Below are 106,688 nucleotides of genomic sequence, written 5' to 3' on the forward strand. Positions count from 1 at the left end.
CAAACACAAAAGCCTTCATAGCCAGGTGCAGTGGCTCACGCCTGTAATCCCAGCACTTTGGGAGACCGAGGTGGGCAGATCACCTGAGGTCAGGAGTTCGAGACCAGCCTAGCCAACGTGATGAAACACCATGTCTAAATTTTGTAAAAATACAAAAATTAGCCAGGCTTGGTGGCAGTCATCTGTAATCTCAGCTACTTGGGAGGCTGAGGCAGGAGAATTGCTTGAACCGGGAAGTAGAGGTTGCAGTGAGCTGAGATTACGCCACTGCACTCCAGCCTGGGCAACAGAGCGAGACTCCATCTCAAAAAAAAAGAAAAAAAAATTAGCTAGGTTTGGTGGCGGGTGCCCGTAGTCCCAGCTACTCAGGAGGCTGGGGCAGGAGAATCACTTAAACTCAGGAAGCAGAGGTTACAGTGAGCCAAGATTGCACCACTGCCCTCCAGCCTGGGCAACAGAGTAAGACTCCGTCTAAAAACAAAACAAAACAAAACAACAAAAACAACAACAACAGAAACCTTCACAGCTTTTTATGAGACATTCTCCCACACCAAGTCTTTTCCAGGACTAATGTTCCGTTGCATGGCCTGGAGCAGTTTTGAGCAGGGGAGGGATGGAGTCAGATCTGGGTTAAGGAAGATTCCTCACGACCCCTGTGGAAGGCAGACCACACGGAGGAGGCCTGGACTGGGAGAGTGAGAAACTGAAGCCATCATGTTTCCGGAGACGGAGACAATGCCTGAGTGAGGGCGGGTGGTGGGTGCATCCTGGGAGTGAGGGGATGGCAGTGATCATTAGAGGGGAGGAGAAAGGTGTGGCTTACCTGAATTCCCTACAGATCTGATCTGAGCTTCCTCAAGTGGCTCCCGACCCAGGCTCCTTCCACGCCACTGCTGCAGGGGGTGGAAAAACTAATTTCTAGGAATTCGGAAGCGAGGGTTGGGAGAAGCTGAATTCACATCTGTCTACTTCATGCTTCCACTTTCAAGACAGTCCTTTCTCATGGGGAAAGAGGAGAATTGGCAACTTCTATAGCTGCTTCTGGGCTCAGTGCCATTTCTGGAAACACAAGAATGAATCTAAAGACAAGGAATGCAATTTTCCTTTTTTTTTTTTTTTAGTAGATGGGATTTCACCATGTCGCCCAGCATGGCCGTGAACTCCTGAGCTCGAGCAATCCTCCTGCCTTGGCCTCCCAAAGCGCTGGGATTACAGGCATGAGACACCACACCCAGCCCAATTTTCCTTTTTTTTTTTAAATTTTTTGCTAGGCGCAGTGGCTCATGCCTGAAATCCCAGCACTTTGGGAGGCTGAGGCGGGTGGATCATTTGAGGTCAGGAGTTCCAGACCAGCCTGGAGAACATGATGAGACCTCCCCGCCCTGTCTCTACTAAAAGTACAAAAATAACCTGGGCGTGGTGGCGGGCGCCTGTAATCCCAGCTACTCGGGAGGCTGAGGCAGAAGAATCGCTTGAACCCGGGAGGTGGAGGTTGCAGTGAGCTGAGATCGCACCACTGAATTCCAGCCTGGGTGACAGAGAGAGACGCCATCTTAAATAAATAAATACATAAATAAATAAGTAAATCAATAGAAGTTGTCACCACCACCTGCTTGCCACTCCCTTGAATTCTTTCCTGGGTGAAGCCAAGAACTGTCCTGGGCTAAGGCCTGCTTTGGGGCCTCACCTGCCTAGCATCACAAGGATAAACCCATTGAAAGCAAGTGCTGAGTCACCCGGTGCTGAGTCACCTTGTTGGTTTTCAACTAGAAGGGAGATTGTTATCATCAGGGACATTTATAAAAGTTATATATAGGAGGCTGGGCGCGGTGGCTCATGCCTGTAGTCCCAGCACTTTGGGAGGCTGAGGCGGGCAGATCACTTGAGGTCAGGAGTTTGAGACCAGCCCGGCCAACATGGCGAAACCCCGTCTCTACTAAAAACACAAAAATTAGCCGGGTGTCGCGCACCTGTAATTCCAGCTACTCAGGAGGCCGAGGCGTGAGAATCGCTTGAACCTGGGAGGTGGAGGTTGCAGTGAGCCAAGATCATGCCACTGCACTCCAGCCTGGGTGACTGAGTGAGACTCTGTCTCAACAACAACAAAAACTTAAAAATAAAATAAATAAAAATACAAAAGTCAGCCAGGCATGGTGGCGAGTGCCTGTAATCCCAGCTACTCAGGAGGCTGTGGCAGGAGAATCTCCTGAACCTGGGAGGCGGAGCTTGCAGTGAGCCGAGATCGCACCACTGCACTCCAGCCTGGGCCACAGAGTGAGACTCCGTCTCAAAAAAAAAAGAATTACATATAGATGAAATATTTGATATAAGTTATAATAAGATGTATAAATATATAAATATAATATGTATATGAGATTGGCCCTCCCTAGACTTCCTGAATCAGAATCTTGGTAGGGCAGGGGCCATCAAACATATGTTTCTTTTTTCTTTTTTTCTTTTATTAGTGTTTTGAATAGAGATGACATCTCCTTATGTTGCCCAAGCTGCTCTGAAACACCTGAGCTCAAGCGATCCTCCCACCTCAGCCTCCCAAAGTGCTGGGATTACAAGTGTGAACCACCGCGCCTGGCTAAATGCATGTTTTTATAATATAAAGCTCCCCAAGCGATTCTGCTGAGAAGCATTTCTCTGTGTCAGTACTATAAAGGCACAGAGAAATGCTTGTTTTTCTGTCAGCAGAATTTCCCTTTTGCCGTTTGGGAAGAGACCCGTTTCCTTTGAGGGAATACTTTGAAAAGTCACTTGAGTATGAAACCTGTTAACTGGAGAAATTTTGCAGTATGGTGTTTGCTTGTTTGCAGGTATAACTAAATCATTCAGGATAAAAAGGCATTTTAGAAGCCACGTGGGGAAAGGCAGAAGGAAAGGAAATAGGAGGTGTCAGGTGCCTGGGAAGAACATTTGGTGGGTTTATGGAGATGACTAATAGAAATTTAAATTGCTTTACTAGATGGTGTATGATGAAAACTGTCTTCTACGCCAACCAAACCCATTATCAGTAAAATCTATGCTACTCGCTAACGTGTTGCAAACATGGATTTGCTGGTTTTTTGTTTTTGTTTTTGTTTTGAGACGGAGTTTCACTCTTGTTGCCCAGGCTGGAGTGCAAGGGTGCCATCTTGGCTCACTGCAACCTCCGCCTCTCGGGTTCAAGCAATTCTCGTGCCTCAGCCTCCGAGTAGCTGGGATTACAGGCGCCTGCCACCACGCCCAGCTGATTTTTATATTTTTAGTAGAGATGGGGTTTCACCATGTTGGTCAGGCTGGTCTCAAACTCCCGACCTCAGGTGATCCACCCACCTCAGCCTCCCAAAGTGCTGGGATTACAGGCATGAGCTACCGCACCTGGCTTGGATTTGCTTTTACAGGCAATGTGACAAAATGCTGTCTCTAAAACTGGCATTGACTGTTCCGTGGGAGGCTACATCTGAAGTTTCCGTTCCTCTTTGTTGTCACGTAGAGGGGACACCAAGTGCTACCCACCGTTCCCATCACCACCACCGGCATCACTAGCTCACCGCCAACCAGCTAGAAAATGGAAACCATCATGCTCCACGTACGAATGGGGAAACTGAGACTGAGAGGGAAGTACTGACTGTGTGGCTTACATAGCAGGGCTGGAAAATGATGGAGATGACTCTGAAATCCAGGTCTGGCTCCAAACTTCAAGCAGCCAAAACCCTCATCAGCTTGTACGATGAGGCCAACCCTCCAATTTGAAAGAGGGATAGATTGAGGTCCAAAGTAGCAAAGTCACCTGCAGACTGTCACGTAGCACTCAAAAGCTGCCCGGGGGCTACTCGGATGCAGTCTTTCTATTTTTTATTTTATTTTATTATTTTTTTTTTAATGAGACGGAGTCTCACTCTGTTGCCAGGCTGGAGTACAGTGATGTGATCTCAGCTCACTGCAACCTCCACCTCCCAGGTTCAAGCGATTCTCCTGCCTCAGCTTCCCAAGTAGCTGGGATTACAGGCACCCGCCACCCACACCCAGCTAATTTTTGTATTTTTAGTGGAGACGGGGTTTCACCGTGTTAGCCAGGATGGTCTCCATCTCCTGGCCTCGTGATCTGCCCGCCTCAGCCTCCCAAAGTGCTGGGATTACAGGCGTGAGGCACTGCGCCTGGCCACAGTCACTTTCATCAACGCCTGAGTGTAGGGGTTGTGAAACTTCCTGTGAGCCACGTCCTCACTTTTACCACAGACCTTGGCAGGAAATTCATCCTGGCTGTGACCTTCCCTATGGGTTTTAGGAACAGTTGCACAGGTTCCAGCCCCACCGCAGGCTCCACTATCCTTGTCCGGATCTATTCGAAAGATTCAGCCATGGCTGATGATACTAAAACCTATTTTTTTTTTTTTTTGAGACGGAGTCTGCTGTGCCCCCAGGCTGGCGCGGCGTGATTCACTCACTGCAAGCTCCGCCTCCCGGGTTCACGCCATTCTCCCCGCCTCAGCCTCCCAAGTAGCTGGGACTACAGGCCACCATGCCCGGGCTAGTTTTTTGTATTTTAGTAGAGACGGGTTTCACCATGTTAGCCAGGATAGTCTCGACCTCCGACCTCTGATCACCCCGCTTCGGCCTCCCAAAGTGCTGGGATACAGGCTTGAGCCACCACCGCCTTTTTTTTTTTTTTTTTTTTTGAGGTAGAATCCCACTCTGTTGCCCAGGCTGGAGTGCAGTGGTGCCATCTTGGCTCACTGCAACCTCCACCCTCCCAGGTCCAAGTGATTCTCATGTCTCAGCCTCCTGGTAGCTGGGATTGCAGGCACCTACCACCACGCCTATTACTTTTTTGTGTTTCTTTAGTAGAGATGAGGTGCTCACCATGTTGGCCAGGCTGGTCTCCGAATCTCCTGACCTCAAGTGATCCACACTCCCTTGGCCTCCCAAACTGCTGGAATTACAGTTATGAGCCATCTCGGGTCAGTCAATGATACTAAAACTTAGCATCAGGAGAAGTAGGTGGCACTTAAAGAAAATGGCTGTGTTCTCCAGGACCAATAATCTCCCTCTGTATTTGCTAAGCTTCAGAGAAACAGAATCAATGGAAGGGAGACAATACACACACAGCTGCTAGGAGAAAGTGGATTTATTTATTTATTTTTTTTTTGAGACGAGGCCCCGCCTCTGTTCCCAGGCTGAGTGCAGTGGCCGGATCTCAGCTCACTGCAAGCCCGCCTCCCCGGGTTCCCCGCCATTCTCCGCCTCAGCCTCCCTAGAAGCTGGGACTACAGGCACCCGCTTTCACTCACCGCTAACTTTTTTGTATTTTTTTTTTTTTTTTTGAGACGGAGTCTCGCCTGCCCAGGTTGGAGGTAACGGCCGACCTCGTGTCACCGCAAGCTCCACCTCCGGCTTACAAATATTCTCCCTGCCTCTGCTCTCCCGGGAAGGGACTGCTGAAGTGCCCACCGCTGGCCTAGTTTATTTTAGAGACTACCAACGTTAGCCAGGATGGTCTCACTCCCATCTCGTGGATCCTACTCCGCCTCTGCCTCCCAAAGTGCTGCTGGGATTACAGGCTTGAGCCATCACTACCGCCACTTTTTTGTATTTTTAGTAGAGACGTGGGTTTCACTGTGTTAGCCAGATGCTCTTTTGACGGACTCGGATCCACCTACCGGGCTCCTCCCAAGTAAGCGGGATTACAGGCTTGAGCCACCGCTACCTGCTGAGAAAGGGATTATTAGTGGACCTGCCCACAGGCCACAGCCCTAGGAGGCTGCACCACCGCACGGGCTAGCTGTCCTGTGAAAGCTGTGGAATTCACCTGAGACCGGGCGGCATGGAACCAGGGCGCCCAATGTCCTAGGACAAGAGAGATGGGATCGCTCAGTTCAAAAAAGAGAGGGCAGGCTGGGACGCTGCAAACACGCCTGTAATCCCAGCACTTTGGGAGGCCTGAGGGCCATCAGCCCCAGGTCGCGGCTCAGCTCACCCCACCAACACATGAGGAACCTCACCTCTGCCTAAAACACAAAAATAGCTGGGTGTGGCCCATGCCTGTAATCCCAGCTACTCGGGAGGCTGAGGCAGGAAAATCGCTTGAACTCAGGAAGCGGAGGTTGCAGTGAGCCGAGATCGCACCATTGTACTCCAGCCTGGGCAATAAAAGGGCGGGCCAGGCACAGTGTCTCAAACCTGTAATCCATTTTGGGAGGATGAGCTGAGAGGATAGCTTGAGCCCAGGAGTTTGAGACTAGCCTGGACCACATGGCAAAACCCCGTCTCTACAAAAAATACAAAATTAGTTGAGCGTGGCGGCGCCTGCCTGTAGTCCCAGCTACTTGTGAGGCTGAGGTGGGAGGATCACCTGAGCCCAGTAAGTCAAGGATGCAGTGAGCTGTGATTGCACCACTGCACTTCAGCCTTGGCAAGAGAGTGAGACCGTGTCTAAACAAAACAAAAAAAAACCACCCCAAAACAAAAAAGGCAAATTTGCCCTTGTTCACTTGGCCAAGGTCACTCAGCCACAAGGTACAGGGGCAGACACTGGACTTGGGTCACACTGTAATCACAGCCGTCACCCCATTCTGTTACATACAGGCGTCTGTCTAAAAATAAAATAAAATTACAATTACAATTACAAAAATAAAATAGGGCTGGGTGCAGTGGCTCACGCCTGTAACCGTGAGGTTACTTTGGGAGGCCAAGGCAGATGGATCACAAGGTCAGGAGTTCAAGACCACCCTGGCCAATATGGTAAAGCCTCATCTCTACTAAAAATACAAAAAAATTAGCTGGGCGTGGTGGCGCATGCCTGTAGTCCCAGCTACTCAGGAGACTGAGGCAGGAGAATCACTTGAACCTGGGAGGCGGAGGTTGCAGTGAGCCGAGATCGTACCATTGCACTCCAGCCTGGGCAACAAGAGCAAAACTCTGTCTCAAAAAAAAAAAAAAAAAAAAAAAATTAATTAAGACTGGGCACAGTGGCTCACGCCTGTAATCCCAGCACTTTGAGAGGCCAAAGTGGGCCAATCACCTGAGGTCAGGAGTTCGAGACCAGCCTGGCCAACATGGTGAAACCCCGTCCCTACTAAAAATACAAAAATTAGCTGGGCTTGGTGTTGCATGCCTGTAATCCCAGCTACTCGGAGGGCTGAGGCAGGAGAATCCCTTTAACCCGGGAGGCAGAGGTTGTAGTGAGCCGAGATTGCGCCACTGCACTCCAGCCTGGACGACAGAGCGACACTCCATCTCAAAAAAAAAAAAAAAAAAAACAAGAAAGAAAAACCAAAATAGTACTATGTTTTTGGTTTTTTTTATTCTTTTTTTTTTTTTTTTGAGACATGATTTCACTCTGTCACCCAGGCTGGAGTACAGTGGTGCAATCATGAGTCACTGAAACCTCAGAACACCTGGGCTCAAGCCATCTTCCTGCCTCGGTCTCCTGAGTAGTTGGGGTTTCAGGCGTGTACCACCATATCTGGCTAATTTCTTTTTTTAATTTTTAGTAGAGATGAGATCTCACTATGTTGCCCAGGCTGGTCTCAAACTTCTGGGCTCAAGCGATCCTCCCTCCTCGGCCTCCCAAAGTGCTGGGATTACAGGTGTGAGCCACTGTGCCTGGTCCAAGACAGTATTACATTTTTGATCCAGGCTTCCTATAGTTTTATTGCCAAGAAGAGATATAATTTCTATAAAACAACTCTCCTATCTAGCTAGTTTTAGGAACACTCCTGCTGGTCAAAGTTAGTCTATAAAACTACGGGGACCAGAGTTAGCTGTAACTACCTTAGGCTCCACACATGCAGGTACTTAAGAAAATTAACGAACACTTCTTGGAAGGCAGAATGCATCTTTTACACCTGAGCAAATTGAGGCTTGGGTTACACAGCTCTGCCTGGGGCACGTGATTTATTTTCTCTCCCTTTTTGTTTTTAAGACCTAGTCTTGCTCTGTTGCCCAGGCTGGAATGCAGTGGCACGATCTCGGCTCACTGCAACCTCTGCCTCCCGGTTTCAAGCGATTCTTCTGCCTCAGCCTCCCGAGTAGCTGGGACTACAGGCGCCCACCACCACGCCTGGCTAATTTTTTTGTATTTTTAGTAGAGACAGGTTTCCGCCGTGTTGGCCAGGCTGATCTTGAACTACTGACCTCAGTTGATTCCCCACCCTCCACGACCCTTGGCCTCCCAAAGTGCTGGGGTTACAGGCATGAGCCACCGCACCAGACCTGGGTAAGTGATTTCTTTCTGGGTAAGTGATTTCTTTCTGCCTAATTGTCTAATCATTAACCGGTAACTGAAACTCAGAAACAATTTTAATCTGATGACCAATTACCCAGCAGTCAATTCATGCAAGATACATTTTTTTTTTAAATTGAGGCTTCCGTGGATGGTGATAATCAAAATTGGAATGATTTTCATATGGAACAATGAAGAGCGCCCCTTTTTGAGTTTTCTAGACTGACCTCTGACCTCTGTTTCGGAGGGCCTAGCAAGGCCTAGCCTGGGACTGCAGAGGATTTTGTTTTATTTCCTGCGGACTAAATTATGATAGGATTTTAGGCACCAGTAGAGGGCGCTGAGACACAGGTGGGCGAGCAGAAGGCAGGCTGTTCAAGGGGAAGTAAAGCTAATCGCGTTCCCTTTAAACTTTGAAATGACTCACCACTGAGTAAACTTGAGGAAGTGAAAGTTGATAGGAATAGTCTCAGTGAACAATGCCATAAATTGCCATGCAGCCAAGTGCCAAGCTCTGATAACAAATCAGTAAAAAATGCAAGTTAATGGATGCCATTGTTCCCTTAGCGGGGAATAAAAATAACTTCTTTGTTAAAGCCATTGATTACCAGCAGAGGGTAAGGCCTGTTCAGAAGGTCAACTGGCAGTTTTGGAAATTAATACGGTCTCACGCATGAAAATTCTTACGGTGATTCAACTCTGACAAAAGTAGCAGAGATGTTTTCTATTATTTATTTATTTTTATTTATTTACCTTTTTGAGACGAAGTCTCGCTCCGTCGCCCAGGCTGGAGTGCAGTGGCAAACTCTGGGCTCACTGCAACATCTGCCTCCCGGGTTCCAGCGATTCTCCTGCCTCAGCCTCCCTAGTAGCTGGGATTACAGGCGCCTGCCACAGCGCCCAGCTAATTTTTGTATTTTTAGTAGAGACACGGTTTCACCATGTTGGCCAGGTTGGTCTCGAACCGCTGACCTCAGGTGATCTGCCTGCTTCGGCCTCCTAAAGTGCTGGGATTACAGGCAATAGCCACTGTGTCCAGTCACAAACTGTCTTATCAATGGCAACTGTCTCCTGATCTGTTGGCCTCACAATAACTGAATAATAAAACCTGTATCTTGCCAGGCGCAGTGGCTCATGCTTGTAATCCCAGCACTCTGGGAGGCCGAGGCAGGAGTATCACCTGAAGTCAGGAGTTTGAGATCAGCCTGACCAACGTGATGAAACCCTGACTCTGCTAAAAATATAAAAATTAGCCGGGGTGTGGTGGCAGGTGCCTGTAATCCCAGCTATACGGGAGGCCAAGGCAGGAGAACTGCTTGAACCCGGGAGGTAGAGGTTGCAGTGAGCTGAGATCCCGCCACTGTACTCCAGCCTGGGCGACAGAGCTAGACCCTGTCTCAAAAAAAACAAAACAAAACAAAACATAAAACCCCACCCCCCAAAAAACCCTACATCTTAAAACAAGACGCAAAATTGCCCTCCCTTGAGAACCACCTTTCTAGACTTAATCTGTTAGAGTAATTTATTTATTTTATGCAAAGAATAACTTTGCAAAGAGGAATGACTTTATATTTGTTCCAGATTATAAAATAATCTATGCAGTCTTCTGTGTAGGTTGAGATACTTAAAACTCTATCGGCAAAGGCCAGGTGCGGTGGCTCACACCTGTAATCCCATCACTTTGGGAGGCAGAGGCAGGCAGATCACGAGGTCAGGAGATCGAGACCATCCTGACTAACATGGTGAAACCCTGTCTTCACTAAAAATACAAAAATTAGCCGGGCGTGGTGGTGGGTGCCTGTAGTCCCAGCTACTCGGGAGGCTGAGGCAGGAGAATGGCGTGAACTTGGGAGGCAGAGCTTGCAGTGAGCCGAGGTCGTGCCACTACACTCCAGCCTGGGGGACAGACTGAGACTCTGTCTCAAAAAACAAAACAAAACAAAACAAAAAAACGGCAAAGTTACAGCCATGGCTGATTATCATAAGTTTGTTCGGCAAACTCACCTTCTTTTTGCAAACATAATTTACACTGTTTAATCAGAATTTTTCACAAAAAAGATTCTAGCAAACATAGCTGTCCATAACCGTCATGGTTTCCAGGTTGCAAGTTCATAATCATTTGAATTATTCAAATGAATCTCTAAATGCTACAAAAATATTGTGTTCTACAGTGGGAAGTTATGGTATAAATATATAGTTGATCCTAATTTCAGGACACTTGGTATGTAAATATTTGCTAACGTTTTTCTTTGTTACCTGCACAAAGACGAATGAGTAACCCAGTGCTCACTTATATCATAGCTGCTTTTTTTTTTTTTTCTTTGAGACGGAATCTTGCTCTTGTTGCCCAGGCTGGAGTGCAGTGGCGTGATCTCGGCTCACTGCAAGCTCTGACTTCCAGGTTCAAGCAATTCTCCTGCCTCAGCCTCCTGAGTAGCTGGGATTACAGATGCCCACCACCACACCCGGCTAATTTTTTGTGTTTTTAGTAGTGACACTGAGTGACAGCTGTCAACTCATGTGCCCCATGTCTCGGGTATTCATGGAGAGCCCAGCTGGGCTACATAACCCAGTCCTTGGGGATCTGTTTCCCAAATGTCTCTCTGCAAACGCTGCCGGCTGCCAGAGCTCATGTTTTACTCCTCTTCCCCTCGTTCACTCTCCTCCAGCACAGCGTTCATTTTACTCTTTTTAGAACAGGCAAAACACACTCCCACCTCCAGGCATCCGGATCTGCTCTTCCCTCCACCAGAGACGCTCTCCTTGGAGGCATTCGGGCCCCAGATCAAGCACCGTCTCTGGAGAGGCTTTCTGTCGTCGCCTCTCCTAGAATTGCGTTGATTACTCCTGCTCTCATGCCCAGCTTTTTTTCTTTATCAAGCACGTCACTGTCTGACATAGTGTGACATGTCTGTGTATTCCTGTGGGTAATTACCGGTCTTCCCTTATAGTGCAGGAACGCTATGAGGACAGGTACTTTTTTGTTTTTAAGACAGGGGCTGGCTCTGTCACCCAGGCTGGAGGGCAGTGATGTGATCATGGCTCACTGCGGCTTCAACTTCCCTGGGTTCAAGCAATCCTTTTGCCTCAACTTCCCGAGTAGCTGGGACCACAGGCACATGCCACCATGCCCAGCTAATGTTTGTAATTTTTTTGTAGAGACAGGGTCTTGTCACGTTGCCCAGCTAATGTTTGCAATTTTTTTGTAGAGACAGGGTCTTGTTACGTTGCCCAGCTAATGTTTGTAATTTTTTTGTAGAGACAGGGTCTTGTCACGTTGGCCAGGCTGGTTTCGAACTCCTGGCTTCAGGTGAACTGCCACCTCAACCTCCCAAAGTGCTGGGATTACAGGCATGAGCCACTGTGCCTGACTAAGGGGACTTTCTTCTTCTTCTTCCTTCTTCTTCTTCCTTTGTTCTTCTTCTTCTTCTTCTTCTTTTTTTTTTTTGGAGACAGTCTCGCTCTGTCACCCAGGTTGGAGTGTGCAGTGGTGTGATCTCGGCTCACTGCAACCCTCTGCCTCCTGGGTTCAAGCAATTCTCCTGCTTCAGCCTCCCGAGTAGCTGGGACTACAGGCGCGTGCCACCATGCTCAGCTAATTTTTTGTATTTTTAGTAGAGACGGGGGTTTTGCCATGTTGCCCAGGCTGGTCTTGAACACCTGGGCTCAAGTGATCCTCCCACCTCAGCTTCCGAAAATGCTGGGATTACAGGCATGAGCCACCACGCCCGGCCAAGAGGACTTTATTTTCTTCATGGCCCTATCTGCAGTGCTCGTCTGTACCAGGGCACAATACACTCTAGGATACTTGCCGAGTGAGGGAATTTCCCAAGTTAGCTAGTGTAGTTTCATCTCTCCTGCTACCACCCAGGCAAGACCACCAGCGTCTTTCCCAAGGATCCCTGTCTTCTGTCCCCTTTTCACTTGACATCCTCACCAAGTTGGTATCTTTCCTCCACCCAGCAAGATTCTTTTAAAAACGGAAACCGGATTGTGTCATTTCCAATCCTAACAACCCCTAATTGCTTCCTTTTCCACTTTGAACAAAAGCCAGATTCTTTACGTTTAACAGGAGCCATGATGTGGCTCCTGTTAGCCTTGGCTGCTTTCCTTCCTACCTCCAGGTTCCTCAGCCCTCCCTCTCTGATCCACCCCATTAGCCGCTGCGCTGGTTTTCATACGCCGGAAAGGATGCCTTTACGCGGGGCTCTTAGGCTAACCCTTCCCTGTGTTGTAACATCCAGGCTTCCTTAGGATCTTCAGGTCGCCCCTCCTCCTCATTCTGCAGTTCTCAGCTTAGAGGTTACCACCGCAGCTTCCTCAAAAAATTAAAAATAGAAACACCGTACGATCCAGCGATCCCACTGCTGGGTAGTTTCCAGAGGAAATGAAATCAGTATGTGGAAGAGACATGTGGAATCCACCTAGGCGTCCACCAATGGATGAACTCGCCAAGAAAACAGGGGTGTGTACGCACAATGGAATACTAGCAGCCTTAAAAAAGAAGGAAATCCTGGCTGGGCTCGCTGGCTCACGCTTGTAATCCCAGCACTTTGGGGAGCCGAGGCGGGCGGGTCATGAAGTCAAGAGTTCGAGACCAGCCTGGTCAACATAGTGAAACCCCGTCTCTACTAAAAATACAAAAATTAGCCTGGCGTGGTGGCGCACGCCTGTAGTCCCAGCTACTTAGGAGGCTGAGGCAGGAGAATCGCTTGAACCCAGGAGGCAGAGGTTGTGGTGAGCTGAGATGATGCCACTACCCCCTGGCCTGGGTGACAGAGCTAGGCTCCGTCTACAAAAAAAAAAAAAAAAGAAAATCTTGTCATTTGGAACAGCATGAATGAACCTGGAGGACACATGGTAAGTAAAGTCAGTCAAACACAGAAAGACAAATACTGCAGGATGGCACTCATATGTGGCATCTGAAAACGTGGCACTCATAGAAGTAGAGTAGACTGGGGGTTCCCAGGGGCTGGAGGGAGTCTGGGGGTGGAGGGGAAGAGAGAAAATGGGAAGTTCTTTTTTGAGACGGAGTTGGCCATGCTGGTCTCGAACTCTTGACTTCATGACCCGCCCGCCTCAGCCTCCCAAAGTGCTGAGATTACAAGCGTGAGCCACCGAGCCCAGCCAGGATTTCCTTCTTGTTGCCCAGGCTGGAGTGCAATGGCACGATCTCGGCTCACTGCAACCTCGGTCTCCCGGGTTCAAGCAATTCTCCTGCCTCAGTCTCCCGAGTAGCTGGGATTACAGGCATGCACCACCATGCCCAGCTAATTTTTGTATTTTTAGTCGAGTTTCACCATGTTGGCCGGGCTGGTTTCGAACTCCCAACCTCAGGAGATCCGCTTACCTCAGCCTCCCAAAGTGCTGGGATTACAGGTGTTAGCCACTGCGCCAGGCCAGGGAATACGAAGTTCTTAGAGAATACAATGTTTCAGGTGAGGCACAGTGGCTCACACCTGTAATCCCAGCACTTTGGGAGGTCAAGGTGGGAGGATTGCTTGAGCTCAGGAGTTTGAGATCGGCCTGGGCAACATGGCAAAACCCCATCTCTACAAAAAATACAAAATTAGCTGGGCGTAGTGGTGTGCACCTGCAATCCCAGGTACTCGGGAGGCTGAGGTGGGAGGATCCCTTAAACGCAGGGAGTTCAAGGCTGTAGTGAGCCATGATCACACCACTGCCCTCCAGCCTGGGTGACAAAGTGAGACTGTGTCTCAAAAAACAAAACAATACAAAAAGATACAAAGCTTCGGATACACAGGAGGCATAAGTTTTGAGATCCATGGAACAAGAAGGCGACTAGAGTTAATAATAATGAACCATATTCGGCCGGGCATGGTGGCCCACGCCTGTAATCTCAGCACTTTGGGAGGCCGAGGCAGACGGATCATGAGGTCAGGAGTTCGAGACTAGCCTGACCAACATGGTGAAACCCCATTTCTACCAAAAAAAAAAAAAAAAAAAAAATTGGCTTGGTGGTGCATGCCTGTAATCCCAGCTACTCAGGAGGCTGAGGCAGGAGAATCACTTGAACCTTTGAGGCAGAGGTTGCAGTGAGCCGAGGTCGTGCCATTGCACTCCAGCCTGGGCAATAGAGAGACTCCATCTCAAAAAAAAAAAAAAGAAAAAAGAAAAATAATGAACCATATCTTGAAAACCACTGACAGTAGATTGTAAGTGCTCAAACCACAAAAAAATAAGTATATGAGGTAATGCATGTGTTAAACAGTTTGATTTAGCCACCCCACAATGTATACATATAGCAATACATTATGTTGTACACCATAAATACATACACTTTTCTTTTTTCTTTTTCTTCTTCTTTTTTTTTTGAGACAGAGTCTTGCTCTGTGGAGAGGCTGGAGTACAGTGGCATGATCTCGGCTCACTGCAACCTCCACCTCCTGGGTTCAAGCGATTCTCCTGCCTCAGCCTGCCAAGTAGCTGGGATTATAGGCGCCCACCACCATGCCTGGCTAATCTTTCGTATTTTAGTAGAGAAGGGGTTTTACCGTGTTGGCAGGATGGTTTTGATCTCCTGACCTTGTGATCCACCTGCCTCGGCCTCCCAAAGTGCAGGGATTACAGGCATGAGCCACTGAGCCTGGCCAACACATACACTTTTCATTTGTCTATTTAAAAAAAATCACTACTGGCCAGGCGCAGTGGCTCTCGCCTGTAATCCCAGGACGTTGGGAGGCCAAGGCGGGTGGATCACTTGATGTCAGGAGTTTGAGATCTGCCTGGCCAACATGGTGAAACCCCGTCTCTACTAAAAATATAAAAATTAGCCGGGTGTGATGGCCGGCGCCTGTAGTCCCAGCTACTTGGGAGGCTGAGGCAGGAGAATCGCTTGCACCCAGGAAGCAGAGGCTGGCAGTGAGCTGAGATCATGCCACTGCACTCCAGCCTGGGCAACAGAGTGAGACTCTGTCTCAAAAAAAAAAAAAAGAAAAAAGAAAAAAGAAAAAAAAAGAAAAGAAAAAAAGAAATCCTTGCTAATCCTGATATCCCAGAGATGTTTCCCAATGCCTTGCTCTTGAATATTTATAGTTTTATCTTTCACAGTTAGACACGTGAACCATCTAGAAATGTATTTGGGGTATGGCATAAGGTCGGGGTCATGGACCGAACACAGCTCCACAAAAATGTCTGTTCTCGACTGCAAAAAAGCAATGTGACTTTGTGCACAGATCGAGCGCATCTGTTTCTGAAATCTGTAGTATTCTGTGTCATCAGCCTGCATTTCCATGGTTGTGACAATACCACATTATCTGCCTCATTTCCTACCGCAGTTTCTCAATCACTCTGAATTCAGCGGCACTAGCTCATTGCTCTCGGATGAGCACACGTATTGTGTACCACTCAGGGCGCCTGTGTCTGGACTGGCAGCCTTTCTTAGATGCTTTGGGTGGTGGTTCTGTCTTATCCTTCAGCCGGCAGCTCAGAGTCCTCCCCTCAAAAGGCCTTTCCCTGACCGCTCCATCTAAAGTAGCTCACCCCAGTCCCCTATATCTTTTTTTTTTTAATAATGCACCAGAGAAGGTGATACAGGTACATTGACAGGCCTTTTATTAGCTCGAGCCATTATTGTTATTATTATTTGAGATTATTATAATAATAATTATAATTATAACTTAATTAAATTATAATTATTATTATTGTACGCCCAGTCTGGAGTGCAGTGGCACGATCTCAGCTCACTGCAACCTCCGCCTCCCAGGTTCATGCCATTCTCCTGCCTCAGCCTCCTGAGTAGCTGGGATTACAGGCCCGACTAATTTTTGTAGTTTTAGTAGAGATGGGGCTTCACCATGTTGGTCAGACTGGTCTCTAACTCCTGACCTCGTTATCTGCCCGCCTTGGCCTCCCTAAGTGCTAGGATTACAGGCATGAGCCACTGTGCCCAGCCTTATTATTATTATTATTATTATTAATTTGAAATGAAGTTTCTACCTGTCGCCCAGGCTGTATTACAGTGGGGCGATCTTGGCTCACTGCAACCTCCACCTCCCAGGTTCAAGCAATTCCCCTGCCTTAGCCTCCTGAGTAGCTGGGACTTTTGTATTTTTTAGTAGAGACGGGGTTTCGCCATGTCGCCCAGGCTGGTCTCAACTCCTGACCTCAGGTGATCCACCTGCCTCAGCCTCCCACAGTGCTGGGATGACAGGCATTAGCCACCACGCCTGGCCACCAGTCCCCTATATCTTTTTATGTTCTGGTACATTTTGCTATACAAAAACAACTTATGTGCGTGTTTGCTGACTCACTGTCTCTCTTGCATGTGTGAACAGAGCAGCAGCAATAATGTTTCCATGTTGTGTTCACTGGCCATGTCCCCTGGGCATAACCTATAGTAGGGAATTTGCTTTGGATGAAGAAAAATGACCCTCTTACACCCATTTAGGATGAATGCATTCTACCCTCAGAGTCCTCTAGGGGGCACCCTCACACGAATGCGCCCCTGCAGGGCACAGCTCTTGAGTTGCTTTTGTTTAACTGGCCTGCACCTGTTATTTTGTTTGTGTGTGTGTTTTGGTTTCTTCTTCTTCTTTTTCTTCTTCTTCTTCTTCTTCTTCTTCTTTTTTTTTTTTTTTTGTGATGGAGTTTCGCTCTTGTTGCCGAGGCTGGGGTGCAATGGCGTGATCTCAGCTCACTGCAACCTCTGCCTCCCGGGTTCAAGCGATTCTCCTGCCTCAGCCTCCTGAGTAGCTGGGATTACAGGCGTCCGCCACCATGCCCAGCTAATTCTGTATTTTTAGTAGAGATGAGGTTTCTCCATGTTGGTCAGGCTGGTCTCGAACTCCCGACCTCAGGTGATCCACCCACCTTGGCATCCCAAAGTAATGGGATTACAGGCGTCAGCCACTGCGCCCAGTCTTTTTTTTTTTTTTTTTTTTAAAGATGGGGATCTTGCTCAATTTGCCCAGGCTGGAGTGCAGTGGTGCAGTCACAGCTCACTGCAGCCTCGCACTCCTGGGCTCAAGTGATCCTCCTGCCTCAGCCTCCTGAGTAGCTGGGACTATAGGCACAACCACCTTGCCTGGCTAATTGAAAAAAAATTTTTTTTTTTTTAGAGGCAGGGTCTTGCTATATTGGCAAAGCTGGTCTCAAACTCCTGACCTCAAGTGATTCGCCCACCTCAGCCTCCCAAAGTGTTGGGATTCCAGGCATGAGCCACCATGCACAAGATCTGGCCTGCAGCTTTTAACTACACATTTAGAAAGAGAAACCACAAGTGGTAAAAGCCTGGGTTCTGCCCTAGATTACCTGAAATGAGCTATTTTTATAGAAGCCTCCTGTGTGTAGGGGCCCATGCTAGGCCCCAAGGGCAGGCAGAGGTTGTTTTTTGGTTTTTTGTTTGTTTGTTTGTTTTCTTTTTGAGACAGGGTCTCACTCTGTCACCCAGGCTGGATACAGTGGTGCAATATCAGAGCTGCAACCTCTGTCTCCCAGGTTCAAGGGATTCTCCTGCCTTGGCCTCCGGAGTAGCTGGGACTACAGGCATGCACCACCACGCCCAGCTAATTTTTGTATTTTTAGTAGAGACAGGGTTTCACCATGTTGGCCAGGATGGTTTTGAACTCCTGACCTCAGATGATCTGCCCGCCATAACCTCCCAAAGCCTTGGGATTACAGGCGTGAGCTACCACGCCTGGCCTAAGGCAGACGTTGTTGACTGGTCTAAGTTGCTGCCTGGAAGGGCCCCAGTCTCCTGCAGGGAGGGAGGGAGGATCCCACCGTGGCTCCCAGAATTTTGCTTCCCAGCAAGAGGCACTAAATCAATCCCATGCTTTAGGATGGTGGGCCCTGGGAGAAATCAATCTTGGCCTCCAAGTGTTCAGACTGTGTGGGGGACGCCTGCTATTTACATCTGTGAAATGGGGCTGGAGACCTTGGCCCAGGGATGGGCTCCATCTCATCTCCTCCTCGAAGCTTGACGGAGAAAAGCATCTACAGCCATTTGTTATCACTGGGCTCCTTGCCCGAAAGAGTATAAATACCTCATTTAAATACATACATACATAGTGATGTGTTTTGACTTGGTAATATATTTCAGGGTAGACGCAAGCCTCCTCAGCCACCCCTGTTTTCCAGTTGCCCAGTGTTCCTCCCTTTCTGTTTTTACTGATTTCTTCTGTATCTTTCTGGAAATATCCATTGCATATATACACACACACAGATATATATATATATGCACATATAAATGTGTGTGTGTATACATATATATGTGTGTGTGTGCTGATATAAGACATTGTTTTAAGTATTTCACGTGCATTGAGTCATGTAATATAAATATAATTTTATATTGCTAATATATTAATATGTCTAAAATGAGAAAATTACACAGGCCAGGTACAGTAGCTCACACCTATAATACCAGAGCTTTGAGAGGTCGAGGCAGGAGGATCACTTGAGGCCAGGAGTTCGAGACCAGCTTGAACAACATAGGGAGACCCCTGTCTCTACAATGTATAAAATAAAATATAAAAAAATAAAACCCGGCTAGGCGCGGTGGCTTGCGCCTGTAATTCCAGCACTTTGGGAGGCCGAGGTGGGCGGATCACAAGGTCAGTAGTCCAAGACCAGCCTGGCCAACATAGTGAAACCCTGTCTCTACTAAAAATACAAAAAAAAAAAAAAAAAAAATTTGCTGAGCGTGGTGGCAGGCATCTGTAATCCCGGCTACTTGGGAGGCTGAGGCAAAGAGAATGGCCTGAACCTGGGAGGCGGAGGTTGCAGTGAGCCGAGATCACGCCACTGCACTCCAGCCTGGGCGACAGTGCGAGACTCTGTCTCAAAAAAATAAAAATAAAATAAATAAATAAAGCCCGCCAGGCATGGTGGCTCATGCCTGTAATCCCAGCACTTTAGGAGGCCAAGGCGGGCAGATCACAAGGTCAGGAGTTCGAGACCAGCCTGGCCAACATAGTGAAACCCCGCTTCTGCTAAAAATACAAAAAAATTAGCTGGGCGTGGCGGCATGCACCTGTAGTCCCAGCTTCTCAGGAGGCTGAGGCAGGAGAATTGCTTGAACCTGGGAGGCGGAGGTTGCAGTGAGCCAAGATTGTGCCACTGCACTCCAGTCTGGGTGACAGAGCGAGACTCTGTCTCTAAAAAATAAGTAAGTAAGTAAGTAAATAAATAAATAAAACCCTAGCCAGGGGAGACAGCTGTGGTCCCAGCTACTCAGGAGGCTAAGGTAGGAGGATCTCTCAGACTTAGGAGGTCAAGGCTGCAGTGAGCTGTGATCATACCATTGCACTCTAGCCTGGCAACAGGGTGAGACCCTGTAATAAAATACATCAACAGTGATGTGTTTTGACTTGGTAATATATTTCTGGGCAGACTGTAAGCTTCTCATCCATCCCAGTTTTCCCATTTCCCAGCGTTCCTCCCCTTCTGTTCTTATTGATGTCTTCTGTATCTTTTTGGAAATATCCATGGCATATATATATATACGCACACATATAAATGTGTGAATATATACGTACTGATATAAGGCATTATTCTAAGAATTTTACTTTTACTTTTATTTTTTTGAGACAGAGTCTCACCGTGTTGCCCAGGCTGGACTGCAGCAGCTGAGGCTCACTGCAACCTCCGTCTCCCAGGTTCAAGAAATTCTTGTGCCTCAGACTCCCAAGTAGCTGGGATTACAGGTGCCCACCACCACGCCTGGCTAAATTTTGTATTTTTAGTAGAGAAGGGATTTCACTATGTTGGCCAGGCTGGTCTTGAACTCCTGACCTCAGGTGGTCCACCTGCCTCAGCCTCCCAAAGTGCTGGGATTACAGGCGTGAGCCACCACGCCCGGCCTATTCTAAGAATTTTACATGCATTGAATCATGTAATATAGATATTATTATTATTATTATTTTGAGATTGAGTTTCGTTTTTTGTCCAGGCTGCAATGCAATGGCATGATCTCAGCTCACTGCAACCTCTGCCTCCCCAGTTCAAGCAATTCTCCTGCCTCAGCCTCCCAAGTAGCTGGGATTACAGGCGCCTCCACCGTGCCCAGCTAATTTATTGTATTTTCAGTAGAGATGGGGTTTCACCATGTTGGCCAGGCTGGTCTCAAACTGCTGACCTCAGATGATCCCCTGCCTTGGCCTCCCAAAGTGCTGAGATTACAGGTGTGAGCCACCACGCCCAGCCTGATATAATTTTATACAGCTAATACATTAATATGTTTATTTTTTATTTTTTATTTTTTTGAGATGGAGTTTTGCTCTTGTTGCCCAGGCTGGAGTGCAATGGCACAATCTCAGCTCACCACAACCTCCGCCTCCCGGGTTCAAGAGATTCTCCTGCCTCAGCCTCCTGAGTAGCTGGAATTACAGGCATGCGCCACCATGCCCTGCTAATTTTGTATTTTTAGCAGAGATAGGGTTTCTCTATGTTGGTCAGACTGGTCTCGAACTCCCGACCTCAGGTGATCCGCCCACCTCGGCCTCCCAAAGTGCTGGGATTACAGGCGTGAGCCACTGCACCCAACCAATATGTCTAAAATAGAAAAATTGTACAGGTCAGGTGCCAATTTTTTTTGTAGCGACAGGGTCTTGCTATGTTGCCCAGGCTGGTCTTGAACTATTGGCTTCAAGCAATCCTCCTGCTTTGGCTTCCCAAAGTGCTGGGATTACAGGCATGAGCTGTCCTGTCCGGCAGGCTCATTTTAACAATCAGCTCTCATGGGAACGAATAGAGCAAGAATTCACTCATTACCCTGAGAAAAGCGCCAAGCTCTTCATGCAGGATGGGCCCCCATGATACAAACACCTCCCACAAGGCCACAGGCCTCCAACATTCTGAATAAATTTTCTTTTTTCTTGAGACAGATTCTCACTCTGTTGCCCAGGCTGCAGTGCAGTGGCGCAATCTCGGCTCACTGCAACCTCCGCCTCCCAAGCTCAAGCGATTCTCTTGCCTCAGCCTCCTGAGTACCTGGGATTACAGGTGCTTGCCACCATACCTGGCTAATTTTTGTATTTTTGGTAGAAAGGGGATTTCGCCATGTTGGCCAGGCTGGTCTCGAACTCCTGACCACAGGTGATCCACCCACCTTGGCCTCCCAAAGTGCTGAGATTACAGGTGTGAGCCACCGTGCCCAGCCCAGGATCAATTTTCTACATGAGATTGGGAGGGGACAAATAGGTAAACCATATATATATCCTTATGTTTGTGTTTTCTCACCTGTAAGATTGCATCCCCATGCATCATTTTGCATCTTGCCTTTTTCACTTAGGACTCCCTCCTAGAAAGCTTTTCATTTAGGTAAACAGATCTTCCTCATCCTTTTAAAAAGATACAGACACGGTTGCATTATTGAATCTGCCATCGTTCATCTCACCAGTCCCCTATAAGATGGAGTCTTGATCTATTTCCAGTCTGAGAAGTACATTCAGCAGGGGAGTTTTACAAATCAAATAGATTTCCTTCCTCGTTCCCCCCAAAAATGCAGCCTACGTCTTCAAAACAGAAGACTCCAGTCTATTTTGCTTAAGGATGACAAAAGTCACCATCTGTTAATCCAATCTGCATCACGAGGAAAATGCAAATCATTTCATGAGCATGAAACCTCCTCTTGGGCTACATGAAGGGGAATTCCTGAGGGTCTCTTGCCATGCAGCAGGGAGAGCCTCTGGCTGTGGTGGCTCTTGTTTGCAGACCACAGATGTCACCTCTGGGTCCAAGAAGCAGAGGAGGAATGTGTTGAAGGACTTTGAGTAAAAGCAAAAGAACCGAGTGCGGTGGTTCACGCCTATAATCCCAGCACTCTTGGGAGGCTGGGGAGGGTGGATCATCCGAGGTCAGGAGTTTGAGACCAGCCTGGCCAACATGGTAAAACTCCATCTCTACTAAAAATACAAAAAAAATTTAGCCGGGCATGGTGGTGCATGCCTGTAATCCCAGCTACTCGGGAGGCTGAGGCAGGAGAATTGCTTGAACCCAGGAGGTAGAGGTTGCAGTGAGCTGAGATCGTGCCATTGCACTCCAGCCTGGGTGACAGAGCGAGACTCTGTCTAAAAAAAAAAAAAAAAAAAAACCCGCAAAGGATGCATGGAAAGGCTACAGAATCAGGCTCAGGAATGTGGCAGGAAGCCAAGAATAGACAGCAGCAAGAATGTTCCTAACGTCAGATGCGGCCACACCCCAGTGGAGAAGCCACCATTGCCACCGCCACCACTGGGCACTGCCCTCCTGACATTGACCAGTGACACCTTTGCCCTTGCCACTGTACTTTAATTTTTCTTTCTTTTTTTAAGACAGAGTCTCACCCCGTTGCCCAGGCTTGAGTGCAGTGGTGCAATCATAGCTCACGGCAGAATCGAACCTATGGGCTAAAGAGATCCTCCTACCTCAGCCTCCCAAGTAGCTGGGACCACAGGTGTACATGACCATGTCCAACTATTCAGTGTTTTTCTAAAAAAAAATTCACAGGGCCAGCTGAGGTGGCTCATGCCTGTAATCCCAGCCCTTTGGGAGGCCGAGACAGGCGGATCACAAGGTCAGGAGTTTGAGACCAGCCTGGCCAATATGGTGAAACCCTGTCTCTACTAAAAATACAAAAAATTTAGCTAGGGCCGGGCACGGTGGCTCATGCCTGTAATCCCAGCACTTTGGGAGGCCGAGGCAGGCGGATCATGAGGTCAGGAGATCGAGACCATCCTGACTAACACAGAGAAACCCCGTCTCTACTAAAAATACAAAAAATTAGCCGGGCGTGGTGGCGGGCGCCTGTAGTCCCAGTTGCTCAGGAGGCTGAGGCAGGAGAATGGCTTTAACCTGGGAGGCAGAGCTTGCAGTGAGCCGAGATCACACCACTGCACTCCAGCCTGGGCGACACAGCGAGACTCCGTCTCAAAAAAAAAAAAAAGAAAAAAAATTTAGCTGGGCATGGTGGCCAGTGCCTGTAATCCCAGCTACTCAGGAGGCTGAGACAGGAGAATCGCTTGAATTTGGGAGGCGTAGGATGCAGTGAACCAAGATCACGCCATTGCACTCCAGCCTGGGTGACAGAGCAAGACTCTGTCTCAAAAAGAAAAACCAAAAACCAAAAAACATTAATACTAAATTTTGTCAAACACTCTTTTAGCACGTATAAGATGATCGTGCTGATTTTTTTTTTTTTACTTTGCTAATATGATAAAGGTGCATTAATTTTTTTAAATATTAACCATTCTGGGCTGGGTGCACTGGCTTATGCCGTTATCCCAGCATTTTGGGAAACTGAGGCAGGAAAATTGCTTGAGCCCGGGAGTTCAAGACCAGCCTGGGTAACATGGCAAAACCTTGTCTCTACAAAAAAACACCATGCTGGGCATGGTGGTACACACTTGTAGTCCCCACTACTCAGGAGGCTATGGAGGGAGGATCGCTTGAGGCTGGGAGGTTGAAGCTGTAGTGAGCTGTGATCACACCACTGCACTCCAGCCTAGGAGACCCAGAGAGACTCTGTCTCAAAAAAACAAAAACACAAAAAACCCATTTTTGCATTTCTAGAATAAACCCCAGCTGTTCACGTTGTATTATTTTTTACTCTACTGCTGGAGTCTGAATGCTAATACAGGCTGACACACTCCAAAACACAGAGCTCTATTCTGAGCCTAAGGAGGCCACACAAAATGAAGGCTGTGCTACCCGCGCCATAGCCACAAAGAACACTTGAAACCTGGCTAGTGAGACTGAGAAACCGAATTTTAAATTTTATTATTATTATTATTATTATCTTGAGACAGAGTTTCTCTCTTGTTGCCCAGACTGGAGTGCAATGGCGTGATCTCGGCTCACTGACACCTCTGCCTCCTGGGTTCAAGCGATTCTCCCGCCTCAGCCTCCTGAGTAGCTGGGATTACAGGCAGGCGCCACCACGCTCAGCTAATTTTGTATTTTTGGTAGAGACGCGGTTTCTCCATGTTGGTCAGGCTGGCCTCAAACTCCCGACCTCAGGTGATCTGCCCTGCACTATTCCAGCCTGGGCGACAGAGTGAGACCCTGTTGAAAAAAGAAAAAGAAAAAGGAAGCAGAAATGCATTCACAGGCTTTGCTGCTAGGTGGTTATTATTTTTTGTTTGTTTGTTTTTTTGTTTTTTGAGACAGAGTCTCAGGCACTCTTTCGCCCAGGCTGGAATGCAGTGGCGTGATCTCAGGTCACTGGAAACTCTGCCTCCCAGGTTCCAGTAATTCTTCTGCCTCAGCCTCCTGAGTAGCTGGGATTACAGGCGCGCACCACCATGCCTGGCTAATTTTTGTATTTTTAGTAGAGACAGGGTTTCACCATGTTGGCCAGGCTGGTCTTGAACTCCTGGCCTCAAGTGATCCGCCTGCCTCAACCTCACAAAGTGCTGGGATAACAGGCCTGAATCACTGCGCCTGGCCAATCACTACTTTATGTCTCCAGAAAATTTTCTTCCTCCTAAAAAGAAACGTTCTACACTTGTATCAACCCCATCCCTTGAGTGTGGGAGGAATGTGTTACTTTCTTCTAACCAATACCGCATGGCAAAGGTGGTGCTTATATGTTGTAGAAGATTTCTTGCTAGCTGACACACCCTAGAGTCTCTCATCGCTGACTTTGAAGGAGCACGCACTGATGAGTTGATGAGTGTTTTAATTTTAATTTTTATTTTTTTGAGACGGAGTCTCGCTCTGTCGCCCAGCCTGGAGTGCAGTGGCACAATCTTGGCTCACTGCAAGCTCCGCCTCGCGGGTTCACGCCATTCTCCTGCAGCCTCCCGAGTAGCTACGACTACAGGTGCCGGCCACCACGCCCGGCTAATTTTTTGTATTTTTAATAGAGATGGGGTTTCACCGTGTTAGCCAGGATGGTCTCGATCTCCTGACCTCGTGATCCGCCCATCTCGGCCTCCCAAAGTGCTGGGATTACAGGCTTGAGCCACCGCGCCCGGCCAATTTTTTGTATTTTTAATAGAGATGGGGTTTCACCGTGTTAGCCAGGATGGTCTTGATCTCCTGATCTCGTGATCCGCCCGTCTGGGCCTCCAAAAGTGCTGGGATTACAGGCGTGAGCCACCGCGCCCGGCTGAATTCCTTTTTTTTTTTTTTTTTTTTTTTTTTGAGACAGGGTTTTACTCTGTCATCCAGGGGCTGGAGTGCAGTGGCGCGATCTCGGCTCACTCCAACCTCTGCTTCCCAGGCTCAAGCAATTCTCCAGTCTCAGTCTCCCCAGTAGCTGGGACTGCAGGTATGTACCACTAACACCTGGCTAATTTTTGTATTTTTATAGAGACGTGGTTTTGCCATGTTGCCAAGGCTGGTCTCCTGAGCTCAAAACGATCTGCCCGCTTTGGCCTTCCAAACTGCTGGGGTTACGGGTATGAGCCACTCTGCCCAGCCCCTGATGAGTTCTAAAGTCACAAGGAAATAAATTCTGCAGCAAGCTGAGTCAGTTTGGAAGCAGATCCTTTCCCAGTTGAGCCTCCAGATCAAAACTCAGTGCTGGGTCAGGCGTGGTGGCTCACGCCTATAATTCCAGCACTTTGGGAAGCCAAGATGTGCAGATCACTTGAGGTCAGGAGTTCAAGACCAGCCTGACCAATGTGGTGAAACCCTGTCTCTACTAAAAATATAAAAATTAGCCGGGTGTGGTGGCATGCACCTGTGATCCCAGCTACTCAAGAGGATGAGGCAGGACAATCGCTTGAACCTGTCAGGCAGAGGTTGCAGTGAGCTGAGATCGGGCTACCGCACTCCAACCTGGGCGACAAGGTGAGACTCCATCTTAAAAAAAAAAAAAAAAAACCCCAAAACTCAGTCCTGGCCAATACCTTGATTACAGCCTCACAGAGAACCCAGCTAAACTGCCTAGTTCCACAGAAACAGTGAGATAATAAATGCACACACATATAGATATGCATATATATGATATGTGTGTGTGTGTATTTTAAATCCAATGAAATATTCTTTGAGTGGGAACACTGACTATCAAAAAGAGAAGAATTGTAATAGCAACAGTAAGGTTATGAGAAGAACGTCTTTAGAGATGAAAAAGAGGAAAAGAAGAATTGACAGCCGGGCACGGTGGCTTACTCTTGTAATCCCAGCACTTTGGGAGGCTGAGGCAGGCGGATCACCTGAGGTCAGGAGTTCGAGACCAGCCTGGCTAACATGGTGAAACCCCATCTGTACCAAAAATATGAAATTAGCCGGGCGTGGTGGCCCATGACTGTAATCCCAGCTACTCGGGAGGCTGAGGCAGGAGAATCACTTGAACCCAGGAGGCAGAGGTTGCAGTGAACAGAGATCGCACCACTGCACTCCAGCCTGGGTGACAGAGTGAGACTCCATCTAAAAAAAAAAAAAAAAAGAATTGACATGAGATTAAAAACAAAACAAAACAAAACAAAACCAACCTCTCTGTTAGAGGACAGTCCTAGAAATGTAGCCAGGTGGCCGGGCGCAGTGGCTCATGCCTGTAATCCCAGCACTTTGGGAGGCTGAGGTGGGTGCATCACCTGAGGTCAGGAGTTCAAGACCAGCCTGACCAACATGGTGAAAACCCCACCTCTACTAAAAATACAAAAAAAAAAAAAAAAATTAACCAGGCGTGGTGGCGGGCACCTATAATCCCAGCTACTCCGGAGGCTGAGGCAGGAGAATCGCTTCAACCTGGGAGGCAGAAGTTGCAATGAGCCAAGATCACATCATTGCACTCCAGCCTAGATGACAAAAGCGAGACTCCGTCTCAAAAAAAAGAAAAGAAAAAACGCACACATTGGTGGTGTCAGACGTGTTGGGAGTGGAAACCAGTTCGTAATCTTTATCCCAAGGGAACTCTCCCCCTAAAACCTCTATTACAGAGAATGCTATGATGCCATGTGGTAGATCGGATGGCCACTCTGTGGCTCTGGATCAGCCTCTTTCCCTGGCGTCCTCAGGGCTTGCTCCATGAGCTCAGGAACAAAGTGGCCGAGGTGGACGACAACAGCTACGTCACCGATGAATGCCTACCTAGCTGGCAGTAGCAAGTGCTGAGCCCCCAGAGTGGCAGTTTCCAAGGAAGACCAAAGAGCCAAATACCTGGGCGCGTGAGGATTACACTGGGGCCCTTTCATCCTGGACTGGGCAGTGAGCTTCCTCCCTCAAATAAACAACTCTGGGCTTGTTATTTGCTTTTCTTGCCCTTTGCACTTCTGCCAACAGCAGCATCTGTGTCTGCACTGAATGGCCCTATTCACCCTCCTGTTAACCCCGCACAGTATTGCTTCTGATCAAGGAGCTCCACATATTAGGAAGTCAGTGGGGGGGCAGTGTATGTAGCCTGTTACCCCAAAGCAGCCAGCCTCATGGAACAGAGGCACAGCCTGTTTGAGACTGGGTTACAGGGCCAGTTTGGAGTCATCATCTTTGGGGTCAGGGGTGCTGCTTACGGCACGGGTAACCACTCTGAACCAGGGGCACATCCCAGATGATCCCAGATTACAGAGACCTGGGAACTCAAGAGTGCCATTTCTTTCTTTTATTTTTCTTTCTTTCTTTCTTTTTCTTTTCTTTTTTCTTTTTCTTTTTTTTTTTTTTGAGACGGAGTTTCACTCTTGTTGCCCAGGCTGAAGGGCAATGGTGTGATCTCTGCTCACCACAACCTCTGCCTCCTGGGTTCAAGCGATTCTCCTGCCTCAGCCTCCCAAGTAGCTGGGATTACAGGCGCCTGCCACCACGTCCGGCTAATTTTTTGTATTTTTAGTAGAGACAGGATTTCACCATGTTGGAGAGGCTGGTCTTGAACTCCTGACTTCAGGTGATCCACCCACCTGGGCCTCCCAATGTGCTGGAATCAGAGACATGAGCTGCTGCATCAGCCAAGAGTGCCATTTCTTAGGACCACACCCGATGACTCACTCTTCAAATTTTTGTTTTGTTGTTATTTTTTGCTTTGAGACAGTTTCACTCAGTCACCCATGGTGGAGTGCAGTGGCACAATCTTGGTTCACTGCAACCTCCACCTCCCGGGTTCAAGCCACTCTCCTGCCTCAGCCTCCTGAGTAGCTGGGACTATAGGAGGTGCCATCAGGCTTCATTTTTTTGTATTTGTAATGGAGATGGGGTTTCATCATGTTGGCCACGCTGGTCTCAAACTCCCCACCTCAGGGGTGATCTGCCAGCCTTGGCCTCCCAAAGTGCTTAGGATGACAGAGGTGAGCCACTGCGACCGACCTTCACTCTTCAAATGTTTGCTTCCTGTTCCTGCTACCCTGAACCCCGACGTTGAGGGGCCCTAGTGTCTACAGGGGAACCGCTGCCACCACAAGGAATAATACAGTAAGTTGTGTAAGTGGAGACCACCGCTGGGCCGTTTGGGGTACCTCGAGTGTGTCACTATGGGGTCAGGCAGTGACTGATTTAGGCAGGAAGGGAGAAAGATTTACTGCTATACTTGGGGCCAAGGAGGCCTGTGAGTGGAATCTAGAGGCGTCCCGGGGGAGTCTCCAGCTAACACCATGTCCCGACTCCCTATCCGTCCATAGCCCTCCCCCCTGGGACAAGGCCTGATTTGGACGCATTGAGACCTCCCTCCCCTGTGCAGGGCCCAGAATGACAGAGAGGGTCTGTGGACCCTTCCCCTTGCAGAGGCACAAAGAGTGCGCACACAGGCTCTACCTTCCTCTGCCCAACCCCCTCTCCACTCCTGCAGACCCCCCCCTTCCTGCAGTTCCCCCTCCGGCCCCTCCCCGCTCCGTAGGACACGTAGACCCGGATCCTCAGCTCCCGGACCCCTTCCTACTGCTCCCTTCGCCACTCGCGCGGCTTCCACTCCTGGTCTCGGCCTCAAAGCCTCTTCAGCTGTCGGCTCTGGAAGGTGCCCAGCGGCGGCAGCGCCAGACGCGCCCCGTTAGCTCAGCGTCGCTGAGCAGCCGCAGCCGCCACCAGGCCCCGCCCAGCGGCCGCCGCCAGCCAGGCCGCGCCCGGGACAACTGCAGAGCGCGGTGAGTGAGCGCGGCCAGAGGGAGGGACTCAGGCGTCCCGGGTCCCCGCCCTGCCCCTCCCCGGGGGCCCGACATCCCGACTCTCAGCTCCCTCTTTTTCTTTTGGCTCCGGCAGTGCGTTTTAGGGCCGCAGAGTCGCCTTTTAAAAACGCACCCGGCAGCCATTCCCTGCCCTGGGGCTTCGGGCCCACCAGCCCCTTGGATCCCTTCCCCTCTTGCAGGATCCAGGAATCCAGAGCCCCCAGCCCCAGCTCCAGCCCCATCCTCATTAAAATTCTGAGTCCCTCCCTCCATCCAGGAGTCAGGAACGTAGGCCAAAAATATCTCTGCCTTCCAGACCCAGGCGTCTAGGCTTGCAACACCTGCTCTGAAAATCCAAGAGTCTGAGCTTTAATGGTTCTATTATTATTATTATTTACTTATTTTTAATAGAGCAGGGTCTCCCCCATGTTGCCCAGGCTGGTCTTGAACTCCTGGGCTCAAGGGATCCTCCCTCCTCAGCCTCCCGAAGTGCTGGGATTACAGGCGTGACCCACCGCGCCGGGGCCTGATTGTTCTTTTGAGTCAAGAATCTCGGCCTCAACCTAGGCATCCTGTGGAGCCCAGGAATCCGGGCCCCCAACTCCTACCGCGCTAGCTCCGGGGAATTTTGCCCCCAACACACCCCACCCCTATCCACTGTGATATCTGAGACCCGCGTCCAGCCGAGTCCCTTACCCTGCGGCGCCCGGTGCCAATGGGTACTAGGGGAGCATTTTGCGACCCCTTCAAGATCCCTAAATACAGGAATCTAGCCTCTGTTTCTTGGGGAGACCCAGCAGTCAGGGATCGTAGCCCAGAACCACCTAAGGCCCAGGAATACTGCTCTCAATTCTGCTGTCCCTCAGGGCTCCAAGAGACAGAGATCCTAGCCCACAAACCCCATTAAACTGAGGGGCCTGGTCCCCCAATCCGCTGCGACCCAGGTGTTTAAGCTTTCATCCAGCAAGGCAGGGGTGGGGGCGGAACAGACCAGGAAGGAGGGGGGCAGGAAGGGAGCGGGAGAAAGGAGTGGGGTGAGACGGGGGTGGGGACCTGAGCTGGGGGGCTCTGTACTAAACAAACCCTAAACATGCGGGTTTCTATGGTAACGGTGTTCCCTGGCCTACCCTGGAGACTCCTCTAGGGCTGTGCCGAGGAGGGCAGCCCCCAGGAGTCTCCACGCGGCCAGCTGTTGTGTCTTCCTGTTTTGTCACCACGGCAACGGTGACCTCAGCTCTCCACCCTGCTCACTGGGGTGGAGCCGGAGCGCCGCGTTACTTTTTACCCGGGGGGGGCGTGGTCCGCTCTTGGCCCCGCCTCAGGGCGGAGCTGGGATAGCCCAGGCTCGGGGAAGTCCCCGTCCACCGCCCTAGCCGGAGCTGCGCCCCGCCCCGGCCCCGCCCCCGTCCCGCCCGCCCTGGCTCCCCAGCCCGCCAACCCCACCCAGCCCTCAGACCCTTCCGGCTGCAGCTGTCGTCTTTGCTTCAGCCTCAGCCGCCACTGGTTGCCTGAGGTGAGGTTGTGGGGACCCCAGAGAGCGTGAGCAACAGTCTAGGGTCCTTATGGCCAGAGGGAGGAATGGACTGTCTCAGAATATCTGGGTCCCTAGAAAGACTAGGGCTGGGCCAGGATTTTGGGGGTTCTGCAGAGGAGAGGGCTGAGGACCCGGACTGTGGAGGTCATACGTCTGGAAGAGTGGGGAAGGGGACCTGGACTCCTGGGTCTGAGGGAGGAAGGGCTGGGGGCCTGGACTCCTGGGATGAGGGAGGAGGGGCTGGGGTCTGGACTCCTGGGATGAGGGAGGAGGGGCTGGGGTCGACTCCTGGGATGTGAGGGGAGGAGGGCTGGGGGCTCTGACCAGCCTGAGTGGAGGGGCGAAATGGAATGGGTCTGAGGGAGGGGCTGGGGGATCTGGACCTGGGATGAGGAGGGCAACTGGTGGAGAGGAATGAAGGAGGAATGGAGGAAGGGAACAGTGAAGGAAACCCTGGATGGAATGAGAATGGAAGGAATGGACATGGACCATCCAGGGATGGACAGAATGGAACTTGGGGTTCTTGAAGGAGGGAAGATTCAGCCCCAGCCTGGAAGGAGCTGGGAAAGGAGGAGCTGGGTGCCGAGAGCCGAGGCTGGGGTTCCGGGGCCCGATTCTGAGCGTGAGCGATGGGTGTGGCGTCTGGAGTGGACGAGGGAGGACACTGAGGGGCTGGGTGTGGCCCGGGGAGTCCGGTGCTCTGCAAGGAATCCCGGAGGCCTGTTTCCACACCCTCCAGGCTCTGGCTGCGCATTCCTGAGCTCGCATCTCGGGCGACGGCTGGAGGCCCTAAGGGCGGGGTGGACCCCTCCCTTCCCCTCGGCGCGCCCCCTCCGCGGCTAGCCCACCTTCCGCGGGAGACTGAATGAGTGACGCCCTCGCTCGTCCTCCTCTCCTGCTTGGGACGGGGCAGTAGCCCGCCTTCTAGAGCACGGGACGCTGGGCCAGTCCCGATTTCCTTCTCCTTCCCGGGTCCTGGGGGGTCGTGAGGGCGAGGAGGTGCTCCCGCAAGCCCCGAAGCTCCCGCAAGCCCCGAATGCTCCCAGGTGCTCCCGCAAGCCCCGAATGGCGATCAGGGAGACCGTGGGAGGCGTGTCTGGGCCTCGGGCCTGACTCCAGCACCGCGTGCAGTTTCCGGCCCGGAGCCTGAGTCCCGGGTCCCTGCCCACTCCGGTCTTAGAGATGGTCTCGGAGGGCTCTCAGCCCATGTTTATAGGGATCCAGAAATACGGGCCTCCACTCCTCTCCTACTAGGGCCTGGGAGTCGGGGTCCCCACCCCCCGGAAATCCGGGAGAGGGCGGGCAGCCCCGGAGGCGGGCGGGGGTCTGGGCACCGCCTCCTGGTCCCTGACACATTCCAGATGCCTGGGCCGACTCGAAGCCCTTATAAGGCGCGGAGACTCCGGCTCTGGCTGGGCCTTCCGCCCCCGCAGCCGCCGCCCAGGGTTCTCTAACCACCGCCGCCTGCACCCCAGTCCCCCCGCCCCCGCGGGGTTAAGATCACACGCGCGCCCACGCCGGCCCGCGGGGCGTGCACTTTCGCTGGCTTCCATCGGCCGCAGCCCAGTTTACTGAACGGGAGGGGAAGGGGGCGGGGCTCGCCCGGGGTCACAGCCAGGCCCCTGCTGGGCTCCATGCCACGTTCCTGTCCCCGCGGGGCAGCGGATCTCGGGAGGGAGGAGCCTGTCCAAACGGACGCTAACGGCCTCCCTCCTCCTCAGGTGCTCTTACAGCCTGTTCCAGGTGTGGCTTAATCCGTCTCCACCACCAGATCTTTCTCCGTGGGTTCCTCTGCTAAGACCGCTGGTGAGTGGGCAGTGGGCTTGGACTCCTGGGTCTGAGGGAGGAAGGATTGGGTTCTGGACTCCTAGATCCTGGGAGAAAGACCAGACGCTGCGATATTTGAGGAAGAAGCATGGCCAGGCCCTGGCTCCCTTGTCTCGGGGAGCTGCTGTGCTGGGACTGCCGGGAAGAAGTTAAGACCTGTGCTACTGCCCTGCAATGGGCCTGAATCTGAAAGAAGGAGGTTACTTTCCTGTGGGCTAGGAGAGGCCAGCTTGGGTTTAGTGGTGTGGCTGCAATGAGACAGTTTACACCCTGAGGAAAGAACTGGGCACCTGGTTTCTAAGAGGACTGGCACTTGATTCCTGGGGGCCGTTAGGACAAGGAGGTGAAAGCTGTAGATTTTGCAAGGACAAAAGAAGCAAGTTGGTTTTCTGGAGTCTGGGGCATCTGGGATCCTTCAGGCTGAGGGCCCAGGGCCAGAGGTCTGACCCCTTATGACAGGACTGTGATGGCCAGGCGCGGTGGCTAACGCCTGTAATCCCATCACTTTGGGAGGCCAAGGCGGGCGGATCACTTGAGGTCAGGAGTTTGAGACCAGCTTGGCCAACATGGCGAAACCCCTTCTCTACTAAAAATACAAAAATTAGTTGGGCTTGGTGGCGGAAGCCTGTAATCTCAGCTACTCAGGAGGCTGAGGCAGGAGAATCGCTTGAATCAGGAGGCGGAGGTTGCAGTGAGTCAAGATTGCACCATTGCATTACATCCTGGGTGACAGAGCGACTCCGTTTAAAAAAAAAAAAGGTAAAACAAACAAACAGGATTGTGAGGCCTAGAGAGTTCAGTGGAAGGGCCTGGGGTTCCTACTGGACAGTTGGAAATCTGGGGAGCTGAATTTCCCAGAAGCTGGGGGACCAGCTGGCTGGGTTTTGGGGAGAGAAGGTGGAGGCGGATGGACTCAGTGTGCGGGAGTGGGGAGGGGGAGGCTGAAACCAAACTTTTTTGGGTTGCAGTACTCCAGTCCTAAATCCCGGGTGGGAGTTAGACTGAGAGTGAAGGTCCTAATCTCCAAGGTTGGGGGTGGGGAGAGGAGGGGGCCACTGAGAGTTTAGGCTCCTTGCCAGAAGGGAGGGGAGATCTCTTGGTTTTCCACGGCTGGGATCTCTATGAGAAGATATCCTTTATTGGGAGGTCGGAGCTCTTATTAGATGTGGATCCCTGAGAATGGAAGCCTGGGGAGGTTGGGCTGTTTAGAGGCTGGAAATGTCTAGGTCACTGTTCGATAGAAGAAGGAAGTCTGCTCACAGGGTCTGGGGTGCAGAGCTCTGAATACTGAAAGAAAAGGAAGTTGAGAGATGGGGTTTTCAGAGTTCGTGGAAGACAAGCGTTTTGTCCTGACTCTTGGGTTGTGGCAGGAGGCAGAAGGAGGACGCATTATTATTATTATTATTTTAATTTATTTTTATTATTTTATTTTATGTTTTTGAGATGGAGTTTCACTCATGTCGCCTGGGCTGGAGTGCAGTGGTGCGATATCGGCTCACTGCAACCTCCGCCTCCCGGGTTCAAGTGATTCTCCTGCCTCAGTCTCCCGAGTAACTGGGATTGCAGGTGCATGCCACCATGCCCAGATAATTTTTGCATTTTTGGTAGAGACTGAGTGTCACTATGTTGTCCAGGCTGGTCTCCAACTCCTGACCTCAAGTAATCCACCTCCCTTGGCCTCCCAAAGTGCTGGGATTACAGGCATGAGCAACCACACCCAGCCTATTTGTAATTTTAATTTTAATTTTTTTTTTTTTTTTTTTTGGGCGGCGGTTCGTTGTGTCACCCAGGCTGGAGTGCAGTGGCGCGATCTCAGCTCACTGCAAGCTCCGCCTCCCGGGTTTACGCCATTCTCCCACCTCAGCCTCCGAGTAGCGGGGACTACAGGTGCCCGCCACCTCGCCCGGCTAGTTTTTTGTATTTTTAGTAGAGACGGGGTTTCACCATGTTAGCCAGGATAGTCTCGATCTCCTGACCTCGTGATCCGCCTGCCTCGGCCTCCCAAAGTGCTGGGATTACAGGCTTGAGCCACCGCGCCCGGCAATTTTTTTTTTTTTTGAGTCGGGGTCTCACTGTTCCCGGCTGCACTGCCCAGGCTGGAGTGCAGTGGTGCATTACAGCTCACTGCAGCCTCGACCTCCCAGGCTCAAGCACTCCTCCCACCTCAGCATCCAGAGTAGCTGGGACCACATGTACACACCACCACACCCAGCTAATTTTTATTTATTTATTTATTTTTTTGGTAAATGAGGTCTCCTTAGGTTGCCCAGGCTGGTCTCCAACACCTGGGCTCAAGCAGTCCTCCTGCCTCAGCCTCCTGGAGTGCTGGGATTACAGGCATGAGCCACTCCCACGCCTGGCCAGAGGGATGGTGCTGTAGAGTACAGAGTGCTAAATGGCTGAGTTACTGAGTCCCTGGGGGAAGAAGGGAAAGAGGGAAGCCTGGTATCTGGAGTGGGAAGCAAACAGTGTAGTTGTACAGTAGTTAGGTCTCGAAAGAGAGAAGAATCTCTTGGGAAGGAGGAAAACAGGTGCCTGGACTCCTGCGTTCTGATACGGGTAGGGGAGGAGTGAGTCTAGAGCTGGAGGGGACAGGCTCATCCCTGTATGACGAGGACAATCCCCATTTGAAAACCCAAGGCTGGGTGCAGTGGCTCATGCCTGTAATCCCAGCACTTTGGGAGGCCAAGGCCAACGGATCACCTGTGGTCAGGAGTTCGAGACCAGCCTGGCCAACAGGGCAAAACCCTGTCTCTACTAAAAATAAAAATTAGCCGGGCGTGGTGGCACGCATCTGTAATCTCAGCTACTCGGGAGGCTGAGTCAGGAGAATCACTTGAACCTGAGTAGTGGAGGTTGTAGTGAGCCGAGATTGTGCCACTGCACTCCAGCCTGGGCCACAGAGCAAGACTCTGTCTGAAAAGAAAAAAGAAAAGAAAGGGAAACAAGAAAGAAAACCCGAAGCCCCACATCTTGGGAACTCCCTAACTAGAGCTCATATTCATTTGTCCCTGCGGTAGGCAATGGCTAAGGGACCTGGATTCCTATGTTTGTGACCTTGTAAGGACACTGTTTTTCCCCTTTTTGCAGCCATGCCAGTGACGGTAACCCGCACCACCATCACGACCACCACGACGTCGTCCTCGGGCCTGGGGTCCCCCACGATCGTGGGGTCCCCTCGGGCCCTGACACAGCCCCTGGGTCTCCTTCGCCTGCTGCAGCTGGTGTCTACCTGCGTGGCCTTCTCACTGGTGGCTAGCGTTAGCGCCTGGACGGGGTCCATGGGCAACTGGTCTATGTTCACCTGGTGCTTCTGCTTCTCCGTGACCCTGATCATCCTCATCGTGGAGCTATGCGGGCTCCAGGCCCGCTTCCCCCTGTCTTGGCGCAACTTCCCCATCACCTTCGCCTGCTACGCAGCCCTCTTCTGCCTCTCTGCCTCCATCATCTACCCCACCACCTACGTCCAGTTCCTGTCCCACGGCCGTACCCGGGACCACGCCATCGCCGCCACCTTCTTCTCCTGCATCGCTTGTGTGGCTTATGCCACCGAAGTGGCCTGGACCCGGGCCCGGCCCGGCGAGATCACTGGCTACATGGCCACCGTGCCCGGGCTGCTGAAGGTGCTGGAGACCTTCGTGGCCTGCATCATCTTCGCGTTCATCAGTGACACCAACCTGTACCAGCACCAGCCGGCCCTGGAGTGGTGCGTGGCGGTGTACGCCATCTGCTTCATCCTAGCGGCCATCGCCATCCTGCTGAACCTGGGGGAGTGCACCAATGTACTGCCCATCCCCTTCCCCAGCTTCCTGTCGGGGCTGGCCTTGCTATCTGTCCTCCTCTATGCCACTGCCCTTGTTCTCTGGCCCCTCTACCAGTTCGATGAGAAGTATGGCGGCCAGCCTCGGCGCTCAAGAGATGTAAGCTGCAGCCACAGCCATGCCTACTATGTGTGTGCCTGGGACCGCCGACTGGCTGTGGCCATCTTGACAGCCATCAACCTACTGGCGTATGTGGCTGACCTGGTGCACTCTGCCCGCCTGGTTTTTGTTAAGGTCTAAGACTCTCCCAAGAGGCTCCCATTCCCTCTCCAACCTCTTCGTTCTTCTTGCCCGAGTTTTCTTTATGGAGTACTTCTTGCCTCTGCCTTTCCTATGTTTTCCTCTTCCTGTCTCCCCTCCCACCTTTTTCTTTCCTTCCCAGTTCCTTGCACTCTAGTTCTTGGGTGCATCTTCTTCCTTCCCTTTCCTCTTGCTGTTTCCTTCCTGTGTTGTTCTGTTGCCCACATCCTGTTTTCACCCCTGAGCTGTTTCTCTTTTTCTTTTCTTTTTTTTAAGACGGAGTCTCACTCTGTGGCCCAGGCTGGAGTGCAGTGGTTGAATCTTGGCTCACTGCAACCCCCGCCTCCCGGGTTCAAGCAATTCTCCTGCCTCAGCCTACCAAGTAGCTGGGAGGACAGGTGTGAGCTGCCACACCCAGCCTGTTTCTCTTTTTCCACTCTGTTTTTTTTTTAATCTCTTTTCTGGGTTTCCTGTTGGCTTTCTTAACTGCCTGTTTCCCAACCACCTTCTCCTACGTCCTTGGGAGCCCTGAGACTTCTTTCTCTTCCTGCCTCCACCCACCTCCAAAGGTGCTGAGCTCACACATCCACACCCCTTGCAGCCGTCCATGCCACAGCTCCCCAAGGGGCCCCATTGCCAAAGCATGCCTGCCCGCCCTCGCTGTGCCTTAGTCAGTGTGTACGTGTGTGTGTGTGTGTGTGTGTTTGGGGGGTGAGGGGTGGGTAGCTGGTGATTGGGTCCCCTTTCTCCCAGTGGAGGAAGATGTGCAGTGGACTTCCCCTTTAAGTTAAAAAAATATATATATACATATATATGTGTGTATATATATTTTATATATATATATATTTGGAGGTCAGTAATTTCCAATGGGCAAGAGGCTTTAAGCACAGACCCTGGGTCCCTAGGCCCTGCCTGGCACTCAGTCTTGCCAGAGATCGGCTCCAGAATTTTTGCCAGGCTTACAGAACACCCACTGCCTAGAGGCCGCCTTAAAGGAAGCAGGGGCTGGATGCCTTTCATCCCAACTATTCTCTGTGGTATCAAAAAATTCAGGGCCGGGCGTGGTAGCTCACGCCTGTAATCCCAGCACTTTGGGAGGCCAAGGCAGGCAATCACCTGAGGTCAGGAGTTCAAGACCAGCCTGGCCAATATGGTGAAACCACGTCTCTGCTAAAAATACAAAAATTAGCCAGGCGTGGTGGCACGCGCCTGTAATCCCAGCTACTTGGGGGACCGAGACAGGAGAATCCCTTCAATCCGGGAGGTGGAGGTTGCCGTAAGTCTAAGATGGCGCCACTGCACTCCAGCCTGGGCGACAGAGTGAGACTCCATCTCAAAAAAAAAATTTAAAAAAAGGAGTCAGACAAAGAACCACAGGATGTTGAAGACAACTGTCTGAAGTATTTGTGAGGGACAGGGATGTGGCCCTCTGTGTTAAAAATAACGTGTCCTGCTTTGGCAAAGAGAAGAACATGGCCACTGCCCGCTTTCAAGGCAAGATCAGCCTTTTTTGTTTTGTTTTGTTTTTCTTTCTTTTTCCTGGTCATGAGGACGAAAATTACTGAGTGGCCCTTAAAGAGGGAAGTTTCTTTTCAGCTGTTCTCTTTTGCCTGTAGGTGGGAGGGTGTGGATTGCTGCCGTCCTAGCTAGAGGAATGGCTTTGCTTGAATGTGTAGCGCACACGCACGAGTGTTTCTGTGTGCTAGTTGCTTCTTGCTGCTGCTTCCTGCTTGTCTGGGACTCACATGCATAACGTGAGATATATATATATAAATGTATAAATATATATTTTATTTTTTTTAATTCCCTGGAGCTTTTGGTTCCTATCAGTTCCTGTTGTAAGTCATAGAAGCCTTGTCCCTTCCCCCATTCCCGTATCCATCATGTTCTTTTTCCTTTAACTATCAATATAAAGATAAAAGAAGGACTTGTACTTTATTAATGGGGAGGGTGGCCAAGCACGGTGGCTCATGCCTGTAATCCCAGCACTTTGGGAGCCCAAGGCGGGCGGATTACTTGAGGTCAGGAGTTTGAGACCAGCCTGGCCAACATGGTGAAATCCCGTCTCTACAAAAAAAAAAAAAAAAAAATGGGGAGGGCTCTCGGAGAAGGGCAAGGGTCAGATTCTTGGGCCTAGTGGGAGAATGGGGTTGGGGGCCAAGATACTAGCTGAAGATACTAGCTGAGTCAGGGTCTTCTAAATGACTTCCTCAAACCAGGAGGGCTGGGTGGGATAGAAATGAACTAGACTTCCCCCTCCTCAGAGTCCGTCCCCTGAGCACCTCACAAATACAATGTCCCAATTTGAGTGAAGGAGCTTTCCTCCCAAATCACCTCTTCCTCCCAGGCTCCCCATTTCAGTAATAGCCTCTCAGAGCTGAGAACCCAAGCATATGGTAGTACCTTCCCGCCTCTCCTCAGTCAGTCCCTCATCAAACACTGTCTGTTTCTTCCACCTAAATACCATTTCCACCGCCCTCTTCTCCAGGTTCCTGGCCCAGCTCAAGTTCCACTTCGTTCCACCTGAGCTACTGCCCCAGCCTCGTCCTCCACCATCCCACCCTGGATCCAGAGGGATTCCTCCCTCATGCAGATCTGATCCTGCCCTTCCCTGCTGAAGTCGTTCCGTAGCCCATGCCCTATTGCCTATAGGCACTATCAAAGCCCCTGGGTCTGGCCTTCATGATCTGATCCCACCTACATTCCCACTATCAGCTCCCTTCTTACCCTCCAGTCTAAGCCTCTGAATATACCTGGTCAACAGAAGACCTTCATAAAGATCAAATGAACTACTGCAACCAATCTCTGCCCCACAGAAGGCCATCTTGTCCATTTCTGTAGGGGCCAGCCCTACGGGGCTTAGCGGGTGTTCTCCCCGTGTGCGGAGATGAGAGATTGTCATAAATGAAGGCACTAGACAAAGAGATAAAGAGGAAGCAGCTGGGCGCAGGGGACCACTACCATCAAGACGCGGAGACCGGGAGTGGCCCCGAACGGCTGGGCGCGCTGATACTTATTGCATACAAGACAAGGGGGCGGGGTAAGGAGGGTGACCCTTCTAAGTGGTTCACAAGGTGAAGCAAGTCATGTGATTACAGGATAGGGGGCCCTCCCCTTTTAGGTAGCCGAAGCAGAGAGAGAAGGCAGCATACGTCAATGTTTTCTTCTATGCACTTACAAGAAAGAGCAAAGACTTTAAGACTTTCACTATTTCTTCTACCGCTATCTGCTACGAACTTCAAAGAGGAACCAGGAGTATGGGAGGAACATGAAAGTGGACAAGGAACGTGACCATTGAAGCACAGCACCACATAGAGGGGTTTAGGCCTCCGGATGACTGTGGGCAGGCCTGGATAATATCCAGCCTTCCACAAGAAGCTGGTGGAGCAGAGCGTTCCCTGACTCCTCCAAGGAAAGGAGACTGCCTTTTGTGGTCTGCTAAGTAACAGGTGCCTTCCCAGACACTAGCGGTATCGCTTGACCAAGCAGCCCTCAAGCGGCCCTTATGTGGGCGTGACAGAAGGCTCACCTCTTGCCTTCTAGGTCACTTCTCACAATGTCCCTTCAGCACCTGACCCTCTACCCACCGGTTATTCCTATGTTATATTAGCAATGCAACAAAGAGTAATGTTAAAAGCTAATGATTAACAATATTTATAATAATGATTGGTAATTGTCCATGATCATCTCTATATCTAATTTGTATTATGACTATTCTTATTCTAACTATTTTCTTTATTATACTGAAACAGTTTGTGCCTTCAGTCTCTTGCCTGGGCACCTAGGTAATCCTCCGCCCACACATTTTTCCCCCCTCCTCAGGAGAATCACAAATACACAAATATATATAAGCCCTACAAAACTCCCGGATCAGGCCGGGTGGGTGGCTCACGTCTGTAATCCCAGCACTTTGGGAGGTCGAGGCGGGTGGATCACGAGGTTAGGAGATCGAGACCATCCTGGCCAACATGGTGAAACCCCGTCTTTACTAAAAATACAAAAATTAGCCAGGCGTGGTGGCAGGTGCCTGTAGTCCCAGCTACTCAGGAGGCTGAGGCAGGAGAATGGCGTAAACCCGGGAGGTTTCAGACTCCATCTGAAAAAAAAAAAAAAAAATTTCATGATCAGCCGCCGCGGAGGCTCACGCTTGTAGTCCCAACCCTGGCAGGATAAGGCGGGAGGATCGCTTAAGCCCAGGAGTTCAAGACCAGCCTGGGCAACACAACAAAACTTCGTCTCTATTAAAAACAAACAAACAAAAAAAAAAGTTTTAAAGAAAATTCGATGATCGCACAACCCCCTATCTGCATCTACAGCCGCAAAAGCAATTGGGGAGAGACACCGAAAGGGAGGGAAGGGTTCCCGTGGAAGGGGAGAAGGAAGGGCCAGCTGGGGCACACACTCTCGTTGGGTGAGGAAAGGCCTCCTTTTCATTTCTGCAGCGTCCACTTTTGAGCTCCAGCCCACTCCATCGCTGTCTTCTTCTTCTTCCTTTTTTTTTGAGACGAGTCTCTGCTCTGTCGCCCAGGCTGGAGTGCAGTGGCGCGATCTCGGCTCACTGCAAGCTCCGCCTCCTGGCTCACGCCATTCTCCTGCCTCAGCCTCCTGGGAGGCTGGGACGACAAGCGCCCGCCGCCACGCCCCAGCTAATTTTTGCATTTTAGTAGAGACGGGTTTCACTGTGCTAGCTAGGATGGTCTCTCGATCTGACCTCATGATCCACCCGCCTCGGCCTCCCAAAGTGCTGGGATTACAGGCGTGAGCCACCGTGCCCGGCCCATCGCTGTCTTCGTAAAGGACGCCTTGCCCACCCTTCTCTCCCATCCCATGCCTGAATCCCTTCTGGAAAGCACCCGAGAGAATAGCTATAGAACTCTGGGGTGATACGTTGGTTAACTCGGGAAAGAACCCAAGGGCACTGGACTAGAACGTGGTGGGATTCCCAGGTCAGTTTAGGGGCCATCCCCGCCGCCTATCCTTCGCCCTAGGTCACCTGGAGGTGGCTGGAAGGTCAGTGGTCTCCACATTTAGGGAGAGTGGTTACGAGAGGACTCGGATTCCCCCACCTTCCCTTCGGCTTTGGGAATCCCAGGAAACCCGCCCCGAACCCCTAAAAAGTCCCAGAGAAGGTGTGCTGGACGTCCAGAGTCCCTCCCAGGCGCCGCCGCCGCGTCCCGCCCAGCCTCGCGGGGCACGCCGGGAGACGGAGTTCTCGGCCACGTCCCGAGAGTGGCTGGTCCGCAGACTCGGACTACCAGTCCCAGAAGGCACTGCGCCCGCAGCCCGGGGCGGGCCGTGGTTGCCCCTGGCAACAGAGCCGGTCTCCCCGGAGCGGGGACTGGGAAGCGCTCCCGAGCCGGGGAGGCGCAGAGCCAGACCAGAGAGAGGCGGGGACGCGGGTAGAGCGACCAAGAGGTGGGGAAGCCGGAAGAGACTGACCGCGCCGGCCCTCGGAGAGACCCCCTTCCTGAGAGGGGGCGCACAGAGAGGATGCCGGAGCCAGCGAGATCTAGAGAGAGGAAGACAGGGATTGAATCACAGAGACACTCAGGGGGAGGGAGAGCCCTCAGAGGCAGAGAGATTCACAGGGCGGGAGAGACACGAAGAGTGGGTCGGAGAAGAGGGCAGAGGACAGAGGCATAGAAAAGAAAGGACGGAGAGAGACTGAATCACAGATACACAGGGAGCGAGGGAGAGACCTCAGAGATGGAGAGAGACTCACAGGGCCAGATAGACACATGGAGTGGGTCAGAGAAGGGGACAGAGAGAAACAGAGACACAGGCGCAGAAGAGGGAAGAGGGAGAGAGACTGAATCACAGAGACACAGAGAGGGAAGTCTCTAGAGCCCCTCGAGAGAGATTCAGAGAGCCAGAGACACAGAGAGATCATAGAGACATAGAGAGAGATTCCGAGAGCCTGAATTACGGATTCACAGAGCCAAAGAGACAAACAGAGGATTCATAGAGCCACAGACACAGAGAGATTCGGAGAGTCAGAGACATCGAAAAAGATTCATAGAGCCAGAGACACAGAGAGATTCAGAGTCAGAGAGACATAGAGAGACATTCATAGAGCCAGAGACACAGAGAGATTCAGAGTCAGAGAGACATACCAAGAACAGAGATTAGAGTCAGAAGAACGTCTCGACAAGGGTTTTTAAGAGATTCAAGAGTCAGAGAGAGAGACATAGAGAGACATTCATAGAGCCAGAGACACAGAGAGATTCAGAGAATCAGAGAGATAAATAGATTCATAGAACCAGAGACAAGAGGTCAGAGAATCAGAGATCGAAATAAGGTCAGAGAGCCAGAACCACAAGAGAGATTAGAGAATCAGAGAGATAAATAAGGTCAGAGAACCAGAGACACAGAAGTTGCCAGGTCAGAGGGCCATAGAGACATTCAGGGCCAGAGACACAGAGAGATTCAGAATTAGAGAGACATGGAGAGACATTCATAGAGCCAGAGACACAGAGAGATTCAGAATTGAAGAGAGACGATCATAGGCGAGGAACACAGGGATTAAGAGACGCCGAGACGTTCATGAGCCAGAGACACAGAGATTCAGAGGATCAGAGATAAAATGGGTCCGCCAGAACCAGAACACAGAGGGTCAGAGAATCAGAGAGATAAATAGATTCAGAGAGCCAGAGACACAGAGAGATTCAGAGTCAGAGAGACACAGCAGAGACACAGAGAGATTCAGAATTAGAGAGACATTCATAGAGCGAGAGACACAGAGAGTTAGAGAGACATAGAGACATTCATAGAGACAGAGACACAGAGAGATTCAGAGAGATAAATAGATTCAGAGAGCCAGAGACACAGAGAGAGTGAATCACAGACACAGAGGGACGGGGAGATCCCCAGAAGGAGATTGACAGAGCCAGAGAGACAAACAGAGATTGGGTCAGAGAGAAAGGGACAGAGACAGAGATAGACAGAGAAGAGAGAAGGGAGAGAGACCCCCCTAGCGTCAGAGAGAGAGAGATCAACAGAGCCAGAGAGGGTCAGGCACAGAGAAACAGATGGAACCAGAGAGATATCGGAAGAGACAAACAAAACCAGAGACGAGTTGCAGAGCCGGAGGAAGGGAGAGAGACAGAGACAAAGGCATTTATAAAGACAGGGGTGGAGGTGAGGAGAGAGAGGGAGAGACAGGGGCAAGCATTTAGAGAGTGACCCCCAGAGAGGAAGACAGAGATGAACTCCCAAAGAGATCAAGTCGCAGAGGGAGGGAGAGACAGAGTCGCAGCCTTAGAGAGAAGAGAGATTTACAGAGCCAGAGAGACAAATAAAGACAGGGAAAGGAACAGACCCAGGGAGACAGGGGTGGAAGAATTTATCAGACACAGAGGGAGAAACAGAGGGAGACTGACTCACAGTCAGACAGACCAAGACCCCGAGAAGGACCACGACACCAAGACCCAGAGATGGCGACGGATACAGATGGAGACACACAGCCGAGGAAAGAGACATAGAAAGAAATAGAAACAGCATTTCTCGGAGACAGGGAAAAGAAAACAGATCCACTGAGAGGCAGAAAGAGAGACGCGTCGAGAAAGGTCGCTCCAGGAATAGAGGGAGAGGGACAGAGGTCACAAGAAAGATACTCGCGGGCAGAGAGAGCCACACAAATAATGGAGAAGCCAAGGGGAGAAATAAAGACTCAGCCGGCATCAGAGAAGGCGAGAACCCCAGCAGCCTCCCTGTCCACTGCTGGACCCCTAGCGTGGAGCATAAAGTTTGTTGAAGGAAGGAGAGGGGCAGGGTCAGACACAGGGACCCCAGGGCGCCCACAGGACACACGAGGCACCCTAGTGGGGGAGGAACACGGGGCAGGATGACAGATTGCAGGGTAGTGGGGGGGAGCCAGGCTCAGAGGATGCCCCTCCCTCCAGCCAGCCCCCGGAGTGGGTGTGTGCACGTGTAGGGGGCAGGGAGGGAGGACATTTGTCCCGTGTCTCCGGGAGGGGAGCGCCTTTAAGCCGAAACCCCGCCCTCTCTGTCGTCCTGGCAACGCCTCCCCCTACCCGGGGCTCCCACATTTCAGCAGGTGCCGGAGCTGGAGCTCCCACCGCCGCCGCCCGTGCCTCCGGCTCCCGGCGCCGTGCCTTTGGCTCTTCCTCCCCACTCGCCCGCTCCCCCTGGCGGAGCCGGCGCACCCAGGGGTGCCGCTCCCTGCCTGGCGCGCTCCGCACCTGGAGGTGCCTTGCCCCTCTCCTACCCACCTCGGAATTTCCCTGTGGCTCCTTTGATCCTTCGAGTCTCCGACTCCTTTCCCTTCCACCTGTTTCCCCCAAGAAAGGCAGGATCCTGGTCCCTGCTACGTGTCTGGGGCCATGGCTGGTCTGGGCCCCGGCGGAGGCGATTCAGAGGGGGGACCCCGGCCCCTGTTTTGCAGAAAGGGGGCTCTGAGGCAGAAGGTGGTCCACGAAGTCAAGAGCCACAAGTTCACCGCTCGCTTCTTCAAGCAGCCCACCTTCTGCAGCCACTGCACCGACTTCATCTGGTGAGGGAAGGGGGCTAGGGGACTGGGGGAGGAAGGGACTAGGGGTGCAGACCCCTGTCACGCCGACCCCTGTGGAAGGAAGAAGGAGGGGGCTGTAGCCCCGACTCCCAGGTTCTAGGATGGCCGGGGAACGCTGGGAGCCTCGACTCCTGGGTTTGAGGGAGGAGGAGGCTGGTTCCTGGAGTCCTGGGTCTGAGGGAGGAGGAGGCTGGAGGACGGAGGTCCTGGAGTCTTGGGTATGAGGGAGGAAGGGGCTGGGGGGCTGGGAGCCTGGATTCCTGGGTCTGAAGGAGGAAGAAACCGGGGGCTGAACTCCGGTCTAAGGGAAGAAGGGCTGGGGGCCAAAATTCCTGGGTTCTAGAAAGAGGAGGCGGCCGGGGCTTGGACACCTGGGCCCCGCGGGAGGAGGGTCAGAGACTGCAGGCCCCCTGTGGCTCGCAGAGGTTGGGGGTCCAGGTACCCCTTTCTGCACTGACCTAGGATCCCTGACTTTTCCAGGGGTATCGGAAAGCAAGGCCTGCAATGTCAAGGTAAGAACTGGGGACCAGGGCTCCTGGGACCCTCAGGCGGGTGGAGGCTGGGCCCTCACAGCTGAGGCTGCTTGACACACGTGTTCTCTGGTCCCCAGAGAGGCGCGGGGGAGCCCGGGGCGGGGGGTGTGGCAGACACACAGCCTGTGGTGGGGAGGGAGCTCTGATGGTGGGGCCACCGCGGAGGTGGTGCTGGGGGCCCCTCCCTCGGCCGGCTCCAGGTGGGGACAGATATTTGGAGAATCTGTTGCCATGGGAACAGGGAGATTTGGAAAAGGGGAGCTGAAGGGGGGAAGGGGGAGGGGGCTGGAGATGCAAAGTCAGAGCCCCCCCCCACCCCAGACTGCTGTCGCCATGACAACACCAGCCGTCCTAGGCAGGGGCAGGCCGGGTGGGGTCACCGATGGGCGAGTGGGGGCCGGGCGGGGCCGGCAGTTCTGGGGGGCGGGAGAGGGGGGCGAGTCCTTGAGCACCAGCTGCCACTGCTGAGAACAGAGTGAGTCAGGGTGGGGGGCGGGCCGGCACAGCGCCCCCAGACTCACTTCTGCCCAAGTTGCTGCTTCCTGGGCTGCGTCTGAAGATATTTCGGTTTTTGCTCTTTGAATCTGTCTGCCTCTCTCCTCGCTTTCTGATCTCGGTCCGTGGGCCTGTGCCTGTTTGTCAATGGGATCTTATTTTCTTTCTCTCTTTTTCCATCTCCCTTCCCTGGGCTCTGTGCTCTGTGTCTCTCTGTGAGTCTCTGCGTCTCTGTTTCTGCCTCTGAACCTATCTCTTGGGTTTCTGTCTCCTGCTTCTCTCTCTGGCCTCCGATTTTCTCTCTGTTGGACTCTGTGTGTTGAGATCCCTCTTTCTGGTTTTCTCTGTTTCCGAGTTCTGCTCTCTCTTTCCAATTTTCTGTCCGCTGGGGTCTCCCTCTGGATCGATCCATGCCTCCATCTGTGTCTATGATTTTCACCTTTAGTCTGCAGCTTTGTGGTTCATCGACGATGCCACGAATTTGTGACCTTCGAGTGTCCAGGCGCTGGGAAGGGCCCCCAGACGGACGTGAGTGCCCGGACACCTGGTTCTCCTCCTCGGGCCGCGCCCCCGCCCTCACCCCCTCGGCGTCCGTCCCAATTTCTCCTGCTATTTTTATGGCTGGGAGGGGAGGGGGGCTGGAGAGATAGGGGGAGCTATTTGGCCCAGATTCCTTGCCCTTGGCCTGGAAAGGGGGAATGCGAGGGGGACTGACAGGCTGGGGACACAGGTGGGGGACAGAGAGGAGGCCGGGGTGAGGAGACTGAAGATGGGTACTGCTGGGGGTGGGCTGTGATCCAGGGATGAAGGGATTTAAAAATTGAGAGCTGAGGAGCACACAGAGAAAAATACCAATGCAGGTGCGGAGATCCCAACATAAGACAGAGGCAATCTCAGGAAGAGGAACAGAGTCACAGAAAAAGACAGAGACCCAGGAGAGATTGAAGATGAGGCAGAGAGAGAGACGGAGCAGAGAAAGAACCAGGGAGAAAGAGGGGAATTTGGAGGCACCAAAAGATGGACAGAGAAAATCCAAGAGACGGAGACAAAGACACCTGGAGAGAGAGACTAAAATAGAAAATGGTGGATACAGACAACAGCTTAGGAGATGCTGAGAAGAGACCCAGGGAAGTCCCACAGTACACTTGCACACATGTGCGTGCATGTACAGATGCCCCTGTCATCACAGATGTGCAGCACGCAGAGACACACAGCCTCTCCCCAAACCCTCTCTCTCCATCAGAGGCTCACAAGACCAGTCAACCCTGAGTGCCCATCCCCGTTCTCTTTTCTGCTTTATCTCTGAGCCTCAGTTTCCTCCCCTATAAAATGGGGCTGATGATCTAGCATTGACCAACAGAACTGTCTACAGTGACGGAAGCATTCTGTACATGCACTGTCCAATAGGCAGCCACCAGCTCCATGTAGCCAGTGAGCACGTGAAACAGGGCGACTGTGGCTGAGGAATAGAAATTCCATTTCATGTCATTTGAATTGACTTACGTTTATTTTTTTTTTAATTTTTATTTTTTGAGATGGAGTCTTGCTCTGTTGCCCAAGCTGGAATGCAGTGGCGCAGTCTCGACTCAATGCCACCTCCGTTCCCTGGGTTCAAGCGATTCTCCTGCCTCAGTCTCCTGAGTAGCTGGGACTACAGGCACGTGCCGCCACGCCCGGCTAATTTTTTTGTTTTTTTAGTAGAGATGGGGTTTCACCATGTTGGCCAGGCTGGTCTCGAATTCCTAACCTCATGATCCACCCACCTCAGCCTCCCAAAGGGCTGGGATTATAGGCGTGAGCCACCGCGCCTGGCCACATTGACTTAAATTTAAACAGCCACATGTAGTTAGTGGCCACCGAGTGGGACAGCACACATCTGGACATTTCCTGGCTTATTTTGAAGTCGGGTGGGTTCAGAGTTTCGCCCAGGGTTTGACACAAGATTGGAGACAGTTTTATGATGTACAGATGGAGAGGCAGAGAGAGAGAGAGATCCACAGAAGTCCATGAGGCGTTTTACCAGCTTATCAGCCGAAAATAACAGAAGTCTACATAGAAGATGTGACTTCATAGAACCTATATTGAACACCACTGTCTACCAGCACGTGTATGTGATTGATGACCCGCCTCATTCACTCACCTCCGCCACCAACACCAGACTAAGTCTGATGTATCCAGTCCTCGTTGGGTACACTCATCAAGATTTTTCTGGTTTTTCGCCTGTAATCCCAGCTATTCAGAGGCTGAGGCAGAATTGCTTGAACCTGAGTGGCGGAGGTTGCAGTGAGCCAAGATCACGCCACTGCACTCCAGCCTGGGCGACAGAGCAAGACTTTGTCTCAGAAAAAAGAAAAAAGATTTTTTTGTTTTTGTTTTTTGTTTGCTTTTGGGGTATTTTTTAGATGGAGTCTCACTCTGTCGCCCAGGCTGGAGTGCACTGGTGCGATCTCGGCTCACTGAAACCTCCACCTCCCAGGTTTAAGCGAGTCTCATGCCTCAGTTTCCCGAGGAGCTAGGACTAGAACAGGCATGTGCCACCATGCCCGGCTCATTTTTATATTTTCAGTAGAGACAGGGTTTCACCATGTTGGCCAAGCTGGTCTTGAACTCCTGACCTCAGGTGATCCACCCACCTTGGCCTCCCAAACTGCTGCGATTACAGGCATGAGCCACTGCACCCAGATGATTTTTGTGGTTTTTTGAGACAGGGTCCTGCTCTGTCACCTAGACTGGAGTACAGTGATGGGATCATAGCTCACTGCAGCCTTGAATTCTCCAGGCTCAAGTTCTCCTCCTGCCCCAGCTTCCCAAGTTGCTGGGACTACAGGCACAAACCACAATGCCTAGCTAATTTTAAAAAATGTTTTTGTAGAGATGGAGTCTCACTCACTATATTGCCCAGGCTGGTCTTCAACTCCTGGTCTCACTCGATCCTCCTGCCTCAGCCTCCCAAAATGATGGGATTACAGGCATGAGCCACTGCACCTGGCCTCAAGTATTTTATATACAGTATAGGATTGGATCCACACAACAGCTCATGTGGTTAAGTTAGATATTCTTCCTGTCCCTCTCTGGTTTGAATCCCAGCTCCACCACTGTTGGTTCTGTGACATTTCCTGAGTTAATTTACCTCTCTGCACTTCTTGAATCCCTTGTCTGTAAAGTGGAGATAATAATTATGCTCACTATGGATTGGTTGGAAGATTTAGTGAGTCAGACATTTGGGATGGTCTCTGACACATAGCAAGAGCCAAAATATTATCTTTTGTTATTGTTAAAATTATTATTATGACCAATGAGGAAACAAGTGAATAGTGAGGAGGAGATCTTTCCTCTGCAGCACTTGGTTTTTTTGTTTGTTTTGTTGTTTTACTATTGAGACAGGGTCTCACTCTGTTGCCCAGGCTGGAGTGCAATGTGCGATCACTGCTCACTGCAGCCTTGACCTCCGGGGTTCAAGTGATTCATTGCCAGCAGTTGATCTTCTTAAAAGTAACATGCAGGCCACGCGCAGTGGCTCATGCCTGTAATCCCAGCACTTTGGGAGGTCGAGGCGGGTGGATTACCTGAGGTCGAGAGTTCGAGTTCAGCCTGACCAACATGGAGAAACCCCGTCTCTACTAAAAATACAAAATTAGCTGGGCGTGGTGGTGCTCACCTGTAATCCCAGCTACTCAGGAGGCTGACGCATGAGAATCACTTGAACCCAGGAGGCGGAGGTTGCGGTGAGCTGAGATTGTGCCACTGCACTCCAGCCTGGGCAGCAAGAGCAAAAGTCTGTCTCAAAAAAAACAAACAAAAAAAACAAAGCAAGGTAACATGCCTCGGCCAGGCACGGTGGCTCACGCCTGTCATCCCAACTCTTTGGGAGGCTGAGGCAGGTGGATCATGAGGTCAGGAGATTGAGACCATCCTGGCTGACATGGTGAAACCCCGTCTCTACTAAAAATACAAAACATTAGCCGGGCTTGGTGGCATAAGCCTGTAGTCCCAGCTACTTAGGAGGCTGAGGCAGGAGTATCGCTTGAACCTGGGAGGCAGAGGTTGCAGTGAGCGGCGATCACACCACTGCACTCCAGTCTGGGTGACAGAGTGAGACTCCATCTCAAAAAAAAAAGAACATGGATCAAGAGCTTAAGATGTGCTAAGGGTTTGGCAAGTATGATTTCATTTAGTCCTCAGGGAGGGCACATGGCCCCACTTTTCAGACGGTAAACCTGAGGCTTTGAAAAGGGGCCTGCATGGTGAGGCCACCTAGCTGGGTAGGGGGTAGAGGCAAGATTTGAACTCTGATGTATGTAACCAGGGCCTCCGTGCTGTCTCCTTTTTAACAGCGACGTTCACTTTTGAGAATAAGAACAGCAGCCTCTGTCTGTGGATGGTTTGTGTGTCAGGCACCCTGCTGAGAGCCTTTATACACAGCATCTTATTTAGTGCGGCAGGAACCCTTTGAGTTAGGGTCAGTGGAAGACATTTAGAAGCTCAGCACATTGAAAGGGATCCTGGAAACTGCCAACACCCTCCTCTACCCAAATATATATTCAAACTAGAAACCCCGCTAACATAAATGAAAATCCAAGAATGGCCTAAATTTTCACCCTGTGATAATCCTTTTAATGGATTCTTAGAATCAAGTTATTTAACAAGCAGATATTGTCCCAGGGGTAGAGGATGGCAGGGGAGAAGGAGAAGCTTCACTGATGTCCTGCATTCGTGTTTAAGGGACTCTGGAAATTTAGCATTGCTTCAAAATATAGATTATTTATTTCCACTTGACAGAGGAGGATGCTGAGGCTCAAAATTAGGAAGGAACTTGCCCCAAATCACACAACTGAGAAGTGGCCTAGCTCTTACTTAAATTCAGGGCTATGTAGGAACTGCAATAAAATCCCTAATAATAACCACAGGAAGAGTAATAGTATTGGGAGCGTCTAACATGGTAGGCACAGCTGTGTTTTATACACCAATTATTTTATTTAGGCCTGCTGGGTTCCTGTTATAACTGAGGGGTCATGTTCTCTATTCCACCTGGAGCTCAGAGAAAGCATACCATATGGACACTGGCAGAAGCTGCCAGTGAATGAGCTGGGGTTCAGGGTGGCCCACAAGTCCTCAAATACTAACTTGTGGGAGTTGGGGGGATGGGAACTATGGGATGTTGGAAGCTCCTGCCTCCTTCACGTTCTGCCCGGATACCATTTTGTCAGCGAGGCCTCCCCACCACACACTGTTTTGTTTTGGTTTGGTTTTTTGAGCCAGAATCTTGCTCTGTCGCCCAGGCTGGAGTGCAGTGGCACAATCTTGGCTCACTGCAACCTCGGCCTCCTGGATTCAAGCGATTCTCATGCCACAGCCTCCTGAGTAGCTGGGATTACAGGCGTGCACCACCATGTCCGCCTAATTTTTGTATTTTTAGTAGAGACAGGGTTTTGCCATGTTGCCCAGCCTGGTCCCGAACTCCTGAGCTCAAGGCAATCCGCCCACCTCAGCCTCCCAAAGTGCTGGGATTACAGGCATGAGCCACCACGCCCGGCCAGGACCACCGTATTTAAAATTTCAATCCCCCAACTTCTGGTGGTCCGCATCCCTGCCTCATTTTTCTCCAGAGCACCCATTACCAACCATCAAACTATATGTTTTATTTATTTACCATGTTTACATTCTGTCTCCCTCCACTAGGAAGTAAACTCCATGTGACAAAGGGGTTTTTTTTCATTTGTTTAATGCTGGGTCCCCACACCAAGAACGGTTCCTGGCACACAGCAGGTGTTCAATGATTATTGGTACATGGAGAGAAAAAGATGGAGTCTCAGGATGACCTAGAGAGTAAGGCAGGAGGAAAAGATAAAAGGGCCCCTCCCCTGGGGTTTTAGGACCCTCCTAACGCCCCCTAAGCCAGTCTTCTCTGCTCCCAGGACCCCCGGAACAAGCACAAGTTCCGCCTGCATAGCTACAGCAGCCCTACCTTCTGCGACCACTGTGGCTCCCTCCTGTACGGGCTTGTGCACCAGGGCATGAAATGCTCCTGTGAGTGAACTGGGCGTTGCCAGGGCCCTTCCAAAGCGCCCGGTCTGGGTTCTAGGAAATGCCCGGGATGGGGTGGGGGGTGGAGGCTTGGCTTGGGGGCGGGGCCTGAGGTGCTACCCGCAGCTTTCTCCCGCAGGCTGCGAGATGAACGTGCACCGGCGCTGTGTGCGTAGCGTGCCCTCCCTGTGCGGTGTGGACCACACCGAACGCCGCGGGCGCCTGCAGCTGGAGATCCGGGCTCCCACTGCAGATGAGATCCACATAACGGGTGAGGTCCCGCCCCCTCGCCTTGCCCCGCCCCTCCCCCAAGTGTGAGGCGAGGCTGACCCAAGGCACTTGTGCTGGCCCAGCCCCACCCCAAAGATGGGGCCACGCCTCTCTCAATAGTCACGCCTACACTTCCGACCCCACCCCAAAGGCCGAGCACACCCCGCCACGCCCCTTTTGGCTCAAAGCTCCGCCACCAGCCTGGCGTCTTGCAATTTTCAGCGCCTGTTAATGACTTTGACTTTCTTTGTTTTTTTTGAGGGGGGCAGAGTTTCGCTCTTGTTGCCCAAGCTGGAGCTGCGATCTCGGCTCACTGCAACCTCCGCCTCCGGGGTTCAAGCGATTCTCCTGCCTCAGCCTCCAGAGTAGCTGGGATTGCAGGCGCCCGCCACCATGCCCTGCTAAGTTTTTGTATTTTTATTAGAAACAGGGTTTCACCATGTTAGCCGGGCTGGTCTCGAACTCCTGACTTCAGGTGATCTGCTCGCCTCGGCCTCCCAAAGTGCTGGGATTACAGGCGTGAGCCACCGCATCTGGCCAATGGCTTTCTTTCTTGTTTTTGTTTTATGTTTATTAAGACGGAATCTTGCTCTGTCGTCCAGGCTGGAGTGCAGTGGTGCAATCTTGGCTCACTGCAACCTCTGCCTTCCGGGTTCAAGGGATTCTCCTGCCTCAACCTTCCGAGTAACTGGGATTACAGGTGCCCGCCACCACATCTGGCTATTTTTGTTGTTGTTGTTGTTTTTTGAGACGGGATCTCACTCTGTTGCCCAGGCTGGAGTGCAGTAGGGCGATCTCGGCTCACTGCAGTCTGCACCTCTCAGATTCAAGCAATTCTCCTGCCTCAGCCTCCTGAGTAGCTGGGACTACTGGTGTGTGTCACTGTGCCCAGCTAATTTTTGTATTTTTAGTAGAGACGGGGTTTCACCATGCTGGCCAGGCTGGTCTCGAACTCCTGACCTGAGGTGATCTGTCTGCCTCGGCCTCCCAAAGTGCTGGGATTACAGGTGTGAGACACTGCGCCCAACAATGGCTTTGTGGGTATAAGCATCTTGAGAAGGGTGAGTACCTGGTTCTGAGGTAGGCTGAGGTTCAGTATTGGTGACATGGCCAGGGTCCAAACTCTGGTTCCTAATGGAGAGAAGGGCTCTGGTCTGATTTCGGGGTCACTGTTTGGGGAAAGGGCTCTATGCCCTGTCTTCTGGGTACTGGAGAGGTAAGAAGTCATGAGAAATGAGACTGAGAGCTTGGAACTCTTGACTGCTGACTGGAGGAGGGCTGGGAGCCCCTTCCTGGATCTCTAACCCATCACGCTCTTCCTCACTTCCCATTTAGTTGGCGAGGCCCGTAACCTTATTCCTATGGACCCCAATGGTCTCTCTGATCCCTATGTGAAACTGAAGCTCATCCCAGACCCTCGGAACCTGACGAAACAGAAAACCCGAACGGTGAAAGCCACGCTAAATCCTGTGTGGAATGAGACCTTTGTGTTGTGAGTCTGGGGTGCAGGGAAGGAAATGATAGCTGACAGAGAATGATCTGAGGGTCCTAGTGGCCCCCAGAGAGCAGGTGATGGGAGGGGTTAGGATAGAGGGAACCCAGAAAAGGGCAGAAGATGATGGTGGGAAAAAGGAATAGAGCGATTGAGGGAGTGGAATGGAGATGCAGAAACAGAGACAGCCAAACCACTGTATAATTAGTCTCCATTGAAGCCCCCCAACTTTAGAGTTAGACAGAGATGAGAGAGAGAAGAGAGAGCCTCAGATGAGGCAGAAACCCAAAGAGAGACACAGAGGGAGAGGGAGGGGAGAAGACGAGGGATGGCAGGGAGACAGAGGTCAGCTGACAGAAAGACAGTGACAGAGACCCAGAGAGGAGAGAAAGGTACAGAGACTCAGAGAGAGAGATCTCGAGAGACAAGAGACAGGGATGGGAAGGGCGGAGAATGCAGGAAGAAGGGAGGGAAGAGCTCTCTGGGTTTACTTCAGGCCCCAAAGCCCTAGCTGGGGAGAGAGCCCCACTGGGAAGGCCAGAGGTCGGAGACAGACAAAGCAGGAGAGGAACCCCAGCTGGCTGGGTTTGCCCCCACCTCTAGCACCAAGGATGGGGAACCGAAGGGAGCCATGAGCTTGGCCCCGCACCCCATTCACCCCACCTTCCTGCAGCAACCTGAAGCCTGGGGATGTGGAGCGCCGGCTCAGCGTGGAGGTGTGGGACTGGGACCGGACCTCCCGCAACGACTTCATGGGTGCCATGTCCTTTGGTGTCTCAGAGCTGCTCAAGGCGCCAGTGGATGGCTGGTGAGGAGCAGGGCTGGGGCCTGGGGATGGAGCGCAATATTACCATCTCCATCTGTGTGTGGTCTCTCTCCTCCAGGCCACTGTCCTTCCCTACACCTCCCAGCGCGCGCACACACACACACACACACACACACCCCTCTCTCTCTCTGTATCTCTTCTTCTCTCCTTCTCACCTCCCTTTCTCCCTCTCCCTCTCTTTTTATCTCACTCTTTCTCTCTTCCATCTCTGTGTCCGTCTCTCTGTGTCTCTTTCCTCCCTTCCAATGTCTTTGCCTCTCCCATGGGTGCCCCGTCCCCGCTGTCCGCCTCTGGTCTCCGTCTGTATGTCAGGTACAAGTTACTGAACCAGGAGGAGGGCGAGTATTACAATGTGCCGGTGGCCGATGCTGACAACTGCAGCCTCCTCCAGAAGTTTGAGGTACCCAGACCCCGGCTTCCTCAGGGGAGCCCAGCCCAGCCTCCCATAGTTCAGAGCTGGCCTTTCCTTCCACCCCTGAGTGCCTGCTGGTCCTGGGACTACAGTTCCCAGAAGACCCTAGGACTCCCTCCTCTGCTCTTCTAGGGGACTCGAGCCCCAGGGTCTGCTGGGAATTATAGTTCCTATCCATTGCCATGGCTTGAGGGTACTAGGGGCCACCAGCCCCTGCTCTAGGGCGATCCCTTGCCTCTCTTGGGACCCTGACTCTCTCTTTCTTTTCTCCCAGGCTTGTAACTACCCCCTGGAATTGTATGAGGTGAGTAGAACAACCAAGGCGTTGAATGGAGGCAGTTTCAGCCTGCGTGTCTGATTTCTTATCCCTCCTCTGACTTCTGTCTTCAATTCTACACACACGAGTTGAGCACACATTTGCGCTAGGTCTGTCTTGTGCTTGCTGAATAATCCAGGATCCAGAGGTGAATCTGACCCTCAAGCAACTCCCCAAGGTAGGGACACAGTCACAGATACTTAAAATACAGGAAGATGTGCTAAATTAGAGGTAGCCCAGGGCACTGAAGAGGCCTAGAGGAGGCATTAACGCAGCCTCGGGGAGGGTGGTCAGGGAGAACTTCCCTGAGGAGGTGACACCTGAGTTGATATTCTTGAGGTGTTTTTCTTTTTTGGAGTCGGAGTCCCGCTGTATCACCCAGGGTGGAGTGCAATGGTGCAATCTCAGCTCACTGCAACCTCCACCTCCCAGGTTCAAGCAACTCCCTTGCCTCAGCCTCCTGAGTAGCTGGGATTACAGGTGACCGCCACCACACCCGGCTAAGTTTTTTGTATTTTTAGTAGAGACGGGATTTCACCATGTTGGCCAGGCTGACCTCAAACTCCTGACCTCAGGTGATCCGCCTGCCTTGGCCTCCCAAAGCGCTGGGATTACAGGCGTGAGCCATGCCCAGCCAATTCTTGAGTTTTAAAAAATCTATCAAGCATGATGACCTTAATCTCTCCATTCATTCATTCACTCATCGAATACCTTTTTTTTGTTTTTTTTGAGACAGAGTCTCACTTCATCACCCAGGCTGAAGTGCAGTAGTGCAGTCTCAGCTCACTGCAACCTCCGCCTCCCAGATTCAAGTGATTCTCCTGCCTCAGCCTCCTGAGTAACTGGGATTTCAGGAGCGCACCACCACACCTGGCTAATTTTTGTATTTTTAGCAGAGATGGGGTTTCAACAGGTTGACCAGGCTGGTCTCGAACTCCTGACCTCAAGTGATCCGCCCACCTTGGCCTCCCAAAGTGCTGAGATTAGAGGCGTGAGCAACCACACCCAGACGAATACCCATTTTCTTTCTTTCTTTCTTTTTTTTTTTTTTTGAGACAGAGTCTCGCTCTGTCGCCCAGGCTGGAGTGCCGTGGCCGGATCTCAGCTCACTGCAAGCTCCACCTCCCGGGTTCACGCCATTCTCCTGCCTCAGCCTCCCGAGTAGCTGGGACTACAGGCGCCCGCCACCTCGCCCGGCTAGTTTTTTGTATTTTTCAGTAGAGACGGGGTTTCACCGTGTTAGCCAGGATGGTCTCAATCTCCTGACCTCGTGATCCACCCGTCTCGGCCTCCCAAAGTGCTGAGATTACAGGCTTGAGCCACCGCGCCCGGTCACAAATACCCATTTTCTAGGGTGTCATAAGCCAGACCCTGTTCTGGGAATAGAATCAGGCCATTCCCTGGGGGGAGCTCTGCTTCTAGTGGAGGACAAAGTTACAAACCCAGACATTCACAACCAGGAGCAATGCTGCTGTAATGGGGATAGCCTCAGGCACTGGGGCGTCCCTGGCACAGCCTGAGTCAGAGAAAGCTTCCCAGAGAGGTGAGACCTGGTGGAAGGGCGGGATTTCCCAAAGGAGAGACCAGATTTTCAGGCAGAAGGAAGTAATGCTCTCTCCCTCATTTACCCTTTCAAAAAATACAGAGCGTCTCTGTGTGCAAGGCGTGGCTCTACTCACTGGGGATATAGAGAGAGCAGGGAAAGAACTAACAAAAAAAAAAGTTCCTTTCCTCATGGGATTTACACCGGGAGGAAGACATCAAACAAAATATATAAGCATATGATAGGCCGGGCGCCGTGGCTCATGTCTGTGATCCCAGCACTTGGGAGGCCAAGGCAGGCAGATCACTGAGGTCAGGAGTTTGAGACCAACCTGGCCAACATGGCAAAACCCCATCTCTACTAAAAATACAAAAATTAGCCGGGTGTGGTGGTAGGTGCCTGTAATTCCAGCTACTCGGGAGGCTGAGGCAGGAGAATTGCTAGATTCGGGAAGCGGAGGTTGCAGTGAGCCAAGATTGCTCCACTGCAGTCCAGCCTGGGTGATAGAGGGAGACACTGTCCCAAAAAAAAAAAAAAAAAAAAAAAAAGAAAGACAAGAATCTTCAAGATTCAACAACAGCAACTACATGCTCTAGTCTTCCCTGGACTCTTACAGAAACTTTCCCCAGAGTTTTAAATGTTCTCTGTAGGGGTTCATCTGCATCAGAATTCCTAGAGTGCTTGCTTTTAAAAGCATATTTCCCGGCCTTTCTGCAGACCTACTGAGTGAGGGTCTCTCTGATGCCTCAAATGTCTGCATACTAAATTAATTCCTCAGGTGATCCTTTTGCAAAGTTAAGTTTGAGAACAGGCTCTGCAGGAGACAAGGGTACCAGCGGGAGGAAATTCTGAGCCAAAGAGGTAGAGTCTTTTGAGATCAGCGGGGATGATCCTCCCGTGCAAACCCAAGAAACCCAGCAGGGCAGACGGTGGGCAAAGGCCTAGAGGCAGGGAGTGTGTGCCTGTTGTGGTTCACAGTGCTCTCCCACAGTTCAGCAGGCACCACTTAATATTACCAGTGAACACCAACTATGTGCCAAACCTTGAGCTAGGTACGGGGCTAACAACACAGCAAACAGAAACAGCCATTATTATTATTATTATTATTATTATTATTCTGTATTTATTTACTTGAGACAGAGTCTCGCTGTGTCGCCCAGTCTGGAATGCAGTAGCGCGATCTCGGCTCACTGCAACCTCCGCCTCCTGGGTTCAAGCGATTCTCCTGCCTCGGCCTCCCAAGTAGCTGGGACTACAGGCATGTGTCACCATGTCCTACTAATTTTTATATTTCTAGTAGAGATGGGGCTTCGCCATGTTGGCCAGGCTGGTCTTGAACTCCTGACCTCAGGTGATCTGCCCACCTCAGCCTCCCAAAGTGCTGGGATTACAGGCGTGAGCCACCGCACCTGGCCCTCAACAAATATTTATGTAGCCTCAATGATGTAGGCAGAGTTACTGTGTCTTAGCGAACAAAGCAGACCCCTGCCTTAGGGAGCTCACAGGCAGAAAGCAGATAGTCACACAGATAGATGTAAATTACTAAGAATAAAAGTGCCAGGAAGGTGCTGTCCATGGTGACCAAGGGGTGGTAAGAGGGGCATCTGACCCAGTTTAAAAAGTCAGGCGTGGCCTCTATGAAGTGATGCTTGAGTCAAGGTCTAAAGGGTGTTTGGGAGGCAACTAGGAGGGAAGGGGAGGGGAAAGCTTTACAGAAAGACCTGACAGCATATCCAGAGGCCCCGAGGAGGGAGGGAGGACAGCGTGTGTCAGGCCAGGGTGGCTAGATCATGGAGCCCCCAGGAGAGAGAAGAACAACCTGCAGGGTCAGTCACAGCCTGGCTCTGCAAGTCACATGGAACAAAATCTTAACACAGACAGAGCAGTTAAAGGGTTTACAAGCATAGGGGAGACACGACCTGGTTTATTTATTTTTAAATTGGCTCCTGTGCCTGCTGAGTAGAGAATGCATTTGAAAGGGCAGCTGTCCATGTGGAGGGACAAGTGTGGAAGCTGTGACAGCAGCTTAGTGGTGGGCCCCCTCCCTGGGGGGCCAAGGCAGGAAAAGGTAGAGAAGGGACCTTAGCTGAAAGCCAGGAGTGCTCCCTGGACTGGCAGCACCCATGTCACCCAGAAGCTTTTTACGCATACCAATTCTCAGGTCCCATCCCAGATTTATAGAGTTAGAAAATCTGGCATTGGGACCGAGCAATCTGTTTTACCAAACCCTCTAGGCGATTCCGGCTTAGAGGCTAAGAGCAACCAGACTCTAGAGCTGAACTGCTTGGGTTTCGTTTCTAGCTCTGCTCTTTACCTGCTGTGTGACTTGGGGCAAGTTACTTAACGTCTCTGTGCTAATTTCCTCTTCTGTAAAATGGAAACGATGGCAGGGTTTTCTGGAGATAGCATATAAGCCATCTACTTAAAAAAAAAAAGAGAGAGAGAGAGAGAGAGAGATCTAAGTGTTTGTTAAATAATAAATAAACCCTCCAGGCTATGAGAGTCAGAGAAAATTAAGCCAAGGATGGAGTAGGAGGGTGACCATTTTCCTCTCTAGCTAGTCTCATCCTTTTCTTTCTTGGATGCTGTCTCTCTTGGGGGCATCTCCTTATCGCTGTATAAGGTCTAACTGCCTCTGGCACTGTCTTTCTCCTTTCCACAGCGGGTGCGGATGGGCCCCTCTTCCTCTCCCATCCCCTCCCCTTCCCCTAGTCCCACCGACCCCAAGCGCTGCTTCTTCGGGGCAAGCCCAGGACGTCTGCACATCTCTGACTTCAGCTTCCTCATGGTTCTAGGAAAAGGCAGTTTTGGGAAGGTTGGATTCCTGGGGTTCCGGGGGAAAGGGAGGATGTCTGCGGGGAGGTCAGATTTCTGGTTCTTAGGGAGGAAGTAGGGGTGGGAAGACACTGGGCTCCTGCATCTTCAAATATTGTTAGGCTGGGCCGTTCAGGTTCCTGGAGAGGAGAGGTTTACAGATGCGGACACTCTCCCTGAGGGGGTGGGCGGCAAGTCAGGGCTGTCAGTCCCTTAAGAGATGGAGGGAGGACCTGGGATCCCGTTTCCCTGCGTCCCTGAAAGGAAAGGGGCAGGTCTTGTACCACTGGGTTCCCAACATGGACTGGCCCTTTTGGAACTGTGTGCATAGGTGATGCTGGCCGAGCGCAGGGGCTCTGATGAGCTCTACGCCATCAAAATCCTGAAAAAGGACGTGATCGTCCAGGACGACGACGTGGACTGCACGCTGGTGGAGAAACGCGTGCTGGCGCTGGGGGGCCGGGGTCCTGGCGGCCGGCCCCACTTCCTCACCCAACTCCACTCCACCTTCCAGACCCCGGTAAGGATGGAGGGGGCGGAGGCTGGCCTCGGGGCCCTGCCTCATCCAGTTCTGGACAGATCCGGCATCTGCGTTGGGATTCTGAGTTTAGGGCGAGGCAACAGAACCTTGTACTCTCTGAGTGGGCGAGGCCAGGAGGATGGGCTCCTCAGGGGGCGTGGCCAGGGAGAGGGGCTCCTGGGGGGCCAGGCGGAAGGGCCCCTCGAGGGGCGTGGCCAGGTGGAGGGGTCCTCGTTGGGCGTGGTCAGGCGGAGGGACTCATCGGGGGCGTGGCCAGGCGGAGGGACTCATCGGAGGGCGTGGCCAGGCGGAGGGGCTCCTCGCGGGGCGTGGTCAGGCGGTTGAAATCTTTCGGGGGGTTTGGAGGGCGGACTTTGTCAGGCGATGCATCATTAATAGGCGTGGCCAGGCAGATGACATTATGAATGAGCGTATCCAGGCAGGTAGATTCTTCGGGGGGCGTGGCCGGGCGGATGAGCTCCTAGGGGGCGTGGCCAGGCGGTGAGTTCCTCGGGGGCGTGGCCAGGTGGATGGATCCTGCGAAGGTGAAGCGGTTGAGCTCCTTGGGGGCGTGGCCAGCTGGATATGCTGCTGGGGGGAGTGGCCAGCTGCCTGTTTCCCTGGGGAGCTTGGTCTTAATTGGGTGTAGCCAGTGCCCTGGAATTTTGAGCAAAGGAGCACAGTGGAGGAAAGTGCGTTCCTAGTGGGCCTGCCCAGAATTGGGCTCCGAGTGACGGGGTCATCACTTTTCGATTCTGACTGAAGGACACATCAGAAACAGGGCATTTCCCTAGGATTGCAACGTAAGGGCGAGAGTCAGAACCTGCAGGATTTTGAGAGGGCGTGACTTTACTTCCAGGGACTCTGAGTGAACGTGGCTAGCTGCCTGGATTAAAATTTATATGTGAGCAACTTTGATTCCTTTTTTTTTTTTTTTTCCGAGACGTATTTTCGCTCTTGTCCCCCAGGCTGGAGTGCAATGGCGCGATCTTGGCTCACTGCAACCTCCACCTCCCGGATTTAAGCAATTCTGTCGATTACAGGCATCCGCCACTGCGCCCGGCTAATTTTTGGTATTTTTAGTAGAGACGGGGTTTCACCAGGTTGGTCAAGCTGGTCTCGAACTCCTGACCTCAGGTGATCCACACGCTTCGGCCTCCCAAAGTGCTAGGATTACAGGTGTGAACCACCATACCCGGCCGCAACTCTGAGTCTTGGTATGAAGCCAGAATTGCATATGTGTGTGAGTGGCTGTGGAAAGAGATTTTGGTGTCCCCAGATTTCGAGCGAAAGGTGGGCTTCAGTCTTCATTCTGAGAAGGCGGGGCCAGAACAGGTGGTCTGATAGCTGGGGGTGGTCTGGCGGGTGGAGATTCTGAAGTAGCAGGGTTAGCACCTTAGGGCCCTTCCAGGGATGTGGCTAGGTGCTCTGATTTCTGGTTGGGTGCATCCGGAACCTTCCACATCTGTCCTGAGTGATCAGGAAAGAACTTCTCCTACCCCGGGTAGATGAGTCCCGCCTCTAAGCCCATGCACTACTCCGCAGGACCGCCTGTATTTCGTGATGGAGTACGTCACCGGGGGAGACTTGATGTACCACATTCAACAGCTGGGCAAGTTTAAGGAGCCCCATGCAGCGTGAGTCTCGGCCAACAGAGAAGGGACGGGGTGGCGGAAGGGGGCAGGGTCCAGCCACTGACCCTCTGACGTCCTCACCCACCCCGTCCTCCAGGTTCTACGCAGCAGAAATCGCCATCGGCCTCTTCTTCCTTCACAATCAGGGCATCATCTACAGGTGAGCAGCCTCAGGACTTTCCACGGAGGAAATCACGCCCCTGGAAGGGAAGGGATTTGAATATGCGGCTCCAGACTGCTGAACTCAACCCTTCTTGCAATTCCTACCCTACCCGCCCCGCTTCGTCCAGGGACCTGAAGCTGGACAATGTGATGCTGGATGCTGAGGGACACATCAAGATCACTGACTTCGGCATGTGTAAGGAGAACGTCTTCCCCGGGACGACAACCCGCACCTTCTGCGGGACCCCGGACTACATAGCCCCGGAGGTAACCCCAACCCTGCTGGTCTGGCCACGCTTTGAGATCCCTTAGAGGGTGTGGCTGATGGTCCAGTATTCATCGCGGGGGGAGGCCTGACCCTCGGGCCTTGTCGTGCGTTGTGGCCTTCTTACCCAGCCAGGCGTTCCTCCAGCCTCCAGCACAGGTGAGCTTGTGCACTGAGCCTGCCAGGTGGGCCCAGCTGGGTCTCTAAATAGGTAAGGTGGGCGGCACCTGTGGGTGAACGTTCCAGGAGAGTGGGACCAGCTTGTAGGAATTCCGAGTAGGGCCTGATCCTGGACCCTTCTGACAAGGTGCAAGCGATTTCTAGTGTACTCTGAGTGGGTGTGGCCTGTCCCCTGCCAACACTGAACATGTCCGGACTATGTCCTGAATACTCTTACCTGGGCAGGGCTCTCCCTGGAGTATTCCGTTGGATGGAAGCTTATTTCCTAAGTGTTGTACGTGGTTCTCTGATCTAAGTGGGTTGGACTTCTGTGCTGCATTTTTTAAGAGGGCAGGATCAGTCAGGCACGATGGCTCACACCTGTAATCCCAGCACTTTGGGAGGCTGAGGCGGGTGGATCACTTGAGGTCAGGAGTTTGAGACAAGCCTGACTAACATGGTGAAACCCCGTCTCTACTAAAAATACAAAAATTAGCCAGGCGTGGTGGTGAGTGCTTGTAATCCCAGCTGCTTGGGAGGCTGAGGCAGGAGAATTGCTTGAACTCGGGAGGTGGAGGTTGCAGTGAGCTGAGATCACACCACTGCACTCCAGTCTGGGCAACAGAGTGAGACCCTGTCTCAAAAAAAAAAAAAAAAAAAAAGAGAGAACACAAAAGAAAAAGGGCAGGGTGAGATCCCTAAGGTTCTGGGACAGCAGATGCTGTCCTATGAGTATTTTAATTTTAAGTGGGTGGGGTATTATCTGACTTTGTTAAAGGGGAGGGGCTGATGTTCTGAAGGTACATATAGATGGAAAAAGCACATGCCTATAGTCCCAGCTACTTGGGAGGACGTGCCTGACTTGTGCCCAAATAATCAATGTCAGTGATCACAAAACCTGGCTGGCAATCAGAATCATCTGTAGAAAATTTGAAAACTGAGGCCAGGCATGGTGGCTCATGCCTGTAATCCCAGCACTTTGGGAAGCTGAGGCAGGCAGATCAGTTGAGGTCAGGAGTTCAAGACCAGTGTAGCCAACATGGTGAAACTCTGTCTCTACTAAAAATACAAAAATTAGCTGGATGTGGTGATGTGTGCCTGTTATCCCAGCTACTCAGGAGGCTGAGGCAGGAGAATCACTTGAACCCAGGAGGTGGAGGTTACAGTGAGCCAAGATTGCACCACTGCACTGCAGCCTGGGCTACAGAGTGAGACTCCATCTCAAAAAGGAAAAAAGAAAAGAAAATTTGAAAACTACACACATAGCCGGGCGTGATGGCTAACGCCTATAATACCAGCACTTTGGGAGGCTGAGGCGGGTGGATCATGAGGTCAGGAGTTCAAGACCAGACTGGCCAACATGGTGAAACCCTGTCTCTACTAAATACAAAAATTAGCGGGGCGTGGTGGCGGATGCCTGTAATCCCAGCTATTCAGGAGGCTGAGGCAGGAGAATTCCTTGAAACCAGGAGGCGGAGGTTGCAGCGAGCTGAGATCCTGCCACTGCACTCCAGCCTGGGTGACAGAGCAAGACTCTGTCTCAAAGAAAAGAAGAAAAAGAAAAAAACAAAAACAAAAACTACACACATATTCCTGACTCTGACACAAATATTCTAGGTGGTTGCAACTAGTGACTTGGACCTTAGGTAGTGTTTCTATTTGAGGCCAAATGAATGTTTGAAGTAGGTATGCTTTGTTTCCAGAATATTCCAAAAGGTAGATCCCTGGCCAGAATATTCAGAGTGGAGGCTGGGCGTGGTGGCTCACTCCTATAATCTCAGCACTTTGGGAGGCTGAGGCAGATAGATTGCTTGAGTCTGGGAGTTGAGACCACCTGGGTAATATAGTGAGGTCCTCTCTCCACTAAAAGTGCAAAAATTAGCCAGATGTGGTGGTGCACACCTGTAGCCCACCTACTTGGGAGGCTGAGGTAGAAGAATTACCTGAGTCTGGGAAGTTGAGGCTGCAGTGAGCTGTGATCACACCACTGCACTCTAGCCTGGGCAACAGAGTGAGATCCTGTCGAAAAAACAAAATGAAACAAAAAATCACCTGACAAGCCGGGCGCGGTGGCTCACACCTGTAATCCCAGCACGTTGGGAGGCTGAGGCAGGCGGATCACGACGTCAGGAGATTGAGACCATCCTGGCTAACACGGTGAAACCTTGTCTCTACTAAAAGTACAAAAAAATTAGCTGGGAGTGGTGGCAGGCGCCTGTAGTCCCAGCTACTGGGGAGGCTGAGGCAGGAGAATCGCTTGAACCCGGGAGGCGGAGCTTGCAGTGAGCTGAGATCGCGCCACTGAACTCCAGCCTGGGCGACAGAGCGAGACTTCATCTCAAAAAAAAAAAAAATCATCCGACGAAATAAATATTCAGAGTGGGAAGAGCTTGTGCTGAAAGCACTTAAAGTGGGTAGCGCTCCCAGGGGTTGAGGCCAGAGGGGTCCTAGGCTTCTTAAAGAATGCATCATGATCACCTGCCTTCCACCTCCCCCAGATCATTGCCTACCAGCCCTATGGGAAGTCTGTCGATTGGTGGTCCTTTGGAGTTCTGCTGTATGAGATGTTGGCAGGACAGGTAAGGGAAGGTGGGGAGAAGCTGGCTTGGCTAAAAGAGGCAGAGTGGGGCACCTGGATCTCAGGAGGAGCGGGTTAGAAAGGAGCCTGGAAGGTTGTGCCCGAATAGCGCTGTCCATGGTTCTGAAGTGTTGTCTTACTGTAGACCAGGTTTTTTGTTTTGTTTTGTTTTTACCATGGATTCTTTCTCCCTAGATGCTAAAGTAGCAGTCTGGTTAAGCCTATGGATCCCTTCTCAGAAGAATGTTTTTCAGTGCACAAAATAGAATAATACATACACAGAAAACCAACGTTCAAATCCTCACTTTGCCACTTACTGGCTGTGTGAGCTTAGACAATTACATACATTCTAAATCAGCTTGATTGGATTCCTGGACTGCTGAGTGTACTAAAGCTAAAAAAGATTGGGTGCCACCCTCTTGATCATCTTCTTAGCTGGCTATGGTAGTGGGTACCTATAGTCCCAGTTACTGCGGAGGCTGAGGCAGAAGGGTCACTTGACCCCAAGAATTCGAGGTTACATTAAACTATGAGTATGCCACTGTGTTCCAGCCCAGGTGACAGAGCAAGACCCCATCTCAAAAGAACAAACAAGGCCGGGCGCGGTGGCTCAAGCCTGTAATCCCAGCACTTTGGGAGGCCGAGACGGGCGGATCACGAGGTCAGGAGATCGAGACCATCCTGGCTAACACGGTGAAAACCCGTCTCTACTAAAAAATACAAAAAACTAGCCGGGCGAAGTGGCGGGCGCCTGTGGTCCCAGCTACTTGGGAGGCTGAGGCAGGAGAATGGCGTGAACCCGGGAGGCGGAGCTTGCAGTGAGCTGAGATCCGGCCACCGCACTCCAGCCTGGGCGACAGAGCCAGACTCAGTCTCAAAAAAAAAAAAAAAAGAACAAACAAACAAAAAAAAAAGAAATCAATTATTTTGAAAGATAGTCACCAAAACTTTTAAAATTTAATTGAATCTAACAACCAACTAAATTAAATGTATACAGTTGTCTAAATATTTTAAATTGGAATATGGACATATGTGCAATTTCTTATTAATTCATTAAGTAGTAGGTTCTAATGGTATAAAGTATAAAGGAGCTCTCACAGTAATTTTGAAGTAGCAATGGCTAATAATTTGAAATATCTGCAACTCTCATGTGATGAGAAAATACCTGTGATTTCTATTGATAATGAAGCCACAAGCACTGCTGCTGCCTGCATTCATAACTGAAGGGAATGCTAAATTTTAGTTAGAAGATAAAAAACATTTGACCGGGCATGGTGGCTCACACCTGTAATCCCAGCTCTTTGGGAGGCTGAAGTGGGCAGATCACTTGAGGTCAGGAGTTTGAGACCAGCCTAGCCAATATGGTGAAACCTAGTCTCTACTTAAAAAAAAAAAAAAAAAAAGGAAAAGAAAAAGAAAAGGAAAGAAAAAAAATAATGCCTGGTATCATTTTTTTGTAACCTCAGAAGACTGTGAACCACTCATCCAACCAGGAGAATGCTTTTAGAGTGTTTCCTGCAGTTTTTCCTCTCTTCTATTTAACGGACATGTTGTGTAATTAACACCCTGCCGATTTACATAGCAGATAAAAAGAGGCAGAATAGTACAGAGATGCACAGAGCTGAGGCATCTGAGATAGGAAATGAGAGAACCCGAGAAGGAGAGAAATCAAGCTTTGGTGGTTTGGTTCGGTCTTTCCTGAGGGTGTGGTCGGGTGTATATGTGGGGGTGTGATGGGTCAGGTATGTTCACGGTGGGGTGAGGAGGGTGTGGAAGGTTTGGGGAAAGGCAGTTGGGCAAGTCTCTGACTCTCTATCCCCTCCACTTTCATAGCCTCCCTTCGATGGGGAGGACGAAGAGGAGCTGTTTCAGGCCATCATGGAACAAACTGTCACCTACCCCAAGTCGCTTTCCCGGGAAGCCGTGGCCATCTGCAAGGGGGTGAGAGCCCCCTGACTCCCAGCTTCTCCAGGCTCACAATCCACACACCCCATTGCTCTCTCTGTGCCTATTAGAAAAAGGCTCTCATTCCTGAAGTCGCTTTATTTCCATCTGTTGGAAAAGTTGATATAATACACAGGTTTTTGTTAGAACAGTGGTTTCTGGCCCTCTTGCCACCAGGCCTGGAGATGGCCTCTTTCCCATCCTTGTCTGTGACACCCACTCCCCAGCTCCCTGCTTGCAGGAAGTGCTGAAAGTCCAGGGTCTGTCTTTCCGGAACTGGCTGGGTCAGGTAAACCCAACTCCTGCAGCTTTTCTTCCTGTGGGATCTTGGGTGACTCACCAAAACTTTGTGAGCTTAACTCTCTTCAGGGATTATGGAGTTGACACAGAAGAAAGCATCTGGCCCATAGCAGATTTTCAGCCCATGTCAGCACCTTCTGCGTCTAGCTGCTCTCTCTGCATCTCCCTGACGGTCTCTCTGGTTTCTGCCTCATACCTCCCCTCCATCTGCATACGATGGGGCTCTCTGTGTTTCTTCCTTTTCTCTTTGTCTCCTTCTGTATCTCCATCTACACTTTTGGGCCTTTGTCCAACCCCCCCACCCCACCCCCGTCTCTGTTCCCTCCTGTGTCTGCTCTCATACACTCACTGCATCTCACCGTCCTCTCCTGCTGGCTTTCTGTCCTCCCCTTTCTCTGGGTCTCTGTCCCCATATTTGGTCTTTATTCCTCCCTCTGGGTGTGTGTTTCCTGGGTCTCTATCCTTCTCTCTCTCTGAATCTCTGTCCCCTGGGTCTCCTCTGTCTCCTCCCTTCTCTGGGTTTCTGTCTTCTCACCTGGGGTCTCTGTACCACCCTCTGAATTTCTATTTCCCCTTTTCTCTGAGTCTGCAACCTCTTTTCCCCATTCCTTTCCTCTTCCCCTTGTCTCCTCTCCCCTTCCCTCCCTCCCCCTACCCACTTCCCTCTCTCCTTCACTCTTCCCCTTCCCTCCCTCCCCCTACCCCTCTCTCTCCTCTTCCCTCTCCTCTTCCCTCTCTCCCCCTACCCCCTTTCCCTCTCCCCTTTGCCATCTCCTTCATTCTCTTCCTTTCCCTCTCCCTCTGGGATCCTTCCCATATCTTTCCTCTTTCTTGGGTTCTCTGCCCCTCACAACCTCACACCCTGATTTGTTCTGTTTCTGTGTCCCTGGGTCTCTGGGTATGAATTTCGTCTACTCCCATTGTCATGTATCCTCCCTCTTCCTCTTTCTCTCTCTCTTTCTGTCTCGCTCTCTCTCGCTCTCGCCTTCTCTGTCTCTCTCTTCCTCTCTCTCTCTGTCCCTCTTCCTCTCTTCTCTCTTGTCTCTCTCTGCATCTATCTGTCTGTCTCTCTTTGTCTTGTTCGTCGTCTTCTTCTCTCTCTCTCTGCCTCTCTCTCTTTCTCTCCCCTTTCTTTTCCCTTCTTCCCTCCCTCTGCCTGTTTCCCCTGGCTGTTCTTATCTCTCTGGGTCTCATGCCTGTGTCTCTTGGTTCCTCCATCTGCTTGTCTCTGTCTATTTCTTCGTCGTTCTCTGGGTCTCCCTGTCCGGGACTCTGTCTGTCTGTCTGTCTGTCTGTCTGTCTATCTGTCTATCTGTCTCTCTCTGTGTTTCCCACAGTTCCTGACCAAGCACCCAGGGAAGCGCCTGGGCTCAGGGCCTGATGGGGAACCTACCATCCGTGCACATGGCTTTTTCCGCTGGATTGACTGGGAACGGCTGGAACGATTGGAGATCCCACCTCCTTTCAGACCCCGCCCGGTCAGTCACCCTCCAGGCAACAAAAACTTGGTCCCTAATGGGGTGGGGTTCCTGTGGGTCTCAATATACCCGTATGTGGGGGTGGGGCCCCCTACAAAAGGAGGTGCAGAGACCGTGAAGCATGCATAGAGATTCTGCACGAGACAGGAGATGAGACCGGGGTACACAGAGGGGCACCCGAGGAACCCTCGGAGCTGCTTAACTTTCCCTCCCCCACGTCTCCCACAGTGTGGCCGCAGCGGCGAGAACTTTGACAAGTTCTTCACGCGGGCGGCGCCAGCGCTGACCCCTCCAGACCGCCTAGTCCTGGCCAGCATCGACCAGGCCGATTTCCAGGGCTTTACCTACGTGAACCCCGACTTCGTGCATCCGGATGCCCGCAGCCCCACCAGCCCAGTGCCTGTGCCCGTCATGTAATCTCACCCGCCGCCACTAGGTGTCTCCAACGCCCCCTCCGCCGTGCTGGCGGCAGCCCCCACTTCACCCCCCACTTCAACACCTCCTGCCCCATTCTAGATCCTGCACTCCAGCATTCCGGCTCTGCCCCCGCGGGTTCGAGACGCCCCTCCCGAGCGTTCCTGGCCTTCTAAACTCCATACAGCCTCTACAGCCGTCCCGCGTTCAAGACTTGAGCGGAGCCCGATATTCTCCCCGACCTTAGCATTCTGGACTCTGCCCCAATCGGGTCCGGAGGCACCACCACACCACTAACCATCCCCAACTCCATGGGGTTCGAGACTCCATCTTGGTAGTTCTATGCCTCCCCCCAGACCCCGCCCCTGGGGAAATAGCCTCACGGGGTTGGCTGTTCCAGACTCAGGTTCCAGAACAACCCTCAGCCTCCGAGGCCCGCCCCCCACCGCCTCCACTCCAGTTCTAGATGAGTGGGAGGCATGCCCCCCTCCTCCAGTACGTCCCGCTGCTGTGCTCTGGGGATTTCTGGGATATATGGAGGATTCTTCCCCCAGCGGCTCCCAATCAGCTTTTGTTCTAGACTTCCCCATCCCGAAGCCATCACTGCTCCCCGCAGCCTGCCTGCCGTGCATGGCTCCTGTCTGGCTCGGACCCACCCCAACCCTCCCCAGTGCCTGCCACTCTCTGGGACTCTCCTCCTCCCCTCCTCTTCCCTTAGCCTCTCCCACCCCGCCACAGCTGCTGGAGAATAAATTTGGGATGCTGATGCTGAAGTGTTTGGATATTTTCTTGTAAGCTTGGAGAATGAAGGGGGTGTGGAGGCGGGACAGTGACTGTCCATAGAAACAAACAGAGACGGAAAGCATGGAGACCTACAAAGTGAGAGGGGAGACACCCACAGCAAGGGAGCAAGCAGAGAAAAGCGCACACACACAGGCAGGAGACCCGGACAGACAGGAAGAGAAAATATCACAGAGGGCACCAACGTCGACAGTGCACAGTGAGAGAGGGGCACGGAGATCACTGGGAGTGCCAGGTGGCGACCCCGGTGCAGAGACCCAGCTCGTCCGTGTTCACCACAGCAGCCACGCAAGCTCACATGCACACCCAGGCTCAGACACTGGGGAGAAATCCTTCCCAAGAGGGGAGATCACAGTCTCGCCTCCTCTTGAGAGACCTAGAGACCCGATCAGAGGAAGAGACCCCCTCGTCAGAGCAACCAAAACCGGCCAGAACCCGTGAGCCTAGGGATCGGTGACGGAGGCACACGGCAGCCAGTCGCGCCTTCTGGGCCTCTTTCCCTTGACCCACTTGCAAGTCTGGGGAGTGCTGGGGACGGTGCAGATGCACTACATTTCCCAGCAGGCCCCGCGGCAGACCCTTCCCCCAAGTGCGGCTCCTTGCTGCCAGGGCTGATGGGAAATGTAGTCTCCGGACAGGGCCAGACCAGCCGAGCGGAGTGCCTAGTCTGTGTGTTTGGAGGGGACTGAGCCCCAAAGCTTCGCAGGCTTCCCTGCGGACCCGGGCACTTCTTCTTCCCTGCAGGCTCCTGGGTTTCTATGCCCCGGTCCAGCTGGATGCTGGGGCTTCCCCTCTCTCCCCCATCACCGCCGCGACACCCCCATCCCGTGCCCGCAGGCCCCAGCCCCCGCTCCGACCCTCGGCGGGCGGCCTGCCCCTTTAAGAGTGGCCCCGCTGACATCACGGCGGGGGGGGGGGGGGGGTGGGCTGGCCCGGCTCCCGGCTCCGCGGCGGCTGCAGGACCCGACTCCGCTCTGCGCCCGCCCGCTGCTGTAGGGACCCCGGCCCGGGACGCCCCCTCCCGCTTCCTGCAGTCGTCCAGACCCCAGGCTCCGCCCCAGGCCTGGCTAGAGCCCCAGTCCTCGTCAGGGGACCCCCAGGATTGTCCCTGCTGTCTCTCCTTCTCAGAGTCTCTCTCTCTCTGTCTCTCTCTCTCCGCCTCTGTCTCTTCTCCAAGCTCAAGGTCTCTGGGTCTCAGCATCTCTCAGCCCCAGGCCTCTGGGCGTCCCCCTGTCTCTTTCTGTCTCTTTCTGGTCTCTGACCTCTCCACTTCCCGGGCCTCAGAATCTCTGCGCCTAGGTGGTGAGGGGTGGTCCTAAACTCTGTCTCTCTCCCTCCTTGTCTCTCTCTGTCTCTGTGTCTCCTTCAGTCTCCAGACCTGAGTCCCTGGACTTCTCGGCCTCAAGGTCTCGGCGTGACTTTCTCTCTCTGCCCTGTCTCTCTTTGTGCCTCTGCCCCTCTCGGGCTCTCTGCCTCTGTTTCTATTCTCTCTCCCTCTCTGCCTCCCCCATCCTCAAGGCCCATCTCCCTCCCTCGCTGCATCCTTCCCCCCTTCCCTCCCCGCCCCTCCCCTCCTCCGCAGTAGCCAATGAGCGGCCGCCGGTTCCTGCTCCCGGCTCCGTCCGCCGAGTGAGGCCGCGGGCGCGGGGGGTGGGGGGTGGGAGGCCGGGAGGGGGCCGGGACGCCGGGCTCCGGGGCGGGGGCGGGGGGCGCGGGCACCGGCGACCCCGGTGGCGGCGGCGGCGGCCGGGGGAAGCCGCGGGGCCGGTCATGCGGCTGCGGGGCCCGCGGCCCGGAGCGTCCGCCCAGCCCTGAGCGAGGTGAGCGCTAGAGGAGGGTCCTGGGAGGAAGAAGGGGCGCCCCTCGAGGTGTCTGCGAGCCGGGTTTGGGGCGACAAAGGACCCGAGGGGCTCCAGGGGTGGTGGGATCCTGGCAGTCGGGACGCCCGAATTCGGGCGGCTATGGGGGATGCAGGGACACCTGGGCCTGGCGATCCCAGAGGACGGGGTCCGAGGGTCCCGGAGTGGGAAACTGCACGCTTCATGTCCGAGTCGCAGCGACCGTGGGCTGGGGAGGGCAGAGGCCGGGTCCTTGAGGAAGGCGGTACGGGGCGAGGGCGGAGGACCCAGGCCGGCCAGAGCAGGGTGTGGGTCTGGGAAGGGGTCCCCAGAAAGGCGGAGTTACGGTCTCCCGAGAGATGGAAGGGAGATGGAGTTTGGGTTTAGGACTTGCAGAATGGGACCCCAGAGATTCAAATGCCTGAATCCGCGAAAGGGTGGGAGAAAGAGGGAGAAGAGGAGGCTCCAGGCCTGGGGGGAGGGTCCCAAAGGAGGAAAGGCTGGAGGAATAAGGAGATCTGGGCGGGCCAGTGAGAGTGAGGAGGAATTGGAGCAAGATTGGGTTTTAAAACGGGGTGCAAGAATGTGAAGGAGAGACGAGGTCCCAGCTGGGAGTCAGAGGGGCGAAAGGGGGAAGCTGAGATCGGCTACCTGGGATGGAGGCAACCAGGGTGGCCGGGGTAATGGTGCCCGTTTCCGGGCCCACAGGGCTGCGAGAGGACCCGGCAGCTCGCGGTCAAGCCCCTGAGCCGCCGGGCGGGGGATGGGAGGAAAAGCTGGCCAGAGCCTTCCCAGACTCTGGATCTCGGAGGCCTCCAAGAGGCTGGGGGGGAAGGAGGGGGGATCTGGAGGCTGGGAGTGCGGGGTGGAGCGGGGAGGAGAGAGGGTTGTCTCAGACTCCAGAGTCTTTATTCAGGTGGAGCAGAATTGCAAGGCTAGAAGAATTCTGGTTAAGGAAAGTGGAGTTTTATGTCTTGATTACTTTGTTGGGGAGAGTGTTTAGGGGACTCAACCTTCAGAGTTAAAAATATCCCGGGTATTCAGGCATGTAGCTGTCTCTGGTTGATACAGGCTGAGGGTCCCAAGTAGAGACCCCCAAATCATGGGATTGTGTGGCTTGGGGAAAACTCTTGCAGGGGTCGGGGAGAATCGTGGGTAAGGAATTGCAAGTCCTTGAGCTCTGGGTTGAGGAGCTCCCTCCTTGGAATCTCTAGGTTCCTAAGTGGAATTGGGGAGGCCACCGATATGAACTGGGGAATCTCCTGTTTGGAGTCTAGTGTTATGAAATCGGGGCTCCATGCTGGATGTTGAAGAGGATCTGTGATTGGAAGTCCCAGCATGGGAAACCGAGGTCCAGAACCTCTGGTGGGGAGTGTTAGGGGAGGCGGTTTTGGGACTCCTGCTTGGGATTTTAGAGTTCAGGGCACTGAATCCTAGTTGGAAGGATGAGAGTCCGATGTTTGACTGGGGTGCTCTGATTAGGATGCTGGATTGGTGGTGGTGGTGGTGGTGGTGGTGGTGGGTTCCCAGCTCATTCATGATTTTTTTTTCTTTCTTTTGAGATGGACTTTCACTCTGTCACCCAGGCTGAAGTGCAGTGGCGCGATCTCGGCTCACTGCAACCTCGCCTCCTGGGTTCAAGCTATTCTCCTGCCTCAGCCTCCCAAGTAGCTGGAATTATAGTATAGATGTGAGCCACTGTGCCCAGCTAATTTTTGCATTTTTAGTAAAGACAAGGTTTCACCATGTTGGCCAGGCTGGTCTCGAACTCCTGACCTCAAGTGATCCACCCACCTCAGCCTCCCAAAGTGCTGGAATTACAGGTGTGAGCCACCTCACCCAGCCCCATCTCCTGATTTTGACATTCTGGAATCTCTAATCGAGATTCTGGTTCTATGTCTCTGGGTTCCAATGTTCTGGGACTCAGCAGCCTGTGAAGATGTTCCAGCATTCCAGGTCCAGGGGCCTGCCTAGATGTGGGAGGTTGGAATTACTGGTCTGGCGCTAGGATCTGGGTTGTGAGATGTCATCTCAGATTGGGGTATCAAATGAGGTCAAGGCACAGGATCAGAGTTAGAAGGTCATGAGTCAAGTTCTTGGTGTTAGAATTGGGTGTTAGGCTCAAGATACAAATCCAAGAGGCTAAACTTAAGTGGGAGCCTCTGCTCAAAGTCTTAGGGCAGAGGTCAAGGATGTGAAGCCCCGGTATGGGGTCAGAGATCCTTGGTTAGTGACCCACTTTGGGGATTTCTGGGTGCAGTTCAGAGACAGGGTGCAAGAAAATGTATCAGGGTATCAGATTAGGGCAGGGAGTTAAGACTAGGTGGCCTGGGTTAGAGTTTCTGGCCAGCTCAAGTTGTAGAGCATCCAGGGTTCAAGCCCAATGCCCTGTGCTCTGGGATCTAAGTCCTGGCTCAGAGTTCAGGTTATTGATTCTTGTTGGAGTCTGATGTTCACAACTGGGGGCTTCGATCGGCGCACAGAGACAGGGCTGTGGGATGCCAGGTCCTAGAGGTGAAATCATTGATTGGCCTAATAGTTTCTGACTCACTGACCCACACTCAAGGTTAGGGACTCTGGTGGCATCTGATTCTAAGTTAGGGTCTCAGGTCAGCAGGTGAGGTTAGGTTTAGGCAGGGAGACCTGGTTCTGGGGTTCAGAATCTCAAATTAGAATTTCTGCTCAGAGTCACAATATTTGGGACCCAAGTCCAAACATGGTTGGAGCCAAGATTCAATCTCTGGGCCTGGGCTGAAAGTTAGGATCAGAAATCTAATTCTGGGGTTGGGATCTGGATCTGGAGCCAGAGCACAGGCAGCAGGTTTGGGGAGCTCAGTCCTGAGGTTGAGGCTCAACAGTTGGTGTCTCTGGTCAGAGTCTAGGGTTGGGGTCATGGGTCAGGCCACGGAGGTCAGATCTGAGAGAGTTCCATTTGGGAGTCGGTGTCTCTGGCTAGGACCCAGCATCCCGGGTTGCTGCATGGGGTCAAGCACTCTGGTCGGTCCCATGGAGCTCTGCACTGCAGCTTCCCTCTCACAGGCCCCGCAGGGCGCCCCCTGCCTCTGAGGATGAGTCACTGCAGCAGCCGCGCCCTGACCCTGTTGAGCAGCGTGTTTGGTGCGTGTGGCCTGCTCCTGGTGGGTATCGCGGTCAGCACTGACTACTGGCTGTACATGGAAGAGGGCACAGTGCTACCGCAGAACCAGACCACCGAGGTCAAGATGGCCCTGCACGCCGGCCTCTGGAGAGTCTGCTTCTTTGCAGGTACAGCCCTCACCTGTCTTCCACTCCACAGTTTCTGCCTTAGGGCCTGAGGTCTGAGAGTCTTAGCCGTAGTCCCATCCATTGGGTTCCAGAAATCCAGAAATGGATCCTGATTCTCTCCCGGAAGTTCAAATTTCTACGTGGAGTCCCAATGACTAGCCCTTTATTCCTGGATCTAGGAGCCCCAGTGCTCCAGATCCCTAACCCCTAAGGAATTATGGAGTCCTTCCTTAAAGTTTGTAGTCTAGGTTTAGAACTTGTCCACTGCACAATTTCAGTGCTGAATGGGCAAGATTTAAAAAAAAAAAAAAATGCATGGGACGGGCGCGGTGGCTCACGCCTGTAATCCCAGCACTTTGGGAGGCCAAGGCAGGAGTGTCCCTTGAGCTCAGGAGTTTGAAACCAGCCTGGCCAACATGGTGAAACCCCATCTCTACTAAAAATACAAAAATTAGCTGTACGTGGTGGCGCACCTCTGTAATGGCAGTTACTTGGGAGGCTGAGGCAGGAGAATCGCTTGAATCCGGGAGGTGGAGGTTGCAGTGAGCCGAGATCACGCCCCTGCCACTGCACTCCAGCCTAGGTGACAGAGTGAGACTCCATCTCACTCTGCCTAGCTCTGACTGGTGGCGTGCACCTGTAGTTCCAGTTATTCAGGAGGCTGAGGCGGGAGGATTGCTTATGTCCAGGAGTTCGAGGCTGCAGTGAGCTATGATAGTGCTGCTGCACTCTAGCCTGGGTGACAGAGCAAAACCCTGTCTCTAAAAAAAACAAAAAACAAAAAAAGAAACAAACAAAAAAAATATACCTCCCAGGGACCACAAAGACCCATTCATTGTAAGAATCCTGGCTCCCCAGACCTCGTCCCCTTTAGGGACCATGAGTTCTGATCTACAGATGTTTCGTTGTTTAGGACCTAGAATTCCAGCCTTGTCCTCCTCCAATCAGGAATCTCTAGGGCAGCCAGAAAGAGGAGTCCCAGGCCAGGCGCAGTGACTCACGCCTGTAATCCCAGCACTTTGGGGGGCCAGGACGGGCAGATCACAAGGTCAGGAGTTTGAGACTAGTCTGGCCAACATAGTGAAACCCCGTCTTTACTAAAAATACAAAAATTAGCTGGGCATATTGGCATGTGCCTGTAGTCCCAGCTACTCAGGAGGCTGAGGCAGGAGAATCACTTGAACCCAGGAGGCAGAGGTTGTGGTGAGCCAAGATTGTGCCACTGCACTCCAGCCTGGGCAACAGAGCGAGACTCCATTTCAAAAAAAAAAAAAAAGAAGAGAAAAGAAAGAGGAATCCCAGACAGACATCCACCCGTCCCCTTTCCCAACACCCCTGGAGTAGTACAGCTTGTAACCCTTGGGCTAGGCCTTGCACCCCCAACCTGGGGTCTCCCCTCTATCCATCCTGCCCCCACCCCCACCCCCACAGCCTCTCTAGAGCTTAGGAGCCTCTCATCCAGGCCCGTCTGTTTCTCTTCCCCCCAGGTCGGGAGAAAGGTCGCTGTGTGGCCTCAGAATATTTTCTTGAACCAGAGATCAACTTGGTGACGGAAAACACGGAGAATATTTTGAGTGAGGGGATGTGGGGGTGCCAAGGCACAAGAGAGCAAGATTACAGTCAAGTCCTGGAGTCTCGGGAGGGGGCAGGACTAGGGAAATGGTGGGGTCCAAGGGAAGGAGGGGAGGCTGGAAAGAAGGCAGAGTGGGTCAGGCGTGGTGGTTCACACCTGTAATCCTAGCACTTTGGGAGGTTGAGGCGGGTGGATCACCTGAGTTCAGGAGTTCGAGACCAGCCTGGCCAACATGGTGAAACCTTGTCTCTACTAAAAATACAAAAATTAGCTGGGTGTGGTGGCACGCGCCTGTAGTCCCAGCTACTCAGGACGCTGAGGCAGAAGAATTGCTTGAATCTGGGAGATGGAGCTTGCAGTGAGCCGAGATTTCGCCACTGTACTCCAGCCTGGACGACAGAGTGAGACTCTGTCTAAAAAAAAAAAAAAAATAGGAAGAAAGAAAGAAAAGAAAGAAAGAAGGCAAGGCAGAGTGGTTAGGTAAGGAGAAAAGGCAAGGTTGAAAGGGTGAGGTCCGGTTGGTGAGGAGCAGTTAATCAGAAAGGGGGCGGAGTTAAGCCCAAGGAGGTGTGGCCTATGTGAGGGGGCGTGGCAGGCTTGTGTCTACGGAGGAAATATCAGGGGAAGGGGAGGAGTCAGTGGGGAAACGGAGGAGCCAAACAAAAATGCAGAGGTGGCGACAGCAGAGGTCAAGGAATGGGGAAGTGACCCACTGGAGATTCCCTCCTCACCCCTGTCTCTCCCCATCCCCTCCCCAGAGACAGTGCGCACGGCCACCCCCTTCCCCATGGTCAGCCTCTTTCTCGTGTTCACGGCCTTCGTCATCAGCAACATCGGCCACATCCGCCCGCAGAGGACCATTCTGGCTTTCGTCTCTGGCATCTTCTTCATACTATCGGGTGAGCCTAAGGACTTGTGGGCTGGGGGACCATTTCCAGTTCCAGGGACCTGTGGTTCCTTTTCCACTTAGCCACTTCTTTGCTGTGTGGCCTGGGAGGAGTTGCAGACCCTCTCTGAGCACCACTTTCCTTCTATGTGCAATGGAAATAGCAGTGCCCATTGCAAAGCGTCCTTTAGAGGACCACATTATAGCGAGGGCTAACTGGGTGCTAATTAGGTACCAGGCTCTGTTCTGATACTCACAACAACCTTGTGAGGTAAATCCTATTAATAGCCCATTTTACAGATATGGAAACAGACACTCAGAGGGATGAAGTCATTTGCTCAGGGCCATACAACTAGTGAGAGGCAGAGCTGGGAGTGAAACTCACGCAATTCGCCTCCGGAGGCTGTATTTTTAACCACTGCTGATAAACTGCAATTAACAGTTTAAAGGACTCCTTATTTTCTGTGCAATATTTTGTTCTAAATTTTTTCAAATAAATGGAAAAGTCCAAAGAATTTTATAGCGAACACCCATGTAGCCACCACTTAGAGTCAAACATTAACAGATCACTAGACTTGCATGATCTTGCGTCTGTCCATCTGTCTATATGTCCAACCATCCATCAATCTACCTTATTGTCTAGATGCATTTCAGAGTAAGTTTCAAGCATCAGTACACTTCACCCTACTTACATCATCATACATGTGATTAGCTAGAGTTCAATATTTGTTTACGGTTATTATTTTTTTCTTCTTTTGAGGCACCAGCCTCTTTTGCATATGTGAAATCACACCCATCTCCTAACATCACTACCTAGGAGTTATTATTAGCACTCACTTGATAAAATGGGGGTTCCAATGCCCAGAATTGCAGAGAGTTGCCCAAGATACCAACATAAACTATTTCCAGAGGACTTGAGTGTCCAGAGTTCTAGTAAAGCCTTTTTTCTTTTTTCTTTCTTTCTTTTTTTTTTTGAGACGGAGTTTCGCTCTTGTTGCCCAGGCTGGAGTGCAGTGGCATGATCTCGGCTCACCTCTGCCTCCTGGGTTCAAGCAATTCTCCTGCCTCAGCCTCCCAAGTAGCTGGGATTACAGGCATGCACCACCACACCCGGCTAATTTTCTATTTTTTTTAGTAGAGACGGGGTTTCTTCATGTTGGTCAGGCTGTCTCGAACTCCCGACTGCAGATGATCTGCCCGCCTCGGCCTCCCAAAGTGTTGGGATTACAGGCGTGAGCCACTGTGACTGGCCTTTCTTTCTTTCTTTTTTTTTTATTTGAGACGGAGTCTCCCTCTGTTGCCCAGGCTGGAGCCCAGTGGCGTGATCTCGGTCCATTGCAACCTCCGCCTCCCAGGTTCAAGCGATTCTCCTGTCTCAGCTTCCTGAATAGCTGGGATTACAGGTGTGCGCCACCACGCCCAGCTAATTTTTGTATTTTTAGGAGAGACGGGGTTTTGCCATGTTGGTCAGGCTGGTCTTGAACTCCAGGCCTCAAGTGATCCTCCTGCCTTAGCCTCCCAAAGTGCTGGAATTACAGGCATGAGCCACCATGCCTGGCCTAAAACCTTTTTCTTGAGTGTTAATCTCCTCCAGATTTCAGCTGAGTCCAATCCAATTCAGTCCAATTCAGCTAAAATCAGCCCAAATCAACTCAGCTCGAGTACATTTAACTCCATCCATCCAACCCAGCTAACCCCAATTCATTCTGGCTCAATTCTTCAGTTCAATTCAAATGAATTCAACATAATTTAGTTAAACTCAAATCAGATCCTTGTAATTCAGTTGATGGTTTATGAACAAACCCCACCGCATGTCCTGTCTCCATTCTGTCCCCTGGGGCCAGCACTCAGCTCCCTCTTTTCAGTGACTGTGCAAATAGTTGAAAAGGGATTCTCCAACTAAGCAACTGAGATCCAAAGTGCCTGATCCAGTATCCCCTCCTCCAGTCTCTGCTCCTCACCCAGCCTCCTCTGGGTTTAACCTCCCCCATGCCTTCAACCTAACCTGAAGAGACCTTTCCCAGGGAAGGCAGGGTGCAACCTCCGTGCAAACTTGAATCACAGCGTGTGGAGCCAGACACTGAGCTAAAATAAGACGTGGAGAATATCACGATCCTAGAGTGTCAGAGCGGAAAGGTCTCATCATTTTTCAAATGGAAAAATAGTGGCCTAGAGAGAAAAAGTGGGGCAAGAGTAGATAGCATGGGGATTTTTATTCAACCCGTCAAAATCATTATAAGGAAAGTCCCATTGTTTGCGGTTCACAGGAACGGAAACAGGGGCTTGAAGAGGCGACATAGCTCGTCAGTGGCAGAACTGGGATTGAAATCTAGGGTATTCTGATTCCTAAATCCATGCTTATACCACCCACTGCACCAGGAACTGACTGCCCAAGGTCACGCTGAGGATCAGTGGTACAGGCAGGCTGGAAGTCACGTCTCTAGGGTAACAGTAGAGTAATCTGGAAGAGATTGAATCCCACTGCCTGAATTCCTTCCTAGCATTCATTTCACAGGCTATGACCTATGCACTCCACCCCAAGGTATTCAGGCATGTGCTGCCAAGCTTGTGGGCTGTAGTGGCTGAAGGCCACATGTTGTGAACCTAGAAAGAACTGGGTTCAAATCTTGCCTCTACCACTTACTCACGGTTTGAACCAAAGCCTTCTTTTGTGGAGTTATTGAGGGGACAAACCTTGGTAAGTGGTTGGCAAGCTTTTTCTGCTTAGGGCCAGATAGCAACTATTTTAGGCTACGTGAGCCATAGGTTCTCCAATGCAACTATTCAACTCTGCTGGGAGGCAACTTGGCCACTGTAGTGCAAAAGCTGCCAGGTTAAGCAAATGGGAGTGGCTAGGTTCCAGTGACTACTCGTGGACTCTGAAATTTGAGTTCAATGTAATTTTCATGTGCATGAAATATTCTTCTTCTTTTGATTTTTTAAGTCAAATTTTTAAATTTAATTTATTTAATTTTTTTTTTTTTTTTTTTTTTTGTAGATTGTCTTTTGTATTTTTTTTTTGAGACGGAGTCTCGCTCTGTCGCCCAGGCTGGAGTGCAGTGGCCGGATCTCAGCTCACTGCAAGCTCCGCCTCCCGGGTTCACGCCATTCTCCGGCCTCAGCCTCCCGAGTAGCTGGGACTACAGGCGCCCGCCACCTCGCCCGGCTAGTTTTTTGTATTTCTTAATAGAGACGGGGTTTCACCGTGTTAGCCAGGATGGTCTCGATCTCCTGACCTCGTGATCTGCCCGTCTCGGCCTCCCAAAGTGCTGGGATTACAGGCTTGAGCCACCGCGCCCGGCCCTTAAATTTTTGTTTTTTTAAATCAAAAGAAGAATAATAGGTAAAAATCATGCTTAGCCCACAAACCATACAAAAGCAGACAGTGGGCCAGGTCGTCATTTGCCAACCCCCGATTTAGATCATGAGTGTAAAGCATCTGACCCAGCGCCTGACTGTAACAATAAGTGCTCAACACTTGTTGTTTTAAGTAAATAAATAAACATAGTAATAATAGTGGTAGTACTAGCGGTGGTGGTGGTGGTGGTGATAGTGGTAATAGTACTAGTAGTAACAACCAACTTTTTAATTTTTTTTTTTTTTTTTTTTGAGACGGAGTCTCGCTCTGTCGCCCAGGCTGGAGTGCAGTGGCCCGATCTCAGCTCACTGCAAGCTCCACTCCTGGGTTTACGCCATTCTCCTGCCTCAGCCTCCCAAGTAGCTGGGACTACAGGCGCCCGCCACCTCGCTGGGCTAGTTTTTTGTATTTTTTAGTAGAGACGGGATTTCACCATGTTAGCCAGGATGGTCTCGATCTCCTGACCTTGTAATCCGCCACCTCAGCCTCCCAAAGTGCTGGGATTACAGGCGTGAGCCACTGTGCCCGGCCTAACTTTTTAATTTTTATTTTACTTTTTTATTTTTTATTTTTTTGAGATGGAGTTTTGCTCTTGTCGCCCAGGTTGGAGTGCAATGGTGCAGTCTCAGCTCATTGCAACCTCTGCATCCCAGGTTCAAGCGATTCTCCTGCCTCAGCCTCCCGAGTGGCTGGGATTACAGGCATGTGCCACCACACCCAGCTAATTTTTTGTGTTTTTAGTAGAGACGGGGTTTCACTGTGTTAGCCAGGATAGTCTCGAACTCCTGACCTCAGGTCGCCCTCGGCCTCCCAAAGTGCTGGAACTGCAGGCGTGAGCCACCGCACCTTGCCCTTATTTTTATTTTTTAATTTTTTTCCCTTCTGGCCAAATTTCAGCTCACAACAACCAACTTTTTTGGGGGTCCAGACAGTTCTAGGGGCTTTATACATATTAAGGTATTTATTTTTATCCACCCTGTAAGGCAGGTGCCATTAACATCCCCATTTTACCATTGGGAAAACAGAAACATGCAGAGGTTACGTTGTTCCATAAGGGAAGCAAGATTCCAACCCAGGCTCCTCACCATGGCATTATGCTGCCCCACTAAGGTTAAAAGCATAAAAAAGGAGGAGATTTAAAATGAGAGGTTAAGGACAGAAATAGTACCAATGCCTTGGGACTTGGAATGGAATAGCCTGGTGTGACTGCCTCCTGTTCCCAATGAGGAAACCAGGGCTCAGAGAGAGAGAGACAGGGATTGCCTCAGGCCTGGTCATTGGTGGAGTTGTCCTCAGGCCTGGTCATTGGTGAAGTTGCCCCAGGTCTGGTCATTGGTGGAGTTGCTCCAGGCTGGTCATTGGTGGAGTTGCCTGAGTCTGGTCATTGATGGAGTTGTGCCAGGCTGGCCATTGGTGGAGTTGCTCCAGGCTGGTCATTGGTGGAGTTGCCTGAGTCTGGTCATTGGTGCAGTTTCCCCCGGTCTGGTCATTTGTGGAGTTGCCCTAGTCTGATCATTGGTGGAGTTGTCCGAGGTCTGGTCATTGGTGGAGTTGTCTGAGGTCTGGTCATTGGTGGGGTTGTCCCAGGATGGTCATTGGTGGAGTTGTCTGAGGTCTGGTCATTAGTGGAGTTGCCCCTGGTCTGGTCATTGGTGGAGTTGCCCCAGGCTGGTCATTGGTGGAGCTGCCCTGGGCTGGTCATTGGTGGAGCTGCCCGAGTCTGGTCATTGGTGGAGTTGCCCCAGGCCTGGTCATTGGTGCAGTTGCCCGAGTCTGGTCATTGGTGGAGTTGCCCGAGTCTGGTCATTGGTGGAGCTGCCCCAGGCCTGGCTGGCCAGTGGTTTCGCCCCCGTCTGGGTCATTGGCTGGTGGAGCCGCCCGCCAGGAAGCGCCCGAGCCTGGTCAGCTGGTGGAGCTGCCCCAGGCCTGGCCGGCTGGTGGAGCGCCCCAGGTCTGGCCACACACAGTGAGTGTCTTGTGCTGGTCAGCTGTGGAGCTGCCCCAGGGCTGGCTGGCTGGTGCAGCTGCCCCAGTCTGGTCATTGGGCTGGTGAGCTGCCCTAGGGCTGGTCATTGGTGGAGCTGCCCAAATCTGTCATTGGGTGGAGCTTCGCCCAAGCCTGGTCATTGTGAGTTGCCCCAGGCTGGCCACAGAAGGCTCCGAGTCTGATCATTGGTGCAGCGTCTGAAGCTTGGCCACAGGAGCGCCCCAGGCTGGTCATTGTGAGCTGCCCCCAGGTCTGGCCACAGGAGCTGCCTCGCCTGGTCATTGGCAGCTGCCCAGCCTGGTCATTGGTGGAGCTGGCATTCAATTCTAGAGAAACCAGTGGAAGGACTAGGGCAGGAGGGATAGGGTCACAGCTGGACATTAAATGTCTCACAGGGACCTGTGCTGGAGATGGACTAGAGGGAAAGAGACTGGAAATGTACAAACTGAGGAGGCTTGTTTAGTGGCCCAGGCCATAGCAGACAAGGTCTGTGCTGGGGCTGGAGATGTGAGGAAAAGGCAATTGGATGGCCATGTGAGAGAGGGATATTGATGGAAGAATCAATAGAATCAGATGACTGACTGGATGTGGTTGGTGGGAGAAGTGGGAGGAAGCTAGACAGGCATTGATTTTTTTCCAGGTCATAAGAGGCATGCGCATGCATGTCCCACATTAGCCCCTGATCATTAAACATGATCTGTGCATATGTTAATTCATTCAGTCTTCAGATATCCTGTATACCAGGCCCTGTCCTTGGCACAGAAGACACAATTAAATCCTCATGTATAACTCAGATGCACTCACTCACAGAACAGCTCTTGACTACCTGTCAGTCAAAGCTTTTCACACTTTTTCTTAAATTCCTTCAATAGATTCCCATCGCACTTAGAATACACCCAAATGCCTCAGTCTGGCCTCCAAGGTCTTCTATGATTTGGCTACCGCTCAGATCTCTGACCTCATCTCCTCAGCCACTAGCACTCTCCGCATTGCTTATAAGTTCAGCCACACTGGCCTCATTCTTCTCCTTGAAAATGCAAATCACAGCCTCACCTCAGGACTTGGTACACTCATTATTCTTCCCTGCTTGGAAGTCCCTTCCCCACCTCCAACTCCATCCGACCCTGATTCTCAGAAGCCTCAAACTTTTTTCTCTTCAGAGTTGCTTTCTCTGACAACAGTACCTAGTATTCCCTTACCCCTGCTGTACTATCACATGCTTTGTTATATATTTTTAAATAGCATTTATTGCTACTGTTGTGATATTTGTTTTCTGTCTTTTTGTACCAGAATGTAATCTTCAAAAGGGCTGAGACAGGCCAGGCACGGTGGCTCACGCCTGTAATCCCAGCACTTTGGGAGGCCAAGGTGGGTGGATCACTTGAGGTCAGGAGTTCGAGACCAGCCTGGCCAACATGATGAAACCCTATCTCTACTAAAAATACAAAAATTGGCTGGGCGTGGTGGTGGGCCCCTGAAGTCCCAGCTACTTGGGAGGCTGAGGCAGGAGAATCACTTGAACCTGGAAGATGAAGGCTGCAGTGAGCGGAAATCATGCTGCTGCACTCTAGTTTGGTCTACAGAGCAAGACTCTGTCTCAGAAAAAAGAAGAGTGAGGGGGATGCTGAGACCTTTTCTTTCCTTTCTTTTCTATTCTTTTCTTTTCTTTTTTTTTTTTTTTTTTTGAGACAGAGTCTCGCTTTTTTACCCAGGCTGGAGTACAGTGGCGCAATCTCCTGCCTTAGCCTCCCGTGTAGCTGGGATTACAGGAGCCCACCGCCACGCCTGGCTAATTTTTGTATATTTAGTAGAGACGGGGTGTCGCCATGTTGGCCAGGCTGGTCTCGAATTCCTGACCTCAAGTGATCCACCCACCTCAGCCTCCCAAAGTTCTGGGATTACAGGCATGAGCCACTGCGGCCCAGCGGGCTGAGACCTTTTCAAACATGTTCTTGTTTGTATCTTAGAGTCTAGAAGTGTTGTTTGTATGAAGTGCAAACTGAACTATTTCCAGAATGAGTGAGGGCAGAATGGATGAGTGACAGTCCTGGGTATTCTGAGAAAAGGGATGATGTGTTAACCTGACATAGTAGGGTGCTGTGGGGAGGGTGAGAGAGACCAGGGAGGGCTTCCAAGAAAAGGTGACAGCTAAGTTGATGCCGAAAGAGTCAGGGGGAAATTTTCAAGTCCAGAAAGAAAGGAGCCTGGTTTGGAGATGGAATTCACAGCATGCGATAAGGCCCTAGAGAGGAGCTAGGACAGGCCAGGCACCGTGGCTCATGCCTGTAATCCCAGAACACTAGGAGGCCGAGGCAGGCAGGTCACCTGAGGTTAGGAGTTCGAGACCAGCCTGGTCAACATGGTGAAATCCTGTCTCTACTAAAAACACAAGAATTAGCCAGGCGTGGTGGCAGGCGCCTGTAATCCCAGCCACTTGGGAGACTGAGACAGGAGAATCGCTTGAACCTGGGAAGCGGAGGTTGCAGTGAGCCGAGATTGCACCATTGCACTCCAGCCTGGAAAAACAAACGAATACACACACACACACACACACACACACACACACACACACACACGCAAAAGAAAGAAAGAAAGAAAGCAGGCAGCTAAGACAGAGGTCAACGCCAGTGCACCTGTCCATGGTTCTGAAACCCAGTTGCTTTCAAGCCAGGATGGTTCTATTCAGCTTGGAATGTAGGTGACTCTTGCCTACTGTGCTTTAAGAATTACAAAGCAGATGAAGTTGAGGGGGTGGGAAGAGAGTAAGAGAGTTGGATTGCAGAGATAGAAAGGGGGAAGGGAGGGAGAAAAAGAGAAAGGAAAAAGACATTATTTTTGGAGAACCAGGGCTAATGCAAAATGGCCAGAAAGAAAAAGGGATGATAAGAATGACTTATTACAAAGAAAAAAGAAAACAAAATATTTTCCTCAGTGGAAATATTTATTTCTTTCCCATCAGACCCTGGTCCTGACTCTGCTTATAGAGACTGGTATTTATTTATTTATTTATTTATTTATTTATTGAGGCAGGGGAAATCTGCCTCTTGGTCTGTTGCCCAGGTTGGAGTGCAATGGTGCAATGTTGGCTCACTGCTACCTTCACCTCTTGGGTTCAAGCGATTCTCATGCCTCAGCCTCCCGAGTAGTTGGGATTACAGGTGTGCACCACCACACCTGGCTAATTTTTTTCGTGTTTTTGTAGAGATGGGGTTTCACCATGTTGGCCAGGCTGGTCTTAAACTCCTGACCTCAAGTGATCTGCCCACCTCAGCCTCCCAAAGTGCTGAGATTACAGGCATGAGCCACTGCACCTGGCAGAATGTTTGTTATTAACGTGAAACTTGGCCCTTAAGTCTGGGGTTGGAGTGGACTATGAGGCAGGTGTTGTCAGCAGGAACAAGATCACAGACAGCCTGGAATGACAGGCTCAGTTGTTTCTCCTGTGGACAATGAGGAGCCAGGGAAGAGTTCTGAGCCTGGAGGGATAGAGTCTGCTTTGGGTTTCAGAAAGGGAGATGAAGACTTTGGAACAATGGTACAAACATGCAGAATAAGGCCCTGAAGGCCGGGCACGGTAGCTCACGCCTGTAATCCCAGCACTTTGGGAGGCCGAGGTTGGCGGATCACGAAATCAGGGGTTCAAAACCAGCCTGGCCAACATGGTGAAACCCCATCTCTGCTAAAAATACAAAAATTAGCTGGGTGTGGTGGCACATGTCTGTAATCTCAGCTACTCAGGAGGCTGAGGCAGGAGAATCACTTGAACCCAGGAGGCAGAGGTTGCAGTGAGCTGAGATGGCACCATTACACCAACTCCAGACACAGTGAGACTCCATCTCAAAAAAAAAAAAAAAAAAAGAGAATAAGGCCTGATCTGGGGCAAGGGACTTGGGGAAGCAAAAAGGGGGTTAGATTTATGAGAAATTCAGGAAGTAAAACAGACACAATTTGATTGTCCTTCAGTGACCATCCCTGATGGATGAGAGAGAGAAAGAGGGAGAGAGAGAGAGGAAAAGAGGAATGAAGCTGATTCCCCTGCATTTGCGTTAGGCACTGCAGTGAGTGTGATTTCTGGGCTTCCTTCAATCTTCCTTTCCTATAAACCTGCTCATATTTCAAGACCAATCTCGGTGCGTTTTCACCATGTAATGCTTCATGATCACTTTCTTTTTTTTTTTTTTGTTTCTATTTTTTGAGGTGGAGTCTCGCTCTGTCACCCAGGCTGGAGTGCAGCAGCATAATCTCAGCTCACTGCAACCTCCACCTCCCAGCTTCAAGCGATTCTCCTGCCTCAGACTCCTGAGTAGCTGGGATTACAGGAGCCCGCCACCACGCCTGGCTAATTTTTGTATTTTTAGTAGAGACAGGGTTTCACCATGTTGGCCAGGCTGGTCTCAAGTGATCCGCCCTCCTTGGCCTCCCAAAGTGCTGGGATTCCAGGCCTGAACCACCACATCTGGCCTATAATCACTCGCTTACTGCGTCTCAACGTTGTGGAATACTAGAAGTTGAAAGTGTTATGGAAGTTCAGAGCAAGGAAAAGTTAATTCTTGGAAGGGATAGAGGAATGGTGGGATTTAGAGTGAATGAGCTTTTCTAGTCATTCTAGCTGCATGGCAAGTATATGCATTCATTCAAACAGTATTGACTAGTTGCTGGAGAATAATAAAGAACAAGGTGGACTCGTTTCTAGCATCATGGAGTTCCTAGCATCCAACTGGGGATGGAGGAGATGTCTAATAAAAAAGTAACAAATAGATAACATAATGTTAGATGGTGCTACATGCTACAAAAAAAAAAAAAAAAAGCAGGTTAGGAGAAGGAGAGTGATGGGGAGGGGTTATTATATTATCCCACCCACCTGAATGTTTTTTTCTCTCTCTCTCTATCTTTCCCTCCTACCTCACCTTTTTTTTTTTTTTTTTTTTTTTTTTTTTGAGACAGAGTCTCATTCTGTCACCCAGGCTGGAGTGCAATGGCGCCATCTCTGCTCACTGCAACCTCTGCCTCCTGGGTTCAAGTGATTCTCCTGCCTCAACCTCCCAAGTACCTAGGACTACAGGCGGGCACCACCATGCCTGGCTAATTTTTTTTTTTGAGACGGAGTCTCACTCTGTTGTCCAGACTGGAGTGCAGTGGCTCAATCTCAACTCACTGCAACCTCCGCCTCCAAGGTGCACAAGATATTTCCTACCTCAGCCTCCCGAGTAGCTAGGATTACAGGTGCCCGCCACCATGCCCCACTAATTTTTTGTATTTTTAGTAGAGATGGGGTTTCATTGTGTTAGCCAGGATGGTCTCGAACTCCCGACCTCGTGATCTGCCTACCTAGGCCTCCCAAAGTGCTGGGATTACAGGCCTGAGCCACCACACCCGGCCAATTTTTGTATTTTTAGTAGAGATGGGGTTTCACCGTGTTGACCAGGCTGGTCTTGAACTCCTGACCTCAGGTGATCTTCCCTCCTCAGCCTCCCAAAGTGCTGGGATTACAGGTATGAGCCACTGTGCCCGGCACCACCTCACTTTTTAAACACACCACACACAGATTTTTTTGGCTTTAGCATTTGAAAGTAAATTGCAGACATGTTGATAGTTCATCTCTAAAATTAAGTGTTAGTATGCGTCCTTTAAGCATAAGGGTCGGGTGGTGTGGCCTCACTTTGGGAGGCCGAGGTGGGCAGATCCTTGAGCTCAGGAGTTCAAAACCAGCCTGGGTGACGTGGCAAAATCCCATCTCTCCAAAAAATATAAAAGTCAGCCGGGCATGGGGCATGCGCCTGCAGTCCCAGCTACTCGGGAGGGTGAGCTGGGAGGATGGCTTGAGCCCAGGAGGCGGAGGTTGCCATAAGCTGAGATCATGCCACTACACTCCAGCCTGGGCAACAGAGCCAGATCTTGTCTCTAAATAAACAGAAGAATAATGACATTCTTCTACATAACTACAACAACATTATCAGACCTAGAAATTTTATAATTCCATAATATAATTTAATACATTTTTAAACTGTCTGGCTATTTCAAGAATGTCTTTTATAACTGTTTCCCCAGAACCAGGATTCAATCTAGGTCCATGCGTGACATTTAGTTAATAAGTCTCTTTTTTGGCTGGGCGCAGTGGCTCATGCCTATAATCCCAGCACTTTGGGAGGCCGAGCTGGGCGGATCATTTGAGGTCAGGTGTTTGAAACCAGTCTGACCAACGTGGTGAAACCCTGTCTCTATTAAAATACAAAAAAGGTAGCTGGGCGTGGTGGTGGGTGCCTGTAATCCCGGCTACTCAGGAAACTGAGGCAGGAGAATGGCTTGAACTCGGGAGGCGGAGGTTGCAAGTCAGCTATGATCGCACCACTGCATCCGGCCTAGGTGACAGAGTAAAACTCTGTCAAAAACAAAACAAAACAAAACAAAACCTAATTCCACTACTATTTGTTTTTACAACACTGACTTTTTTTTTTTTGAGACGGAGTCTCGCTCTGTCGCCCAGGCTGGAGTGCAGTGGCCCGACCTCGGCTCACTGCAAGCTCCGCCTCCCGGGTTCACGCCATTCTCCTGCCTCAGCCTCCTGAATAGCTGGGACTACAGGCGCCCGCCACTACGGCCGGCTAATTTTTTTTTTTTTTTTGTATTTTTAGTAGAGACGGGGTTTCACCGTGTTAGGCAGGATGGTCTGGATCTCCTGACCTCCTGTTCCGCCCGCCTGGGACTCCCGAAGTGCTGGGATTACAGGTGTAAGCCACCGCGCCCGGCCAACACTGACTTTGTAAATATTTCTCATTATTAAAATACAAAAAAAAAGCCAAGCACAGTGGCTCGAGCCTGTAGTATTAGCTCCTCTGGAGGCTGAGGTGGAAGAATCACTTTGAACCCTGGAGATGGAGGCTACGCTGAGCTGTGATGGTGCCACTGCACTCCAGCCTGGGCAACAGAATAAGACCCTGTCTGAAAAAAATAAATAAATAAAAATTGAAATAAAATAGAGAAAGAATAGTATAATGAAATTCATGGATCCTGTACTCAGTTTCAACAATTACCAACATATGGCAAATCTGTTTTTAGTCATATTGCCATGTCCTCTTCTGCAATTCACTACATTATTTTAAAGCCAGTCTCAGACATCATTTTATTCACAGACATTTCAGTATATCTCTGAGTTATAAGTAGTCTTTTATTTACTATAACCACAATGCCATGATCAAGCCGAAGCAAATAAGAATATTCATTTCCTATTATATCTAGTTAATGCTCACTCTTCCCCACTGGCCTCATAAATGCCTTTTTATAGTTCATTTGTTGCAAATCAGATCCAAGTTCCACATATACATTGAGTTGATAGATCTCTGAAGCCTCTTTCAACCGAAAACGGTCCCTCTCCTATTTTTTTCTCGCCATTTATTTTTTTGAGAAATTTGAATTTTTGTTGTATGGAATTCCCACATTGCAGAGCTTTCCAGTGGAATCCTCTGTTGTGGTTTAATATGTTCATCTCTTCCAGTGTTTTATTTTTTTTTTCTCTCTCTCTCTCTCTCTTTTTTTTTTTTTTTGAGACAGAGTTCCGATCTTGTCGCCCAGGCTGAAATGCAATGGTGCAATCTCGGATCACTGCAACCTCCGCCTCCCAGGTTAAAGCGATTCTCTGGCCTCAGCCTCCCGAGTAGCTGGGATTACAGGCACCTGCCATCACACCCGGCTAATTTTTGTATTTTTAGTAGGGACGGGGTTTTGCCATGTTGGCCAGGCTGATCTCAAACTCCTGACCTCAGGTGATCCACCCACCTCAGCCTCCCAAAGTGCTGGGATTACAGGCGTGAGTCACTGAGCCCGGCCTTTTCTTTTTTTGAGACAGTCTCACTCTGTCACCCAGGCTGGAGTGCAGTGGCGCAACCTTGGCTAACTGTAACCTCTACCTCCCAGGTTCAAGTGATTCTCCAGCCTCAGCCTCCTGAGTAGCTGGGATTACAGGTGCCCACCCCCACGCCTGGCTAATTTTTTTTTTTTTTTTTGAGATGGACTGTCACTCTGTTGCCAGGCTGGAGTGCAGTGGTGAGGTCTCAGCTCACTGCAACCTCTGCCTCCCAGGTTCATGCAATTCTCCTGCCTTAGCCTCCCGAGTAGCTGGGACTATAGGTGCCCAGCACCACATCTAACTAATTTTTGTATTTTTAATAGAGAGGGGGGTTCATCATGTTTTGGACAGGCTGGTCTCAAACTCCTCAGGTGATCTGCCCACCTCAGCCTCCCAAAGTGCTGAGATTACAGGTGTGAGCCAATGCACTGGCCGATTCCTGTATTTTCTTGTAAGCCAAGATCTAAAGGAAGCTTAGATGGATGCAGGTTTGATTTTTTTTTTTTTTTTTTTTTTGGCAAGAACACTTTACAGATAGGTGGTGCTATTCACATCCTGTTGTGTCTATTACATCAGGAGACACGGAATGTCTGATTGTCTCTCTTTTTGAGATATTTTTTGAGTTGATCACTGGTTTGAGTGTCATTAGCTTGGTCCATGTCTTCGTTTTTCTGAAGACTGAGGGACAGGGTATCCTGGTGAATGTCCTGCATCTTGGATTTATTGTTTAATTCATTTTTATTTTTATATTTATTTATTTATTTATTATTATTATTATTATTTTTTGAGACGGAGTCTTGCTCTGTCACCCAGGCTGGAGTGCAGTGGCCGGATCTCAGCTCACTGCAAGCTCCGCCTCCTGGGTTCAAGCAATTCTTGTGCCTCAGCCTCCCGAGTAGCTGGGATTACAGGCCTGCACCACCATGCCCAGCTAATTTTGTATTTTTAGTAGAGGTGGGGTTTCTCCATGTTAGTCAGGCTGGTCTTAAAGTCCCGACCTCAGGTGATTCACCCGCCTCGGACTCCCAAAGTGCTGGGATGACAGTCGTCAGCCACTGCTCCCAGCCGCATCTTGAATTTGTTTGGTTCTTCTTCGTAACATTTCATTTGTTCCTCTTTCCTTGTATTTTCTGTAACCTGGAAGTTCTGTATAGACTAGAGGCTCGATAACATTCACGTTAAACATCATGGGCAAGAAAAGCCAGAGGTGCCGCCATGTACTTTGTATCCCATTACTCCAGGGAGCAAATAATGTCAGGTTGTCCCACTATGAGTGGTACCAGCTCAAACCCTTGGTAAAGGTGGTGTCCATCAGAGCTCCCAGTGGAAAAGGTAGGTTTTTCTTTTTACAATGAAAAAGCAAGGCCAGGCACAGTGGCTCACGCCTGTAATCCTAGCACTTTGGGATTCCGAGGCGAGAGGATTGCTTGAGCCTAAGAGTTTGAGACCAGGCTGGTCAACATATTGAGACCCTGTCTTTCCAAAAACAAAAAAAGCAAAACAAAACAAAAAAGTTAGCCAGGTGTGGTGGTGCATACCTGTTGTCCCAGCTACTCCAGAGGCTGAGGCAGGAGGATCGCTTGAGCCCAGGAGTTTGAGGCTGCAGTGAGCCATGATCATGCCATTGCACTCTAGCCTGGGCCATACAGCGAGACCCCATCTCAATAAATAAATAACGAAATGAAATGCTAGTGTGCAGGTAATACTTTAGCATTTTGAAAAAAAAAAATCTCTGGTTTGGGATACTCATATTTTAAACTTTTTATTTTGGAAAAATTTTAACACTGCAGGATGCTTGCAAAAATAATACAATGAACTCTCATATCCTTCACCTGGCCCAGTTTTTCAACATTTTACCACGTGTGCCTTTCTGTCTGTCTCTCGCTCCATATATATATATGATCTATATACACATATATGTATACACATATTACATATACATATATACGTATGTATACACATGTTATATATATACACACAAATATATACATATGTGTGCACAAAAAATATATATATACACACATTGATGCAACCACTTGAATATAAGTTGCAAACACGTCACTAGTTCAGCAAGTATTCCCTAAGAACAAGGGCATTCTCTTACCTAACCACAGTACAATAATCAAATTCAGGAAGTTTAAGGTCTATAAAATACTATAGCTAATACCTAGTCCTATATTTAAATTTCACCGATGCGAAATTTTTTTTTTTTTTGAGACAGTCTTGCTTTGTCACCCAGGCTGGAGTGCAGTGGCTCAATCTTGGTTCACTGCAACCTCTGCCTTCTGCCTCAGCCTCCTGAATGGCTGGAACTACAGGCTCATGCCACCAAGCCTGGCTAATTTTTGTGTTTTTAGTAGAGACAGGGTTTCACCATGTGGGTCAGGCTGGTCTCAAACTCCTGAGCTCAAGCGGTCTACTCACCTCGGCCTCCCAAAATGCTGGGATTGTAGGCGTGAGCCACCGCCCCCACCCTCCAATATTGTCTTTTTTTTTTTTTTTGAATTGGAGTTTCACTCTTGTCATCCAGACTGGAGTGCAATGGCGCAATCTTGGCTCACTGCAACCTCGGCACCTCCTAGGTTCAAGTGATTCTCCTGCTTCAGCCTCCCGAGTAGCCGGGATTACAGGCGCCCACCACCACCACGCCCAGCTAATTTTTTTGTATCTTTAGTAGAGACGGGATTTCACCATGTTGGTCAGGCTGGTCTCGAACTCCTGACCTCAGGTGATCCATCTGCCTTGGCCTCCCAAAGTGCTGGGATTACATGTGTGAGCCACCGCGCCCGGCCTTTTTGTTTTTTGTTTTATTTTGTTTTGTTTTTGAGACAGTCTTGCTCTGTCACCCAGGCTGGACTGCAGTGTGCAATCTTGACTCATTGCAACCTCCACCTCCTGGGTTCAAGCGATTCTCCTGCCTCAGTCTCTCAAGTAGCTGGGACTACAGGCATGCGCCATCACACCTGGCTAATTTTTGTACTTTTAGTAGAGACAGGGTTTCACCCTGTTGGCCAGGCTGATCTCGAACTCCTGACCTCAAGTGATCCACCCACCTTGGCCTCCCAAAGTGCTGGGATTATAGGCGTGAACCACCACGCCCGGCCTAATGCTATCTTTTTTACTGTCACTTTTTCCTGATTCAGGATCCAATCTAAGATCACTCTTTGCATTTCCCTAGTGTCTCTTTCGTCTCCTTTCATTTTTTTTTTTTTTTTTTTTTTTTTTTTAGTACGTGGAGGATACCATGTGAACCTTTCATTTTTTATGGAGCTCTGCTGCCTTTTTTTTTCTCTTTTTCAATCTTTCATGTTGACGTTTCTGAAGAGTGCAGCCAGTTGGGCTGTAGAGTGTCCCACTGTCCTCATGAGTGGATTCAGGTTACACATTCTCAGCAGGAACACGACATAAAGGAGGTAGTGGCTTGCTCAGCTCTCTTCTCCGGAGGCCCATGGTGTCGGTCTGCCCTGTTGCTGGTGATGTTAACTTCGATCGCTTGGTTAAGGCGGTATCTGCCAGGTGCTTTCAGCATAAAGGAAGCTTTTTCTCTCTGTAATAATTAATAGATCTGTGGGGAGTTTCTGTCATCCAGCGATGGAGCATCCTCTTGTGACTCTTGCCTGAATCTGACATTACTACTAGGATTGCAGAATGGTGTTTTCTTCTAACTCTGTTATTCCACCTACATGGATAAATTGGTGTGCTACTGAAAAGAACTTTCTCTTTTTTCTTATTTTAAATATATCAGTGTGGACTCATGTATTTTATCTTATTTTGTTTGTAATTTAGTTGTTTTTTTTTTTTTTTTTTGGAGACAGTCTCACTCTGTCACCCAGGCTGGAGTGCGGTGGTGAGATCTCGGCTCACTGCAAGCTCCGCCTCCCGGGTTCAAGCAATTCTTGTGCCTCAGCCTCCCGAGTAGCTGGGATTACAGGCATCCACCACCACACCTGGCTAATTTTTGTATTTTTAGTAGAGACCAGGTTTCACCATGTTGGCCAGGCTGGTCTCAAACTCCTGACCTGAAGTGATCCGCCCACCTTGGCCTCCCAAAATGCTGAGATTATAGGCATGAGCCACCGTGCCCGGCCTAACTTAATTTAGTTGTTTTTTTTTTTTTTTTTTTTTTTTTTTTTGAGACGGAGTCTCGCGCTGTGTCACCCAGGCTGGAGTACAGTGGCGCGATCTCGGCTCACTGCAAGCTCCGCCTCCCAGGTTCACGCCATTCTCCTGCCTCAGCCTCCGAGTAGCTGGGATTACAGGCTTGAGCCACCGCGCCCGGCTAATTTAGTTTTTTGAGACAGTCTCGCTCTGTCACCCAGGCTGGAGTGCAGTGGTGCAATCATAGCTCACTGCAGCCTTGAACTCCTAGGCTGAAGGGATCCTCCCTCCTGAGCCTCCCAAGTAGCTAAGACAACAGGAACTAATTATTTATTTTTAGTAGAGATGGGGTCTCACTATGTTGTCCAGGCTAGTCTCGAGCTCCTGACCTCAAGTGATTTGCCCACCTCGGCCTCCCAAAGTGCTGAGATTCCAGGTGTGAGCCACTGTGCCCAGCCTCCATTCTTTTTTTCTTTTTCTTTTTTTTTTGAGACGGAGTCTCGCTCTCTCCCAGGCCAGAGTGCAGTAGTACAATCTCAGCTCACGGCAAGCTCCACCTCCCAGGTTCACGCCATTCTCCTGCCTCAGCTTCCCGAGTAGCTGGGACCACAGGCACCCACCACCTCGCCCGGCTAATTTTCTGTATTTTTAGAGAAAATTGGAGTAGAGACGGGGTTTCACCGTGTTAGCCAGGACGATCTCGATCTCCCGACCTCACGATCTGCCCACCTCGGCCTCCCAAAGTGCTGCGATTACAGGCGTGAGCCACCGCGCCTGGCCTCCGTGTGTGATTTTGTTAGATGCTACTAAATCCCCTTTCACCTGGTGGCACCGTTTGGCATTCCCACCAGCAATGCAGAAGAACGTCCATTCTCTCAGCCTCCCCAAAAGAGTGTGCTGTGAAGCTTTTAAACTTCTGACTACCTGGTTGATAGAAATGCGTGGCCTACGTCATAATTTCATTTGCATTTCTCAAATTTTGAGTGAGGGAAATATACTTTTTTCAACAAGGAGATCATAAAAGACCCTTGCCCTCCCTCCCTCCCTCCCCTTCCTCTCCTTCCTCAGCCCCATCGTTAACCTTCCTTCCTTCCCTCCCCTCCCTCCCTCCCTCCTTCCTTCCTTCCTTCCTTCCTTCCTTCCTTCCTTCCTTCCTTCCTTCCTTCCTTCTTCCTTCCTTCCTTCCTTCCTTCCTTCCTTCCTTCCCCTTCCTTCCTTCCTTCCTTCCTTCCTTCCTTCCTTCCTTCCTCTGCTTCCCAGGTTCAAGCAATCCTCCTGCCTCAGCCTCCCCAGCAGCTGGGATTACAGGTGTCTGCCATCGCACCCGGCTAATTTTTGTATTTTTAGTAGAGACGAGGTTTCACCATGGTGGCCAGGCTGGTCTCAAACCCCTGGCCTCAAGTCATCCTTTTGTCTGGGCCTCCCAAAGTGCTGGGATTACAGGCGTAAGCCACTGCGCCCAGCCTATAGAAGGTGTTTCTAAAGAGGCAACAAGTGAAGATAGATCTAAGTGACAAAGACAGACATGGGGAAATCTGTGGGAAGAGCATTGGGGGTAGAAGGAACAGCAAGACCAAAGGCCCTGAGGCAGAAGTGAGCTTGAGGAGTGCAAAGAAGAAAAAGAAAGTTAGGTGTTCTAGGCTGAGTGTGGTGGCTCACGCTTGTAATCCCAGCACTTTGGGAGGCCAAGGTGGAAGAACTGCTTGAGCCCAGGAGTTCGAGACCAGCCTGGGCAACATGGTGAGACCCTGTCTCTACAAAAAAATACAAAAATTAGCCAGGCATGGTGGTGCATGCCTGTTGTTCCAGCTACTCATGAGGCTAAGGTGTGAGGATCGCTTGAGCCAGGGATGTGGAGGCTGCAGTGAGCTATGATTGCACCAATGCACTCCTGCCTGGACAACAGAGCAAGACCCTGTCTCAAAAAGAAAAAAATAATAAAGTAAAGAAACTTTGGTGGTCTAAGAAGAAGAAACAAGGAGAAACTGATCAGAGATGGTGTGGGCAGATACCAGATTGTTTATGTACTGTAGTCTAAAAGGTCAGTGAAGTTTTCTGTAAAAAGCCAAATAATAATTATCTTCAGCTTTATTGGCCACCCAGTCTCTCTTGCAACTGCTCAGCCTTGTGAGATGTGAGGCCAGGCACAGTGGCTCACGCCTGTAATCCCAGCACTCTGGGAGATGAGGTAGGCAGATCACTTGAGATCAGGAGTTCAAGACCAGCCTGGGGAACACGGCAAAACCCTGTCTCTGCAAAAACTACAGAAAATTAGCCGGGCATGGTGGTGTGCACCTATGGTCCCAGCTACTAGGGAGGCTGAGGTGGGAGGATCACTTGAGCCTGGGAGGTGAAGGCTGCAGTGAGCCATGATTGCCCCAGTGCTCTCCAGCCTGGGCAACAAAGCAAGACCCTGTCTTCAAAACAAAACAAAACAAAAAAGGCTGGGCATGGTGGCTCACACCTGTAATCCTAGCACTTTGAGAGGCCAAGGTGGGCAGATCACTTGAGGTCAGGAGTCTGAGACCAGCCCAGTCAACATTGTGAAGCCCTGTCTCTACTAAAAATACAAAAATTAGCCAGGCGTGTTGGCAGGTGTCTGTAATTCCAGCTACTCAGGAGACTGAGGCAGGAACATCGCTTGAGTCCAGGAGGCGGAGGTTGCAGTGAGCTGAGATTACACCACTGCACTCCAGCCTGCGTGACAAAGCAAGACTCCATTTCAAACCCCCCCTTTCTCCCAAAAAAATTGAGATGTAATTCACATACTATAAATTTCATATAATTCAGTGATTTTTAGTACATTCACAAGGTTGTGCAACCATCTCCATGAGCTAATTTCACAACATTTTCATTATTCTCAAAAGAAACCTCACATACCTTAGCAGCCAGACACAATTTCCCCCTCCATCCTATTCCCTGGCAACCACTAATCTACTTTCCATCTCTGTGGATTTGCCTATTCTGGACATTGCATATAAATGGAATCACACAATATGTGATATTTTGCATCTGGCTTCTTTTACTTAGCTTGCTTTCTAGGTTCATCCCTATGGTAGCATGAATCAGTACATCGTTCCCTTTTTTGGCTGAATAGTATTCCTGTATATGGATATACCACATTTTGTTTATCCATTCATCAGCTGATGGGCATTTGGGCTGTTTCCGCTTTTTGGCTATTACGCATAACACTGTTACAAACATCCGTGTATGAGTTTTTGTATGAACATATGTTTCCACTTCTCCTGGGTACATACCTAGGAGTGGAATTGCTGGGTCATATGATAATTCTATCTTTAACTTTTTGAGGCACTGCCAAATGAAATTCATATACTTTTTATGTGCCATAAAATACCAGTCTTGTTTTGATTTTTAACATCATTTACTTATGTGAAAGCCATTCTTAGCTGGTGGGCCATACAAAATGAGGGGGTGAGCTGGGTTTTGTCCATGGACCATGGTTTGCCGACCGCTGGTGTAGACAATGGAAGGAATTTAGGCTTATTCTGTGTGTGCTGCACACAGAATGTTTATTTGTAGGATTCTAGGGGAAGAGGTTGATAGGGATTAGTTAGATACATTTAAGGCAGGGAACTTTGTAGCCTCCTTAAGCCACTCTTGGCATGGTTACTGTTTAGAGGAAATTTCATCTGGAGAAAATTATAATCGCCTCTTAGAAATTCTCAGATCGGACCTCTCCTCTGCACACTGTCCATATGCTGTATTTCCTCAATTGTAAATGGTGTTAAAAATGTACCTCCTTCAAAGAGGTGTTGTGAAGTTTGAATGAATTTATATATATTCAACACCGAGAACAGTGCCTGGCACAGACCAAGACCTATATAAGTCGTTGCTATTATTATTGCTATTGTTGCAATTATTATCCACACAGCCTCAGCTCAGGCCTCATCCTCTTCCCCCTGGAATATGTCTCCCTCCAGTCTGTTCCCAGCACCAACCAGCCCCCAAGCGTTCTTCTAACACTGGGATCTGGCCCTGTCCTTCCTCTGCTACAAACTTTGTGTAGCTCCCTAGTACCCTTGGTGTCAATGCCCAGCTCCTGGGCCGGGCATTCGAGGCTCACCATGGCTATACCTTCCCCTTTCTCTAACCTCATTTCTTGTGGCTACAGCTCATGTTACAGCTACATGGGTGGACCAGCTCTATCTTCCCTCCTTCTCAAACCTTTGCCCATGCTGTGCGCTCTGCCAGTATGCCCTTATTCTTCCCTGGGCCTCATCCTTAAGACTTGAACAGGCCAGGCACGGTGGCTCACGCCTGTAATCTTAGCATTTGGGAGGCCGAGAGGGGCGGATCACCTGAGGTCAGGAGTTCGAGACCAGCCTGGCCAACATGGTGAAACCCCGTCTCTACTAAAAATACAAAAAAAATTAGTCGGGTATGGTAGCGGGCACCTGTAATCCCAGTTACTTGGGAGGCTGAGGCAGGAGAATCACTTGAACCCGGGAGGTTGAAGGCTGCAGTGCGCCGAGATTGGGCCACTGCACTCCAGCCCGGGCCACAGAGTGAGACTCCGTTTCAGGAAAAAAAAGAAAAATGAAAATAAGACTTGAACAAAGGAATCTTTCCTTCATTTCTCTTGCCCCTGCGCCAGGCGGGTTTGGCGCCCCTTCCAGAGTCCCACAGAGCTCCGTGCTACTTCCTTGTAGCACCTATCACCTTATATGTGACTTGATCAGTGTGTTCCAATTTTCCTTCTCCAATTGCATTGTGAGCTCCTGGATGGCAGATTTAGGGGGGTAAAGGGGGAGGTGGTTGTTGATTCATCTCTGGGCTCCCTGCACCCAACCAAGGCCCAGCACACAAGGGGCTTCCGCGAAGTTAGTCCAGGACAGAATGGGGAGGAGGGGAAGACAGTGAGGTGGGGCTGGGACTGGGAAAAGGGGCCCACTTCTAATGGACGAGGGCACCCCCTCTGCTCCCCTAGGCCTCTCCTTGGTGGTGGGCTTGGTTCTTTACATCTCCAGCATCAACGACGAGGTCATGAACAGGCCCAGCAGCTCTGAGCAGTATTTTCATTATCGCTACGGGTGGTCTTTTGCCTTCGCCGCTTCCTCCTTCCTACTCAAAGAGGTGATGTCCCTGGGACCTAGACTCTAGAGTTCTGAATGGACAGAGGTCTTGGGGGCCTGGTTCCTGAGTCCAGGAGGAAGGAGAGGCTGGAGATGCAGACTCTGGCGTCAGAGGGAGGTGGTAGCTGAGGGTCTAACCCTTGGGTCCTGGAGGAAGAGGGGTCTGAGAGCTCCAACTTTTGGGATCCTGGGGGAGGAGGGGTCTGGAGACTGGGACTCCTGGGTCTTGAGGGAGGGGCCAACCCGAGGGCTTGGACTCCTGAGGTCCTGGGGAAAGAGAGGGTTGGAGTCCTGATCCTGGGTCCTGGGATAGGAAGGGGCTTGGGGTGGGGACTCTGAGTCCTGGAGTGAGAGGAGATGAGTCGGGGTCCGGGGATGCGCAGGGGGGCGCCCCTGGGACTCTGACCTTGCCTTGCCGCAGGGGGCCGGCGTGATGTCCGTGTACCTGTTCACCAAGCGCTACGCGGAGGAGGAGATGTACCGTCCACACCCGGCCTTCTACCGCCCGCGTCTCAGCGACTGCTCCGACTACTCGGGCCAGTTCCTGCAGCCCGAGGCGTGGCGCCGCGGTCGGAGCCCCTCCGACATCTCCAGCGACGTGTCCATCCAAATGACGCAGAACTACCCTCCCGCCATCAAGTACCCGGACCACCTGCACATCTCCACCTCGCCCTGCTGAGGCCCGACCCTCGGAGCGCCCCATGCCTCCTCTTCCTCCTCGTCCTCGAAGGTCTCCCTGCAATGCAGCGCCCCCTTCGGTCCTCGGGACTCCTCGCTCCCACCCGGAGGAGGCTGCGCCAGCTTTAGGCCCCGCCCTCTCCCCATGGCTCCGCCCACACCCTCCCCTATTTCAATGGTCGCGCCCCCCCTCGTTGCCCCGCCCCTTTCATCTGGCCCCTCCTCTCCAAGAAAATTAGCTCCTCGCTCTTTCTCCACCAGCTGTGCGCTGGGAGCAGCCCGCGGCAGTGCAGGCGCCCAGCTCCCCGGAGCTCCCCAGCCTCCGACCTCACTGCAGGGGCTCTGGGCTGGAGAACAGGTTCGGGCGGCCGCTGGGAATGCCGACCATCCTCTTCTCCCTTCTGCCCTGGGCTTCCTTTTTCCCCGCCTAATCTCACCTCCTGACCTGCTGGGTCCTCCGATGCAGTTGGAGGGCCGGCTGGCTCCACCCGCAGCCCCGGGGTGGCGTAGGGAAGGGGGCTGGAAGCCACGGGTACGGTTAACCTGGCCCTTCCCTCCCCATCTCCCCCACTTCCCTGGAAGGTCCCATTCTTTCTCACCGGCTGGGCTCTTTTCTGCTTCCTGAAGGTTACCTGCCTTTTAGGGGGCTCTTGTCTAAAGGATCTTCTTGCTTTCTCAGCTATTCTTGGTTTCTTTTTCGTCTTCCTCCTCCTTTAACTTTCTCTCCTTTCCTCCTTCCACCTGCTCGTCCCAAGCCGCTGGGTGCATCCCGCCCTAGGCGCACACCAGACGGCCAGAATGGGGACCCTAGGGTGGAGGGAATTCTCACACGCCATCTCCACACCTGTGCCCGCCTCTCCCCCCTCGAGGCCCCGTCGAGGGAGGGAGGGGCAGTAGCGGGGGTCGACACCCCCCCAAAACCTCTAAGTCTTCCATTTTCTGGCTCTCCTCCTCATTGACGTCCCTCTTCCCCCCTCAGAGCCCCAACTCTGGCCTCTTTCAAGGGCCGGTCCGCCCCGTTGGACAGATTTTGGGGGGAGAGGAGGTCACCAGGAACTCGCCCACCCCCCTTATTAGGGAAAGAGGGGCGAGGTAGCACAGTGCTGTACACGGAACCGGAATGGCCCCCGGGGTGGGGGGAGGGGGGCAGGGGAGGGACGGGGGCTTTTAGTTTGCATCGGGGGGGGGGGGGGGGGAGGGGGACCCGCCGCAGTTAACCTGACTTTACGCAGCGATTTTTAACGAGGCTGGGGGGAGGGGGGCATTGGGGGTGGGGACAGGGTGGGGTGGGGGGCCTGGCTCTGTTATTTACCGTGTATCATATGTAAATATCGACAGAAACTTCAATAAACTTTATTTCAAACACGTCTCCGCCTGCCCAGAGGGAAGGGATTGGATACAGGGGCCTTAGTCCAGGTCTCTGCTTCTAGGGTTGCAGGCCTAAAGTACTGCAGAATAACATTAGATGGGTCGTTGTTAAATGACTTATCATAATTAAAAGTACTGCAGAATAACATTAGATGGGTCGTTGTTAAATGACTTATCATAATTATCAACGACAGCGCTTTATACTTCAGTCCGTGTAAAGCATGCAGGACTGTAAATGATACTGGTCAGGATCAATAAACACTTTCTCCTGATATTCTTATGACCACGTAGAGTACTGTTGCTATGACTCGCCTTCCTTCGACATGCATTGCTTCTTTTAACTTTCCTCCCAAACCTGCACGGTCAATTTATTGGCCTCATTTTGCAGATAGGTCCAGAGAGGTGAAGTGACCTATCCAAGATCACGCAGGTGGAACTTGGCAGAGCCATTTGCTAAAACCAAGTTTAGGCCAGGTGCGGTGACTCAGGCTTGTAATCCCAGCACTTTGGGAGGTCAAGCCGGGCGGATCGCTTGAGGTCAGGAGTTCGAGATCAGCCTGGCCAACATGGCGAAACGCCGTCTCTACTTAAAAACTTAGCCGGGCGCGGTGGCTTACGCCTGTAATCCCAGTTACTCAGGAGGCTGAAGCAGAGAATCGCTTGAACCTGGGAGGTGGAGGCTGCAGTGAGCCGAGATCTCACCACTGCACTCCAGCCTGGGCGACAGAATGAGACTCCATCTCAAAATAATAATCATAATAAAACCAAGTATCTGGTTCTGAAGCTCAGGCTTCCTCCCCCTTGCACCAGGCAGTGGTGGGTTTTCCCAACGCTTGGCTCAGTCCCTCTGTTGAGAAATGACTGCTACCATTTACTGCACACCTACCGTGAGCCAGACGCCTTCCTTCCTTACATGATCTCATTAGACATTCACAGCAGCCCTGTTATGTAGGAATTATCACCCCGTTTTTGCAGGTGAAGGAGGCAGGCTCAGAAAGTGGGTGCTGCGATCTGCAGTCTCACCCACTATACTGAGAGACTGAGAACAGCCTAAATGTTTGATAAGCTTATTCTTGCAGCGTATTGTAAAGGAAACACCGTGCCAGATTTTCCCTCCTTTGCCTTGTCTAGATTTGGCCTCTTAAGGATCCATCAGAACGATTTTTGCTATTACAGTCACAACTGTTAACAACCATAGACACATTTATCAGGTCATCATTAGGGTATCAGACACTGCACTAAGCACATTAAAAAAAAAAAAAAAATAGACAGGATCTCCCTGTGTTGCCCAGGTTGGTCTTGAACTCCTGGGCTCAAGGGCTCCTCCTGCCTTGGCCTCCCAAAGTGCTAGAATTACAGGCATGAGCCTCCCTACCCGGCCTGCACTAAGCACCTTCGATTTATTAGCTGACTGAATCCTTCCAACCATCCTGTGAATCAGGCATTCCAATTAGCCCCATTTTATAGATGAAGTAACCGAGGCTCGGGGAAGTGAGGCCACCCACCAGGTAAGATGCGGAGGAGAATTCATGCCCGGTCTCTCTGACCTCAGAGCCCACACTCTTAGCTGCTGTAATTTACTGCTATGGATTTGGTGCAAACTCATTCTGTGACCTTGAGCAAATCTTTTAATCTCTGGGGCTTTCCGTTTTTTGTTTGTTTGGTTTTTTTTCTGTAAAAAATAAAAATAAAAAATACCGAGGGCAGTGGTTGATTTAGAAGGATTCCAAATCCCTCTAAATAGGGAGGTTGGTGGGGGTAAGTTAGCGGGAAGGAGTTCTCAATCAGCAGGACTGGACTCCCGGAGGGAACTATTCTGAGTCATTTTCAATAATTTCACAAATTTCTGGAGGTCTTGCTTGAGATTTGGGATTGCAAATCATGCTTCAGCTTCGTTGTCAAAACTAAGCGATTCGTACTGGTTGCTTGGAGCCCAGTATTAGAAGAATTCTGAGCATCTGCTCGGTGGGAAAGAGTGTCGCCATTGATTGGTGCTGTCTGCCGTGCTGCTCAATTGGTGCTGTCTGCCTTGCCTGCAGGATGGGCTGCGGTGATGCAAATGCTAGATACTTGCTAACACTATGGGAAAGTTAACAACCTAAAATCCTAAGGTTTGTGTTCTTTTTTTTTTGAGACGGAGTCTCTGCCGCCCGAGCTGGAGTGCAGTGGCGGATCTCAGCTCACTGCAGCTCCGCCCTCGAGGTTTTCGCCATTCTCCTGCCTCAGCCTCCCCGAGTAGCTGGGACTACGAAGCCCACCACCTCGCCCGGCTATTTTTTTGTATTTTTTTAGTAGAGACGAGGTTTCACTGTGTTAGCCAGGATGGTCTCGAGCTCCTGACCTCGTGATCCGCCCGTCTCGGCCTCCCAAAGTGCTGGGATTACAGGCTTGAGCCACCGCGCCCGGCCTAGGTTTGTGTTCTTTTAAAAAGTCAAGCTAGTTCTTTTGTTTATTAAACTTTGAAAATGGAATGCAATCCCACAGTTCAGGATTGGTGAGTTTTTTTTGTTTTGTTTTAAAGAAATGCTGTGAAAAGTTCCACCTTTATTTATCCAAAGTGAGTCAGGATGTCCTAACATTCTGAAATCCTCCTCTCCCTGAGGTATTATTAGTTTTTAATTTCAGGAATACTCTATGCATATTCAAGCATATATGCATGTGTTTAAATCCACATATGGATGAGTATGTGGTATACACATTTTTATTGTATACATTTATCATGTAATGCACATAGTTTGGTGCCTTCTAGTTTCAAATGAGAATGCATGATGGGGCTCATTTAGTATGTTATATAACTCTACTGTTTTCCAAGCCTGCTTAATAACAATTGTTTGCATAAATTAATTGCATAATTTATTGAGTGCTTACATGCTAGCCATTGTGTGTTTCAGTCCTAAGCCTTTTACATTCTATAACCCCAGGAGGTTTGGTACTCTTAGAATCATTCTCATTTTATAAATGAGATCTTGAGACACAGAGAGGGTAATTAGCTTTCTCCTGGTCACGCAGCTAGTAAGTGGTCAAGCTAAAATTTGAATCCTGAGAGTCTCCTGTGTCTCCAATACTTAACCACTAAGCTTTGTGTGTGTATATATATATATACTGCCTTCCTTGGCCTCCCAAAGTGCTGGGATTACAGGCATGAGCCACCGTGCCCAGCTTTTTTTGTTTTGTTTTGTTTTGTTTTGTTTTGTTTTTAACGAATTTTGCTCTGTTGCCCAGGCAGAGAGCAGTGGCATGATCTCGGCTCACTGCAACCTCCACCTCCTGTGTTAAAGCGATTCTCCTGCCTCAGCCCCCAGAGTAACTGGGAGTACAGGTACACGCCACCACTCCTGGCTAATTTTGTATTTTTAGTAGAGACAGGGTTTCGCCATGTTGGCCAGGCTGGTCTCAAACTCCTGACCTCAAGTGATCTGCCCTCCTTGGCCTCCCAGCGTGCTGGGATTACAGGTGTGGGCCACCATGCCCGGCCCTCTGTGTATATTGAAGCCAACTGGTTCCATTTATTTATCAAGGACCTATATCTCCCTATTGCCCTTAGGAGCAAATCTAAGCTCCTCACCTGTGTCCTTTTGCTAAGAGCACCCGTCTCATCGTATGCCGCCCCCATTGCTGCCTCCAGCAGACTGAGGTTGTCATCCCTACCATTCCCAGCTCCTTCCTGTGCTGAGGGCTTCCTGGGTGGTTTCCTTCCATGGAATCCCCTTCCATCTCTCAGCCATATGGCAAACTCCCTATCCACTCTTTTTTTTCTTTCTGAGACAGGGTCTTGCTCTGTTACCTAGGCTGGAGTGCAGTGGTGCAATCTTGGTTCCCTGTAGCCTTGACTTCCCAGGTTCAAGTCATCCTCCCACCTCAGCCTCCCCAGTAGCTGAGACCACAGGCAAGCGCCACCACCCCCAGCTATTTTTTTGTTGTTGTTGTTGTATTTTTGGTAGAGACAGGGTCTCGTCATGTTGCCCAGGCTGGTCTCAAACTCCTGAGCTTGAGCAATCCACTGACCTGAACCTCCCAAAGTGCTGGGATTGCAGGCATGAGCCACCGTGCTGGGTTCTGTCCACTCTCGAGATTCAACTTACATGCTCCTTCCACCAGGAAGCCTTCCCTGAGCTTCCAAGCTTGCATCAGGGTTTACCTAAGTGCTTCCACCCTACCCTATATTGCCCCCCTTAGACCACAGTGATTTACAGGACGATACTACATACCAGTGTTTCTCAAAGTGTGTCCCAGGTAGCCGGGACGTTCCTGAGACCCATTTAGGAAGTTCACAAGGTCAAAGGCATTTTTGTCGTAATACTAAGATATTTTCCTTTTTATTTGTTCTTATTCTGTCATGAGTGTATAGAGTCTGGAGGTTTCACAGGAAATAAGAGCACGATTGAACGCAGAAGCAGACATGAGACTGACTTTCTTCTGTTGAGTCAAATGTTAAATCGATTTTAAAAAATATAAACCAATACCATTATGTAATTTTTATTTTGGAAACTATAGTTATTTTTATTAAAATAAGTTGCTTATGTAAATATACAATAAGTTGATTATTTTATTTAAATACATATTTTGGATTTTTTTTTATCAGTTTG

General features: G+C 50.9%; 3 protein-coding genes across 9 annotated transcripts; all 3 read left to right on the plus strand.

Annotated features, from left to right (window-relative positions):
• Positions 1-28,357: 28,357 nt before the first annotated feature.
• Positions 28,358-38,533, plus strand: MYADM (myeloid associated differentiation marker). 3 transcript variants are annotated; one of them, XM_009195264.3, is made up of 3 exons: positions 28,358-28,498; positions 32,440-32,524; positions 35,636-38,533. In XM_009195264.3, exon 3 carries the CDS (start codon positions 35,638-35,640, stop codon positions 36,604-36,606), a length of 969 nt encoding a protein of 322 aa, XP_009193528.1. In that variant the 5' UTR covers positions 28,358-28,498; positions 32,440-32,524; positions 35,636-35,637; the 3' UTR covers positions 36,607-38,533. The 3 variants fall into 3 exon arrangements, with proteins under 3 accessions (XP_009193528.1, XP_009193527.1, XP_003916124.1); XM_009195263.3 differs by lacking the exon at positions 28,358-28,498 and adding an exon at positions 28,957-29,163; XM_003916075.4 differs by lacking the exon at positions 28,358-28,498 and adding an exon at positions 30,579-30,697.
• A 6,085-nt stretch (positions 38,534-44,618) lies between these two features.
• PRKCG (protein kinase C gamma) lies at positions 44,619-70,088 on the plus strand. 2 transcript variants are annotated; one of them, XM_009195248.2, is made up of 18 exons: positions 44,619-45,118; positions 45,617-45,648; positions 46,610-46,692; positions 52,080-52,191; positions 52,328-52,459; positions 53,794-53,950; positions 54,624-54,758; positions 55,089-55,176; positions 55,463-55,492; positions 59,710-59,862; positions 60,193-60,381; positions 61,927-62,018; positions 62,113-62,175; positions 62,306-62,444; positions 65,100-65,180; positions 67,013-67,120; positions 68,761-68,901; positions 69,130-70,088. In XM_009195248.2, the coding sequence occupies exons 1-18, from the start codon at positions 44,949-44,951 to the stop codon at positions 69,316-69,318; spliced, it is 2,094 nt and encodes a 697-aa protein (XP_009193512.1). In that variant the 5' UTR covers positions 44,619-44,948; the 3' UTR covers positions 69,319-70,088. The 2 variants fall into 2 exon arrangements, with proteins under 2 accessions (XP_009193512.1, NP_001162341.1); NM_001168870.1 differs by lacking the exons at positions 44,619-45,118; positions 45,617-45,648; positions 46,610-46,692 and having other exon boundaries at positions 52,179-52,191; positions 69,130-69,318.
• A 1,671-nt stretch (positions 70,089-71,759) lies between these two features.
• CACNG7 (calcium voltage-gated channel auxiliary subunit gamma 7) lies at positions 71,760-102,392 on the plus strand. 4 transcript variants are annotated; one of them, XM_009195252.2, is made up of 6 exons: positions 71,760-71,936; positions 74,994-75,218; positions 76,706-76,792; positions 77,550-77,690; positions 99,912-100,057; positions 100,478-102,392. In XM_009195252.2, the coding sequence occupies exons 2-6, from the start codon at positions 75,023-75,025 to the stop codon at positions 100,733-100,735; spliced, it is 828 nt and encodes a 275-aa protein (XP_009193516.1). In that variant the 5' UTR covers positions 71,760-71,936; positions 74,994-75,022; the 3' UTR covers positions 100,736-102,392. The 4 variants fall into 4 exon arrangements, with proteins under 4 accessions (XP_009193516.1, XP_009193514.1, XP_009193517.1 ...); XM_009195250.2 differs by having other exon boundaries at positions 71,898-71,936; positions 74,980-75,218; NM_001168871.1 differs by lacking the exon at positions 71,760-71,936 and having other exon boundaries at positions 75,023-75,218; positions 100,478-100,735.
• The last annotated feature ends 4,296 nt before the right edge of the window (positions 102,393-106,688 follow it).

The sequence above is a fragment of the Papio anubis genome, chromosome 20 (genome assembly GCF_008728515.1).
Source record: "Papio anubis isolate 15944 chromosome 20, Panubis1.0, whole genome shotgun sequence".
Lineage (NCBI taxonomy): Eukaryota > Metazoa > Chordata > Mammalia > Primates > Cercopithecidae > Papio > Papio anubis.

What these genes read in the sequence shown, in the direction of transcription:
- MYADM (XM_009195264.3), top strand. Translation starts at nt 35,638, where the DNA reads ATGCCAGTGACGGTAACCCGCACCACCATCACGACCACCACGACGTCG.
- PRKCG (XM_009195248.2), top strand. Translation starts at nt 44,949, where the DNA reads ATGGCTGGTCTGGGCCCCGGCGGAGGCGATTCAGAGGGGGGACCCCGG. An exon ending in ATGAGATGTTGGCAGGACAG is followed by an intron (nt 65,181 to 67,012) that starts GTAAGGGAAGGT and finishes CCACTTTCATAG; the next exon opens with CCTCCCTTCGATGGGGAGGA. An exon ending in CCGTGGCCATCTGCAAGGGG is followed by an intron (nt 67,121 to 68,760) that starts GTGAGAGCCCCC and finishes TGTTTCCCACAG; the next exon opens with TTCCTGACCAAGCACCCAGG.
- CACNG7 (XM_009195252.2), top strand. Translation starts at nt 75,023, where the DNA reads ATGAGTCACTGCAGCAGCCGCGCCCTGACCCTGTTGAGCAGCGTGTTT. An exon ending in GAGAGTCTGCTTCTTTGCAG is followed by an intron (nt 75,219 to 76,705) that starts GTACAGCCCTCA and finishes TCTTCCCCCCAG; the next exon opens with GTCGGGAGAAAGGTCGCTGT. An exon ending in CATCTTCTTCATACTATCGG is followed by an intron (nt 77,691 to 99,911) that starts GTGAGCCTAAGG and finishes CTGCTCCCCTAG; the next exon opens with GCCTCTCCTTGGTGGTGGGC.